Here is a 143,085-nt window from a genome sequence, read left to right as displayed (position 1 = left end):
AGGAGCTCCGCTAGTGAACGCAGCCACCGCGCTTTAATACCTCATGCAAATTTCAGGAAAAGGGCACCCCCTCGTGCCTTCCCCCTTTCCGGGGGCCCCCCACGCTCGGTCCCGCGCGCTCATCCGCGCCTCCTTCGTCGCCTCGTACTCCTCCACAACGGTGATAACCCGGTATATTGCTTTTCGAACAAATCACTATCCGCCTGCCACGGGAAACGCACCGATCGAAGCGCCTGCCGGAAAAAATTTCGAAATTCCCGTCGGAATGCATCACTCGTCTGGACATCGCGCTATTGCGAAGAAATATAATATGCAACATATAAAACGAAAAATATTTTAAACGAAGTTGTTTCATTCGTATACGCGCACTAGTCTCCAGAAATCTTGCTTATCCAGAATAATACATAATTAACAGCAATAATTATGTATATAAGTCTCTATTATCTATCTATTAATTATCTAATTAAATATATCGGTTGCAGTGTGTATTATCAATCATTATCGACATTGACATAGTTAGCAAATGGACTCAATAAAAAAGTGTATACTAAAATATCATTTCGTCATCAACAATACAGATCTCTCAACCAAATTCGAACTATAACAGATCCCTTTCTTATACCTTCGTTCCATTGTCACTTGCTCACAGTTTCTTCGGTCCTCCCTGACTAACATTGTTTCTTCAGGTATGTGACTCTCAATCCCCCCCCCCCCCCGCCTTTCTTCGCCCCCTCGTCTACGCCGTCCGATATACATACAATGCAGCGTGTGCAACGCCAGATCAGAGACATACGTAGGTGCGACCGAATCTTTTTTCCCCTTTTGAGGTCCGCGAGAGGCACGCGAGAGAATTTATGCGTCGTGGATTACAGTTACCGTGGCTTGCAATTTCAACTTCGTCCGAAATGCATGATAGACATTGGAGAATCGTTCGCTAAGATTAGATGGTAGAAAATAATTTTTTATCTGCAATTACTGTGAAAAATGATCGTCGAGAAAAATCGACGATCAGATTTTTTAATTCCAAAAAAACTGGATACTAATATATTTAAAACCCTACCGATTAAAATGACTCTCGTTAAAATTGTAACAAGTGTTTAATTCGAAAATACTTTGATTAATAGGAAAGTTGAAATTATTTTAGACTTAGAAAAATTACTTTTCTTTTTTATGTGGCAGTTTTTTAAATAAAGATTAAAAATCATTTTGTAATTCAAGCGGACAACTAAAGTAATTTTTTTACAACGCTATTTTTAATATCCTACAGACTATAAATTTGAACTATTTATTTAAATAATAATAAAAAGAGATATCGGACTAAAATGAATAGAGCAATAGAGCATCGAATGGAGAGCAGATGATATCGCGCATTAATAATGTGTTGACGATTTCATGAAATTATCAAGCAAGTTCAAAGTTATTGGTCCCGTTTGTTGAGCCATAATATTCCGTTGTAGTAGAAGTTGCAGACGGGGGGTGTCCCTGGGGCAATTATCAGGCTTCGCGATTTGGGAAGCGGCCACTGGCGAATACGGATACGCCGTTATATCTATATATTTGTCTACGTATTCATGCCCCAAAACCGTCGGTCTCGACCAACGAACCGCGTAATCCTTGACGAGTGAATCTCGTCAATCACGTCCCCGACGCATCGGACGAATCGATACGAATTCACCCGCGGCTACCGCGACAGTCGCGATTCTCATCTTCGATTCTCCCGTCACGACCGCGAAGCTCACGAATCGAACCGATTTTTTTGGTCGAGTCTTCGATCGTTTGAATAATCGCTAGCTTTCTCCAAGGAAAGAGAATCCCGTAATTGTAAGTTATTGATTTAATCGTCCGAGAAACGGACGAGATGACGAATCCGTTAAATGTCAATTATTGCACAATTGGACATGAACGGATAAGTATTACAAAATGACTTTGTAGGTAGGTACTCAAATAACGATAAATAATTATTATCCAACATCGAGATACATCGACAGATATTTGTCGATATTTTTCCTAAGTAATAAATAGAGATGTTTTCCTTGGAATTTTATTAAGATCGGGGATTTTCATGTTCTTGGGCGTAGCTATTACTGTGAACTCTTAGATGCATCAAAGTCAAAGGTGATCGCTCGGTATAATAATTTACAAACTCGCTGTTGGCTCGGCCGGTTTTGGGGGCACAAAGTCAAACCGCGACGCTGTCAGAGTTTCACAGCATCGCGTACAAGTTCCATCGCTGCACGTGCAAAGGACAGGCAAGGAGCAAAGTGGCGAGAGAGCGGCGGGAGAAGGTTCCCCGCTGGAGGAGGTCTCTGCTGGACCAAGGTAGGTACCAGGAGGGTACCGGAGGACACCAGACCCCGGGAGGAAGCATGGAGTCCTCTTCTGGGAGCGGGTGTCTTTTTTGTCCCGCGATATGGCCCGGGGAATGTCATCCAATGAGGGTGAAGTAAAGGGAAAACAAGTAAAATAATGATAAAAGGCGGAGCCCGCGGCGTGATTTGATTGGTCGAGATATCGCCGCCGTTCGGAGTCACAACCCGAGGAAGAAGAGGGGGTTGTCCTCTCTCTCCTCTCTCTTCGTCTCTTATCTCTGTCCCGCGCCCTGACGCGCGGCCGCTCTCCGCTCTATCTCCGTCTACGGCCTCTCTCTCTCTCTCTCTCTCTCTCTCTCTCTCTCTCTCTCTCTCTCTCTCTCTCTCTCTCTCTCTCTCTCTCTCTCTCTCTCTCTCTCTCTCTCTCGCCTTCCTCCGTCGTTTCTCTTTACCGCACCTTCGCCGCCGCCGCCGCGCTGCGCTGCGCTCCTCGTTCCCTTTCTTGCTTACGCTTGGTACCCTCTTTGTATCCTCCTCTTCTTCCTTCGTCCCGTATGTAGAAGCACATACACGCATATATACAGAGGAGGTTACTTTATTCTCCTTTCTCCGTAGAGGTCCATGGTCCACGATCATGTCCTGACTCTGGCAGGAGCATCGGTTTTCTCCCCCACCTTCGTGACTTTCCTCCTTCCTTTCCTCGTGCTCTCTTTCGTCGCCTTCTTCTTCTTCCTCTTCTTCGTCATCTTCTTCTTCTTTCCTTTCCTTCTCGTTCTCCTCCTCCTGTTCGTCGTCGTTTACTCGAACAAGTTCGAGTACATTGCATGTCGTATAAGTACGTGCACGGACGGTCCGTCGTATTTAAGTGAAATGTAGATTCGCAACGATCCCAGTAAACCTTGAGAAAGAAGCATCGGACATGGAATAATATCGTCTTTGTGAGAGGCGTCGTCTCGCGATACTTTCCGCGAAGTAAAGGATGACAGAGTTAATAAATATCACGCGTCAGTTAATTGCACGTGCAACAGACAGCAGCACGGTTGACGTCAGTAGCAAATAACAGATGTTTTCTTTTATAATATTATGCACATTAATAATAGCTTTAGTATCATCCAGCGCAAAAACGAAGTAACCGTTAAGATTAAAAATCATGACTAATGTACTGTTAGATACACAATCATCCCGAAACATTATTAACAACGTTATCTTATTCTCCACAATAGTCTACAAAATATTTATCATAATATATTGTTTTATAATATTTTAGGCAACATTATTTTAGCGCGTTTCTTTAACGATTTCTCTATCATCTTAAGTAATGAACAACCATATGCGATGGGCGCAGGTCAAAGAAATAATTAGCAGTGTGGTAACGAAAATTCAGAGAACCCGTCACGTGTTCCCGCAGTGCGAGGGTTTCGTGGCGGAAAAGTATATTGACTCGTGATACGCCATCTGTGCCGAGAGAGGAGGCACCCTCGCGGCGTTATTGGCAAAATTAATAATCCCCGCTATATCGCGGTCTGTCGAAACGGGAAGCGGTTAATTCGGCCCACCGCTCATTGATCCGCTATGTTGGCAGATTAGAAGCGTTTCCGAACGAATGGAAACTGTTTGCCCGATGGCTTCGACGGCGGGACGGCAATTGTACTCTCTTGCGGAGGGGAACACCTCGAAACCCGATCCGACCCGGCGCGGCAGCGGAAGCCGCCTCATCTCCCGAAGAAACGATTGCGATGAATGATCGCCGCTACAAGCGACGAATCAACATCCGGCAATCGCGGGATACTTATTGCGACGCATTAAGCGAGACGAGTTTTCTGTATACGCGTCGACGGTGGTTTGAACTAATTGTGAACGCTGATTTGTCGCAGTCTGACGTATAACTGATGTATTATTAACATCATCCTTTTTCAAGTGTTCTTTTGTACATAGTTATAAATAATCATTGATAACTGCCGTAAGTAAGCGATTGGGAATTCAACGGCAAACACATTTTGCAATTCAGCAATACCCGACACGAATATAAATCGATATCAAAACATTAACAATCAACAAAGAAATGTTGATAATATGATTTTTGCAACGCGTCAAGAAAATTTCGACGTCCTGTATTACGAATGATAAACTTCAGATGTAGAATAAATAAGATATTAAAATAAAACTTTATAATTACACTGAAACAATAGATAATCTAAATGACGCCGTAAAGATATCGAAAAGACATCTTACAATTAATACATCGTTCAAAAGCCTTTCACATATTCTTTGGAGTTATTTTACTCAAGTAACTAAAGTATTTAAAAATTATTTTCCTGGCTTGTCTATCATAAATAAATAATATTCCAACGTGTATGACGGACGGGGTACTCTTTACACCCTAACGCGCCCACCGCATGAATCGTTTGAGGGCAGAACGGTTGCCGACGCGCATTGCGGCGCAGCATCGAAAATTAACGCCACCGCGAATCAAGACGACAATGTGATTCATCAGTTAAATCCGCGTGCATAATCCTTTACACAGCGTCCGATCCCCGGTCCAGCGCCGTGAATGGGGTGGATCGTGGGATACGAAGAGGGGGAGGGGCGGAAGGGACGAGGGAGGACGGCGGAGAATCAGGAGAGCGGGTGGCTCTGTCAGAGCTGCGAATTATAATCACAGTTGTGGTTGGCGCGATGAGGAGACACCGAGGGTGTGAGGGGTACCTCGATGATGGGCCAGGAGGAGCGAAGGACGATGGCGACGACGAGCGTCCGCTTCCAGGGGGATGGAAAAGGGTGTATTTACTCACCGTCGTACACACCGGCGCCAGCACCGAGAACGGACCTAGATGGAAATCTGCGGCATTCGGAGGCACTGGCCAAGAAAATTGGCTGACAACATTTCGCACGGGCTCTGAATTGCCGAACCGATCTCCTATCCTCCCCTCCCATGTGTCACCCCCCTTCTGGACGGTACGGCGACGACGTACGACTAACCAAAATTTGCGGTCCGGTCCGATGCATCTACATGGATGATGATGTCTCCTCGTCACGTCTTTCAGCAGTTTAACTAAATCGAGAAAATATATAGTTCAAAATAGAGGTATATAATATACCAAAAGTCTTTGTTTGAAAATTATTAAGAATAATGAAAATTTAAACAAAAAAAAGAGAAAAAGAAAAAAATCTTCCTGTTTTACTAAATTAACTAAACATATATTTGCTATCTTTAAAAATAAATAATTATCACACAAATTATTAGTATAAGAAATATATACATATAGATTAGCCGGCAATTCGCTACTTTAATTTTAATGACAGATTCATTGACGAATTTATAACCAATTTGCGTGTAAGAAATCGCGGTATTTTTACTGCTGTGCAAATTACGCAGGCTCTAACCGGTGGCATCGTGCGTACAAAGGCGCGGTAATGTCAAATAAACGTGCTCAGTCCGATAAAAGGCTTGGAGGCGTTTCCACAGTGGGAAGCTTTAATGAGCGCCTCGTGCCGCCGACAAGCGCCCAAATCCCGGGCAAAATAAATCCGTCTTGATTGAATCATTGTTAAGCGAAACCGCGTTAAATACCCGTGAAATTAACCTGGCCGATCCGAGACCGGCACGCGATCGCTGCTGATTGGCTCGAGGGTATCGTTTTTAAGGCGTCATTAGAGCTGCACCTCGCACTGTCGACCGACGATTAATGATGCGTTCGCCAGAATGTGTCCGGCTCAGGTGCCGTTCCGGCGGTAACGTCTTTCGAAAAGAACGAGTCACCCATCCTACGAGAGCATGGTCTGGAAAATATGTTTCGCGTTTGACGTCGATGATGAAGTCGGGGTAATTTGCCAAGAAGGTTACACCGACGTAATACTTGACGTTTGACGTGGTACATAAGTATCCTAGTATTACGAAATGTAATTATGCTCCGCAAAGCATAATTACTCAACTAAACTTTCAAAAAGTTGGAAACCGCATTAGACTCTAGCGTCTGAAAGCTGTAATTTTGATAACTAGAGTCACTATTAGCATAATATAGTCACTATTTGATACAGTCACTATTAACGGTCCCAAAATTGTCAAAATATATTTCTTCGTTAGCAGTGAGATTTAATCTCTTGTTGCTTCAGGAAATAGAGTCCTCTCTCTCTCTCTCTCTCTCTCTCTCTCTCTCTCTCTCTCTCTCTCTCTCTCTCTCTCTCTCTCGCTCAGGATAAGGTAATACGATGACAGCTATTTATACTAACTCGCTCATTCATTTCATCAGTCCGGAATGCAACGGACCGCACCCGCGGTGAATTCTCAGCGTCAATGAACCGGTACGAATTTGCTGTAGCTGCCAATTCGCCGTGACTTAACAAGATCGGCGCACCCGCAAGCAAACATCTCTCCACTGGGATCATCGTACTTCTCGTTTTCGAGAGAGGGACGAGATCGCCCTTCGCCGATCTCTCGTAAGCCTATCCAGATTCTTCTTCCAGCTTCCGCCTCCCGCCCGCAATTCCATCTTCCAGACGTCGTCGCGCTGCACCCCGCGGATGGACAGCGGTCGAAATTAGGGTGAGTACCATCGCGGTAGCGTGGACATATGGGAACACCATGTGGTCACCACCGTATCGTTCGTTCGGCCGACGAAAGCTAAAACCAACCCCCCCGTGCGCGAACGGGGAGGAGCCGTTGGGGGGAATATAGGAAGCCGCAGATTCGGCCGGACGGCTAAACGCCCGCCGCAATTTGTAGCAATTTGTTAAGTAGCCGGCCAGAACATTACCTATATTACGTTTACTCCCCCTTGGACCGGACACCAAGATATACGGCGTGCGCGCAGATTTATCGTTTCTACGGAGAGAACGGAGGTTGCGAGATTCTGGGGCGCCGTGGCTCGCTCATTTTAAGTTATCGCTGTGTTTTAACCCTTTTGGCAATGCAAAATAGTTGCGGTCGATCGATCTGTTTGTTTGGCAATCTTAGCTAATTCGTTATATCGTGAATAGCAGACGATAGTCTTCATGTCAGCCTAATGATTATTTGACAAGATCTTGTAAAATTTGATAGAAAAATAGAGAGTTAAAGACACTGTCGTATACAAATTTATGTGTAAATAAATTACCGTGGTGCAGTATCACGAATTCAAACGCCGCGACTGTCTCGTCTGGACGATTGTAATTATCCATTGTAAAGCGACATTCAAGTTAAAGATACAAGTGCACTTCGAGTTCTTGATTTTCTTTCGAGAAAATTAAGCGAGTCAAGAGACGCCAAGAGAAATCGGCGAACGACGGAGCTTTTTTTTTCGGCCACGTCTCTCGGCTCGCGGGAGATAATTTAAACCGAAGGTAAACGTCAAAAGCACTCGCTTTATCTCCGTCCATCTCGTCTTCGTGACGAGTGGGCCCCTGGGCTCTTCACGAATAAGAGGAGCTTCCATAACGGCGTAGATTCGAGAATAAACCGAAACAACTTCGGCCGCTTCCGCGGATGCTTTTAGTCGATGAGTTCGCTTCCCTATATATCCCGTGTCGTTTTCGTCTCGTTCCGCGTACCGCCGCGTACTGTCCTGGCCTAACCCAGCTTTCTCATCCATATGTAACAGTCGCCTGGTATTAATGACAAGGGGAGAGAACGAGTACGACACGGTGGGTTCTTTATCCTACAAGGGACTGTCCTTCTCCCGCCGTGGACTACTCCAGATTTCCCTCGCGCTTACACGCTATTGCAATTTTATCGTTGTCCTTTCATTATCTGATAAATGTAATGGAATTGTTTATTCGTCGTTTGCTCGCCCGTTACGTCGCAACTCGCAACAAGAATCGCGGCATATAGTCAATTAATGTTAAGTGATGTATTATATGCGTTAAACCAAAAAATATATGTATATTAAAACCATGTATATTATTTCCAAACCCTTTTTGTTGCATTATTTTAAAAAATTAAATGGAGATTCGTTTTTAATTCAATTAAATAGATATAATACTGATGAAGCGATCAAAGAAAATGATGGTTAGTAAATATATAATACAAAAGTGTGACGAAGTACACGCCGAATTATATTTGAGCCGTCTATCCGTCAAAAAATTGCCAACATCCGCCCGCTGATTATTTTTCGTGGAACCCAAACGACGTATACTTCCCGGATCGAACAACGATTTTACGGCTGAATGCAACGTCGATCGACATTTATGAGTACCAATGAACAACTACAATTTCCTTTTTGGAGATTAGTCGGTCAAAAACTGAACCCGATACGGAAAGCGTCAGAGGCATGATTTTCACAGATTTACATTTAAAAAATTAGAATTCACTGACGAATTCTTGAATCACTTCGTCTTCGGTAACATTAGACCACCCAGTCGATATTATTCATCATACCAAGTTAAAATAATTTCTGAGACATGGTGAAACCTTGAAATTTTCATGCTCACAGCTTTTTCGATTTTCCTCGCGCGCGGAATCTCGAAAAGATCCCGAAAGCAGGGCATCTGAATGCGACATGGGCGCTTTTGTGAGCTGCACGCACATATGTCAGAATTAGTGACAATGAGCGGCGCGGATCGAAAGCGGAAGAGACAAACGGGGTGAAGAAAAGAGGCGACGCCAGGGATATCCAGCCCGCTCTCTGCCGCCGCGTTCGTAAGTACTTGATGAACGGCCGGCAATCGGTTAGTCTTTTTAAACGGCTCGCGATGACGGATCTCCACCTGCGAGCCGGTGGCACTCCAGCTGACCGGCGACAATGGGATGAAAGGAGCAGGAAGAAGATTGGAAAGGATTCATATATATACATATGGGTGTTTGTCTGGCTCAATGGCTTGCATTTGTCGACTTTAGTTACGCTATCTCGTTGGCCGGTTTCTTTTCGGACGAGTGTTGTTCGCAATATCTCGCGTGATTTGTTTTCCTCTTCATAAATGACGACCAAAAAAAAAAGTCCGAGAACGTGAAGTCAGCTTAAGTTTTCAAAAGTAAAATTGATATTCACGTAAGAGTTAGCGATTATTTTAATAATATCGTCTTCAATTTTAATAATAATGTCTCAACAATAAATTCGCAAGTAATTTAACGATATTAACATTAACATTATTTATTAATTATAGGGTTAATGAACATGCAGGATTTCGGTAAGAGTCAAGTGCCAGCCCCTCCCCCCGCCAAACAATGGTAACTCGAGTTAAGTGTTGTTAATATCCTTCGTATTAGTCGCCATTTGTCGGGATCTTTTCGGTGCTGGCTGACATAAGGTACCATTAACAGCTAAGTAGGAACAATTCGATCCGCGACCGTCCAGAATGGTCCCAGTGCTGCAGTTAGCCCTGTGCAAATTGTCACCGTCTCTCTCCCGCTGCATTCTGTCTCTTTCCTTCTTTTTCTCTCTCCGCCTCTCTTTCTCTCTTTCTCGGTGAATATCAACCGTACGAATTACATGTGGCGAGGGCTCCATACGTCCTCGGGCACCGAGTCGAGTGCCCCGCGGGTCCGTCGGGTGTATCGTTGAGAGAGAGAGAGAGAGAGGAATGAGAGAGAAGAGAGGGAGTCAAGACTCGAACATGTGGCATCATTTGTTACGTGCGAAGTGGGGTTCCCGAGCCCATCACGCTATGCCTTATCTAAGCCCGTTTAAAAGCGCCTACGTATCCGGAAATCCAAAGGCGTAAAGGAGCAAGAGATCGTTCGAGCATGTAAACGATCCGTCGTCTCCTGTCAGCTATTCGAAGAAGGGTCGGCGCAATTCGATTTAACCGAGGGAGACAACTTACGACTATGATACAGCCAATAACAATATTTCTTGATAATAATTCACGATACGTATCATGATATATAAGCACACTGAGGGAAAAATATTGTAGAATCAACAAAACAATTTTGTTGATTTTTCAATTTATTGATCCAATTATTTATTTTATTGAATTAAGTACACGTCTGTTATTTGAATGAAATCAAAATGAAATAATTGAATTCTGAAAATGGAATCATACAAAATCATTTTTTTTTAAGTTAATGATCAATTTTGTTAACTCAATAAAATAATTTTGTTGAACCAAGAACATTAACGTTTTTAAAAATAGTAAATTTATTCAAAGAAATATTTAGTTAATGTTATATTATGTATAATTGATAGTATAAAATATTTAGTTAAACAGAACAAATCAATATAGTCAACAAACAAAATAGTCAAAAGAACAAAAAAAAACAAAATATTTTGTACAAATATTTTGTTAAGCCAATCAAATCACCTGCTTGGCAACATACAATCTTCCGGTTTTATTAAATCAACAAAATTTTTTTTGAAAAAAATAATTATTTCTCTCAGTGCATATATATTTTGATAACTACATACTTTGTACTTAATTAACTGCTGAATTCAGTTATCCAGGCGAACACAGAACCAAGATTAACTATTCAATACAAAATTAATCGATGCTGAGAAAACGGAGAGATTAATTATCTTTAGGAAATTTTCTAGTCGTTCTGTTTTGTTGGAAAAATGGATTCGGCTTTGAAGACGCACCAATATCGCGATGCGACTCCGTGTTCGCGCAACGTTCGTCTAGGATGTCATCGAAACAACGCGCGACAACTATCCTCTACAAAACGGGAGCGAGAATTCGCGTGGAACGCGCCCGATGGGGATCTCGGTTTCTGTGGACATATGGTCAGCCCGTGCTTCACCGCGACAAAAAAAAGCGCTACAGAAACGGCGACAGAAGTTGGGAGTGTCGGCGGGCGATATATCAGGGCTTAAACTGTCCCGTCGCAGCAAGCATGTTCTACCAGCGTGGTGCTGCACACCCTGTCTGACCGACTGGATGGTTGGTTGGTCGGCCGGTCGGTCGGTCGGTCGGTCGGTCGGCTCGCTGACTGGTGCGCGTATGGCATTGCGTTCAACAGGGGTGCTGGCATTAGTTAATAGCCTGGGTGCAATACTGGGGACACGTTAATGCAAGAGAGCGGAAAAAAAGAGAGAGGAAGAGAGAGGAGAGAAACAGGACAAGGGTGATCGACGTCTAACCAAATGCGGTTTCCAATCTATTGCGTTTTTACGCAGCGCGTCTAATGTGTTTCGGACATTAACGCTCGTACTCACCGATTTTGGGAAATGTCTTTTGTGAAAGGGGAGAACGTGTCAAGAATGGCGAAGGGTGCGAATACATTTGCGTGGCACTAAGTTTAGCCTGGTTATCTTTACGATATAATCTCTCTCTCACTATCGAAAACGGGAATCACCTTTTCTAACGTCAATCAATTTGAAAAATTAATATTCTAATAGATATCTCTCGACAGAGTTAACACCCTAATTAAATATCTAAGAAATTGTTATTATCCGTTTAATGTAATCGTTCTCAAAACACAAGAGCCCTGATTATGTCGAAGGACGAAAAATTGCTCGAAGAAACGAGCTAGGATGCATGGGACGATGGCGCACGATACGGGGTGGCAAAGAAGTCTACCGACACACAGACCGTAGTCATTATAAAAATAATCAAAGTTTCCCGGGGCAGAAGACTCGTCGGGATGGATGATGGGTCGCGAAACGTTCCGGCGACCGGCGTCTCATTACGTTTGACGATTATGCGTTAATTTGCGCCTAGCGATACTTCAAAAGATTTTTATTCATTGCACGAGCTTTGCCGTCGTCCTAGGCTGGAAGTCGCGCGACGTACCCTGGTAGCCTCTCGGAGCCTCTCCGTCCCGGCACGGAGACGACTTCTCAAGTTTTATATTTTTCCTGTCTTTCACGTCGAGGATCGAGTGTCCTCGTCAAAGGATCCGGGGGATATGATAATCTCGACGCCACGCTGAATGCGTAACGAAGTTTTCGCCGGCGACGAGAAGTGGACTCGCTCCTGATTAGCTTTGCCTTTACGTATTCCGAGGGATGGGAGGAGCAACGCGGTTCCTCGCGATCGGACGTCCTCGCGGGTTGGTTCTTTATGGAACAGCGAACAGCGAGCAGAATCGCCTTGTGCTAACATCGTTTTAATACGCGCTGGAAAAACATGCAGTTAAATCAAGAGATGCAGCAGTAGGATTTTATAAATACCAACATTTTTTTTATCATAAAGAAATATCGTTCTTTATTAATTTGTTTCCAGTACAAAGCCATTTTGTTTCTTTATCAACAAGATTTCCTTATCAGAGCTGTGACCGATATCCTTTTTATACTTTAGAGAAAGCTGATTCAAATTCTCTCGTATTTCTGTGTCATCACCGACTTTTCCCACCTGCCATCGCGATAACGAGCTACAGCCAGATCATCGGTCGTGCTCGTTCGATCGAGCCGCCAATCAAAAATCAACGAAGCGTGAGGAACGTGTCGCGCGCTTTAAATGCTTTGCCGTGGCCGCGATGAGAGAAAACGCGAGAGCAAATCGGCGGGGCTGACTCTCTGTCTCCCTCGAGACGCCGCGCCGGGCGCGGTGTACGTGGGTACGCTTTTTCCACGGTGCTTACGTAACCCTTGCTCGATGCCGGATCACGATGCTGGTATCAATTAATTCCGTCCGTATATCTCGCACGTTGAGAGAGAGAGAGAGAGAGAGAGAGAGAGAGAGAGAGAGAGAGAGAGAGAGAGAGAGAAACCGTCGGCCATTGTAACGGCGGTGGCGGCTGCCGATATACTCTCGCCTGTCTCGATACTACCACGCTCGACTAGGCTCCGGCCCGACGGCCGCTCTCTCGTTCTGTATCGCGGCGGCACGTGCCGCTCACAATGGCACCGAGTGACTCTCGCGTTCTCTCCTTCTCCCTCTTCCACCGACCGAGAGATCGGCGTCATCATCAATCGACACGGTCTCTCGCCCTTACGAGCGCACGCCCACCCGACCCTGCGAAATACCGAAGGCAAACAAGAGGAGCAATGCCAAAAAGCATTTATTCCCGATTCTTTATCTGACACTGCCCGCAGTCTCTCTCTCCCTTTCTCTATCCTTCTCGCCGCGGTCGTTTCTCTCGATGCACGCGCGTGTCCTGGGCGTGCCCGCCTCTCACGCGTGTACCCGTGGACCGGCGCGGCACGCCGTTCCACGCTTTTATTGCTGCCGGAAATTAATGAGATCGCGAGGCGATACGACAGATATGGCCGAGCGAACGGTCCAACGTCCAACTAACAGCACGTTCGGTTTTTGGCTTAGGTGCTCGCACACTTCGCTTTCATTAAGCGATACTTTGGGACGCTACACTCTCAAACAAGCCCCGACTAGCTGTTTGAGAAATCGTGTGTAAATCTTGTACAACTTATGTCGTAATTAACAGAAGTACTGTACAAATCGGAGGAAGCGTATCGATGTCTGTATATGTGCTACTAATGAAACGGTTAAACGATCGTAGATTGTTAGTTCATCGATTTATCATTCGCGCGACGCCAAGCGAAACCGAATCGTTTGCCGATGACGAGATCGGGAAAAGGGGGTCGCAAATCCGAGCGACGAGTGAACGCGGTCGCGCGTGAAGGCATTTTCCACGTTCGACTTGACGCTATCGCGATGACGAATCGCAGCGTTACGCCGACGTGAAAACTTTTCTCGCGATCGGCCACCGCGATTGGCAACGCGGTACATCTGGCGTTCTGGTGGCGGGGAAAACCGCAGCGGAAAACTTCCTCGCCCGGCGAAAACCGTAGGCGCGGTTGATGGATGAAGATCGATGCCATGTACGCAACGCAGCGTGCATCCTCGTCTATACCTCGATACCACCCTCTCTTTCCACCCTCCTCCCTCTCTCCCTCGCACGATGTCGTTACACCTCATATCCTTCTCCTTCGGCTTAATATCCTTCAGCACGTGTGGAGATTCCGACGCGAACAGAGTAGCGCGTCAGGTGCCTCCTACATCTAAAAATTCACCGGTATTTTCCGACGAGGCGCCGCTCTCTTCGAGAAACGATTATCCCTCTCTTTGAATAAACTCGAGGTATGCACCGGGATATCCAAGTAGGTGCAAAAAGCGTTACGAGGTCCTTTATTATTTATTTAAGATTATAAAATAATATCCGTTATGATTATATCCAAATAAATTACGAGTTGTGGCCTAATTAATCTTGAAATTAATCGTACATAATCGAGCCGGTAATTTTTTTTATCGTTTAAAAATATGTATGAAAAATCTTTAGTTCTATATACAATTGTTTAGGAAATTCTCGAACATATCTGATGGGGTCGGATGCGTTGCGTGTTTTATGGCGTTTCAGCAAGAAGTTTCGAAGCTTCTCTGTGACCATTCGGCATATTGATATAAAAAGATATCCAGGTTGCCTATGAAAAAGTCAAATAAATTGCTAAACTTTCCGACGGCGCGGCGGCAGCGGGACAAATTGCCCGAGGGAATCGACGAAAACGAGCAAGTTGCTTCTTTTCGCAGAATTAAATCTGTCCTTTTTTCTCGATATAGCCGCGATTATTTTTCGGCAAAACTACTTACTCGATCAACGAATATGTTTGTGACAGATGCTTGTTTACGATAGTGCACCGCATCTATATCCGGACCATTTCTTGCCTCGTTCTATCACTCCTTTCCCCAAAACGTTATTGTTCCTCTTTTTCGACCGTATAGCGTACAAAGTATTTAAGATATGATTAAAGAAGGTATAATTATCCGAAAGATACAATAAAGACGTCATGCGTTGTAAAGATTAAGTATCGAAGCGATGATGAGCAACCGCGATGATTATTGCGCGATAATTAATCGTCGCGAAGATCGTACGAGCTTGATTAGGAAATCGGCGAGTAACCATTCCCAGCGTGCGATGTTTACCCGGACGATCCGGGTGGATCGAAATCCTCGAAAGACTCCCGCTGGCTGGAATCGGCCGAGCTGTCAGACGAGCGATTATTGATGACGCGCTTTGATGGCTATCGAGAAAGAAAGAGCTGACCGCGGTCTTCGTAGCGCTCGCTGGCAACGCGCGCTAACGCGGATATAATATGCCGGGTTCTCTGCCCTCTCTTCTAAGGGCGTTCAACAATACAATTTTCATTTTCGGTCGAAGGGTAAACGTTTTTCCCCCATGCGCCATTCTTCTCCGTTCTTTTCTTCGTTCCTCTCCTTTCTCCCGGATGACCTGTGTCTCTCCCTCTCTTGTCTGATCTAGTACGGAGCCCTCTCTCCCCTGCCTCGATCATTTTCCATACGAGTGGAATATTTACTATGACGAGCCACCATCGACGTCGCCACTCCTCGTGCTCGTAGCCGTGGTAGTCTAGCTTGTCGCTCCGCAGACACGTCGGAGGTAATGGCGTGTGCCCTTTTCGAGAACCCTCCGTCACGGACGATTTTGCTACGCGACGACGTTATTTATCACTTTCCAGTAAGATTCCGCGTGCGTCTTCTCCTCTCCCTCTTTAGGTTTTCTTTCGCGCGGCTTTCTTTAGGCTAAGAAGCGAATTGTGCCTGTGTATTTATCTGCTGGTGCAGCCATAAAGATCGCATTAGCATGAAAATTTTGTTATTAACTCTCTAATCCCTCCTATTTAAATCACTATCGCGCGAGAGGGGCAAGCGCAAATCCCTCGTTAACGCCGCGTATCCACTTCGCGACATAAGCCACTTTATTTTTATTAAACACAATTCAATTTAATTACGCGTGCTAAACGGCTATTTTTCACTACCGTATAATCGTGAAGTTTAAATCGAGCATTATTCATGAAAGAATCTACCATTTCCAGAATTTCTAGCACGATTCGTAATTGCGCATAAATATTACAGTCCCAACAGTAATCACTGACTCAAAAAGTTTTTGCTTTAGTTAGCGTGTTACTTTTAAAAATTGTTTGTCTTTATTTTTGGTATGTTTATATATATATTATTATACTTGATTGATGGAAGGATAAAGAAACAGCAATTGTATAATTCTGCATCGCGTTCTTCAGCCATTTTCAATCAATTTCAATCCTATCCGACGCCGATTGGAGATCATTGCTCGTTCGAGCGAGCTACTCGCGCAAACAAAGCTGACGCAAAGAGCAGGACGCACGTGTGTTTGCTGCTACCCGCCGCGCCCTGCGAGAGGTCCAGGACGGGGAGATAGACACCGACCTCTCGCCCCCCGCGCGAATGAAGCTCACGGTATCCGTCGAGAAGAGACTTCGCTTTTGGCTACTGAAAACGCGGGGAACGAGAGAGACGGGCCGTGGCCGTTGCGTAAATCCGTAAAGGGGAGCCCGCGACTCCGCGCCGCCGCTGCGGAAGGGATCAGGGTGCCACGTGACGGCCGTGTTTGCTGGGTACACAGAACTCGGTGTTTGGTACACACGGCCTTGGAAGGCACAATGCTCGATGGGTTACCAAAACAGCGGCGCGACGTCGGCATAAGCGATATTTGTGTCAGCATAAAGGACCCCCTAAAGCCGCGTTAAAAGAACAACCGACTCCCTCTCTACACCGAGGCACTCCCTCCTCCGTGGTCGCATTGAGTACGGTATAAGTCAGTTATGGACCAGAAATAAGGTGGCGTGTCATTTTTTTGCTACGAGAAGTCCGGCTCGCGTCGTAATATGGAGAATAATATATTTCGGCAGAAATATGAATTCATGAATGTCAAGATGATCTTTATTTTATTATGATTTACTTTTCTACTAGACATTTTGGCACTCAATATTTGACACTCAAGATATTCAGAAATCGGTAAGCTTTATTCTGTCTAATCAGAAGAAATAAAGAAACAATTCGATTATATAATTAACTAACAATAAATTGATTGATATATAGATCTACATAGAATAATTCAACAATTTTCTCAATCTTTTTCCTATTTTCAAGTCGATGCACGTAACACAGTTATAAACCGCCATCTTTTCCCTATCTTCGCGCAGTTTTCAAACATTCTAACTATTTTAACACAAGACAACATTCCAGAAGCGTGACTCGCAATCGTAAGAAGAGTTCTCGACTTTCGTGCGAAAGTACAGCTGAAAAAATTCCGCTCGCAACGAGGCGGTATACCCGATGTACGCGCCCTGGAAGGATTTTCGAGGTAAACGACCGTTGGCTAATGTTCGCCTGCGAGGTCCTGGCTGCACCCGGTTTCAGCAGGACGACGACAGTCGCATTAGCCACAGGACGAGCTTACAATGGACCCCTCTGTTTTTCACGCATGATCGGGGCAGCAAGGGGGCCCCGCATAGCCCCCTCGATCTCTTGCCCGGAACCCCGTACTTAGCGGAGGAGATTTGTGAATCGGGGTGTCGCGCCCGAAATAAGTAAAAAATTGATCGATGATACTACAGTTCGTTTTTTTTTTCATTCCTCTTACTGTCAGAAATTCTAAAAAACATTCAGCTAATTTTCTAGTAATATAAAGACGATTTATATATTTTTGTTACCCTCTCCCCCGAACTTATAAAATATAAGATCTCGCATTCAAACGCAAAGAGCTCATTTTTTCATTTCTCTTACTGCCAGAAATTCTAAAAAACGTTTAGCTAATTTTTTGGTAATGTGAAGATGATTTATATGTATATATTTTTGTTATCCCGAACTTATGAAATATAAGATCTCGCATTCCAACGCAAAGATCTGTTTGCAAGCGTGAAGTAAGAAGTTGAAATAAATTCTGATTTAAAAAATTTGTACAATAAAAATATCATAAAAATCGGACTGCTATATTACTTTTGACTGTTGAGTTAATATGGCTGGGAGAATAAGATAAACAATTAGTAAAAGAACAGAAGCCAAAACAACGGTGGAAATTAACCAGAAGCTGTCTACAACGATCCCGCTAGAAAATGACGAACAGTCGCGTGAATGATTTTTCTTCTCGAGCCGTTTGGTCGTTCAACGAACGCACGAACTGGTTTTACACTGTCGGTGTCACGCTAAATCTCCGGCGCATTGTTCGCGCCCCCTCTTACCGTCACGATTTTCCATCAGCACCCCTCCAAAAAGCCTGCCACAGTCAACTCCCACCCCTCTTCGTTCCACCCTCATCGTAAACCTCCACGAAACTTAGCCCCTGATCGTCGTCCTCTTCGTGATCGCCGCGTGATGCACGGATTTGCCGAAAATCGCGTATTTGATCATTCCGATAAACCATTTTGCGCGATGTTATTGCATATATAGAAGCTATATTTGCGTATAGAGACAAAATATTAAAACTATAGGTACTTATATGTTTAAAACTATACTTTAATTTAATTATATTTTTAGTTCCACAATAAATAAAATTTTTATATCTGAGTACAATATTGCCATTTTGGATTCTGTATAATTGTAATTGAAACAATTTTTTCGTATCAAACTTCTTCGCAAGGTAATTGTCAATTTATAATTATTATTTATAAATTGACAAAAAATTTATAATTATTATAACTTAGAGAAATAGTGTGCACCATTTAACCAGAAAGATTTTATAAAGTCTAAAACTCTGTTCCGTTTCTGTGTAACAAACTTAATTTTAAGATCCAAAGTAGCTCCTAACGAGACTTTAATGCATCTTTTTTATCGCGTATCATCATCCTTATGCGCAACTTCTTTAAATACGCGTTTCCTTAAACACGCGCATCTCTTTCTCCCACTTTATCCATTAACCGCTGCCATAAATCACCGAGGAAGGAACGATCAAGGAAACAGAATTCCTGTGATTATCGTATTCGGCGGCGCGGTATTCCGCGTACTCGGCGATATTCGCTACATCTGAGATATAACGACGGATGGGCGTTGCCGATTGGCTTGATGAACGAGTGCGATTAATAATTAAGATCTCCGAAGCCGGGGGTGGGGCCCTAAAAACCCGCGGGCGTTCTCTCTCTCCTACGGTCGGGAACAGCGGGTAATGGCAATTTACGCATCCCGCGGGACCAGATAACTTCATATCTTCGCGGTAATCATTTATTCTCTCAATGGGCATGATATTGCCAAATTGAATTAGATAAGCGCCGCACATGCATCTTCCGCGCGTACGTGCGCGCATGGAAAAGAATTCGCGATGGTGACGTTACCTCCGCAATATTATCCGTTTCGTGCGCTTATCTAGGAATTGATTGCCGCGCCATTCATTAGAGAAACGTCGCTCTAGATTCAGCTTAACTCGTCAATAAACTCGTTTCGGACCTTATGCAACGTGTCTGGGGAAAGTTAGGGATATAACAATCGTGCTCTCTTGGGAACAGGGTCTAATATACAATAGACGTTTTTCCACGAAACAATATATTAAATGAATCATCATATTATTTTTCATGTATAAATAAAAAAATTAGATATACCCCATCACTAAATATTCAATTACTTTCCAGCTCTCATAACTATATGTATTAAATGTAGATATTAAATAATAAAAAAGATATTTTCTAATATGGAAAGAAGTGTCTCTTGTTGCATAATAACTATTAAATGCTAATAAGGCTTTTAAATCGACTAATATTAAAATAAAACTTCTCGATTTATTTTATTTCTAATTGCATCCTTTTTTATACTGTACTCTCTTTTACATTAAAAATAAATTTTAATATTTCTAGTGTATTTTGATGTTTCTGTCGTTCGTAATGCGCGTATGGACGAACAGACCGCTCGGCTACAGAAAATCACACCCCGATAAATTGACCCTCCATTGCTAAATACCTCCCTTTGACATTGTCGATCGGGGTAAGAGAGTTGTATGGGGACAGTACAGGGTGCCTCACATAAAGGTCCACGTGGTACAAGGGAGAGAATCGCGCCGCACCGTGAACAGTCCGTGTCCCGATCCTCGTGCCACGGGAAATCTATTGATCCTGTCCATCAGTTTTTCCAGTATTCATGATTATGTTGACAGATTAGCCCGGTTCGCCGTTATTGCAAAATCCATATATCGCGCAAAACACATTTGCCGCGTTTTATAATCAAAATTTTTTGTAGAAATTAAAGAGTTCTGTATATTTTCGAATAATTAAATGTCATTGGAAAAAAATAACTTTTTTTTTCTAGAAACTCCATCATTGATACTTGACTCGCATTTTTACGAAATAAACTCGATATGTACTCGTGAGACTCTATGTTTCCTGTTTAGAGAAGGAAGATGATAAATAGTATAAATAGTCGGACGATTTAGGCGTCATCGTGACTGTTGTCCCCCCGAAACGGCGGGTACGTCAATGCAAGCCACGTGGGACGGGGTACATGCTGTTTTGTTACCAGCGTGCGACCCGCGCCACGTGCCCGAGATTAATGTGTTTTGATTTTTAGACTTCACATTATATCCGCCCGTAAGCCTTCGCTGCATTGTGCGCACTAAAAAGTCGCCCCGCCCGGTTCCGCACGGTGAAATAGTGATACGCAAAGTGGCGGAGAGACCGCAGAACTTTTGCAAGCCACGGTGCAGACAGAGTATAGAGAATCGCTTTCTTTTGCATATTCAAATCCTTGCGAATCACGACTAACACTTATCTGCCGTTCATTTATTGCGCTATTACATCAGACAAGAAAATAGATAGGATATATTGTAATTTATAACGTAATTGAAAAACAATTAATATGGCATTGATGAATCATTGTTAGTCCTCTTTCTCAGTTCCACAATTCATTTCTTAGCGTTATGTTAGCATACGGATCAACGGTAATCCATGACAGAAGATTGGCGAGAAAAATTGCGAGAGGCCGGCCGGTACATTCGGGCCGTTTCGGGTTTATCTCTAGTTTTTAACATTTCAATTTAATTGACGGCACTTGGAAGCGAGGGCCCGCGAGCCTCTAAAAGGGAGGAAAAGGGGGGAGGAAGAAGAGACGGGGGGCGGACGAGACGACCCGATTAATTCCTTTGTCGCCTATCCGCCGCTGAAATAACAAACCTCTTCGGCGGACGGGAGTCGAGAGGATACAAGGACGATAAAATCACGAGGGTCTACGGGATAAAAAAGCTGGAAAGTGGTAGAGGAGAAGGGGGTGGTAGAGGGCTCGACGGGTTGGAAACCGGCGAGAGGAGGAGGTGGTTTGCAGTCCTCCGGCTCTCCCTTCATTTTCCGGCATCGCCCGTTGCCCGACGACGACGACGACGACGACGACGACGACGACGACGACGACGACGGCAGCGGCCGGCGTCGGCGTCGGCAGCGGAGGGAGGAATAGCAATTAAAAGTATCTGGCACAATCTTCGTTAAACTTCTTCCTCGCTCCACCCTACCGGAGAGAAGGCATTATTAAAACGTGCCGTCGGCTGCAACCGCTACACACCCCCGTCGGCCGCGCGGCACCCGCCAACCCGCGTTTTCAACTCTTTTGCATAGAAAATGCGGCTTTCTTGCCGAATCCGGACTTGTAAGTATCGCTCCGCGCTATTCCTGAATCTCGACGTTCTCTTTCAGAAACATCTGCGCTCATTGTTAGACCACTCGCGTCATCGTCGCGGTTGGACTCGAGCTATCTTTTAACTGCTAGTAATTTATCGTTTAAACATTGTTAAAATGTAATTGTTTAAAAGTGAAAAAAATAACAAAAACGAAAAGATTAAAAATTGGAAGATTAGAATACGTTAAGTGAGATAATCTTTCGATCAAAGAGATATTAAAATAATATTATTGAAATGTAGAATAATAATTCGATAAATATTGCAAGAATTTGCTGATTTTATTTTCGTTCTATTCACACATTCTTAGCGCAAATTAACAGATATTGCGGCCATATACAATAATGCCTCGTCGAGGCGTTCCGACGAAAATCCCGATTTCGATCGAGAATTTTGAGAATGGTAATGCGGAAAGGAATGGCGCCGATAGGAGCGTGGGAGCGGAGATGTTCGAGAAAGGTAAGAAAGGGAGAAGTTCTCGAGGTCTCTCGAAGTAATCCTGCTGCCGGTACGCGCGGAGGCCGGAGAATATAGGATGAAAATACCTGGAGTTAGGAAGGTCTTACTTGTCCCACCCCTTTCTCCAGTCTGGTCTCTCATACCCACCGCGGGCGATGCCGCCCCAAATAAGACAGAAGTCATCATATAATTCCACGACTAACACTGGCGCGCGTTAAGACCCGTGCTAGAGAAGCTTACCGAGTATCCTCGATTTTTTTTCTCGAGCCAGCCGAGGAAATTAGCACGCCGTTCTGCCTCTCGCGACGCGTTCAATATGCAAATAGCGCACGTAATCGGCACGTAACCCTTCCCGGAAGCTTACGGCCCTTTAATACGATCGAAATACGTCTAACACCCCTTCGTGTAAAATATTGGACGATTCATCGAAGTCCTGAGATCCCCTTACAAATTATTAATATAATTTTTTAGATATATCGTATACGTATACGTATACGTATAGACGTATACGTATTTTAATTTTTAATTTATTATCCATATTTATATTCTGACGACGCGTAACTTAAATCTGTATGTGTAAGTTTTATTATGTGTGCATATAATAAACTGAAATTATAATGAAATTTTTTCGTACATAAAACTTTTAGAATTGAGAACATGATGTCTCTGTAAGTTAATTGGATTGCATGTCTGATTTCTTGGAATTCTTGCAGAACAGTGAACTTTATACTGATGGGATTAAAACGGCAGAATTACTCAACATTACCATCGAAAGTATTATGTCACAGTTGTCGTGAATAGCTCTAAGAACTCTTATTGTTAGATGTACGAATTGCGATAGTAAGAACTGCCAAGATATCATCCAATTATCTCATGGAAAGTTACATTAAAAAGCAAGAAATTTTGCTTAGCAGACTTTAAAGAAACTTTCGCTCTATTCCGGAAATTTACATTTCTGAAATATTCCATTTCACAAAATCAATTTTACAAAATTAATGTAATTTTTATTATTATCGATCATTACGAAAAATTTAATATTCGGACAGTGCATTAAGAATCAAAAAAAGGAAAACATCCATTTAAATGCCGAAAACACGCTTCCAGCAAAAATGGGAACTTATATTTTTATCATCGTCCGCATATTGAACGCCAGAGACATACGGTGTCTCGTAAATTCGCCGGTATCGGGGCGAGTCGAAAAACTCGAATATCAGTAGAGGGCTCGGCTTCGACACTCGACTTCGACGAGGGGTTGAAAACGAACGGACGAGGAATGAGGAAGAATTCCGTCACGACCTCGTCCGCGCTTACTTTGTCCCGGCTTTGATTTCTTCTCTTCAGTGCTCCGCGACCGAGAAAGAGAGGAAACAGAGGGTGTCGGGTAGAAACGGACAAGTGCAGCGAAAACGAGAGAAAAAGACGTATCGAAAGAGAGAGAGAGAGAGAGAGAGAGAGAGAGAGAGAGAGAGAGAGAGAGAGAGAGAGAGAGAGAGAGAGAGAGAGAAAGCGAGATATAGAGAGCGAGAGGCTTCGCTTACTTCGGTACCGGGAGAGTGAGCGATATTTACATGCGATTTGCATACTAGTTGATCTCTATTGCTTCCATCTCCAACGACTCGGCAGGGGTGGCGGCGTATCCGCAACCCCTCCGTCAGGATTTGCCCTCTGCCTCTCTTCCTCCCGTTGCTGCGCCCGCGATTCCCGACGAGCCTCTTTCTCTCTCTGTCGCTATCTCTTTGCTTCACAACGAGTAGTAGTAGCTTTCGCACGTACAGATCGGCGACGGAGGCGAATAAGCGAAATCCTTAACACCGAAACGAATCCGCGCGACGGAGAATCTTCGGCGTTCTTCGAATCCTGCCGTCGTCGCCTCGTTATCGCCCGTCTTAATGAAGTGTGCTTCCCGACAAAGAACACCACGAAATCTTTGGTATCCCATTCTGCGCTTGTGCTCCTCCCGAAAAAAGATTCTCAATTATAAGCAGCAAAAAATGTTGCAGCTAAGATTGTCTTCTTTATTTGTATTCACGTTAAATACCAATTTTATATTTTTTACGCATCTAAAAATATGTTACCATTATGTTTTCTTGAATAAGTTCGATATTTAATTAACTCATTTTAATATAATACGTTAAACCTCGAAAAAAGACCTTTAAAAATAAATGTATAATAATAACTTGAATAATTATATAGGTATATGAATCTCGTAAATGTTTCTTTGGAAATATTAATGAACGATTGTATTAACGACATTTACAGCAAAACAAGAATGATTGGCGAAAAGATTTTGAACGAGCGCCCAAAGTTTGATTACAAATTTCCCAGAGAAAACAAAGTTTTGACAAAGCGATGTAATCAGTTTGTACAAATGTGTGCTGGCTAACTAGTCTGAGATCGTACATGTTAAAAAGACCGAAAAGCGATGAAGATCTCCAGTAGATGAACAGAGAAAAAGCTCCTCATTTTCTCTTATCTCGAGGCGATACGACAAAGACGGAATTAACTAAAATAACGGAGAGTAGAACAAGACAAAATTACTAAATTACTTGTTTTACCTTACTTCTTCTACCGCAGAAAATCTTGCGATCTCTTTACGCGCGATTAACAATTATACAATGAAGAATTTTTAATGGAGAACGCACTGAAATATCCAATTAGATCATTTTAGATTATTTCTGATCAGAGATGTCGTTTTCTACAACGACGAGCGATAACAAGAGGGTGAGAGATGTGTGGGAGAAAAGAGCGAAAAAGTGAACGAGAACAAGATGGGAATCTTTTAAGAAAACCGGACGCTCTGTGGTCCATTTAAGAGCGTGGCGGGGCGATTGATATCTGGGTCTCGTGCCACGTGAGCGGCCGCCGAAGCGCAGCGTCTAATTAACTCCGTGACTGTGTGGCTGACCTGTGTGACCCGTGGGCTTGTTGCATGCCTCATGTGGCGCCTGTGTGCCCTAACACGCGAACGGACGCATCTACGTGCACACGTGTTGCATCGTTCGCACACGTAACGGATCGTTGGCCGCTTCATCGAGGATAGAGACATCATCGTGCCACCGATCCTACCCGTATCCCGGCCTTACATAGTCCTTCGCGATCCTAAGTAAGTGGAGAGGATTCCTCTCTTTAGCCAGTTTAGCTAATACAACTAAAACTAATAGCGCAACGTATAGCCACTAAGCGTCCACAACTATTTTGACGAAAAAAGAATTTGAGGTTTAATCGTGAAAACTTAGATAACAAGAAAAATCATTTACTGCTAAAATTGAATAAAGGTTTTTTTAAATTAAGATACTCTTTTAATGATGTAAATAACCTTATAAATTAAAGAAAAATCATTTACTCTTAACAAAAGCACATGCCAATTATAAAAATCTGAATGAGGATTAATACGTAATGAATATGGAAAGTATCCTATGTATTATAATGCGGGCGTTTTAGTAATCACCGTCGATTTATGTCGCGTATCGCCGGTATATAGCGGTATCGCGGATCGCGACAAAAATGATTGACAATACAAATTCCAGGCCCTCCCCCCGAGCACGGCCGAGCGGTCGCATTTGCAACCGGTGTCGGGAAGATCGACGTGCCGTGCCGATACCCTCTCTGTGTGTTTCGTTAATTAAAACGAACGAGCGAGCGAGCTGGTTAATTTTATGCAGGTGGCGCGAATCAGACCGGCGCGGCGCGGCGTGCATGGCTTTCCCATTACCGGCGCGTTCGCCTCCCTCTCGCGCCGTTTGGTCATCGGTGTCACAAAACGATCATGTCCTGGTCCCGTGGCATCATGGTATTGTTAAATATCGTCGCTTCTCCTCCTTCGAGCGCGGCGCTGATTTGATATGTGCCACAGCGTCCATTTAATGTCCCGATGTTTAATAAGCGGGCAGGCTCTGCTCTTCTCTCTGTCTTTCTTTCTCTCTCTTTCTCTTCCTCTCTCTCTTTTCCCCGATTTAATAAAATTCCGGAATATAAATTATCGCGTGTAAAGCAACGATCGGAATTTATCGTGCCGGATTACAACGTGCATGACGAGTTATCGACATTATATCAACGTAAATAAATTTGCGAGTCAAAAGGAGCATACAAATTCATGTTTTGCGCTGCTGGACGCAAAATATATTTCTAGCGAACGATTCATTGTTTTAGTTTTACTCCCGTTTTTTATTACCCACGATATCGTGATATCGCCATTATTACGAAAGTACTTACGACACTGATTTGTTTTGCTTAAGTTCGCGAAAAACGCTGTCGATGGTATCCGCTTAATGTGCCGGAAAACAGTGATACACCATTTATTGCCGACAGCTCGGCGGAATTTAGAATAGGAACGGCGATACCAGGATATAGCCGTATCATCATCATCTCCCTGACATTTTTATTAAGCATGCGGAAACAAAGAATCCCGTCGGCTAAATCTTCGTAATTTTAAATTCAAATTGTTCCCATATCTGAAATAGCCCACATTTTCATTTACGCCTCTCCGCCCATGATTAGAGTACTCCCGGCAATAACAAAGAATGTACGAGTTACGAAACGCGAATACTGAAAGTTCAACATTGTGTCATTATACCATGTTGAAACGTACTTTTGAGATCATTTAGCGGCTGAGCAATAAATTTCTCGTTAAATACTAAAATAAAATTTACGAATTATTTTTCTAATCTCTATGCAATTCAAGGAGCTTATTTTAACGCAATTATTACGACGCAAAATTATCTTGCAAAATCAGAATAATGTATCTCTGATGCGAAGTCTTCCCGCGATATCCGAGTAAAAATATTCACCGATGGCGGTTGTTTTCGAATCGAACGCATCGAAGCTACACCAAAGCCGGCGCATTTTATTCGATTCTTTTTTTGTTTTATTTTGTATTAGTATTATTTTTTTTTTAGTAAAATTGTTTTGCGCTAGAGAGAACGATTTCAAAATTCCAATCGGTCGTAGAGAGGAAACGCGATCGACTGGGCACCGGGAATATATGTGTGTATACATGTATGTGTGTAGGTATGGGGGATGATTTCAATGCGGAAAACAGGGTGTGGCGCGTGAGAGCTGGCTCACCTGAAACAACACAACGTTTTCAGATCGCTGATCCCATAAGCGTCCACGTTTGATCCCTCTGTTGTTTTGTCGAGCTCGCGCGCTCTCCCGCCCGTTTAATTCGCGAAAAACTGCAGCAACGTTCTTCGATTTCTGAGAGGTAGCGTCGCGTGAGGTATCTAAACCGCCGCGGTCGTGGCACGTTTTGTATCGATATCTGGGTATAAAATATTTGCAGACTGCGAGGCAGACTGTAAGTATAATCCTCAAATATCTACGTCAATTTCTCTCCAATTTGTAAGTTTTCCGGTTTATAAGTTCGCTGTTGTCTGACGCGTAAGATAATACTTTTAACTGAATACATGATTAAATTCTCCACGATAATTTGAAAACACTCGATTTATTCGAAACGTGACAGTCGTCGTTAAAAAAATTATTTCTAAAATCATCACACGTTCCCCATTGCGTCGATGAAATAAAAAAAAAATTGATTGTTAGAAGGAGAAAAGGAACGTGACGTTGGACGAGACTCGTCAACTCGTGTACAATGGTGAGATATATCGTGTCGTAATATGCAAAGCGGATCGGATGTACCCAGCGGGGGGTGAAAGCGGGAGCCAAGGGGTGATTAGCGGGACAAAAGCCGGCGCCGCTACAAGTGGAACCAAATTGGTAGAAAATTGATAATCAACCGCCAATATCAACCTCCATTGGGAGCCGGCGATCTTCGTACTTGAAAAGAGAGCAGAGGGGAAGCATTATGGAAGAAATATATATTTGTGCAATAAAAATAATATATATTTATCGTATAAAGTGTCTATCAAGGAAACTGTGTAAAAAGGAATTCTTTTTATTTCTAAATAAATTCTAGAAACAAAATATTCACCTAAATCTAAATGAAAAATTTCATGTAATGTTTTTTTTTTATGCTCTACACATACACACACATACACAGACGCGCATCTTTTGCAGATGTATAATTAATAAAAGTTGGAAAAAATTATGAGTACGCATTAATAATTCGGGGTGACGTTTAAGATTGTCAAGAAGTATGCTCTTAGGTCGCTTGATTATTAATTAGCGGTCGCGAGTTGCGAGTCTTGTGCGGGCGTGTTGTGAATTTTAAACGATTCGTCGCGCATCGAGTTATTTCAGGGAGACTTAACCGACCGCGCAACATCGTCTCAAGCAAGGGAAACGTTGAAACCAGCCACAATCGAAGGAAGAGGGAAAAAATTTGAAAGAAAAAATAAAAAGGGATCGAATACGTCGCGCGTAAGAGGCACTTCGTCGAAACGAACCGTGCGGCCGTTCTGGTGTGAATGGAACACGTGTACGGTGTCACATCTATCTGAAAAGTTCATCGTTACCGAGGACCCTCTCAAAGAGTTTTCTAGAATGCGAGCTAACTCGACGGGCACACGGCGCGTCGCGAGTGTGTAATCGAAAGAATCGTAGAGCACTTTTCTCATGCAAATACCCCGACCGATGCGGGACGTAGGGCACGAGAAGACGGCGAACTTTTTCTTTGGTCCGCTTAAAACTCCGAACTTAGATCCTTTTAAATTTAAATGCTTTCCCCGCCGTCGCCATTCGTGGGCCCGCTTGCACGTTTTACCGTCTCGAGATGGCTTGTGAAGGTGAAGCAGATAGTAATAAAGAATAGCGCGGTAAGAGAGATGAGGGATACGAACAGATCGACTGGCGAAAATCAAGAAAAAGTAACAGTCTTCTTTGCACCCAATGAGTATCGCGAAGAACAGTGATTCGCCTAAAAATAAAGAGGTTAGGCTAACGTTCATGCGTTTCATTTTTATATAATAAGATTTCTAAATTAGAAAACGCGTAATATTACTTAATAAAAATGTAATTTCAGAGTGTAACATCCGTATTAATACAGAATGACTTAAAATTAAATTTAAATGTATAATATTATTATAAATTATACGCTTAATAATATTAATATTAAAAGCATGAAATATTAGTATTAATAACAATTTCAAGATCAAAGATGTTATGTTTAATATAAACTTTGTAAAAAGATTGAAATTATCACGAGCAACAGATGAAAGAAGAATAAGAAAACGAGTGGCTGTGCCAACGCGAGCGTAACACGTACGGACGGCGAGAAAGTGGAAGAGACGAGTTATTAAAATGTAAATATGAGAATCGACAATCTGTAACGCATCTAGTCGCGTTAAGCGCGTGTGCGCTGCTGTGTGGATAAACGTGTCGCGAATGTACGCGAGAGTACGATGACACCCGCAAATGGGCTCGACAGAAGACTTAATCGAACGAATTTTTTTCACGCATAATTCCCCATCATAGCCGCCAATATTAACGTCCTTTAGGCGTCGCATACGCGGCCTACACGCATCGTAATTTCTCGTGATAGCTTCTTTATCATACAATTTTAGAAATGTTGACTTTTCAAAAACTTTCTTTTTTTTCTATGCTTAAGAATTGCATTGTAGTATAAAATTTGGTGTTATTTTTTATTGTAATTAACATAATATCTATAATTTTTTAATAAAATAAAGGAGATTTAGATATTTTTATATTTTGCAATTCATTATATTACACAGTTCTGAAGTTCTGAAGTTATGTCAATGCTTTTAGAATTATTTTATTAAGCATTGCTTAATATTAAGCACTTGCTACTTAAATGTTCCTTTATCTTTCTTGAGTTTCATCGTTTCTCCATAAAATTGTAGGATAGCTCATCTGATGTTAATATATCAATTGACCATCCATTTCCCATATCCAGGATCAGCAGGATACTGCTAATCTGACAGTCTCCTGGAATGGCACAACTGCTGGAAATAAAAATTCCACGGCATTCTGCTTCTGTTTTTTACGGCGACCGCCATAAATTCGTGCAACCGATTCCCGCCTTCCCTCTCACGGGAAGATTCTCTCTCTTCCTCCGTCCCGTCTGTTCGCAGATTTATGGGCTTATAGATTCTTCTTTCTCTAAAAACCTCCCTGGAATTTCGCGGAGGTAGAGTTCCGCCCTGACCATCGGCTGTCCCGCCCCTGTTTACCTCTTTTTATTTCCTACGATTTTCTCCGCCATCATTCGCGATTCTTCACCGTATTTACTCCCGCCGCTAAACACGGCTACAAATTATACGCGAAAATAACCAAGGATTCGTCCGTTTTGAATTACCACACATTTTTCAATTCATTTTTTATTTAATCCTAAAACGTGTGTAGCATTCTACATATGACACTGATCTTTTCTATCATTAAATGCTTCGCGCGATCAACCTCGCATCTCTATACTTCCGTATATTTGCATCGCACAGACCTTGATACTCCGAACGCAATTACGTCCACTGGAATGGCGCATCTTTGACGAAGTCGAGAGCGAAAATCGTAATCCCGCGGGATGACAGCAACCGCAGCCGGTTCCTTTCCACGCTCGCCGAAATCTCATTCTTCGCCCCCTCGGCGGCGACATCCTCCGGCCCCTCCGGCCCCTCCGAGCCCCCGTAGCAACGTGGCCAAAGGGTCCCTTTACTATCTCCTTCGCGCACCCACCCTCATCGCTCTCTCAGTCTCTCTCCCTTCCTTCGTTTCTCCGCGCCAGCGAGCGACCGCGATGGCTCATAAATATTCAATGGCCACGCGGCCAAGATAAACTAATTAAAACTTAGATCTCGGTAGTCACTTTAGATTTTTACTTACACAAGAAGCATTTCAGCGCGGCTGCTCGTCGCTTGGAAAAAACGTCTACACGGTCCCGTCCTTTCGAAGCCGCGAATCCGATTCGATTCCTTTCGTGAATGCGACTTAGAGGAGGGGGGGTGGGCACGATGACAAGGCGAGGATGGGACGGACGAGGAGGCGGTTTGGCAAAAGGAGACGCAAAGAAAGCTTTACTCTGTACTTCTCATTAAGAAAACCACGCTCTTTCTTTCCTCTCTCGTCGTTCAAGGGAGCGAGAGCCGCTTCTCAGTGCCCCCCCTGAGCACTTTTTTTTCTCGCAAACGCGAAACCTTAACGGGTGTCGAAAGGGCGCGACAAAGGAGCGTAAAAGCCGCTGCTTCTGTTGCGAATTCACGCTTTGTGTCGTCGTAACACGTACCGCATGCAGATAGTTTCTCTCTCTTACAAACGACCGTGTACTTTCGCGCAATTTCAGATAATATTTCAACAAAAGAGAGAGAGAGAGATAGAGATGGTTAATTATTTACATACATACACACCCTATACACGTCAATACATTACTTTAGCACATTATCTTCTACTTACGAAAAATAATTTTTCACTTCCGTTTGCCATCTGAACTCCAAACAATCTTCGGTCCCGCAATCTCTTTCTCCTGCTCGCTACTATTTTAATTCGTCGACCGTGTTTTTCGCGTAACCCTCCCTCCCCCCGAAATCTCTCCCTTCCGTGACTCTCGTCTGGCGCAACTTATTTTTTCCTTCTTTACCCTGAGCCAGGTTTACTTAAGATATTAAAGCGCTCACCCTCCCGCCAAAGCTTCTCTTCCGTTTCCCTTTCCACTTCGTCTTCTTCTTCTTTCTACCAAATAGTCACCCTTCTTCGTGGCATTCTTCCGTGAGAATTCGGAAGCCTCCGCGCTTAATTTGTAAGCAGATTTTTGCGCTAATCAACGGATTTAAGGAGCTCGGACCGTCTCGTAAGTAAAAGGGAAGACGAAGAGGCGGTGACACCGAAGACAGGGGACAAGAAAGTCATTTGAATTTATTTTAATTATCCTAACGAACGAGTCTCGAGCAAGCCTTAACGAATTATTTGCTCGAATATGATTGCGCAGAATTTCTAACGAAGGATCGACCGATCGTGGCTCCTCTTTAGGGTCCCTAATGTTCCTCCCGCCCCCCCCCCCTTCTCTTCCCGTCCTTTCTTTCATCAATCATCGACAATGACTGTGTGATTCATAAACCGATTGTTCCGCGTCTCGATACAAAAGTTGGCCTAGATCAATATGATACAATATCAAATGTTTAGACTATTGTTAATATGTAAAAACTCTGGCGAAATGTAATGAAATCTTCTTTCCAAAATTGTAATCACACTTTTAGTATTATTTATATCATTTGCGTTATTTTCATCTCTTTTCAATAATTGTTGTCATAAAAATATAGCATGTATCAATTTGCATTTAATCAGAAATCTTGCTACAAAATAGTACAAATCAAAACGAAAGCACTGATCCAGGTCGCGTTTCTGCTTCCCCCTCGACATAGATAAAAACGTATATACTCGAAATAGGTTGTCGGTCGCTTTTACGAAAAGACTGCGTACGACGTATAGAAAACTGTGACGTATAATATGATAGATCGCAACGATTCTTTACGGGCCTCACCCATTGTGCTCTCTCCATTGCGATCGACTAGCGTGACCAGCGCGCGACAGGGTGACTCGGCCTTTTCTATGCTACAGAAAAATCCGAGGCCATAATCCGTCCGCACGAAGTGCAATACTAGCAACATAAAATACAACTTATCTCGCATTTAATCTTTAATTGAAACACCTCGTTTTATGTTACTTATTGCCGTTATATACATTGCCGTACTTTCAAGCAGCAATTATTATCGAAATCAATGCATAAAAATTTTGAATTTACTAATGCAGACATTAATATCACACGTATGTCTACGTGCAATAATATTAATGCGATAATATATTTAATGACCTGAGTTATTAAAGTAATTTTTTAAATAAATAAAAAAATCTAAAAAATCACAAAGATCTACTTGAAAAAGAAGGCAAAAAAATTAGATGTTTGCGAAAGAATTTATATTCTTAAAAATGTTGAAGGTTTTACGATCGAAATTTCAACACGGTCCGCGGGGCCACGCTACTCCTGTGGGATTAATTTTCTACTGTTACATCTCATTAATGTCGAAGCAAGCTAAGACGGTCCAAAAAAGCAACGCCTGACGTAAATCCATCCATCCTACGCGGATCGCATCGTTAGAGTTGTCTCGTGCCGTGATTCATCCGACGCGCGGGGCCTCGGATATAGCATCGGGCTCGCACACGCGGCCGATTTCAGCGTAAAACGTGCACGCTCCCAACGTCGTTCTCCAGTGTGTCTGACTGTGGGCGGAGTGGGTTGCACATTTGCAATGCAAACGATAACACGGCGTATCGCACGAAAACGTGCACACAGAGACGCAGCCGAACGGACGTCGGAAGAGAGAGAACGAGCGGCGAAGTATCGAGGAAAGAGAATTGTCACCCTCTCTCGAGAGGATTCCGTGCGCGCGGACACGATCTCTCGCTCTACCTCTCTTTCCCTCTTCTTCCTTTTTCTCGCAGCCTCTCCTCTCGCACTGCCGCCCGCGCCGCCGCGGATGGATCTGATTATCGGATGGACCACCTCGATGAAGTTATTCGCGATTTCCGTAATCTGTCCGGATTTGTCTCGGTTAGGAGATTTCACGGCTCGTTTTATCGGGATTATTTCGCGTGGTCGTGATGGCGCATATTGTATCACGCCATTACCCGAAAGGGATGCCGTCGCGTTTTATTATTGCCGATTTACATATTTCTGTATCGTTGCCGTCCTCGAAAAATTCTCGCCTTTAATCGCCGTGATTTCGACATCCAAACGAGTACTTTAAATACTTTAATATAAGGTACACTTAGCTCTGTTCTAAGAAGAAGCTTTTCAGCTTCTTCAATCTTTATTGCACAAGAAAGAGTAAATAAAGAGTGGGCTCACGAGATGGCATATTATACTCTTGATTCTCGGATTTTTCCTTGCTACACATTATTGGTTTACTAACATTTTTCTTTTTTTTCTTAATATAAATGCGTAAAACCTACAGGCCCCATTTTCGCGCTCCGTTCTGTGTATATAGAATAAATTATTTTATTATCTCATCAAGATTTTATTTTCGCATTCCCTCACTCTCTGCAAGCAAGGGAACGATGCGTCCCTCTCCCCCTCCGCCTCCCTCGTTTCTCAGACGCGCACGGAAACTTTGCGCCCCATCAATCAGCGGGCGAACAAAGTACAAACTTTTTTTCTGGCACATACCACATTTCATTTACGCCGACCAGCGCGGTATCTTGCGATCTCTCTGCAAAACGGCGCTGCAGCCACGCGAGCTGAACCAAGCCGGCCCAGCTACGGACCTGGCGGGCAACCCCTTACGGCCCCGTCATCCCTCATAGCTACACTTACGCAACCCTCTTGCGCGATAGAGGCGAGCGGCAAAGTGGCAGCAACGTCGAGGTACCGAATACCGTTCCGTGGCACGCGGAACACGGAATATCCGTTTTAGAAATGAGCTTACTTTAAGGCCGCCCGACAACCCTCCTTCGCGTACGTGTATACGTGGGATCCCTCCGCGCGATGGAGATCGGTAATTAATCATTTAGGGCGGTGGTCTCGCGAGGGGGTGGACGCTGCTGCCGAGGCTGAAATCGCGGCTAGGAATGGCGCGAACCTTTTCGCGTGCGATTTTTCAAACTCAAAAAATTAAGCAAACTCGAATCTTCTAAATTTACTTTGAATTTACCAGTTTACTGGCAAAACTGAATAAAATAACCCTACATGTTGAATAAGATATAATAACTAAATCTAAACCCATGTACGCAACTAAATGAAAAAATATATACATACTCCCTGTAATATGTACATCTTTCAATTTTAGATATTGTATATATCTAATCTCAATCTCAATTCTAATTAATTATATAAATTTATTGTAAAAAATGTGCCAATTTTTTCATTTAGTTATTATGTTAAAAATGGGATATAGATATATCACACAAGTGATTGATCAAATCTGGGCTAAACGTTCGGATCGAGTCCATTCCTAGGAAGCGAGTAAAAGGCCAACCTACACCAGTGTGCATGAAGTAGGAAACGCCAAGTGGCTAGCGTTAAACTGAGATTGGCTTGAGCCACGCACAGGCGTATGCGGAATCAGAATTTCCTTAACGCTTTCGTGCCGATGTCGTGGTATCACGCATATGTGGAAAGTTTAGGGCCGTTTACGCGGAACTTACGTACACACGATACGCATGGCGCGGACGATCAAGGTTGTCGCGTATTGGTCATGATGGAAAACCTGCGACACATAGGTTGGCAGCCGTATCGCACCTCGCGGGCAAACCAAGCTGACCTCCACATCCTTCGAAGGTGTGCCCGTAATTATAACGAAAGTTGGCATATATTCCTCTATCAGAATGTTGATAAGCTATGAATAAAACTTACTTTTTTACAGAATATGTTTTTGTTTCTCTCTTTTTAATATTTTTTTTGTAAAGGTAAAATAGAAGTCTTCTGAGAAGTTATAAAGCAAATAAGTTTCAGCAAACCCTCCCTCATTGTATGGATTCAACCATGAATATGTATATATTTTTTCTGATATAAAAATAATAATTTAGAATATGTAATAATGAGGTTTTTGTATTGTTAACAAAGAAATGTTCGAACATGAAGAATTTCAAAATCGAGCATAAATACGGCAAAACAAATTCTACGGGATTATATAATAAAGCATTCGAAATCTGCATATCGACATAGATTCCAACGTATGCGCTGCAGCAATGTGACCAACGCGATCTTGAGAGAAAAACGAGTACATAAAGTGACGGTAATGTTTCTCCGAGCCCTTTCCTGCGTAATGGAAAGGTACGTTCACGCTAAGTACCACGGCAGTACATACGTACTGTACGTACGTAAACCGTGTATCCGACGTATGTTCCAGTCGTTATCGCAATCTCGACCCCGTTTGATATAACAGTCACTGTGACGACTATCGTCTTCCGACACGCAAGGCCGCCGCGACCGCCGCCGGGGCTTTGCAAACTCGCGAGGGGCCGCTATAAAATTGTTACAATGCGTGGAGTAACTAATGGCGACGGTGATAACGCCGATCGGTAGGTAAGTAGGTATGGTAGAAACAACCGTGTGCGATACACCGCACGGGCGGAGAAAGGAAAACGAAGAAGTAGTTATCTCGTCGTAATGTAATCCAGCCCTTCGCCGCTGCGACATTTACGCGTTGACGACGTTTCTCAAAAAATGGTTCTCGTTGCGCCGCGCCGCTGCGTGCTACGAACGGAAATATCAGTTACGAGTGCAATTAATTGAAAGCCGCACGTGATGGGAATACATTATGCTTGAGTTAAGTGAAGAGATTCTTTAACAGATATCCTGGTATAATTGTGAGAATTAATCTTCCAGAAACGCAATATTCATTATTGCAACGTTACATGCGGCATTTATAATCGCTCCATATATGGCACGTAAAACACTTAACGTCGATTACATGTGTTACAACCTATATGTTAAACCGTTCTATATTGAAGTATGTTAATGATCTTTTTCTTGTGTGTAAAGAATATAAACGAAAATAAACGAATAACAATAAAATGCCTGAGTTAAAAATTACATTGCTAATTACTGACATTTGTCAAACTGATTTAACAAACTATTTATAAGTTGTGTAATTACAAATTATACGTTATGACTACAGAAGTGCACTGATTCGAAAATGTGCAATTTACCTATTTGCAGTTAGATGGACCGAGATGCTCCGACTTATATTTAAATCATTTTCAACCTGTATTTGTAAAAGGTCTTATGCAAAACTGTCCTTCTTTAAATTCCTAGCACAAGAAGGGTCCCTAAATTGCTTCTTTTTATTATCTTAACTATATCTTTATCCCTGAAATCTCAGATAATTCGGTCTTTGATTATAATAAGTATCTTATTTTGCTCAGGCACGGGCCGATAGTGGAGCTCATAAATAAAGTTACTCAGCGGCAGACGGGCAGTAAATTAACGCGAAAATAGATCTAATTAGTTGGAGGAATCGGAAGGGTCGGCAGGGATGATATGGGGATGACGGTTAGACTTCCTGACGAAATTCATAAACGCGACCGCGACGATCCGGGACAGTTAGAAGGTCGCTAACGAGTGTTTCCTCGCGAAGACCCGATCCTTCAAATCCGAGCGATGTCCCTGGGGCTGCCATTATCGTTGACTTGGTCGTCTCCGCCATTATCCACCGCGACTACAGTACCCCGTAGCTACATCCTCCCTCTGGTTCGCCCACCCTTCCGAATCACGGCCCTCCTCGTTAACCTCGAAACGATCGTTTCGAGGGCTCTCTCTCTCTCTCTCCCTCTAACCTTCCTAACGGAGCCCTTCTACCGGCTCTTGCGTTTTGCTCCACCCTCGCCCACTCTCCTCTGCAACGCACAAATACATTTAGTAACGTCAACGTTGGAGAATCCGAAAGAGGGTGGCCTCCCGAGAGTATCCTAATGAGCGCGAGCTTGTCTGATTTGTGTAAATACATGCGACTATCAGTTTCCTTAGGAAAATAACAATATCGCTACATTCTATTGTACTTCAATGAGCATAATTTTTTCAAGGTAAACTGTGATATATTTAAATATAATAAAATTTGAAATCAAATGAAAAAAATAAGCTCATAAACTTTCAATGAGAGAACCCCTTTAGTTTGTTATCGTTTGGATATATTATTTCTTGCGTATAAAGTCGTGGATCTTCAAGTACAAGATCTTCCGTGCGCAATTCTTTCGAAGGATCCTCTCCTTTTCCGGTGTACTCGCGCGAACGAAATAGTCGAGTATTTTTTTCGAATGTATTTTCTTTTTTTAACGCAAATTCGCATGCGGTATTCCGTGGCACGCAAACCGATCAGGTTTGCATGCCGCGAAAACAAGCCGCTCTTGTTTTCGCGCGATGATCAGTCCACCGTGAATCGCCTCCATCTCCCACATCTCTCCCTGTTTTTGCGCGCAGAGAAACAACAGTTTCGACGTTCTCTCAACGATAACAAAGGAACGATGAACGGGCCGGATTCGTTCATTTCACCGAGTCGTGAAAAAATATACTTTCGCCGACGACGAGAGCGACGCGAAATATCTGAGGCGTGCGAAACGCGGTTTACATCAGAGTTCCATGTTTTCCCGGAAGGGACACGGTCGCGAAGTTACAAAAATTGTGATCGGGCAGCTTCGAGTCCCATTGATTCGCGTAAAATATGTTATTTTACCCCACTTAACCAGGGCACGTTTTGTTTCTTTTAAAAATGCACACGAAATATAACGTCACATATGGAGAAATTAAAGATCCACAACTCGTGTTGCAATCGCTTACTTTTTTTCTTGCCACGAAAACAGACGACGAAAAATTGGCATGATGATTTTTCCACGTTACATATCCTCCAATACTACGAATGTGCGATTCGATAAATTTTGGAAATTCTAGAGATCAAAATTTTTAAAATTTTCTTGCAGATATCAATTTTTAATTCAGATTTAAATTTAACTATAAAATAATTTTGTATTTCTCTTACTTTCTTCAGTCATAAAAGCATATTCATGATTTTGGCATAAGAGGGACGATATCACCGTACGCGATATTAAAACTGTGGCGTTTGATGGGAACGCATTGATTGCGGCGAGCGGCGATTAAACGCTGATTAGGACTAATTATCGAGCGGCGCGCATTTACAGAATCCGCCATTTATAATTCCCCTCGGGAAGGAGGAGACTTCCCATACGATTCGCCTCCAGGTTTCCACGTGCGGACGCGCACGTAGACACGCACTGGAAAGTCCGCGCATTCGGTAAACGCACGCCGTACGTTGAACTCGCTCTCGTCGTATTCGCCGACGACGAAGGGGGCAAAAACCCCGAAGAGCCTATATCACGGCAGAAAAAAGTTTCTCGGCAACCTTCTAACTATAAACCTCTGATTAAAAATGGAACGCGCGGGAAAAGGGACCGGGGGCAGCATCGAGGAGGAGCGGCAGATGCCACGCTAACTGATTATTGTTCAACACCAGGGGATTGCATCTCACCACGTCGCGTTATTGCATGTTTGCACCGTCTAATAGGATAGACTGCATTCTTCCGAAACGCACGTCTTCCTATGATTTATCAGAAATTTCGCACGGCCGTGCGCGGACAACGTGGCGCCTCCTCGTAACTAACTACTGCCAATTAATTATCCAATTAACTTCCAAGTAACGGTAATGTTGTTTGTCCTGGCACGAAACGCAGGTAAACGCGATGCACTGTGGTACCGCACGGAAAAAAAGCAGTCACGGTTTTATATGTAGATGCTTCGTTTAATGAAGGAGAGAAATGGGATCAGAGCAGTTCTTAATGTTACAATAGTTAATTATTTTATTCGCAATTAAAAGAGCCTAGATTCTGTCTAATCTCACATAAATAAATAATCTTTCGTGTACTTTTTTTATTTCGGCGGGTAGCTAAAGATTACAGTGCCACGTATGGAGTATCGAAGTTGCTTTCCACCTACGTCTCCCTCGTACTACGTGCTATGAAATTTAAGAAAACTTGAAAAAAATTATAAGAAATTTTCGCGCTCAGATTATCGCAAATAATCACGAGTCGTATTATTCGAAATTGCAATTGTCAGGACACAAATCCTCCACATAAGTCGATTTCGTCGCGATCTCGATTCCACCTCCATTCACTTCAAATCAAAGTTCCGCGCATCTTTTGCATCATCCCCGAGGAAAACCGAGAACTTTTCACAAAAGTTGGCGTGATACAACTTCGAGAGATGCACCCTCTGAGCTCGATCGCGTACAAGAACGTGGAGCGAGAAGAAGAGGACACGTCGTCGTCCTCGCAGGACGGTCGCGGCAGAAGAAGTGGAAGAGGAAAAGGAAGAAGAAGTAGCGGGGCGGAGACGGAACTCTGTCGTAAATCACCGGCAGTACGGAATAACTGGCAAAAGCGCGATAAATCAGGGATCCCCGGGCACCGAATTAGGAAATTGCCTGCTTAAAAACCGCAATGACGTTAATCCCGGCGTGCCGGCGAGCGAGCGAGCCAGAGCGAGCGAGCTGCCGTTCGACGCGCGTATATATCGGCAATCCGGAAAATAAAACTGATTCGGCCAAGGAGCGATTCCTGGGTGGAATAATGCGGAATAAAATCAACGTAACTCAATCGCGCTTGTCTATCGAGATCAGCCTCTCCGTCTTCGCCGCTGATAAATGTTCGATATACACCACGGACTACCTGTATACGGAAGTAGCTCGTTTTTCTAATTTGCCGGGTCTGTGCCGCGGGTATATTAGGATAAAGCGTTGTTTGGGGAAGAACGTAAGGCACGGTGATATTCGATTCGACCTACGGTCTCACGAAAACGAAATCACGCCAGTTCTCATGCCGGCGAGATCCCAAGAGGAGATAATTGATATTTAGATAAGCAATTACACCGGAAATTTTATCCTGTATCTCTCATTTCAAATCGTGAAATTTTGTTAGAAGATACGATAAGTTTCTTTTGGGAATTTTATCTATCTCATTTGTTTAAAGCTCCTTATTTGTTAAACTTAATAAAAGTAAATTAAATCATGGAAACTAAATCTTTTAAATTTTATAAAGACATTTGTACACGTTCACTAATGATCCTAGCGGCCGCCGGTTTCGAGAATTCGAAACGCATAATGCGTAGCTGATAGACATCTACGACGGACTGTGACATTCAATATTGTCAGATTTTCGACGGGATACCTGACAATTGACCGGAATTAATGGCTAACCGGTGCGCGAGCCGATCGCCAGCCGGTCCAACTTCCCTTCCGGAACATGAAACGGCGCGTTAATGAGTTTTGCCCCGCGGCAGTGGGCCTAAACACACATAAACGTAAGCGAGCCGTGCCGACGCGATGAGCGGTAAGCATAAGCGATCGGCAAGCGACATTATACGACGCGGTAATCGATTACGACGCAATCGACTGCCGGCGCAAACGCGAGTCGGCGGGCCGCGGCGGGCCGGACCTGACGAACACGAATGGACAGACGTTCCGCTTCGGCGCATTAATCAAGTTATTAATTATGTAGTCCTCATGCTAATTGAGCCTGTAATCTGCTCCCGTTGCCGTAAAATATCCACGTCGATTTACGTATGGGGTCGAATGCGACAACAATACGTTATCGTTATTATCGCCGTCCTACCGTGACGTGCGCGCGTTCCGTTTCCGCCTTGAAATTACAACGACTTGAACTCTACTTTCTACTAGAAGATAGAAAATGAGATTCAATGAGAAATGCCGCGATACTGTGATTTTTTTTTTATAAAATGTCAGAATTATATTTGACACTTGATTTCTATTTATATCCTTCATCTCTTTCTATACTTTTATCTTTTTTTATATCAACCAATATAAGTTTGCTACTCAATTAATATAAAAAATGCTGATATATTACATTACTGACGGGTCTTTTTCAAAACTTTTACAGAATGCTTCGCATTTAACTATTAAACATGAACGGTTAAAATTTCTGTTGCAGGCGATAGCGACCAGGAAATGGAGAAAAGCTGGAAAAGCGATAATCAGCAGGCAACCGCAAGAGGATATTCTTAACTTCGAGAAACGAATTTATTCTTCGCGCAACTTCTGTTCCACGATCGAGTTTAGCAAAGTATCTTGCGCTTCGCTCGAACAATAAATAAATATTCCAACTCACTGAGGGTTCTTATCTTCCAGCAAGAACCCCACGATCTTTAGGCAATAACCGCGGCGGACTCGCTAATCCGCCGATCAAATTAATCGGAATACGCACTTCCACGCGCTGATAAAAAAATGCCGCCAAAAAACATGTCAGCTTTGGAACATTAATCAAGAACGGGATAAAAAGATAATATTAACGCTTAGTCGGCCGGCAGTGGCCAACATCAAAGGACCTCCCCTTTCTTCCTCGTTTACAGTGGCGTACTTGGAATTTTTAGATTCTTGTGGAAACTCCATTTTATCCTTGTTAACGTCAAACATAGTAATTTCAGATTTCTATATTCTAAGGTATTATTAGTGCTAAAGAATTAAAATAAAAGTCTAATGTTATAGTAATGTTATAGTCTAATATTATTTTATATATAACGCCAAAAGAAAAGATTCCTGTAAAACCCTTGAAAATAAATATGTCTTTGCACAATACATCAAAATAATTTGAATTAACGTTATTAATATACAAATAAGATCCTGATTTAATGACTCCATTCTTTTGCACATTTTCTATACCTAATTTATTTTTTCTATGCCGAAAAAGACTCGTTGCTTATTCTTGTTCGTCACTATTTTTATTTCGCCGTAGCTACGGGCCTGATCGGCTCGCTACCCTTCGCCAACGTGATCGTTTTAGAATCCTCGGCGGCACCTGCCGTACAACCTGGGGCAGCGGCTCTCCGCACGTAAGTATATATACGAGTAAGTATACACTTAGTCCTCGTGTGCAGGCTGCGTGCCGCGCGGAGAGGCCGCGCGGCTACGGTTATTACACGCGTCACGCGGCATTCCGTACGGTCACGCACCCTCCCTCCTCCCACCCTCCCACGGAAGCCCCCGAAGGAGGGACCCTTATCGTCATCCTCTATCTTGTCAGCCATACGCAACCCCATTAAACCACTTGCGATGTGCCTTACACGACTCAAAGGCCGTTGTCGTTTGTTCCAAGAAACAAGACCTCTGTAAGTACACGAAGCCAAACTATGTCTACTACTTTACCATTTCTAATTCTCTAGTAGTCTACTTCTCTGCGCGACTCGAGCTGAAAAGTGCAAAAGGACACCGATTCACCGACTAAAATTTCAGATGTTGAAATATTCTCGTAGAAATCTGAACCGACGTCACCAAAGTAATTTTTTAATAAATAACATCTCTTTTACATATAGACAATGTTTTTTTTATAAATGTAGATAAGTTCGAATGAAACGAATACAAGCGATATGAATAATTCACAGAAATGTATGATTGTAAAAAATATTTACAGACAGAGGAGTGTTTAGCGAAGATCGAACAAAACATCGCTATTGGTTTATGCTATGAAAAAAAATAACCGCGCACCTCCGTAAAATAGCTTTCCCTCTATAGCGCTCCTCTCTTACGCACGGGTGAAAAAATTAAGATTGGCACCTGCGTCACCTCGCACGCAACTTTGGCAAGATAGAAATCGAGTAAAACTTCTTTCCATACCGCTCTTACCAAAAGAACTTTGCCCGTTGCTTATGAAACCTGCATAATTTCAGAACAATTGTTCGATGAAAAAGTATTTTACTTCGTGTTTTCAGTGATCAATTTAGAATAGGTTCCAAATCTCGTCCTAATCAAATTCTTAATCGCTTTCCTTCCTCTTTTAAGTTTCTCTCGAATTTAAGAGAATAGATGTATCTTAAAATTGAATAGAAAAATATGTCAAATATTTTAATATATAATTATATAGCATTTTCTTTTCTTAATTATAAATTCTTCAAAGAGTCGCGAATTTAATATGATAATCTAACGCGATTGGAGGAGATTTCTATGCGCTCTCTCTTTTTCTCTGTCTACGATGAATTTTTTTCATAATCTTACGATTTTACGGTCTTTTCCTACTTCGGTGGAATTTTTGCACAAAATACGTCGATCCAAGTACGTTTTCATTATGTCAGTAGTCAGAGTCACAACCGAAACGTGTCGAAGAGCCGCAATATCCCCCGAATACCATCCCTCTAAGATCTTCTTGCCCCGAATAAACTCGTTCGGTAGGATTCCCGCGAGTTACCACACACGGCGTGAGCAATTCCGTCGAGCTATCGGCCGCCAATATCAAAAGCGAATGTCGGGGAAACGGACGAACGAACGATCTCTCCAACATCCATCGAGAGGGAACAAGCCGGGGAGTGTGAGCCGGGAAATTTTCTCAGCCGAGAAAAAGAAGATGGTCGATCTCCGTGGAGGAGAGCGGTGGCGGAACGGACACGATATAGTCGCTGATGGGCATACATATATATATATATATGTATGTACATACATACATACGTACGCCTCTCTTTGATATAGTGCGAAATCGTAGCGTCTTGAGGAGGCGGAAGGCGGAGAGAAGAACCGCCGCCGTTATCAGCTCGCGGCGGGATTGGCCGAGCAGGGGGACGCGGGGCTCCGTCGGCAGCCAATGGCGTCCTGGTCTCGGCTTTTCAAGGATTCTGCCCCCCAAAATCCGGCGTGTCCTGTGCGCGACGTACACGCGCGCGCGAGCCCGTCCTCAATGTACACGAAACCCCCGACTTTTCCAACCCCGTACACACGCACATACATCAAGGCCGCTGCCCACCGGTCGCCGGGGTTCACCATCGCCGCCGACGCGGTCGGATGTCCAGCTATTTCGTATATTCCACCCTCTGCTAACCCCACGACGACCTCGCTCGTCGCTCTCCGCCCGGTCCGTCCTTCCCCTTTCTTGCGAACATCTCTCCAGGAAGCATCTCCGATTCGCGTCACAATGATCCAGCTTTTTCTCCGCTTTCTGGGATTTCGAGGAAAGCTCGAAAGGCTGATGATGGTGGTAAGGTATTACGAAAGAAAGAAAACGCGACCTGTGTGTGTAGCCTCCACACACATTTCGGGATAATGCGAATAGAATTTATATAAGGTTTTATAAATCCCCTTATACACGTATGCATAATTGTTTGTAATCTCGTGAAAATAGTGACTTGTTCTTCTCCGAGAATCAACCAAAATTAATAAAATATTTTTTTGCGTACTCTGTTTATTACCGATATACTTATATGAAATAAATATTGTATTAATATTTACTTCGAATTATCTTATTTCAACAAAGATGTTATTTAATATTTAAAAATGTCGAGAGATCTGACATTAACAATTACACACTACAAATTACTATACATAATATTACAAAATAAAGAATATGATAATATAAAATAATAACGGAAAAATCATTTAAATTAAGCTAATTGCCGCTGTTGTCGAACAAAATTTATATCAAAACGTTATCTTTTCAATGTGCAATTTTCTACATACAGTAGATAATAAAATAGACGAAATTATATAGAGTCGTTTAAAAAGTTGGTAAGACGACGAGCGGAGATATATAAAAGACGAGACCGAAATCGCAGCTTCCACTTCAAGACACTTTCCGCCAGTTGCCGCAACTGTTTCTCCACTTGCGAAAAGAATTATGAAGGCGCTGCGAGTGACATCGCGCGATGCCGACAACAATATAAGAGGGAGTCCTTTAAGGACACCCACTCTTGTCTTCTAGAGTTCCCCGATATTTTTCTCGGTTTCTTTAACTTTTTATCGGCTTTTTATCGGCAGTTACGGAGAAATGCGAAAAAAAGTGAATACAGCAGAAGTGTCCTCAATACGATGGCTGCTTGCAACGATTGAACGAAACTATTGAAGAAGATAAATGCCGAAATAGAAAATATTTTTTAATAATAATATCCACTGTAAAACGCGACAATACATTTGCTATGGAACTCAATCGTAAAATGACGCGGCGTGCTTGTTAGAGACACACACTCTGATTTTTGCGCTGCGTATCTAATATAGCGCTCTAATGTATTCGCGTCGGGGCATTGGTCGGCTAATTGTAAGTAACTCTCGTATCGGGTGCGTTTTTCTACATGGCGATGGCACCGTTACGGTGCGATCCGCGGCTTTTGTGTCCAATTAACGCCGAAGATCTCTCCAGACGGCACTCTCGGCGATACAGGTGAGCGATAAATGTGGGCAGTAAATAAGCGCGGGAGAAGGAGAAAAGAAACGAGTCGCACGAAGGAGAACAGGACTACGCTATTGATAACATTATCATAAAAGCGACGTTAAATGGTCAGTCGCGAGGTTACACCGACGCCACGCACCGCTGCCGACGAACGACTCTATAAATGCGTTTACTTTGAGCCGTAAAAGCGCCGTACTTCGTCTGGCACCGTTGAACGTATACGTACATTGGCGGGCACACACGTACACACGTGCACACGTACACACACACACACACACACACACACACACACACACGCGCGCGCGCGCGCGCGCGCGGATGCAATGTATACTGCGATGTGTGTGTGTGTGTTTGTACGATGCAGGAAGGAACGGGAACGTCGACGAAGCACCCGGCGCTTTACGGTAAAAGCCCTCTTTGAGTGATCCGTTTATTGGTTGCTAAACATCGATATATTGCTTTCGGGGTTGCGCAAAGAGCCGCGCTGTGTCCTCCGTATACATATATGCATACGTATACGGTAGGCACGTCTCTTTCTTTCCCTCTTTCGCGTTCGAACAAGTATATACATAAAAAAATTAAAAAAATATATATTTTTTTAAGTATATATACATATATAAAAAATATATATACATATATATACACATATATATACACGAAACACGAGGTGCGCATATAATACCGTAGTCCCGAGCGTATCACGCTTTCTGAGCTTTTGAAAGCACCGCGACGACGTCGCGGGTCGCCGGCGCGCCGTGAGGCGAATAAATATCTACAAGCCTCCTCTGTGAGCAGATACTGCCGATTTCCAGATAAATCCCGCGAAAATACCACGTTAACACCTTGAGCCGTTATTTTCACCGCGTGTCCACCGTTAAATGCCCTTCACAAACATGACTTTATTCAATTCTTTTACTATACTGTTAAATTCCTAGTGTTAAATTATATTGGAGTCATTTTTAATCATTCTTATAAGTCGCCACTGCTTCTATTCAATATGCTGTTAATTTAACTAAAACAATGTTTATTTAACTAATGGAGTTAATAATAATACCTTTTGTGTTAAAATAATATATTTCGACACACATGGTAATTATTTGACTCAAGGCATTAGTTTAAATTTCAGCCTTTAATATTTAACAGTATACATATATATGTATACCTTAGATATTTAGAGGGTAAAAATAATCTCACGATATACTCCTCTCTCCCTCTTTTGCACATATTTTTTTATAAATAAATCAAAATACAATATCAAGATATATCTGGTTTACTTTAGGAATTACCCAACGAATTTAAATTAGGAGGTAAATGCGATGTCTATCTATTTTAATAGCTCTCGAAAGATATAAAATACGATAATATCGCTTCTTCGGCCGAAAGCGCTTTAAGATATTCCGATCGTGTAACGAAACGCGTCAACGGCGATTCACGTGTGGATTGCAACGTACGTATGGATACACACGGATTTGCTGACGTATCCACTGCACGTGCACGTGTGTACACTAAAGACGCGTCTTTAGGGAAGAGCGACGGATGATCGATCGACGATTTCTCGGGATAAAACGTGGAATCAACGTGGCTTCATCTCGCTTCATCGAGACGTCCTTAAAGCTTACCCATTCCCGTCATGATCTCGAGGAGTGCCATCACGAGAAATAAGTATTAAAAAAACAGATATAATATTACGAGACGGGCATAAGGATAATATACACGATTATCCGTTTCACACAATGGCTATTTCCTATTATCGTCTAAAAGCGTAGACGCATATAGAAAAACAGAATATTCTTGATTTAAAAATGTCTTTAGTTTCAACGTGGAAATTTCGAAATGAGATTATATTGCGTTAAACGAAGAAAACTTCCTTGAATGAAATATTTTATATGTAGTTCAACCACAAAAAAAAATTGAAATAAAAAGTTTAAATTTTTATAAGAAGATTATAGATTGTTGCGTATATACGAGTATATATAAGTTTTAATTTGACACTTCTTCTTTTCTATGTGTAAAAAGAAATAATTTCTTTATTCATCCATTTAAATATCGAGATTTTTTCTCATGCACGATTACTTATTTCGAAAACAATAAGTGACAGCCATGAAACAGACATCCTGTATTTCATACGAATTAAAACTGTACATATCGCGATATTCGCGATATCAATATTGCGCGGATCTTAAAATGCCCGAAAATCTTGGCCAGCAGCAACCCATTACCGTAACGACCTCAAAATTTACATGAAATTGCTTATTAAATTACTAAGTTTTTTGGGATGATTTAATGATACCAAAGGCCATTTGTCTCCTCGGCTTTTATTTTCTCCCTCCCTGTTAATAAAGCGATGCGGTTAGGCTTTACGCCCGCGCTCGGAAGTTTACGGCATAATTCTCTACTTCCGCTAATTCCGCTAAACGAATTCACGTAACTTGATCGCGCGTTTTCTCAATGGGCATTTCTTCTAAGCTTAAAAGCATCCATCTTTGTACAAATTTTAAAATCCATATCGAATCGAGTTCTACGAAGATGTAAGATTTAAAAGCCAATTGTACAATGAGTTCTTTCAAACCTTTGTTGAGAATTTCGAAAGTAAATCAGTACAAAAATAAATGCGTACACTAATTTAAAAACGTTTCTTTTTCTTCAAGAAGAACAATTTAAGGAAATAATATATATTATAGCTATAGAAAATATTTTCTTTTGTCTCTATATACTTTATTATGTATTCTAAAAGGGTTAGTTATGACGTGTATCTCGGTCGAAAATTAAGAAGATTAATTGCAAATTTTTGCACGCAATTTTTCCTTATTCCCGGTATCGGGTTCCATCATATTGCGACGCGACCCGCGATATTTTTGTTCAAATACCTAAATATCGAGATTGCGCCGCGGATGGAAACCGACAACCGTCCCTATTCGAAGAGCGCGGTATAGCCGCGGATAGTAATAATAGTAGCGGAAATATTCGGCGGTATGTTACGCGCGGGTGTGCGCGGCTTTGCGGGAAGTCAGTTGGCAACATGTGGTTCGACGAACGCAATCTGGCACTGACATTTCGAATTAAACTTGTTGAAGACCAACCCTCTCCTGTAACTTTTACCAGTAGAAAAAGACAAAAAAGAGAGCGAGAGAGGAATTGGTCACCGAACGTGATGAAATTTATGTGAAACTATAGGAGCACCGAATTTGACCGGCAAAATTTCCTATTGCAAATCCAATAATCGATTGATGATAATAAAAAATTCTTAGCATGGGAAATCTCGCTCGTCCTGATATAAACATTTTTAATCTTATTTAAATATAAAAAGGATATTTATCGCAGCGGGTCTTTCAAATTAGTAGTTATCCCGCTGCGACTTAAACCGCTAATATTGCGGTTTAAAAACGAACGTGCCGAATATATTCAATCGACTCGTCATGAAAATGCAGCGTAACGCTTCATGCAATTATCACATATAAATATATCGAGCGGTTTGCGAATAAATATTCGCTCAGGTTCGCAAGACGGTGCGCTTCGAATCAGAGAGCACCGCCGGGTGCTTCCGGTCTATCGCGAAAGATATGCGGACTCTTCCGCTTTCCTTCCAACGGCGAGGGAGACGCTCGAGCTCGCGCGAGCGCCGAAAAAGGGTTCTCAACGGCCGTTTCCTCTTAGCCGCGGCTAAGCCGATATGCATTCATTATAATAAGAGATGGAAGGCGCCGCGCGCGGAGTGAAAAGTTCGAACGCGCGCCCCCCGGCTTATCAACTTCCTCTGAATTTTATATTGTTTAAGGGAGGAGTACTTACCCTCCCCCCCCTCCTCCAGTCCATCCTTGCATTCACCGGCATCTGCGCGCCTCTTTCCTCATCCTCCCGTGACGGCTGACGGTGCTCCCGTTGCGGCACGCAGCGGGAAAGGTTACCCCCTTAACTTTTCCTCTTCCGACACGGCGCGCAAAGGCGAAGTTCGCCCGGGCGCTTGTTATCATATTTATCTGTCGCTCTCGAAACGCGGGACTTGGGACTTGTACGCGGACGCGGCTCACATTTTTTCGCGATCTCATTCACTTTACATTGCTGCGCGATTAATATTTTTTGTATAACTAATTATTGTGAGACGTTACGTTCCAAACGCTCTCCCCCGCGTCTTGCCCACACTGGCGTCATCTGCAAGCACACGTACGCACGAAATAATGAGACTTAAGTAGGTCGATAATGTCAACGATACCGACCATCGATTTGTGAAAGATATATGAAATAAAATCTATGTAAATCTAACAATAAATGAATGAATGTTTGTGTATGTATCTATAAGATATGTCTGTAAAAATATATTAAAGAAAATTATTTAATGCACGAAGTTTCGAATCGTGTATCACATCGATTGTTTATTAATTCCGTATCTTTATCTCGTTTAAACTTTATATTACATATACATACGTAAATCAGTGACACTGCCATAAAATTTAAATTATCACAATTTAAGCTAGCAGCGATGTAAAAAAAACAAATACGATTTCAAAAATAAAAGCGATGCAAATTGTGAAATAAAAATAATGCGTTTTGCAAAATTTTGTTGAATTAAGCTAAGATAAGCACATCATGCCATTAGGTACATAATAACGCAGCACGTGTGCTCGTTATTGTTTTATCGTTATGCTAACAATAAAAACTATATGCAAGAGAGAGAGAGAGAGAGAGAGAGAAAATGTGTGTCGGCGATATCTTTGCAGCGCTACTCATCCCAACGCAGCAAAGTGACAATACAATCTTGCAATTAAAAAAATCGTTCTTTTTTAATTTTGTTTGCTCCGCGCGACGGTCGCGACGGTAAACGCAAAGTGGTCGTACGTACGCGCCACGCGGACGCGCTCGACGTTGTAAGCAGTTGTAAGTACCATAAATGACGTATGAAGGCGTTTGCATGTAGGACATAGGGGTGAAACGCAGGTAACGAGGCATGCGAGCCGTGTCGAGCGCGACACGCGGGACGCTTATCACTCGCTGCGGTACAAATGACGCAAGTCGCGTCGCGCCAAAAGAGACGCCGTAATAGCTCGTTCGCGGCATCGACGATTTGTGATTCAACGAGCGCGCGATCAAGTCAAATCTGCGCCTGAAACCTAGAGATCGATTATGTATATCTTGAAACGAGGTGAAAATTACAAAAGTGAACAGATTTACTAGATTTCAACAAATAAAATCGTAGACACTCTGCTAAATTTCCTTATACTTTACATAATCGACCCCCTAACGCGGCTTCTCCTCGGCCGACCTTCTCGCACGAATCATACATCGCCTGCAGTTGCTATTTCCGATTAAATCGCCGGATTCGAACGTTTAAAGAAATCTCGCGCGCCCGAGATTCCTTTAAACGAGAAATGTATCTCGGCTCTCGATTACATAACAACGAAGAGAACACGTCAATAATTTTTTTTTCAAATTAATTCAAATCTGTTAAAAATATATATTGCTACTATCAGATTTATACGTATTTCTCTTAACACGCTTATTTCGTGTATTACAGAGATGCAAGTCCGGTTGCTAGTTTACAGGGTTCATGCAATGTGATAATATTCCACACTGTTAATTAAGAGAAACACTTTACCAACTACAAAGTAGATATTTTTATAGTAGAAAAAATATATATAATATACGCAGTAAACTTTCCTCTTCTCTCTCTTTCTCTCTTCCTTATTGTAAATAATCAGTCTAATCGATGGTACATATCTTTAAATATATAATATAAAATAACATAATACGTGTGATAATTAATTAATAAACGGAAATAACAATGTGACATATTTTACCGTTGAAATCAGTAATGTTAGAAAAATCAGAGAAGATATTATAGCTCTACCATATATAACGAACGAATCGATAATCAAGAATAGAGGAGAGTTATATACCGTATCGTGCAAAATTACACCGTCGGCATTATACGTCCGAACTACGCCGCGAGCGCGTAGTTTCCGCTGAATTTAGTTTTTGCAATTCCGCATGAGCAAACGCAACAGGCGGCACTTCCCAGTTTTCCCACACGGCCACATATCCGTGGTTTAAGCATCGCCGAATTCGAAAGGCCAAAGCTCCGTCACCGAGAGAGACGCCATGTTTTCCCGCGCGACTCCGTAGCCACCCGCGAACTGCCACCTAGGAGCCGGCGCGGGAAGCGTATCCGTAAACGACGATTTAACACGAAGGGTAAATCAAAGTTTACGCAATGCTCTTTTACTGACTGTTAATGCACTAATGCATGTTAACTGTTAATAACAATAATGCGTTATGTATTTAGAAATACTTATGGTAAACTAGTATGTTTTTTCCTGTAGACATAAATAGAATTACCTATCTCCCCCTATAGAAAAACCCATTAACACTATCGATGAGATACTATACAATTATAAAAATAACCAGTCATAGGCAAATTTTTGTTACTATTGAAATTAATGAGCCCAATGGCTATATTATCATTATATGGAGGGGTAAAAACCACAGTGGTGTAAGTCAAATTTTTAAAAATATTTTCTCGTGTGCATAGATGCAATTTATATATTGTACAGATTGCATCTATGCACACGAGGAAATATTTTTAATTTGACTTACACCACTGTGGTTTTTACCCCTCCATATGTAGATGCATCATAAATAAGCACACACATTTATGACAATAATATTATCGTATATTGTTGCAAAATTGCCAGTGCCACGGAGAAAATTGCTACGGTTGTTACAACAACATTCTCTATGATTGAAAAAGAAATGTATGTGAATTCAAGTTAAATATTGATATTACATTGAATGTAGCTGTTAAGATATGCTCATTTATACAGTTTTCATAACCGTAGTTCTTACGATACGTGACATTCGGTTACAATACCCTCGTATATGGTTGCCTCAACCAAAGAATTATTGCTATCTCTCTTATGTGGTCTGCAGCACAAATATTATGGTTGAGAGATCCATAAGATATAGCTGCACGGTACAGCACTGAATCACTGCATGATTGAGAGTTTAGTTCCATTGCGCGCGCAAAAGAATTTCTGCATAGAATAAAGTGGATTTGATAAGGATGTTTTAACTTTATAAATATATTTTTTTCATAAATATATTTATGAACACAAAATTTCGTAATGAGCCGACACTGGTTTCTGACATTCACCCGACATTAAGAAATATTACATCATATATCATCCAATTCAAAATTTTATTACTCTTTTTAAACTGAATTTGTTTCTTAAGATGATTTTTGAAAAATTATATATTTGCGCTGGTTATGACATATGTAGACTATATATAACGCTCACATTAAATTAAGAAGTAGTCTACCACGTAAGGCAGTTGGCTCACGATCCAGAGGTCCCGAGTTCGAATCCCACCAAGGTAAGTATTTTTTCAAATACGAGAAAATATTTATAATCGTAGACTGCATCTTAAGAAACAAATTTAGTTAAAAAATAGTAATAAAATTTTGAAATAAATAATTTTTTTTGTCGGGTCAATATTTGTTCATTATGGTTGTAACATCCATATATTATGGTTGCAACATCCATATAGTAGCTACCCTCACTAAGGTTAGGGCAACCATATAGGTCACTTCCAGAGTACTATGGTTTCCATAACCCTTTTGTATGGATGGGCGAAAATTAACATTATTATTCTGTTGTAGCAACCGTAACTTTTTCTCCGTGATGGAATTTTTTCCATGGTGATCGCCCGCATAGATAATGAAGCAAATAATAATCATAAAAGTGCAATTTTTAATATAAATCAAATATTACTGTATACATATATGTATGTATATCCACGAAACATCATCAGGATTATAATAAATTATAAAATTAATATTATATTATAACATTATAAGCTGGTCATCCAAATTTTAGTAAAGCGACTTTCATTCCGTCTTGAATAGTACTTTAATAATATTTTCTAACTGAACCTTTATAAAACTGTTAAATCGGTAATGCCGACAAATATTAGATTCATGACAGTAGGCTCGAGAAAAGAAAGAAAATAAGGAATAAGATTTTGTAAAAAAATGTATTAGTCTAGATCGAACTTCTCGAAGATTGCACGTTATAAAATTCGTGTATTTTCTCGGCGCATCTTAAGGGCTTAGATATTTGCTTTGCGCTTTACGTTCGATGCCTGTGCATTTCCTTCTTATTTTCGACCTATTTAAAAAAAAATTATAGGGCAAAGGAAAAAGGCACACCCCCTTCACCCTCTCCTACATCGTAATAATCGACATGGCCGGAGAGAGAAGCGCGCGCGCCCTTCTTCAATATAAACCGTACCCGTAATGTAATGATTCCCACCCTCCACCAACGTTATATAAGAAAAACACCTTTCATCGCCCGATATACGGTCCTCGATATACGACCTCGATATACGGTCAAACGGACAGAGAGCATTGGGTCAGTCGATGCATAATGCATGCGCCATAAGATTAGAAACGGGGATCGCGGAGCTACATATGATGGAGCTATTTTATATCTGAGAGCTTGCTAAACGCATATACTCACTCTCCTTTCGCCCTTCACTCCACTTTCACTCACGGCCCTTTTGCCGCCGTAAAGGCAGAGTCCGTTTTTCTGGAAAGAAAGCGACTGAGCTAACCGCTTCTCGAACACGACAACGTATTTTATTGCCTCTCCTTACTCGATTCGTTTCGGAATAAGGGAGACGGCAGAACGTATATATTTATATATTATTCGATCTTGCGATGCTGACGATTCTTCTTTAAATTTTACAACTCTCATACTTGTATAAGATACAAATATGAATTCGACGCTTTCCGAAGACAAGCGAAAAGCGAATTTACAAGATGACAATCAGGAAGTTATTGAGAAAGTTATACAGCTATTATTTTGTAATAAATGAACAAAATGAAATTTGTTGGGGATTCCAGTGATTCATTATCGTTAATTTTGTTTTTTTTTTTCTTTATATATATTACATGTATTATTTTATAATCTCTTCTGGATACGATTCTCGTCTATCACGCAGAATAAACGTATTTATCACGATAACATAACTATAGGAAACGCCGAGAGGGCGGGATCAAATTGATACGCACCTGAGTTCGACGAGCGCCAATTAGAGCGATCTCCAGCGTTAATCCCCGCCAGATAACCGTTTCCGAAAAAACTCACTACACAGTCGTCCGGACACCTCGCAAATGTACACATCAATTATTACAAGCTGATGCGATTCGAGCGAAGTTAAGTCCGCGCTTCGACGGTCCGATTTCTGCGGTCTATTTAACGAAGTTTGCGTTAAATAGAGAGACTTTCTTCTCGCTATCCGTTGAAAGGACAACAGTTAGGCTAGTGGTGCTTCCGCCCCGAGTGTCTCGGCGTTTCTAAACTCAATTCCGGACAATTAACTTTTCATTTCTGCGGTATATTCGGGTCGACAGTCTTTGTCCGTCGCCTTTGTTCGTCAGTCGTGCTCGTCAACAATATCGGTCACCGGATTTGAATTGCGACCTCCGTGCGAAAAACAAAACGGAACCGTATGTGATATCTCGCGTCTTCTCTGGACGGGTCCGGCGCCGGCCGGCGCCGGCGGTTCGTTCGGCGTCAAGTCAGTGCGCGCCCGAACATAAAATTGGTCCTTCGAGCCGGATCGAGATATTTAGTGCGGCCCTTCAGCCGTTATCATGACTGCAGTGCCGGAAGTCGCCACAACCATGAATGACCTCCTGGCTGAACAGCAGGCGTTGATACATTCGATCACTCGAGCGCTCGATAATTTCAAGAAGCTCGGGAAAAACAATTACACCGCCGCAATGGTTCGAGCGCGAATAGCCAGCACCAAAGAAGTTTGGACGCAATGCCTTCGCGTGCACTCGGCCCTTTTGCAAGCTATTCCGGAGGCGAAAAGGAGCACGCTCGATTATTTTAAAAACAAACTTTTCGACCAGGCCGACGAGATCCATTTGAAGACGTTAGACTACATGGCCGAATGTCTGGAGGAACTCGCGCCGATGCCGCCGCTCATGTCGGCGAACCAGGTTCCTGGCGCCGCGTGCAGTCATGGGTCATCTGCCTCATCATTCTCGCTGTTGCATCTGCCGCCCAACAACATTCCATCGTTCTCAGGGAAGTACGAAGAGTGGGAGATGTTCCGCGATCGCTTCATGTCCCTCATTATAAACAATCACGAACTTTCTGCGAATGCGCGAATGCATTTTCTGTGGTCAAGCCTCACCGGGCGGGCGTTTGAATCCATTCGAAGTATCCCGATAACCGGGGATAATTTTGAAATTGCGTGGAAAACCCTCGAATATCGGTACGAAAATAAGCGCCGATTAGTCGAGATGCATGTATCCGCGCTATATAATTTGCCAAGCGTCTCCCGAGAGTCGGCAAGCGAACTCAATGAGCTCCGGGATAAAGCAAATCGTGCAATCGCGTCGCTAAAGAATTTAGATCGATCCGAAACCGACATTCTCAGCGACATGCTCGTGTATAGCGTCACGCAAAAGATGGATCCCGCCACTCGGAAAGTGTGGGAATTAAAGGGTGGGGATGACGCGCGGATCCCAACATATTACGAGCTCGATCGATTCCTCGATTCTCGTGCTCGCGCGCTCGAAGAGTTAAACCCCGCGAATGTTACCAAACAAGCTCACTGGTCGAAGGTGACAAGCGCTACCGCATCTTATCCGATTACGCGATGTCCGCTTTGTAGAGCGCCTCACTTTTTAAATAAATGTCAACTCTTTATAAATAAGAATCCGAGTCAACGACTAGAGGCGGTCAAAAAGACTAAACGTTGTATAAATTGCTTAAGCGCCAGACACACCGTGCAATGGTGTTCAAGCAACTATTCGTGTCGCATATGTCAAAAAAGGCACCATTCGATGCTACACGTCAACTCGGATACTTCTGCCGCGACCGCGTCGATCACCGATGCCGCGCGAATTACGTCATTGTTCTCGACCGCTAAAGTGTCATCGATGCCTCCCGTGTTGCTCGCGACGGCTAGAGTGAGAGTCAGTTTCCCATCCGAACCGCCGAACGGTCGCGCTCGCGTCGTTCGAGCGCTCTTAGATCAAGGATCGGAGATGACGTTCATTACCGAAAGATTGAGGCAAGGCTTAAAATTGCGTCGCGTTAGAATGCCCGTCTCGATCTCCGCCATCGGAGGCGTCGACGCCAGAATATGTCGATACGCGGCCGAAATTCAGATCTCTCCGCTCGGCCAATCATCTCTCGCGTTCAAGACCATTGCGTCCGTAATGAAAAGTCTAACGAAATATACTCCGTCGCCCGTAACGTCGCCCGTCCAATGGAGCCATGTAGCCGATCTCGGGCTCGCGGATCCGGATCCTACGAACTCGGACTCCATTGACGTAATTATAGGTGCCGATCTTTACGGCGACTTGCTGCTAGACGGCATTCGAAAGGGCTCCCGCGGTCAACCCCTCGCTCAGAATACCGTTCTCGGTTGGGTGCTGTCCGGTCCCGCGACTGACTCACAAGCGCGTCCTCGAACAGTCACGGCTCAGCACTGTTCAAATTCCCCGTCTCTCGACGAGGAACTCCGACGCTTCTGGGAAATCGAAGAGATTCCTCGCGCCCGCGCCGGTCCGCTGAGTCCGGAAGAGCAACAGTGCGAAGATCACTTCCTCGCCACACATTGGCGCCGCTCCGACGGACGATACGTGATTCGCTTTCCTTTCAAAACCGGCCCCCCAATCGAGATCGGTGATTCTTATAACTCAGCCGAGCGACAGCTGAGAGGTCTTGAACGCAGGTTAAACGCCGATGAAAGATTAGCGACGGAATACCGCGCCTTTATCGAGGAGTATGAGCGACTCGAGCACATAAAGCGTGTGCCGGCCGACGCAAGCGCGTCGTCTCAGTGCGTGTACATTCCGCATCACCCCGTTATTCGCGAAAGCAGTACCACCACTCGGTTACGGGTCGTCTTTAATGCATCGAATTCGACAAGCAACGGCACGTCACTGAATGACCACTTGCTAACCGGGCAAAAATTACAGACCGATTTAGCCGCAGTTCTGCTACGATGGCTGCTACCTCGATACGTCTACTCCGCAGATATTACGAAAATGTATCGTCAAATCGAAATTGATCCCCGTGACGTCAACTATCAGCGAATATTATGGTTAGATCGCGAAACTCGAGCCATCATTGCATTTCTGCTGTTAGTCTTAACGTACGGAACGGTTAACGCTCCTCACGATGCACTTCGCGTTCTGGAACAACTAGTTCGGGACGAGGGAGGCTCATTTCCGTTAGCGATTCCGGTGGTTAGAAAGTGCAGGTACATAGACAACTTTCTCTTCGGGGCGGACGACATCCCGCTGCTTCGTCAGACGCGCGATCAAGTATGCGCGTTACTGAGTCGAGGGCGGTTCGAATTACGTAAGTGGGCGAGCAACTCTCCGAAACTTCTGACCGACATTGACATTGAAAATCACGGACTAGCGTGTTCGAAAATGTTGCAGGCCGATGAGCAACTGAAAGTGCTCGGAATAAGCTGGAATCCCGCGCTCGATGTTTTCCAGTTCGACGTTTCGCTCCCTCCTTCCGTTCCAAAAACCAAAAGGTCGATACTATCCCTGGTAGCGAAAATCTTTGATCCGTTAGGCTGGGTCACGCCCGTGACAATAAACGCAAAGATCTTTTTGCAACAACTCTGGGAAGCGAAAGTGGAATGGGACGAGGCCATCGCGGACAAACTTCTCGCGCAGTGGGAGACGATTCACGCGTCCCTGGCGGCGATCAACGGTCTTCACGTGGACCGTTGGGTGCAATATGGTTCCGACACTGCAAACTGCGAGCTGCACGGCTTTTGCAACGCCTCCTCCACCGCATTCGCGGCGGCGGTTTATATTCGCATCACCTCCTTGACGGGCGAGACGACGTCCAGATTGCTCGTCGCCAAGTCAAAGGTCGCTCCGATCAAATCCTTAAGTATTCCTCAGTTGGGATTATCTGCTGCCGTTCTATTGGCTAGGCTGTTAGAATTCGTGCGATCGTCGCTACAATTAACTGCCATACCTTGCTTTTGTTGGACGAACGCTCTCGTTGTTCTAGCGTGTGTGACTCAACACCCTTCGAGGTGGAAAACCTTCGTTTCCAATCACGTCTCAGAGATCCAATCTCGCATTCCTTTCGTCACCTGGAAACACGTGCCAACCGAGGACAATCCGGCCGACTGCGCGTCTCGCGGCATTCTCGGATGTCATCTCGCGTCCCACCATTTGTGGTGGCAGGGGCCTTCGTGGTTGAGACTTCCTAAAAATGAGTGGCCAGCTCAACGCGAACCGTCGTCTCACGATAGGACACTCGAGCAAAATCTGCGCATCACTACGTACATAGCTAAGCCGATCGAGCGGTGGGATTTAATGGCGCGTTACTCGTCGTGGCCAAAATTAATCCGAGTCACCGCTTATATTCTTCGGTTCATATCTCGAACTCGCCGTATCGACGCTAACGTCAGCGAGGCGAGTCCGCTTGCTCTTTCCGCGGATGAGTGCCAATCGGCACGAAACTTTTGGCTCAGACGAATCCAGGAAGAAGAATTTCCCGTTGAACGAGAGGCGCTCTTGAGCCGAAAGACAATCTCGTCGAAAAGTGCGCTCATATCGCTCAATCCTTTCATCGGAGAGTATAAATTAATTCGCGTAGGCGGGCGGTTGGCCCACGCTCCGCTACCACTCACCGCGAAACACCCAATCATCCTCTCCTCTCACCCCCTAGTCACCCTACTAGTCCAGCACGCGCATATAAGGTCACTTCACGCCGGTACGCAGCTCACCCTCGCTACTTTACGCCGGGACTTTTGGATATTGCGCGCGCGAAACATCGTAAAGGCCGAAATCCACAGATGCGTAACATGCGCCCGCGAAAAGGCGGCAACTCCCTCTCCGATTATGGGGCAGCTGCCTCATGTGAGAGTCTCCCCTCCCGCGCGCCCGTTTCAGCATTGCGGTCTGGATTATGCCGGTCCGATGCATGTTCGCTCAATGTCCATGGATGCATCTTCGTGGATCTCATCCCACAAAGCGTATATCGCAATATTTATCTGCATGGCCACGCGCGCCGTGCACCTCGAGATAGTAGACGGCTATTCGACTTCTGCATTTTTAAAGGCATATTCGCGCTTCTGCGCCCGACGAAGCCTTCCCGCGTCTATTTACTCCGACAACGGAACGACGTTCGTCGGCGCTGACCGCGAACTTCAAGCCGCGTTTCGCTCGGCCCTGCGCGATCCGAATTTCTTAAATCGAACCGCTTCCGATCAAGTTTCGTGGCACTTCATACCTCCCCCGCATTTCGGCGGGCTATGGGAAGCCGGAGTTCGAAGCGTGAAGCACCATCTCCGAAGAGTGGTACGTCGGAACGCACTCACGTTCCGGGAATTCGCGACACTCCTGCGTAACATTGAAGCCTGTCTAAACTCCAGGCCACTAGCTCCGCTCACCGATTCCGCTGACGAATATGAGGCGCTTACTCCCGGCCATTTTTTGATACGCGCCGCGCTAACCGCAAGACCCGAAGCCTCTGTGCTTCATCTAAATGAAAATCGGTTTTCGCGTTGGCAAGTGATCCGTCAGATGACGGAACGGTTCTGGAAGCTGTGGCAGACCGACTACGTCAACACGCTACAGCAAAGAGCCAAGTGGCGAAGAACCGGGAAGGAGCGAATTCAAGTAGGGCAGCTCGTACTACTTCGAAACCCTTTACTTCCACCATGCAAGTGGGAATTAGGCCGCATAATTCAATGTCACGCGGGCTCCGATGACGTTGTACGCGTCGTAACAGTGAAGACCGCGACATCCGTATATAAGCGGCCCGTTGTAAAAATCTGCCTGTTACCGATCGATAACGCCGAAAAGCCGGCGTAAATCTGTAAACCCCGTATTGCCCGAACTTAGCGACCGCCTCAAGCAACGCGCGTCAGCTCAGCCATTCGGTTATCGAAACGATGGTTTCGAGGCGGGCGGTATGTTGGGGATTCCAGTGATTTATTATCGTTAATTTTGTTTTTTTCTTTATATATAAATTACTAGTAGACCCTCGAAATTCAAAAATTGAAGAAAAAAGGGCTATCAGGGTCGAACGCGGATCTTAGTGCGTGATGTCAATCATTAGATTTATTCTTCAAAATACAGTACGTTTCGGCTCCATTCGAGCCATCCTCAGCAATAACAATAATGTGTCACAACGTTCTAAATGCCCATTGGCAAGTTTACCGATTAGAATTGTCAGAAACACTGACCAAATGATCGATATTTTTTGTCTCTACACGGTTTTATGTCCCATATTGTTCGGCCTTTTGATATCGATTATTTGGTCAGTGTTTCCGACAATTCAAATCGGTAAACTTGCCAATGGGCATTTAGAACGTTGTGACACATTATTGTTATTGCTGAGGATGGCTCGAATGGAGCCGAAACGTACTGTATTTTGAAGAATAAATCTAATGATTGACATCACCCCTGGCGAAAATTTTTAGTGAGAGAATGTGTTTATATTTGTTTATAAAGAGTTTTATCAATGGTTACACTATTTGTGAAGAGTTTTATTGATGTTTACACTGTTTCAAAGCACGTTGCAAACCGTCTGCTAACAAACATTTTATAAATATTTAGAAAACTATAATGGAAACGTTTGAGACTATGTTATTAAATGCCACTTAAACACTATAAGAAACGCTTTGAAACCATTTACGTTTCTAAATCATAGATGGCATTCAATGGGATCAGTTTCTCTTATTTAAAATACGACGAACGATGTTATAAGAACGATAGATAAATCACGGAACTGCACAACGTGTATTAGTTGTATCGTGGAGTCCACTTTCATAGTAAAGTGTGGCACACTTTTGGATTGATATAACGTTCATATAACCTTATTGTATCTTTATTTTTGAAGACTAATAATAATTAAATAAACATAAAATGTATCTCTAGCGAAAATAATAGATATGTTTATTGAGAGTTTATAAGAAGTTTGAAGGTGTTTTAAGCAGCAGTTCACAGCGCTGCTTAAAACACCTGGTGAACATTTGTAACACTCGAAAAACAATATCGGTCACCGGATTTAAAGTGTGACCTCCGTGCGAAAAACAAAACGGAGCCGCACGTTATATCTCGCGTCTTCTCTGGACGCCGACGGGTCCGGCGCCGGCCGGCGCCGGCGGTTCGTTCGGCGTCAAGTCAGCGCGCGCCCGAACAAAATTAATTAATTTGTTATAATTACATGTAATAAATACATTATATTGTAAAAAAAACTTGTGATTTTTAATAACATTTAAGAAGTATGTATACATATAGTATCATACACTAAAAACCAACGATACATGATGTAATTTATGTGCTTGATATTGTATTTAATCTAATAACTTTTACCGGAGGAAAGAATCTTTTTCACGGAAAAGATCTGTATATGAGTGTGATTTTCGTGTGTAGGTATTCTAAAACATTTTGATAGACACTAGATAAACTATACACTGTCTTTGGACAGTATTTATGTGCTTGATATTGTATTTAATCTAATAACTTTTACCGGAGGAAAGAATCTTTTTCACAGAAAAGATCTGTATATGAGTGTGAGTTTCGTGTGTGGGTATTCTAAAACATTTTGATAGACACTACCCAGATAGCACAAGTAAGCGAATTTAATTCTATAAGAATTCGTGTGTTCGAATTCTTATAGACTTCAGGATGTCTGTTCAAAAAGAACTTCATAAGAATTTGTTTCTCAAGATTAAAATGATCGAAAAATATATGTTCTTTAAGACTTCAAAAGAAATATCGATCCAGAATTCTTCAAGAAATGTGTTATCGTAGCCGTAAAGAATTCTTTTCGAACTGTTGTTTTCGCGAAGCGTTGTTGGAATCTGCGCATGTGCAGTGTGCCTGTTTGTCGTTACCATGGCAACTCGGCGGCGGCCATCTGACGTCCTATCTGGTATCGACGCCTTCGCGGCTTTCAACAGTGATGAGACACGCCGTTGAGGCTCATACGACTATTGGTTCGCACTGGCCTATTTGGAGCAGTACTGCTTAAAGGCCATTATTCAAGAAGAAGTTACCATGGCAACGGATTGTGAGGCAGCACGGCGACGGTGCAGTGGTGCACGGGCAGCGCTAATTTTGTACTTCGAACGATCGAGATCAAGGTGCGTATATTCCGTGTGTTCCGTGGACTGTGTGTTCGGACGCTATTTAGTGCTAACAACCACATTCGACGTTGGATGCGAACGCGTTCGGATCCAACGTCGAACGTGTTTCGAAATTTTCTCGTTTTAGTAATTTCTCCGTAATTGAGGAGTTTACTCTGTAAAGCGTACGCGTGAAGAAAGCATTTCTCAACAATGTTGGAAGTATGCATAAACTTTCATTATTTCCACAATGTGCTATAATTCAGTATTGCAACATAAAAATGCATTTTTCACTCGTGATTTTTATCGCACCTGTGATATTTTTAAGGATTCTTAAAGAAATAACAGAATTTATAATATAGAGAGAAATTGTCATTGCAGTATGTTCGATTGACTGCAGAAATGCGTTCAATAGTCTGAAATTAAATCGATTGAATTTACAAGACATCAGCAAAAATTTTTTTTTTCTAGGGTGGAAAAGAGTCAGGGCGAGGTGTACAGGCTTAAGGCCAGGCTAGAGAATGCTCAAGGCGAACAGGAGAGTCTGCGGGAAGAGTATGACCGAGCACAGGCGTCCGTGGCCCGTCTTCATTCCGAGAGGGACAAGGCGGTTGGCGAGCTCGAAAAATCGCAAGAGGAACTCGAGCGCACACAGGCCACCCTCGGTAAGGCGCAACTTCAGCAAGACAAGCTGCAGAATTTATTGGACAAGACACAGAGCGAGGTTGACAAGCTACAGGAGAAGCTCGATAAGTCACAGACGGAAGTTCGTAGAGTGAGTAATCTCGAAAAAATCAAAAGTATCGTGTGAACAGACAGTTTATTGCTATAAGTACCTTTATTATCTGTGAAACGTATATATTTTATGTCCTGAATTATTTAACGTATATAAATGAGTTGTGAAATAAATGACATCAATTTTAATCCTTTTTATAAGCTATTGCTGCTCTTATTAATTTATGCATATATTATATATTCACTGATTTGTTAAAGTTTAACATACGATACACAATAATTGTTGTAGATGCAAATGGAGAGAGAAAAACAGATCTACGACTTCGACAATCTGCAGAGCCAGCTTGACAAAGCGTTAGGACAGTCAGCGAGAATGCAGAAAGAACGCGAGGCGATTCAACTTGATGTGGATCGACTGCAGGACAAATACGAGAAAGCTCAGGTAAGCACAATTAGGCAAAAGTAAATGATTGTGAGATTTAAGTTTAATAATGATTCGACTCGTGTCATGATTGTTCATTAGGTCATAATGCAGCGACTACAAAAGGAACGAGATAGCTTCCAGGAGGAGATGGAGAAGATGCACGAGAGGATAGAATTCCAACAAAATCAGATAGCTAAGATGCAACGCGAGAAGGAGAATGTACTCTCAGAACTCGATTTGGTGAAGGAGAGATGGGAGAAGATGCACAATACTTATTAGAAATTAACGGTGAGTTAAATTATCTTCTTAGCAGCATAGTAATGAATTTGTTCGAAAATGTTATTTTTATTATGATTTTTCTAGTATATTTTTTATATATATACGATGGTTTAATTCAACATCTACTTCTTATCCCAACAAATGAAATGAGATTGAAAGGAATTAAAAAAGAATGGAAAAGAATTAAGTTGACACAATTGTTGTATTTTATTTTAAGTATATCGATACTAATCAAAACATACCAATGAGTCTTACAGTAGAGTTTCATTTTTCATATGTATTTGAAAATATATAAAAGAAATGAGCAAAAATACTTTTCGAACAAATATGCTGTTATAATTCAACCGATAGCTACATTATCGTCATTAATGTATACCTTTTTTGTTCTCTGGTACACGAATAACTTCCGATATCCCCTTTTGATCGCCATGGGTTCAATTTTACATGTTTTATATTGTCTATGATTATATACAAATACTCGGTAAAATAAAATACAAATAATATCCATAAATAAATATCTACCTCGCATTTGTTGATAAAAATATGTACATCTACTTCAGAACCGATGACTGTGGGACAGTTCCTAAAATATTATAAACAGATGGAATCAAAATTGAATCATCTGATCAATTTGCAAGATCATGGCAGGCCACTGCCGCAGGAAGAGCAGAATCTTTTACCAGAATTTCCACTGGAAAATTACAGGGAATTCGAGAATTTTGATGCGAATCTGTCACAGTCTGCTGATGTTCGAAGTCAATTTGTAAGTTTGCATTGTTTTATATGTACAAGTATAGACATATGCTATCACATTTTCTGATTATATATATATATATATATATACATATATACATATATACATATATATATATATACATACGTACGTACATACATCCATACATATATACATACATACATGCATAATCTCTGTTTTTAGATTCGCGACATACAACTGGTAGGCGGGGCAAACGCATCGAAATTTACGAGGGCGGTGTTGAGGCATGTCATGACTGATTCACTGACGAAAATTTACTCCTGGTCTGGGCAGCATAAAACACTGAAGTTTAGTTCAACTGTAATTTGTCAATTGATTATCAGTGAGTTTCTTGAAAATCAAAATATAATTCAAAACCTGCTTATATAAACGTGTCTTATGAAGCACTTTTTTTTGTTGCAGAAACTATTTCCAAGCAAACAGATGCGACCAGAACGAGCATCAAAGAAACCATTAAATCGTGGTTGCAACATGCAACGGACAGGATGCGATAACTAATTGCGATAAGTTTCTATAAGTTTTACTAGTTTTTATAAGTTGTACACTAAGTAAATTCATAATAAGTTCATATATATAGTTCATATATTATATAAGTTTATAATAAGTTCAATAAATAATAAGTTTTGTATACTTTGTATAAGTTTGTACAAATTTTGTATACTCATAACTTTATATAAATTCGTCGTTTCTATATAACTTCTATATAACTATATAACTTTTGAATATATGAAATAATAAAAACTGATCATTAAAAAATGCGAGATTTTTTAATTATGTATATTCGGGACGCGAGGAGTTACGTTTCAGGGGATATTGTCCATGGTGATTCAATATATTATAGAAGCCCGCGAAAAGTTACTCCTTTACGCCTTCAAAGTATACAATAAAGAAAACGGAAATACGGAACTTAACCGTAAGGTAAAATGTATTATGATAGAAAATACTGTATTAAAATATTAATAATGTTTAACTTCTGATATAACTATTATAACATAATACATCTGACGTTGAAGCATATGCTTACCGTTAAGTCTTTTCTGTTATACTACACTTTAACTTACATTTCTATTTCGTACAGAGATCGAGGAATAGCGATGGGCGCGTTCATCAGGTGCCAACAGTTGCAAAGCTGTTCAGTGTTTCTAGTGGTTCAGTTTTTCGATGTGGTTAAGACCATTTTTGTAGCCCAATCGGAAAAGTAAACCACTAGAAACATTAAACAACTTGCAACTGTTAGCATGTGCTAGACGGGCTCAATGCGATTCTTTTATGGATTAGAGCAAGGACTCTCACAGAACTCTTTTCAAAATGGCCCTGAACAGCGCAAGAGTTCTTATCGAGCCTTTGCAGTCCCTTTAGAACTCATTTAGAACTCTTTTATAACTCTATTTGAACTTTCGACCTCTTTTAGAACTCTATTTGAACTCTTTCAAATCCTTTTGAACTCTTTTCGAACTCTTTAAGGAATACTTTTCCGTTTTTCAGACATCATTTGGAATTTACAAAAGAACTCGTAAATGCTGACATAACTTCGAATTCGTAAAGAATCACTTACGAATTCATTTCGGACAGAAATGGGATTCATTGAGGAATTCATTTTGGAAACTACGAATTTATGTCGAATTTTTTTGGAATTCTCTTTGCTATCTGGGTAAATAAACTATACACTGTCTTTCCTGTTAAGAAGTCAGCATTAATACAAACAAAATATTATTAAACACGACTAATTTTAAATAAATTTTCGTGATTATGTGGACTGGAGATAATTGAAAAGTATGGACATTATCGATTTTTGATATAAATTTTTCAAACTGTCAATGAAAATTTGAACAGATCATAATGTATATATATATATATATATATATATATATATATATATATAGAGGAAAGTCCCCTATTATGAGATAGGCTCCTAATATGCGACAGCAAGGTTTCTGCTAAACTAATAGGCCCTATCTGTTGGTTCCACCATGAACTTATTACCCTTGGGATAAAACCTATTTAGTGGAAAATTCATTGTTTGATCGTGCGTGTAGTCGTTGCAGAGAAAGAAATTGTGAAATTGGATGTTGTCAAGTGACCCATGGATATGAGTCTTTAAACCTTGTTTATTATATAATTAATAAATATTTGGCAATAAGTTCTGCATGCAGCGATAGAGTAAGGTCGTATTAATAGGAAAATACGGGATATGTTGAGTTGCTCAATTGTAGAGATTAGATTTGGTGATCGCGAAACCGCAATGGTGCTCGTAACATGAGATACTCAGGGTACTCCTGGGTTGCTGGAGTATGAAAGTTATTGTATAGTAATAAAAGAAGAGAAAATACTATATTAACGTTAAGGGAAGGTTTATACGAATTTATAAGACTGTGCTGACCTTGATTTGAGGGGGAAGGGTGGAGGGGGAAGATTAGGTGCAATATTGAGTATAAATGGGTTTACGATTGTTGCAAATATGCTTCTCCATTACATTCGTCTTTCAAAAACTTTAAATAAAGTTTGTTAATTGCAATATGATGTATTTTGCACTTTATTAGCGATTTCCCGGGGTCTCTCATATTAGGAGCACACTTTTTCGATTTTTTTGAAAGTTTATTTTTTACATTTTTCTAATTTTCAGAAAAATCAATATTTAAATTAAATTTTACATTTCAGCATCTTAAAGCTTATTAAATTCCTTTCATAATGACCTACTATATTTTTCAATTCTGCCCATAAACTTCCGGCAATCACACAAAATAGATGTGGTATCTCATAATCGGGGTCTTTCCTCTAGTATTAAATTTATAATTTATTATTATACAAAAATACTTCAATAAGTTGTAAATAAGTATACATATTTACTATGCAGTTACAACATATATATATCAATATAATAACAATTTGCGAAACTGTATTTTTTTCTATAATTATTATTCATGTGTATAATCAAACACGAGTGATAACAACGGAAATGTATTGTAATTTTAAATAAAAACCATATATTATCAACGTACCAATAAGTCGATAATAAAATGACCACGTCGTGTCAATTGGCTGATTTAAAATAAAAATATCTGATTGGCTAGTCTAGTGGAAAAACTCCAGCCACCGGGGGCTGTAAGTGGCTGGTGGTCAATCGCAACTTAGTCAAACGGGACGCTCCCCACTAGTTCAGAATTTATCTTTTTTCTTCCAATGTGGAGTAAAAAAGATAAACTCTGAACTAGTGCAGCCAGTGCAGTCCATGGTGGAAGGAAAACACCTTAGTGCTGGTCTACAACCTTACTTTAAAGGATATTTAAGCTCTAAGCCGTAAGAAATTGACCAATCACAATGGAATGTCAGGAGAATACTCGATTGTGATTGGTCAATTTCTTACGGCTTAGAGCTTAAATACCCTTTAAAACAAGGTTGTAGACCAGCACTTATGCTAAGACTCCATAGACGCGGCAACGCCGTGCGGCAGAGTGCGTTGACCAATCAACAAATTTTGATTTTGCCGCAGATTAACGCAGGCGACTTGCGGCAGCCTTCTGGTCAACGCACTCTGCCGCACGGCGTTGCCGCGTCTATGGCCCGTATTCATAATCAGATCTTATTTCAAGACCGTCTTAAGTAATATCTTAAGATGCTAATACGGCTCTGTGATTGGTTAATGACATCTTAAGATTGTACTTAAAATGGTCTTAAATATAAGAACCGACTATGAATACCGGCCTATGGATCAGCGACATGGACCGCTGTTACACAGCGCCGTTAATCGGGTTTAATAACATCGGTAGTTCTTAGACTAGCCAATCACACTCATTCTTCAGAAGAAGGGAATAGCTGTGATTTGCCAGCCTAAAGCCTTGTGTACACGATACTAGAAATCGGTCCGAGTTTCGGTTTAACCCTAGAAAGCATATATGAATTTTCTCATACGTGAAAGGCCAAGCGGGGTAATAAATTACCCCAAACTTGTACCGCGTGTATAATGTTTCTATTTGTTGTTAAAAAACTTTGTAATAGATAATTTTTTTTGCTCTTTAATAGGGAAGACGATAGTAGTCATCAGTTTCTGGTAGTAAAAAATAACAGTAAAAAAATTTCGAAAAACAAATGGATGAAAACGAACCTTCCTAAGGTTCCTAACCTTCCTTGGTTTAAGCCAATCAACTTGCAGCTCTTACAGAAAAGCAGCAGTTTCATTGGCTTAAACCGAAACTCGGACCGATTTCTAGTATCGTGTACACAAGGCTTAAGAACTACCGCGTTGTTATTAAACCCGACGTGTAACAGCGGTCATTATTGTTTCCTTCCACCATGGTGCAGCCAGTTCAGCAATAGAAAACAGACAAAAGGCGATCGCACACAAAATGCATAGCTTAGCATAAGCGTAGCATAAAGGCCGTCACACACAAAATGCATAACGTCGCATAAGCATAGCATAAGACCGCTGGACCAATGAGCATCTTACGTAAATTAATATGGCGACATTATGCTGGATGCTCATTGGTCCAGCGGTCTTGTGCTATGCTTATGCTACGCTATGCATTTTGTGTATTATAGCCTTAAGACCGCTAAACCAATGAGCATCCAGCATAAAGTCGCCATATTGATTTACATAAGATGCTCATTGGTCCAGCGGTCTTATGCTATGCTTATGCAGCCTATGCAATTTTGTGTGCGATGGCCTTAAAGGTGGAAGCACATAAAATTGCAGGAGCCATATGCGCATGCGCTATGGTATCTGCATTCTGCCCATGGCTTCTGAATTTTCAATCTACATAAAAATACATAAGCATAGTTTATGTAGATTGAAAATTCATAAGCTATGGGCAGAATGCAGATACCATAGCGCATGCGCATATGGCTTCTGCAGTGACTTCCAGTGACTTCTGCATTCTGCTCATGGCTCCTGCAATTTTATGTGCTTCCACCTTAAGGGGATCCTGGAGTGACAGCGACAAGGCATAATCGGTCTAAGCAATATCTTTGAATTGGCTGAACAGAATGGAAAATCCTTTTACACGATTAAAGTACGCACAAAAATGTAGAGGGCTGTACATGATTTTTTCTGATAAACTAAAAAATAATTTTATTTTTATAAATATTGTCTTCACCTGACGACAATATTTGCTTTATACAAAAATTCTGCAGTTTTTCTATAGAAAATAGTGATGCAGCCCTCTACAAAAAACTGTCAGGAATAATATCGTGCAATTAGAAGAAAGATTTAAAGCCTAAAAAAAAGATATTACTTAGACCAGTGGAAGATGCAAGGTTAGGTGCTATCCTTGTCTATATCCTTGTCTATACAAGGACAGATATAGTCGGTGAGCACTTTTTTATCGACGCTGATCGAGTTCGCCTGCGGCTCCAGCATCCCCTTAAAGGCTATAATACACAAAATGCATAGCGTAGCATAAGCATAGCACAAGACCGCTGGACCAATGAGCATCCAGCATAATGTCGCCATATTAATTTACGTAAAATGCTCATTGGTCCAGCGGTCTTATGCTATGCTTATGCGACGTTATGCATTTTGTGTGTGACGGCCTTAAGGGTCCGTTCCGTTTCACGCATATGCGCGCATTTATTTATAGCATACGTAACGTTTAAGCGGGGAGCACACACTTCTGCACAACGCATAATGCGTAAGCATAAGAAAATTGATTGGTCCATACACATGTGCATAAGGAAATAGACCAATCAATTTTCTTAAGCCTTGTGTACACGATACTAGAAATCGGTCCGAGTTTCGGTTTAAGCCAATGAAACTGCTGCTTTTCTGTAAGAGCTGCAAGTTGATTGGCTTAAACCGAAACTCGGACCGATTTCTAGTATCGTGTACACAAGGCTTTATGCTTACGCATTATGCGTTGTGCAGAAGTGTGTGCTCCCCGCTTAAACGTTACGTATGCTATAAATAAATGCGCGCATATGCGTGAAACAGAACGGACCCCTATTATCGACCCTTTGGATTCGAAATTGAAGATCCATGACGTCAGAAACAGCAGGAGTAGGCCGGAGCGATAGCCAATCGTAGTACTTCTTTAAATAAGCCGAATGCCAATTGGTTAAGCTATCGTTATTCCTCATTCGCCTGTCACGAAATGCGGAGTCGTCATGCGAGCGGTGTGAGCGGTATTTTAGGACGCTGTCCCAGCAACAACAGTCGTACCATCATTCCGGCAGTCGCCATACTCGCCATACGAAACGTTCATGCTCGTTTTCACACTGCATGTGACCGCCGGGGCATGAACACGCGCGTCTCGTAATCGGCCCGAATCGTTTTTTTTTATTTTATTTTAATTGCCCGCGACTAAGCGCGATCGACAGCAGTTTCATTATTTTCGTACAGCCTGTTGTGCTAGGCGACCGCGCGAAATAGTGCCGCGCCGCCATAACGAAAACGGCGAAGAATATCGTCTGGCGTCGACGAACCTGTGCTCGTCGGCCTCGTCGCCGAATACCGATCTAACCGGAGCTCCAAGCCCCACGATCCGTGCTATTTTTAATGTTTTGTACCAATTGTGGAAGTGAGGATGGACACTCGAAACGAGGTAAGACCCCATTGACAACCCGTAAGCGCGACGAGACGCGAAAGTGCACGCTTTTCGCGCGGCCGAGCGCGCCGTTGAGGTTAGGTCGCCGCGTCGCCCGGGTTGAATTCGGCGTGCGTTTCCCGTTAATATCTCCCCGTTTTAACGCATCCCCCGCGTCGTTTCGCGAAGTAATCCACAGGCGGAGACTCGTCTCGCGCCCGGACACAATTGGACTCCCAAAAATTTCGTTTCTAAGCGCTCCCACGTGCGCCACTTAACGACGCCTTCGTAAAATTCGTTTTCGAGAACGTTCAGTTTAGAAGTAATCCGGAAGTTCCCCCTTGTGTGACTCGCCGCGACAGCCAGCCGCTCGCAACTGTACAGTGCGAGATTAATGAAAAATCGTTTTATTCAAGTATTACCTGATTAACAACTCGTTTCTAGGTCGCTACATAAAATGGCTGCATAGTGCATTTGGAACAATTCGCTACGGTTTACACTCTTGCTTGCACTTTGTGACGCGTCGCGCTTCATCGAGCGTGCTTTTAGCATATTGGGAAAAAATAATAATTATTTTTTTAGTCAATCTGTTCTGAGAGATATTTAGCGGGAAATTTTATATTATTACAAAATTATGTTATTTGCCGAGCGTAAGCAGTGTAATCTTCGTAAATAAACTATCATCGTTTGTTATTTGTTTATTAAAACGTGCTTTTAACGTCGACTGAAAAATGAGATTTTTCTTAGTATTGTTTGTTACGAGAAATATCAGCGTAAGCGTCGGTGAATTGATAACTTTGCTCGTCCCGGAGCAGGAAAGTTCAGATTTGAATCCTGACTGGAATATTTTTCGATGAATAAATTTCTTGCAGGTTTATAAGTATCTCGTGTATTTTTAATTCTCGTCGATCTTAATATCAAATTGTATATCAACTTGACTAATTATGAGATTATATTTCTAGCTTTGAAACATAAAACTACGTTTCAAGCACAAATATAATCAGTGGCCTGGCTCTAAGCATAAAAGCGTAAACTTAACAAGTTAAATAAAGGATGGGCTTTGGGAGTCTACGTGGTTAACAGTGTGTAAGTTAACGTTGTAATAATCTTTAATTACTAATAAGGTATATGTTGTAAATTGAATGATTGGACTCCACTTTGAGTCATCATCACGGATGCGATAAGTTAAATCAATAATCCTTTGACGATGACTCAGAGCCGAAACGTTCGATTTATAATTATATATCTTATTAGTAATAAGATTATTAAAGATTGTAATAACATTCACTTTTTTATGCGTTGTTAACTGCATTGACTCTCAAAGCCTACCTTTTACTTGTTAAGTTTATTATCGAGAGTCATTGGTTATTTATCCACTTATAAAAGCAAAATTTGAAAAAAATGATTATTACACATAAGATCCCGCTCAATGACTGAAAAAGTTTATATTTATTTATTCCATGTTAAACTCTCAATATATATTTTTTTAATTAAACTCACATATTCTATTTTTATTAGTTACGGTAGAGACATATTTCTTAAGTATAACAAAGAAAGATATTGTGCGATAAAAATAAATGTTCAGTTTGTACAGTTGTCGAGACAGAAATATAATAAAAATTGAAAGATGATAATTTTGAACTTAACCCTCTTAAGTGCATAGTATGCAAAGTGCTGTATGCAAAGCAACTTGTCGATGCTCCGTGTACTCTCATGAAATTCGAACCGAAAAAACGCACGTCTATAAAAGGCCCCTTCTCTGACCCTTCTATCCCCTCTCTCTCTCTTCTGAATGGGAAGGCCCAAAAAGATCGTATTTATTTAAGACGGTACATACTCAGAATGCTACGAAAAATTCCGCATTTAAGGGTTAAGAAGAGACGAGACCTTTGAACGCGAGAAAAGATAGGTGCAAAAAATCGCTTGCCACAAATTACTACAAATATTAACAAATTGACTTTTTAATTCGGGAACGGTTACCTCATTTTTTCGGTCACCCGGAGTGATTTTTATGCACCAATTAAAAGTCACTGTTATTAATTACATATTGCATATTTTTCATTGTTCTATTCTAATTTATTAGTATTTCAGAATATGTATTTACTCAATATTTTCTGAGAGAGAAAAAGAGAAACCAAAAAATATTTAAAACGAAAGAATCACATTAAAATTATATGACGTCATCTTTTCAATACTAGGTGTAAAAATCACCCCCAGGCGACTGTTCTCGAGTTAATAATAGTTTCTTCTGCATTTAGGATGAAATTGCGACGCGAAATGTTGCAAAATTTGTTTATTAAGAAATATAAGCTGGTAAAGAGAAGATTTTTTTGCTACGGTTTTTTGCGATTTGTGAAATTTGAGATGTGGCACAAACAGCACTTTTTTTCTTAATAAATGTTAAATCCCTTATTACTCGATTGAACCTATAAAACAGACAAAAGAAGTTTATTTATAAAATAGTTCCAAAAACAAATTTATTTGAAATTTTTCAATTTTTTTAACGTTTTTTTAAGAGAAAATGTTTTTCTAACGATATTCATTTTCAGCTTATAGAGAATTTGATTACAAAAGTTAAAAGAAAAATAATTATCCTGATATCAATTATCGTTCTTGAGAAGTCGTGGTAAATTTGCTGAAAAATTCAGTTTCAAGAAAAACACGTTTAAAATTTCAGTAGATTTTCAATATAATGAAATATGTTTATCTGACTTAAAACAGTAATTCTAGATTGTGAACCGTACTGTCGAGAAGTCCAATATAATGGACAGTTCTTTACTATCAGTAAAAACGTAGAAAAAGATACGGCCTTCTATGTTTCGTAGTATAAGAGATCGAACATTTAAAATAGTTATCAAATTACTGTTTCGATAACTGCGCTGAATTGCAAATAACATTTTTTAAAAAACATCGCAAGGTGGTATAAGTCACAATTTATTGCGAGGATAGTCGCAAGCATTGCAGGAAATCGCATTATACGAGTACGCGTTATATAGGAGTTTCTAAGTCCAGCAATTTCTAATAACACATTTATCATCTATATCTAATATTTTTATGCTATATATATTCATATATCTTTCCTTTTTTAGATGAATCTGCAGTTTTTAGATTTACATGATTTAACTGACAATGATAAGCGTCAGATATTTACCATTCTTAAATCTGACGCCTTGAAATTACCATGGGACGTTAAAGATATAGAAGGTAACAACAATAATGTTAATTGTATCGCGACAGAAGTACCCGAACTTCAGCAACAGCATTGGTACAATGGTGAATATCCTGTTTATTTCTATAAATTTTATTAGATAAATTTTGTCCTAGATTTTTATGTAATCTTTTATAATATATAATCACATATATTTAAAATATAGATTAAATACAATGACTAAATATAATATATACTGGCCAGTCGATAGTTTAGATAATATAATGCATAAATAAAAACTATATTTTAACAAAAGTTCCCTAAAATGTTAAAATTGCCTCATTCTAGCCATGCCAGCGCCCACTTATCCGCAACAGATGATGACGCAAATGTGTAATGACTGGCAAGCACCAATGTATAATGTTTCCGCAAACGGCCACATGCCGTTTATGTCTGGGATGGCGTATGCCCATCCTGGATACAATCTCGGCGAGATTCAAGACATGAATTACGGTAGAGAAAATGGACGCCGCAACAGTCGAGGCAGAGGTATAAGGAGAGATAATTATAATCGAACACTTAATCCCGCCAACGAAGTGCAGTCGGGATACATGGGGGATCAGGCGCAATATCACCCGCAGATACCGATCATGTACATTTATCCTGATCATTCCGTCTCCACGCAACAAGTAGCTACCGGACAGATCTATTACACCCAGCCAATGTACACATCGATCCCTCATCCGCATCCAAGTGCGCAATCAGTCTCATCCAATACGCATGCACAGCCGACTTATCCCCAACCGAATCATCAAGCGCCGCAGATGAACAGATGCGTGCGACAATCACAATCTGTGCCATCCCAACAATCGAATCAAGAACCTACAAAGCAACAACCGATCATTAAATCACACGACAAAAATATACAAAGCACTTCTGACAAATCAGCACATCAAGTAAACGAGAATAACTGCTTGCAAAGTAACGTTGTTAGCACCGTTATTGTAAATACTCCTACATCAGAACCCTCTGTGAAAAACGAAAACACTGCCAATAATAAAAATGCGACTAGCAGTGAAAAGGTCGATGCAAAGCTCCAACAGAATATTGTATGGACTGTAAATGAGAATTGTAATGGCACGGAAAAAGTTGATGTGCCATATGTAAATACTACCAATGACGTCAAGGTGAACCAAAATAATGAGACGGACAAGAAGTTGAAAGATGAAACTGTACCCAGTATCACAACGAATGTTGTAAAAACTCCACCTAAATCTATCTCTGTCAAGACAGACAAAAATGAAGCACAAGTTGAGGAAAATATTGCGTTAAAAGACGCCCAAGATAAGACTATTACTAAAACGCCAAACGGTCCCTCAGCCCTGCCAAATGACTCTTTAACCACACCAAATACTCCACCGTCATCTATATCTGAAACGCCGTCTGTGACTACAGCCGTCAGATCCTATGCTAGTCTTTTTAGGAAAGATACCACGCCAGAGACACATACGCCGTGCAAACCCATAGCACATATAGAGGAACAGAATGAATCACCAAAAACGCCGGTCCAGAAGGAATCAACTAGTCCTGTTCGCACGCCAGAGAATCAAAACGATTTATCTGAAGCACCACCTACAGAACCAACTCTACAGAATGGCATATTACAAAATTGTTACGATGATCCTAATACGTACAGGATAAGTGGTAAGTACAAAGGCGATCCAGTCTTTTAGAACGATAAATTATTGATCCAAATATACAAATATTGATACAAATTTTTTAATGAATATTAAAAAATTACTTTTTTCAAGAATTTTTGTCAAGTTATCAAATGGATAAGCAAACAGTGAGCTTATTACCGAGGGGATTGACAAATCGCAGCAATTATTGTTATATCAATAGTATCCTACAAGCTTTATTAGCTTGTCCACCATTCTATAATCTTCTCACGGCTTTGCCACTTCCTAAAAACCGAGGCAAAAATTCTGCTACGCCTTTAATTGATAACATGTAAGTAATTATGATATTAAAATACTTATACTGATATAATGTTTTTTTTTTATAGATCTTATAAAAATTACGTTAATATGTAAAATTATTTTATCTTACTAAAAGGGTCAAGTTTGTTCGTGAATTTTCACCCTTGACGGAGGCTGCCCGCATGCCCAGGAAAGATAGAGTTCACAAACGAGGAGACGATACTGTCATGGACATATATAGCGGAATTGCGTTTGAGCCAGCATATGTATATACAATGTTAAAGCATACCTCGGCTGCTGGTGGCTTTTCTGTGGAAGGACGGCAGGAAGATGCAGAAGAATTCTTGTCATGTCTTTTAAATGGAATCAATGACGAAATGTTGGAAGTACGGATATATATATTCTATTCATTATAAAAATATAAAACTCAGTATTCATTACTCGAAAAATTCATGATAATTATTTTGTTTTAGTTGATGAAATTTGTCAGCAATGATCAAAGTGCAGTCGGTAACACGAAAAATATCAGCAATGACCATGATGAAGAAGAGTGGCAGGTAAGATATTTAATAAAGAATACATTTATAAAGTTGGTTATTGATATCAAGAGACACGGTAGTGTCTCGCGCCAAGTATACGCGGAGCGAGACCGACCGTGACTCTTTTATGCGACGCGACGAGTTGCGAGTTTATTGTACAAAATACTTCAGATCTATTTATCGTAATACTTCAATCAAAATTTATCGAGAGCAACATTATTTGCTCCATTGTATTTTTTAAATTAAAATTACATTCTAATTTATTCATTACATTTCCTTACGTTTATTTATTACATTATTTGTATTCTATTTTAATACAGGTAATGGGACCAAAAAATAAAGGCGCTGTCACACGGTGTACAGATTTCGGAAAAACACCGATATCCGATATCTTCCGCGGACAGTTACGATCTAGGGTGTCAAGAGCAGGAGAACAGCCAACGGATAATGTACAGCCGTTTTTCACACTGCAACTTGATGTTCAAGTTAGTACTAAAACTTTTGAATGATTTACAATAATGAAATTTTATAACATATTTAATACAATATAATGCTGTTACAGAAAGCTGAATCTGTAAAACACGCTCTTGAGATTCTCGTCGGTAAGGATCAAGTAGAAGGAATGACCTGCAGTAAGACGAGACAACAGATAGAGGCTTGGAAACAAGTCACTTTAGAGGAACTGCCCGTCATCCTCATATTACACCTAAAATGGTTCGTGTACAAGTTCGATAAATATTCCAACGGCTGCTCCAAAATATTAAAGACCATGGAATTCCCCATCGACTTGAAAATTGATGGCAGTAAGTATACTGACTATGGTTTCAAGTTTCAATCTATCTTGCCCCAGTCCAATCTCAATGACTTAATGAGACAAGTATAACGTGGAAATTTTTACTTGCAGAATTTTTATCACCGAACACTACGAAGAAATTAGGTCCCAAACAAAAACAATACAAATTATTCGCGGTGACGTATCACGACGGGAAAGAAGCCACCAAGGGACATTACTTCACCGACGCCTTCCACGTGGGATATGGATCCTGGGTCAGGTATGACGACAGCACGGTGAAGAGTGTGCCAGAGAGTAACGTATTGAGGCCCACGTCACCTAGGGTACCTTACTTACTCTATTATCGAAGGTGTGACACGATTGGTAATAACCAATCAAATAGTGCGAAAGCACATTGAAAAAAAGTTGTATAAAAATTTATATAGAAAAAAAGCTATGTTCCATTGAAATATGTGGAACGGAAAAAAAAATTCTTTTTACAATTTCAAAGTTCTTGTTGATATTTATAACTAAATAGAAATCTAAATAAAGAGAGAGAGAGAGAGCTTTTATATTATCTACAATAGCGTGGAAAGTAGACATATATTAAGCCCGCTGTACTTCCATGAAATATTTCTATTAAGATTGTTATTACACGTTGTATACATAGTTCTCCCCTCAAAATCATGAAGTAAAATGTAGGTAATGTTAAGGCTCGTCAAGTGTTCCAATCTGGGTTCACGTTTTCTAGTGAATCTAAAAAGCGTTATACATATATATTAAAGGCTTTATACGTTGCAGTTTGTGAGATATTAGAGCGTCTTGTGTGTGTATATAATTCTTCTTTCTGAGTAAGATTATTGTAAATGTTACTGGTTTTCCAATTTCTTTAAGAAGACACAAGAGTGTGAAAAAGATTTTGAAGTTTGTGACAATGTGTGTATAAAGTATAGAAATAGACATTATACGTAGGTTATTTTTTTATATAATCCTCCTGTACAGTGGAAATCAATTCCAACTTGCCAGTCGGTCTTCAATGTTATACTTTTTATATTTAAAAACATGTATGTTTAATATATATGAATGTATATATGTTTCATATAAATATATATATATACATATATGCTTATACCTACATATGTTTATATATATATGTTTTCAAATCATGTAGGAACAGATCATACGCACGCATTCTACCTGACAAAATCTCCATAGATTTCTTTCTCATGAAACATTTAAATCATTTTAACAATTGAGAAGAACTGGCAAGATAAAGAACTGTAAGACTTATCAGGAAGATTGTTTGTACAATTATTGAACATTTTGTATTTAATCTTTCCTAGATATGCAATAATGTCACATAATTTTTAAAACTTAAGTGTTCAATAAGGTTTGTTTATCAATTGCGTTTAAATTGTGTTATGTGGTATTTTGTTACTTTATAGTCTGATTAACTGTTTGCCTCGTACGCAAATAAAATGCCATTTATTTGCGGCACAAGTTTTATTGTTAAATAACATTTCGAAAAATCAGAAATATACAGGTTTTAGTTTTCTTACATACACACATCTATTATATCTATTATAGCTAGTATGTATGTTTGTATAATATAGATAAGAAGTAAGAAATATCCTAAGTTTTGAATATAATTGTAACTTACGCATTAAACATAATACCTCTCATTTATTTCCGGTTTTGTAAATAAATATTTGAAGTTTATAACAAAAAGTAAAACTGTACATATGTTAAAATTTAATTATGATTAAGAAATATACATGCATATATACATATATATATATTTCAAATATGTATTGAGTTTCATTCCAGTTTTCCCCCGAGTGTTTATTTGAAAGTTAACTTCTTACGATCTTATCTACTAACATATTATTGTATATATCGTTAGATAAAATTCTAGACTGTCAAATTTCAACACACATCGCTCACAGACTATTCGCACATCCTTTAGTTAAGGACAGGTATTAATATTATATTATAATAACTTAATAGATTCTTTTTATCTGTACAGCTATCAATTTATAGAAGATTTATTAAATATTAGAAACTAATGGCTATAACTGATCCTTATTCTATCTTAATCTGCTTAATATAAAGCAGAATTTAGTGCAATCCCTGTTTTATAAAAATGTTATTGCAAGATCAAAATAATTTTATATCGTATAAACAATACCACCGACGGGATATTGTTGAAGACCGACAGGTCCTGAACAGAAACTTGTCGGTGACAAAACTAACTGATATAAAAAAGACTGTCAATAGAGCGTAATTAAGAAATATGAATGCTACGGCGGAATGCTAAAAATGTGGTAGACAAACTTTGCCTGCAAAGAGTTCAGAGATTACTGTGATCCATAGAGCTAGGACAAACAAGATGTAAGCGATCCCAACTTGGTGCGAGTTAGGCAACTGATACGGTTGCCCACCAATCTCGTCAATGTGGAATCCCATTGGAAATATAACTGCCGCGTGACAAAATAGCACCACTGCAATTAATAACATTGATTAATGTACAACGTAATAATAGTAATGACATGTAAGTTTTGCGCATTGGTGTTGGTCATTCAAATTTGTTTCAAATGTAACATCAACAATGTTAGAAAGTGACGTTTTATAATATAGTTGTCTTGTAATTTTGTATTACATAAATACTACATTGCTTCATACATGTATTACTTGCATTTTTTAATGCTAAATATCATATATTCTTGTGATACGTACTGGCGCCGAATCCTACCCAGCGGGCGAAGGGAATGACGGTACGGTCCCAGTGCGAAATTACCAGTAATATTATGGTCGCCGTTATCAGAATGCAGCCAATAAATATGCAGACTAGTGCCATCATCCATTCCGACTCCAGCTGCGATTTGAAACAAACCTGCGGTCTGTTGTATAGGGTCATGCATGACCACATGAGACCCAGTCTCGTGTCGCCTATTAGAGAGGAGAAAAAAAAGAGAGAAACGTAGGATTAAAACAAGTGTCTTCGAGCGCTCGAGCGGTTTTTCGCAATTCACAACTTTTTCAAAAATCGATTCAAATTAACTTAATCTTCATCTCGCCGGCATAAAGAAAAATAACGTGCAAGGCCACGGCGAGTGAAGGAAGTAAGGGGAAAAAAAAACAGATTGCAATCTCCGCAATTACCGCCGATGTCGGTAATGATCCAGTCCGGCATGGCGATGCTGATTATGGCGGAGATATCCGCGAGCAGGAACAGTATCCCCGAGATAATAGTCAGCTTGTCCATTTTCCGCGCTCAGGATAGTCGACAGTGGAGATTGAGGTGACGGGGATTTGGCACGTCGTTCGGAGCACAGCTATCTACTACCACCATATTTACGCGTCGTGACACTACGCTGTCAATTTGTCCGTGCGACGCGGGTATCCTCCGGTGATCCCGGAATCGTCGTCCGCGGACGCACGAGTGCCATCCTTCACTGACAGTCGAACACGCATAAATCAGAAGTAAACAAGTCAACAATCGGAGTCGGAGCATCCAGCGTGCTCCCTCTTCGAGACGATTGCGCTGGAGGCAGGGACGGGTGACGTTCAATCGATTAGTCAGAGTCGAGAACTCGATTCCTCGCCGCGTATCGTTTGAAGATCGATTGCGTTTTCGAATTTAATTCCGTACACACCAATGTTCTCGAGTTCTTTGCAGTTCTTTGCGACATTATAACGTTGAATTTACATGATATATATATTTTATTCAACGTATTATATAACTGTCTGTGAAATTGGCACGACATTCTACACATTTCAAAAAATACTAAGAGTTCTAATAACAATTTCCACAATTCTACAGTTCCTAATAAACTTTACTAAAACACAGAATAATAAATTTCTTTCGCCAGTATATAGAATAACAATTAAAGTAATTTTTAAATCGACCGTGACTGGCAATATATAACGTCTTTTCCGATATGAACATCGAAACCAAGTTGGCTCACGGTTTTTCGATGTTCATATCGGAAAAGACGTTATATATTGCCAGTCACGGTCGATTTAAAAATTACTTTAATTGTTTACTAAAACACATTTCAAAAAATACTAAGAGTTCTAATAACAATTTCTACAATTCTAGTTTTTGATAAACTTTAAAAAAAAGTTCCGTATTCCTTATATTAAAAATAAAAATTGAAAATTGTGTTAACTTTGCGAATCTAGCACGACAAAAGACACATTCCTTCCCTCTAAAAGAATGCGGAACTCTTTAAGGTTTAGACCTATGGAAAGTGCTGTTAGAACTCTTAGTATTGTTTTGAAATTCTGAATAAAGATGGAAATGTGTATATTGAAACATGTTGTTTAAAAAGTTACCAAAAAATAGTACCGAGAAAACCAATTACATAACTGTCGCATATCTATCACGGAATTGCGAACAAAAGTTTCGAAGCGCGATAAAACTGATAAATTTAACGCAATATTCGTAGGAAAGCAAAAGTGCTCTGCATGTATTTGTGATCGGTAGGAATGCATAAGTATGATAAATTAAAGGATTATTTTGGAAACTTTCAAGATATATATATAATTGATTATATAAAACTCTTGCTATTTACAAAGTAGGTATAATACAGAAAGATTCCATATGGAAACAACATAAATACAGACCCAAATACCTAATAGGGGAAACACTATCACAGTTAAAACGTGCTAGAATACATAGAATAATTCCGGCGTTTAAACTTTTTGCGGTTCGGCTCGGTTTGGATACAGCCGGTTTGTTCGCTACCTGCAACACACGTTTATCGTTAATCATCACAAAATGTCTCGTTAACAGTTTATTATTCCTACTCAGCGTTTAATTAAATTACTCGCTATTTTGTAATAACGCTACTTACTGTCCTCCATCGAAGTAGAGTCTGTAAACGTGGTCGAGTTATTAAGAGTTCCATCCAAGGTGCTTTGACTCGTGTTCCCGTTATTCGAATCATCGCCATTGCTCTTAGGGGACAGGTTCGTTGCAAGAGACAAGTTCGTCGTAGGGGACAAGTTCGTCGTAGAGGACAAGTTCGTCGGCGAGCTGTCGATAAAATACTTATTTGACGAATTTTCCTCGAAGGTGGAGTTAAACACGCTTTCTTCCTCAAACGAGATCTCCATGGAGTCTGACACATTTCTGACATATTCTGATATACATTCGATGGATGTCTCCACCCACTTTTCGTCCGATATACTGTTATCTTTCGAAGTGTTCGTGATAATCTGCAGTAGGGTGGAAGGATCGTCGATGCCTAACATCTCACAGAATCGAGTAGTCTGATCGTTTATCAGCAATCGCGGCCGCTCGATCTGAGTATTCGTGTCACACGGATCGTACGGTTTAACCGTTCGGGTGAAGTTGAGAGGAATCTGCAAATTGGAAGCGAATTTCTCGTACACAGTCTGTTTCTCCTTCGCCGTAGGTGTGTACGTCCATCTGCCGGCGCCGTATTGACCGGGCATGTAATGGATACTGCTCTTGACGCTCAACAGATGATTCGTCAAGTAGAGTATCGTTAACCATTCTAGATCGTAGTTCAATTGTATCGGACCGTCTTCCTGCGAACCCACCTCCAGCACCTGAAGGAATTTCCGTTTCGGCAGGCATTTATCCAGCGCTAAAAACTTCGTCACTCGTGCTCCTCCCTTCTCGGGAATGAGCGCCGCGAACTTGCAATGCAAATGCGCGGAAAACCAGTAGGACGGATACAAACATTCTAACAGTTCCATACACGGAGGACTGCCAAGCGTATTACTTTTTATGTCATGCCTAAAACGCCAAATTATAACGTAACGGTTTAATATCGAATCTTAATATACCGTTAAAATATCATTTTAACGTAATAGACTTTTGCATTAACGTTCATTAAGTCTAGTCATCGACAACGTACTTAAAAAATGGTTTTCGCTTCAGCAACGTGTCTACATCTCCATATTTTGTTACCCCTGCCGGCCAGTCATGTGATAAAAATATATCAATTTTACCGGATAGCTAAAAATAAAAAAACTATATTTCTCAACTGTCTAAAACATTTACTATTTTATCTGAAATTGTATTATCAGTTGTAAAAATATGGAAACATTCCATCAATTTATATGTATGGTATCCAATAATACCTGTTTTAATCTGAACACTTCTAGATTCCTAATATGATAGACACTTCGTACAGTACTATCAGTATAGGGAGGCTTCTCATAACGTCCATGCATCCAATGCTGACTCTTGTATATCCCCGAAAGTCCTGCAATTCTGATTCCAGCCACCTGCACCACACCTGCGTATCCAAGATAATAGATGTTAGGTGCAACCCATCCTCCATATGGAAGTTCCTGCAGATAATTCGACGCTTCGTGATTGCCTCCGATGAAGATAGTTAACACAGGAGCTTCTTTTTCACCAGAATAATATCTACAACATATCAATCAACATTAAAAATATATTGTTCTCTTATTAAATAAATAACACATCTATTCAAATAGCTAAATTATAAATCTACCGCAGAAATAAATTTTGTAAAGTGTCTGTTACAAACTTTATCAGCAGAATGCCAAGAAAAATATAACACTGCTAACAGATACAGATTGACTACAGATACCGAGTAGAATCTGCTATTTCGTAACCATTTAAATAATACATTTCATTGAAATGGTCATGAAAGATGGCAGATTCTGCTTAATTTCTATTGACAATCTTATTTTAGCAAATTCTGAATATGAACTTAATACAGACGCAGTTTATACCCATCTCTCTCTCTCTCTCTCTCTCTCTCTCTCTCTCTCTCTCTCTCTCTCTCTCTCTCTCTCTCTCTCTCTCTCTCTCTCTGAGGGAATATTTTTGTTCAAAATTGCTGACGAATTGCTATCGTCTATACTATCAACTTGCTTACTGGGTAATGCTATATGCAACATAAGAACTATATATTCAACATTTTTTACAACTTTTTGCTGAGACAACAATACTCACTTGTAAAATGTACGCATATCCTTGTACTTATCCGATACTGCCATACATTTTAGGTCACTTAAGTTTCTGGTAGCTTGAAAATCACCGCAGCAAATAAGCAGATCTATCTTCCTCCCATCGACCTTCTCGATTTCCTGAATAGTCTCATAAATAATGTCCAATTCGCCATGAGCGCAACCCTCTACGGCGATCCTCATTTTCGAAACTCAATCGTAAGATCAAGATCCACGATCTTGCAATTAATATCATGTACTCCTCGAACGTAGCTTGATAGCGAAAATCACCTGTAACGCCTGTAAAGAATCTCGTTATATGTACATTGGTATATAATATTTAACCTCCCGCAAAAATACATTCACAGTGAATCGCAAACAAATCCTACGACCAATACAACATAGATTGGAAACAGTAGGTGTGTTTAGGTAAGACACCGCTACTGTAGCGCTACACGAATGCGTACCAGCCATTGGCTGTTCATGGTAGCGCTACCATTCGTAAAAAAATTACGAATTAGTAGAATTTAGCCAAAATATCTAATGAATGGCCGCATTCAGGAAATACAACTGTTGAGTGAGCGGTCAGTGATTCTTTAATATGATTGGTTCTTACCTTTGGTTCTTCTCCGGATCTAAGTGTAAGAACAAATCATAATGAGCGCTCACTCAACAGTTGTGTTTCCTGAACGCGGCCAATCTTATTCCATTTAGGATATTTTTAATCAGTAAGCTCATATGTAGTTCCCTACACAGCCCGATTTTGCATTTTTGCTCTTAAACATTTATAATAAATAAAATACGAGTTAAAGTGTGCACTTAGTGCATAAAGTGCACTGCCGCTATAGGATCCCCTTAAGGGCCTCGCACACAAAATTGCATAGGCTGCATATGCATAGCATGAGACCGCTAAACCAATGAGCATCTAGCATAAAGTCGCCATATTGAATTACATAAAATGCTCATTGGTTTAAGGCTATAATACACAAAATGCATAGCGTAGCATAAGCATAGCACAAGACCGCTGGACCAATGAGCATCCAGCATAATGTCGCCATATTAATTTACGTAAAATGCTCATTGGTCCAGCGGTCTTATGCTATGCTTATGCGACGTTATGCATTTTGTGTGTGACGGCCTTTAGCGGTATGCTATGCATATGCAGCCTATGCAATTTTGTGTGCGATGGCCTTTAAGCGGGGAGCACACACTTCTGCATAACACATAATGCGTAAGCATAAGAAAATTGATTGGTCTATTTTCTTATGCACATGTGTATGGACCAATCAATTTTCTTATGCTTACGTATTATGCGTTATGCAGAAGTGTGTGCTCCCCGCTTTATGGTCTGTTCTTTTTCGCTGCACTTCTGAACTAGTGCAATAAGTTAGAATGAAAGAAAATATAGGGCCAATTCCTTTTAGCGACACAAGTCGACACAAACATCGTTCTATCCTTCTTGGCATTCAATGAATAACAAAGACAGAACGACACTTGTGTCGACTTGTGTCACTAAAAGGAATTGGCCCATAATTTATTTCATTCTAACTTATTGCACTAGTGCAGAAGTGCAGCGAAAAAGAACAGACCAAAGATGTGCTCGGTATATTGGATATACAATATATACTTTATATACGTCAGAAGTGAGCATATTTCCGATTAATTTGTCTTTTTCTTTGCTTTTTTAAAATGCCTACGTGTAGTGTAACTACCTGCAAGAATAGAAGCGAGAATGCAAAAGAGAGAAATATTCAATTTTTCTCTTTTCCAAAGAACGAAGAAACTGTATTAAAATGGATGCAAGCTGCCAACAAAAATAAAGTTAACCTAAAAAACGGTACATTATTTTGAATACATATAAATTATAATATTGAGGCATTTTTAATACTTTATTGAAATTCATTTTCGTAGCTCGCATATGCTCTGTCCACTTCACACCAAGCTGTTACAAACCAAACCCAGCTTATTTAGCGAACTGCGAAAATTACTCGCCTAAGAGATTACGTACACTTCATGATCATGCAATTCCAACAGAAAATTTACCACCTGGTACGCAGATACTGGTGATGGAAAAAGTAGTGCTGAATAAAGAGCGCAATCAACAGAATATAATAAGTGAAAACAGCAGGTGCGTATTATTATATTATATAAAATGTTTTCTTATTATAATATGTGAAGATTGCAATAAATTATATTTACAAGTAATTTCTTTTTTAACAGCTTCAGCGAGTTTGAGAGAAATTTGATCGACGCTTCAATGGAAATTAAAGCAGAACCATATTTTATGGAATCTCCACAAGAAAATGCTAGGTATGATTTTATTGATTTTATGCGTGTTAACAACTTGATTACCGTACAAGAGATTATTGCATGTTGTTTTATGTTTCTATTTTTTTATATTTTTTAGTTTTACAAGTGCAAGTAACGAAAAAATAGTAAATACACAAAGTAATTCACAGACTGTTAAGTCTGAGCAGCTAAGGTAAACAAAATTAATTGTCTGATTATAAAATATCAAACTTAAAAATTATATATATCCTAGTAAACATCAAATAACTTTCTGGCATAAAAATATTTTATTGCATATTGCAAAATTTTTCAAATAAATATTTTTTTAGCTTTCTCCCCGAGTTTGAGACCAATTTGATCGACACTTCAATGGAAATTAAAATAGAACCATATTTTATGCAATCTCCACAAGAAAATGCTAGGTATGATTTTATTGATTTCATGCGTGTTAACAACTTTATTACTGTACAAGAGATTATTGCATGTTGTTTTATATTTTCATTTTTTTATGTTTTTTAGTTTTACAAGCGCAAGTGACGAAACAATGATAAACGCACAAAGTAATTCACAGACTGTTACGTCTGAGGAGCTAAGGTAAACAAAATTAATTGTCTGTATGATTATAAAATATCAGACTTAAAAATATAGATATCCTAGTAAACTTCAAGTAATTTTCTGACGTAAAAATATTTTATTGCATATTGCAAAATTTTTCAAATAAATAATATTTTTTTAGATATCAAGAAATTCGTAATTTAAAAGAAAAACTAATAAAAGCAAATAAAGAAACCTATTTACTTAAAAGAAAAGTAGAACGGTTAGAAAGAGAAAAATTGATAGTTACGAAACATGTAATAAAAGAAAATGTCCATAATGTGCTCAAAAAGATATTCACTCCGAAACAAATTGACGTTTTAATAAGTAATGGAAAAAACAATGCAAAATGGGGTCCTGAAGACATATCTGCTGCAATAACCTTAAGAAACATAAGCCCAGGAGCATATCGCTTTTTAAAAGAAAAACACTACCCGCTACCAGGATTATCCACACTTAGGAACTGGGAAAGAAGGAATTTTCATGGCTCATGTTTAAATTAATAAGAAATTAGTGTCTTATGTAAAAGACAAACGTTTGTACAAAAAAGTTTCATTTATGTATTGAAACCTGTAATACTAGCGTGCTATGTTTATTTTTACATATTAATTTGTTGTATACTATTCAATAATAAGTTTCTTGAGCACAACTTCTCGTGTTATTAAAATAAAATGTTTATTATGTATTGACATTGCTTATATCCACAATATTTTTAAAACTTCAGAAAATTATTTACTTTTTTGTCATACATCTATATATTGTTCAATTCACACTTCTTTTACATTTATTTTACATTTATTTTAATATTTCTTTATATATAATTTTACCATTTTTTTACTTAAAATAGATTAATTACATGAAATAAAATTGCATTACCTATATATAGAACAGAAAAAGAATTTGAATCTGATGTAAAAAATTGCGGTCTTAATTCTATTGGCCAATAAATCAATATGTCTCCTGCTTGTTCGAATACACTCATTGGGCGCGTTCAGCAGACACAACTGTTGAGTTCGTCTTATCAACACACTGCGTTGATTGGTTGGTTCTAAAAGTAAGAGCCAATCACGTTCGACTGCTACTGAGCGACTAGGGCTGCGTTCGGGGAGCGCGCTATTAGTTGCTTTCATGAATGTTGAAGAAAGACAGAAGTGAGATTTATCTGAGTTTTGATGTAAATGGAAAGCAACTATTAGCGCTATTGTATCATTCTATCTTTATCGCTCATCAAGTGTAGAACAAGGATAGAATAAGCAAATAGCGCTAATAGCGCGCTCTCCGAACGCAGCCTTGGGCTGCGGTCCACTTGACGCTACAAATGCTTCGAAGCATTCCTCTTCTCTTTTCTTTCAATGAAGAAAGAAGGAGAAGAAGAACGCTCCAAAGCATTTGTAGCGTCAAGTGGACCGCAGCGCGCTCTCCGAACGCAGCCTTGGTCTGCTGAACGCGACCATTGGTTATGAGAAGAATGCGCAAGAGCACATAACACCTTATTCTCCTTCCACCATCATTATTATTTCCGGAAGAGCAGAAGGTTGATTGGCTGCAGAAAGATTGAGGTAGTTTCGAGTAAGTTTCGGAACGCACCGATATTTCAAAAGTGTGAATCACACACATCCAAGGCTAGCGCTATAAATACTTTAAAGCGTTCGATAAACCAATCAGAACAAAGGAAAATCTACGCTTTAAATCATTTGTTTCCTCCAAGATTCTAAAAAAATCATCAGAGATATCAAGAAAAATATTGATAAAGTTACTCGATTAAAGTTCCGACAATCAAAATTTGCTACTCCTAATCCTCAATTCATTCAAGACATCTTTAATTTCAACTCTTCTTTCTCGCAACTCTTTATTCTCGAGGAAAAAAGGGTAGATAAAAGAAATAAAAGAATAGGAAGAGGAAAAAATTTTAAATGTAATAATGAGGTAGTCTGAAATTATATGCGAAGCAATTGTATGTACATACCTACTTTTTTTTAACTGTATCTCAAATATATTTTGTTTAATCAATCAGATTGATATTTTTCAACCAGAACATTATTAGAGAATAAACCTTGCTTTTATTTCCTCTGTGACGTTTACATAAATATTACATTTATACTTTTAGGGTTGTTAACGTTCTTATACCTAAGACTGCACATTCTTTTGTAACATTTGTATTGATTAAAGTGTAACAGTTTTCTTTCAATAATGTGTATCTTAATTGTGTACAAAAATTTCGAATTTATTTTACATTATATTATTAATTTATTATTATGTATATTATTGCAAAATAAATACAACATGAAACGAATGTTTTCAAATTATGAAATAAATTTGAAAATGCGATATATGCGACTATGACTATTAAGTTTGCAGGAATAAAAATTTCACTATTTGAAGTTTTAAGCAAGATATGTTTAAAATATAAGTATTAAAATATATTTTATATTTTACGTATGTTATACAACTTTATAGTTAATTCTTTGCGCCCTTAAAAGACATTGACATTGAAGTCGAGAATCTATGTCACAGCTACTTTACAAAAATTCTTCGCACCAATCGGTGAGACATTGGTAACAATCTGTTGACTGTTTTGAGTTCGCCGAGCACGCATCCTTCATCCATTCTTGAAATAACTCCTTATTCTTCTTTAGCACTAAGTACTGCCCTAGAACCACATACGCCTATATAACAAAAAGTCATAATCATTAACTCATGTTCAATAAAGAGGCTCATAAGAAATTGTATAATAATTAATCATAAAAAATTGTGTATTATTCTCTTTCGGTTCAATTTAAATTTAAGTAAATCAGAATAATTTTATAATAATTTTAGCGCAATAATTTTATGTCCCTAAATAAAAATTGTTATAAATATTGGAACAACTCTTTTGATTAAAATATAAGGTACTAAGAGTAACTTTGATCAAATTTCTATTAAATTAATTGGTGATCAGTTCAATTGCTTATATCAGTAGAATTGTTTATAGCAAGATTTCTCACCATATAATTAATAACTTATCAAAACACCGCAGATAAGACACTGCTGGATAAGATAATTAGATCAATCTCGGTATTCCCTGTATTTTTATATCATGATTCTAAGAATGACTTCATGAATACGAAATATTTTAAGTAAAATTATAAATATACACACAAGTGTATACAAATATATATTCACCTTATCAAAACCTGCGGATTCTAATCTCTTTCCAAGAACTTCCCCGACACCAGCGAGCTCAGTCACAGGCTTATCACCCATCGGCTCGGCCACGAAGTTCCTATGCTTCTGCGATGTACTCGACATTTTGAATATTTTGATCTGTAAAAACGAAAACTTTCATTTTCCAATCCGTCATTAAGCGAAGCGTTCAGTCTGCGTTAAGCAAGAAACCACTCTACCAATTCATCACTAATTGCACTGTTGCTTCATAACCTTAACGCAATGAAGTATCTGTTGTTTAACGTAATTTACGAAAATATTTCGTACAAAACTCGCCGGGAACAAACGAAATGGGTTGGAAAAGTGGGCAACAAACAATGGGCAAGCTTAACAATCAGAAATATAAAAACAAATAAGACACGAATGACCCATTACCTGTGACCTGTGAGATTCTTCCTTGATTGTATATCGCGACCGTCGCGGGGCAAAACAAGTTTTGAGAGTGCGGAATTCAGAATTCTTCGAACGCCACTTCGTGCAGATAAGACGCAATCTGATCTACCGGAAATTATTCACAAATTTTTAATGTAATCAAAAACCGCTTCCTCGTCAATGCCACAGTATATGGATAAGACCAGATAAGACCAAGCGTCTCTCTACTTACTCCTTCTTCTTTGTAATATGGCCTTTGAGCAGTACTGCTCTTATATGGCCAGAACTTCTTTTCTTCTTTAATTTATATTGGCTCCTTTCAGAGGACAATAACGGCCGTATTTCAGAGGCCGTAAGGCATGTGTCTTAATTTTCAGTTGCATTGACGCAATGAATTTAATTGGTCTCAATGCAGACAGTGCAATCGTCTCTCTGCTTACGCTGCGTCAACAGATTTGTCGTGTTTGTGGTTGGTTAAAATTCTAAAAATTTCCTGCACTTGAAACGAGATAAATATACTTTGCACGTTGGAGAAAGAGAAAGCGAAGATTCTATAAGTGCAAAAAGTGCAGAAAACACGAACAGATCTTAATGCCTTCATCGAACGTGGAATAGGTATATCGAGTAGAGCGAAATATCAATTTTTTTTTACTCGTCACGTGAATCACGTGAATGGACGTGGTCGCGCGACGCTATTGAAAAAGCCAAAACTCGACCGTAATTTTCATTTTACATTTTTAGCGTCTCCACAGTCAAAATTATATCTGTAAAAATGAAACCTGTGCTTATTCTTGCAGATAGAAATTGTAAGCCAGATACACGTATAAACTTCATCCATTACCGCAGATGCAATATTTGAAAAAAAATTTTCTCCGATCTGAAATTTTTCAAAGCAACTTAGACAGAGGCAGGATTATAAATGAATAAAACACATTAAACGATATCTCAAAGTTTAATCACTAAGGGCGACTTCAATCAAACTCCCATTAACTTAATTGGCAATTAATTCAATCGGCAGAATTGCTTAAAACTATTTCTAACTGTATAGTTGGTTGTCACCAATCCAATCTTTTGTTTCATTTTAAAAAACAAAAATTTAATAACTCTATGTTAATAAAATAGTGCGAGTATTTTATAATTTTTAACAGGGATAGAATAAAATAAACTTCTTTGTTGTTTAATGAAAAGAAAGATTAAATTAAGGACAACGAAAATTATACAGTTAGAAATCTTGCAACAATTCTTCAATCAATCATTAATTAAATTAATCGGAATTTGGTCAAAGTCACCCTAAGACCACATTTTTCTCCACAGTAACTGTAACGGGAGAATGCCGTTTCTTTTCTGTAGCGTCGAATGGAAAACATTGAAATCTACTTTCCTTAGTGCCTCTAAATAATTCTCCACACAGACTGTCGGTAGAAATATCACGTTGAGATCTTTCCCTGCCTTCTTTTTAAGCGACGTCGCCTAAAACAAAGAAAGGTAATGTCGTGTAAGTCGAGAACTTTCCCAACTTTTTCAGCTAGATGCGAAAAGTAAAAACATGCAAACTGCAAGCCGGAGGATGCAGATTGACTTGTTATTAGTCAAACCCCAGACAAGAATGCTATTATCTATTATAACAGTAGGTACCACTTTCAGATGCTGCTTGGCGCAAGACGCGACTTCGAGTACAGCGTCTTGAAATCCAGCGCTCGACTGTCCCTGAAAGATGGACTCGGAGGAGACGCCGTTTTTCAGCAGAATATCCTGCGGCAATACCATTACTCGTTTCCGGGCGTTATACGGCACGGAACGTATCAAGGTGACCAGGCCGTACGCCTTGCCGAAGTGGCTGGCCGCGTGGTCGGCGTTGACGCTCGCCGTGCCCTGTGCTTCTAATAACAAATAATAGATCGACGATGTGGTATAGTCGCAATACCTCTCGAGCGACTCCAGGTCCACGAATATCGAGCCGCTTAGTTTGTTCAAGCGAGCGTCAATCAAGCGCTTGAAATAGCGTTTAGATAGCTTGTGCCGTTGAAGGATCTGCAAGATGCGGAAGACCTCTGATATCCAGCAACAGTCATGCAAATGCGTATCGCAATGCGTTCTGTTCATCTACCCTGTGTAACTCCAACGCCACGGGACTCCTCGGCGGATTATCGTTATAAATTCCGTTCAGGGCGTCTGTCCAAAACTGTAATCGCATAGCGCCTATCCTACTGTCCCTCACTTGATCCTCCACTTGTGCCACTTCGACATTGAATGCTCGTACAGCAAACGCCGCTGATTTAATACCACGTGGAAGCAATAGCGTGCACAGAAAGTTCTCATAATCGTTGTTCCTAGAAAGACAATATGTATAAGCACGACTTTGAGCGAATCTTGTTGGAGTACCTTTCCCTAATACTGTTCCACAAATTTTTAGCACGATTACTTTGACGTATTCTGCAAGAAATTTTTGTTTTATTCCACAGAAATGTAGAAGGTGCATTTAATTCAATCTCCATTCCTCAGGAAATTAGAAATTTTGAAAAACCTAAATTTATTTAGATATGTCAAGTCAACGCAACGTTATAATATCTGGGATATACTAACAATATTATATTACATACTGGTTGTAAGAATATTGTAATATGTACGTATATGATATAAATATGATTGTACAATTCTTGTTTATACTTCTGCAGCCCCGGTTTAACATAGCGAAGGAAAGTACCTAACCAGCTGCAAACAATACTCGGTCGGGGTTTGTTTTTGTCTCGCACCACTCGTGTTCATACGTCGCAACTGCGATCGCACATTTCGCTCGATAATCGACAGTTTATTCATCCTTTTTAGTCTAAAAATTTGTGCTGAATCTAGCGATGTAAATAATCGCACGACGGGAATGACATCGAATAATAAAATTGTCTATCGTGACGTAATATTTCGTTGCAATTCGCTACAATTTTGAATAAAAACATTCGAGGTAACCTATAAACCATCTGTGTTCAAAATAATCAAGATTACTAGAGAGCACGCTTGACAACAAAATTACTCCAATATATTTTCTTGAAGTTCCTAGATTTAAATATTGGCGACACTACCGGATTGACCTTGCCTAACTTCACGCTTTACTCCACTTTACTCGCAGAAGTAAACATGGCAAAGTTATTAGGGTTGGATAAAGTCGCGACGTTATTCCGCACGGTACGCGACCACGGTGGTATTATCGGCTCCATCAAGACAATGTTCAGGTTATTGTGCAGTCATACGTTATATTAACGATACAGCGAATGTTTCAAGATATTACGGCTTTTCACTACTGCCAGCATTGTGTAACTCGGCTCTGCATTTGCTCCTTGAGCTTGTAACTTGTTCAAACTTTACTGTCATCGTGCTTTTGCATAAAGTATTTTGCAGCGTGTCAATTTGATCTCGCAAGTAACATTGTCAATACAAACTGATTTGACAGGGTGGATGAGCTGAAGAGCGGTACCTTGGTTGGAGAAGACAAATATGGAAATCGATATTACGAAAATAATATGTACTTCGTAGGTGAGTTATTAAGTACACTAGTATGGCATAAATACGAATTCAAGATTTGTAAAAGCAACTCGATGTCACATGTATACAGATATTCATACTCATATTAGAGTTTATTCATACTCTAATACGAGTAGGAATGTCTATATATATATATATATATATATATATATATATGTGTGTGTGTGTGTGTGTGACATTAAATTGCTTTTACAAACCTTGAATACCTGAAAGCGAATGACGGCAAAAGATACAAAGGATTAACATTGTGCTTATTCAATAATCTTAACAGGACGTAACAGATGGGTGATATACGCAGAGAGAGTTGGACTTAATTATGACGGCTCGCAAGTCCCACCTGAATGGTTTGGTTGGTTGCACCACAAGACAGATTTGCCGCCGCACAAAGATCCATCTCGTCCAAAGTACAAATGGATGTTGGATCATCAACAAAATATGAGTGGCACTAATCAAGCTTACATGCCCTACAGTACCACGAGACCAAAGATCGAACCTTGGCGGCCACCACAGTAATAAGCTTGGAACAGCAGTGAAACATAAAGAGTAAAGTAGTTAATTCATAAGTGATAGTGAAATAAAATATTATTCAATGTAAATAAAGTGACTATCAAGATAAAAAGATTGTAGGTATTTAAAGGGATGGTTTTTTGTCCTTTTTCCCCACTGGTTTGTGGCATGATAATGCGGTAATAAAATGAAATCTGATTTAGTAACTAAGCAATAACATTTAATTAATTTCCAAATTTGGAATATATAAGGAACAATGAAAGCGTCTATTTATACATTCTTTTAAATATTTATTTGGATTTTATTGGACTAAGCCAACACTGCACTATATTGAATTTGTTTGTTTTACTGACGTCACTTCCTGTACACTGTTCATGCATTGCTTCAAGTAATTGACCCTTTTTTTTATATTGTCCTGTACACTGAAGTTTTCATAAGAAAGTTGTATGAGGTTGTATCCTCTGGCTTTTAATAATTGTGTGTATAAATATGTCGATCCTACGAGATCGTTCTGTCCTATGCAATAATCACGGTAATCGTGCACCATTATTGCTATCCTGAAATGGTTATACATGATTATAAATTTCGCATTTATATTTCAGTGTTGAAACTATTAAATTTTCTATTATTTGGAAATAAATAAAATTACATCTTAACTAAGTTTTACTGAATTACAGAATAATTTTTACTAATACTCTAACTTTTACTAATATACTCTCTTAAAAACAAAATTAATGCACTACACTCTTTTTATTGGACGATTTAATAACATGTGGACGTACCTTCGTACATTATTCGACTGTTCATTCCAATCTTCCACTTTTACAAGCCTATGTTGATCATTTATGCGATATTCCGCATCTAAAAATACAGAATCAAGTACTTTTTTTTACTCGATAAGATTAATGCAATACCTATATTTTACTTACTCTAAATTTTCTTTTGTGAAAAAGAATGGATTAATACCAGTATATAACTTCGCCGAGTTTATTTAGATATCAATGCAATAATGATCGTCGTGTTTATTTACGAATAAATTAAACATTTAACATAATATTCACAACATTTAATATTTAACATAATATTTACATTTAATATAATATTCGTTTTCACGCATTTGCAATTTCAAAATCAAATTCTACGAGATTATACCGGTATTATTTTATTTAAATAACTTACCTAACGAGAAGCCCATGCCTGTATCAAAATTTGTTTTAAAATAGGATGAAGACAGTAATGTTTCCGTTAGTGTTTCCAACAACGCATTTATGTACATTTGTTTTTCCTTTGATCTAACTATAGATACATTATTAAATTCTGAGTCTTCCTTTAAAAGAGGTCCTGCAATTTAAAACAATAATAATGCCTAGAATTGTTAAAAGTATACTAATAAATATAAAAGTATAATAATAAATGTCTCCTAATGTATACCTTTATAATTCGTCAGTACAAATTGTGCAACGGCGTTGATATTTAATAATTTTAATACCTTTGATATATTTAGCTGGTTAGAGGCTGTATAAATCATATAATACGAAATTAATATTATTAATACAATAAGATGACAATAAACCTTAGATACATTATTTACATTAATTAGATTAATTAATTATATTAATTAGATACATTAACAACAGATACAAACCGGTTAAATTTTCTATAAATGCAGGCTCCAGCACGGATCTTACGTGTTGCGGTGTCACTGCATCTAAAACTGCTAAGGACCAAACAATATCCAACCATTCAGTCCAAGACACTTGAAAGGGGTTTGCGTGGTCTGCAAATTTCTGGTCACAAAAATAATTAGTAAACATGTATATATATCTATATCAAAGAAAATATAATTTTCTTACGGTGTCAAACAAATGTTTAAAATAAAGATGGAAACATCGTGAAATTCTCTCGCTATACCTCGATAAATGAATTTGCTTTCTGCGATTTATATTGTAGAGCCGCAAACGTTTGTAGTATTGATGAATAATCCAGCAATGTGTAATCCATTGATTTCTTAAAGAACGTGTCGCAGAATGCATCGAGTACATTCACATTCTTGTAACGCAGAAATCCCAGTGACGTTATTATGGATTTGTTTATAGCAGCGTTTTTGCTGTTTGGTATACACGCTAGTAAGTCAGATGTGATTTTTTCCAACAAGACCTATTCGAGACATGTCATTTACAAAAGACAACTTTCTTTCAGATCAATATAATGCAATGGTGTTGCGTACCTTGTCTCGAAAATTAAGTACGGCCATGCTGTATAACAAAGTCGCACATTGCTTCAAATCCAGCTCTATGTTGTATTTGACAATATTGTACGACAACATCTTTAATAGCGGAGTATTTCTCTTTCCTTGTTCTCTTAACGACGCTATCACCTTTATTACATAAAAATACGTGAATGCATATATGTATATATTCAATACACAAACATCATACTTAGTGCAATTATAGCAGGTGTGGATAACTGCAAATACATTGCAGGCATGAACACTCGTATAAAAATACATCAATGTTTACACATATTAATACTGCGCGGACGCAATGTTTTTGGAGCACTCACCTGGACACCCTGGGACTTTTAAGTCCAAAGTGTTTTTGAAAGCGTTTCTATGTTACAAAAAATCTATAAAAATTCATGTAGGTATTATCTTTAAGTTTCAAAAAGTGATTTCTATACTTACATAGGCCGGAACTGTTGCAATTTTTTTCCCCATTCCCGTGGGAATCACAAATAAAAAAGTGACTGTGTCTTAAAAGGCCCGCGGTGTCCGCGCAGTGTTAAAAATGTACAATATCATACTCACTGCAATCATTGAAGGTGTAGATAACTGGGAGTATTTCGACAGATTGTTCGATGCCTCACGAGTTTTCTCACCACTGTTCTTAACTAGCTTCCTGAGGTGAATAAATCTCTCGTCAGTCTCGATGTCTACCATCTGCGATTTCCCGCTGTTTATCTGATTAGTTATGCTCGATATCAGCTTCAGGGCATTAGTTATAGACAGAGTTGGTAATACTGCCAAATCCAGCAAGTCGTTTACAGACTTGGCCGCTTGAAATTGTTTGAAAAATATTGTATCATTTTCATTCGACCATTTCTCCCTACTGCTCTTTCCCTCTGTATGAGGTTTCGTCTGGATACCGGTCTCTTTAGGCTTCTGCTCCTCTTCCTTCTGCAAGACCGCTTGCGTTTTTGAGAACTTAACACTGTTGTCCTCCTACAAAATAAACAGCTGATAATCTTTCTTGCCGAAAGATTGCGAGTCAAACATTAAAGTACACATAGAACAAGAAAGATTGTTATCAGAGCTTTAAGTTTATCGTAGAAAAGAAGCGATTAGGTCGCTGTCAATTGCACTTACGTTCACCGACGCAGCGGCGGGTTGCTCGCCGGTAACCGCCGTGCTGGAGTTGCAGGCCACGAGAGCGGTGAAACGCCAGGACGAGCGAGGCGCGAGCCTGGCGGTCGCTGTGCACAGCATCGCGCTGAACTGCAGCATTGTCATTAAGTCTGTAAAACGGTTATTTATGTAATTGCCCGCGATCGGGGGCACGTCGCGACGACGGTTCACGCCCGTCGATCTCGCGACACTCGTGTAAAAACGACGGTGGCACGACCTACGTTACCCGTGGACGACTTACGTTACGAGCGGGTGCGAGGAAAAATAGCGTTACCGCGAAAATAGACGGTTATTGTGAATTATCTCTGGTGCATGAGGTGCGCATTTTAGGTTAGACGATCACCATGCATATGATCCAATGATCATAGATGCAGAGAAGTTTAGACGTGGTAGCAGTGGCAACGCGCGAACGTGCAGCTCGAAATAAAAATCGTACAGACGCGCCATCGTCTTTCAGTGGAATCTTTCAGTTTATTTTGAAAATGTTAAAGAAAATACAATTTCAGTCGATAAGCTAATAATAATAAAATCTTGTAAATCTTGTAATAATAAGATTTTGATTTTACAAAATAATTCGATAACATATGTTATATAATCTTTAAATTTGAAAAGCAAAATTAATAAAAATAAATTAAAAGGTATAAAGATTTTAAAGATTTTAGATTTAAAGAAGATTTGAAAAATATACATATATCTCAAATATTCACTCTCTTTCTTTAAGAAATTTCCTTATTACTTCATTATATCTTTATTTATAATTATGTATAATGTCTTTATTATTATATCTTCATTATTATATGTTTCTCTGCGAGGAAGCTTGACAAGAAAATTTTTCATGAAGTTTATTTCTGCTGTAATTTTTTACATTTGCAAAATGAAACAAATATAACACATATAATATTACATAATATTTAATAAATATAATATAAATACTTTCATAATAATTTTAATAGTAATTAAATTATGTTTTTTGAAGAAATAAATAGATGTTACACATAAGAAAATATGTCTACGATTTTCTTGGTTGTTCTTTGTAGCTGAACTTTTCAACTTTTTCTCTCCAATATGTTATACATATATCCATTTCATTTTAAGTGAATAAAGTACAATGTAGTGCAGTCATAAAGAGCTTATTTTAGAGCTTATTTTAGAAATCTGAGAATTTGGGGCCCGCTATCGTCAGGTCACTGCACTGTTCGGTAAACAGGTTGCATAAGCGCCAGCCGCCAATACCGCCAACTTCAAGCACTTGGAGTCATTCGGTAGCGCGCAGCAGCAAGTGCCGGCTCACGGCTGCACAAGTTTAACCAGCTGACGTGGATCGCGGCAAGTGTGTCAACGAGGGAAGTGTATCCGCAGGCGTAAATCAACTGATCTGCAATCATGTGCTCCGCGAAGACACCGCGCATCCTCTCGATCCAGAGCCACGTAGTATCAGGATACGTCGGCAACAAGAGCGCTACTTTTCCGTTGCAGGTGATTTCTACGTGGAGATCTCGTGACTATCCTTGAATTCCTCTCGACGTCGATCATTACTCCCCCCCCCCCCCCCCTCTTCAATCCGCGAATTTTTAGCAACGAAACCTCGATAATCCGACGTCGATGGATTCCTTCTTGCGTTGATCATGATCAATCATGATTGATCATCGCGAAGGCATATAGAACATTAGAGATAAGATTCCAGACATACAACGACGGACTTATCTTATATTAGTCATTAACTTATCTTATCATTCTGAGATATTTTTTGATTTAAATATAATTCTTGCCGATGCTGGTTTGTTTTCGATAATCTGCTGCCTCTAGAACAGCTTGAATTTAGCTTGAATTTAGCTTCAATTTTTAGTATATATATAAGTAACAATTGACTAAACATCTCACATACTTGACGAAACACCAAGTGAATTAAGAGATCAATTTTTCATTAGCTATTAGGCTTTGAGGTTGATGCGATTAACTCTGTACAATTGTCCAATCATACTGGTTATAAAGCATTTAAAGGCCAAGTACTCAATGATAAAGATTTAGGTAAGACCTTAATGGGAAATAGATGATGCAATAATGCTCGTGTAGCAATGAGATATCTCTCAATTACAATTACTTCCTTAGAGGACCTAGTTGATGGCCTAGCGCAAAATGGCTTGGACAATTATACGCACTTACTAACTGGATACATCGGTTCGGCTTCTTTCCTGAAAAGAGTGGCGTCACTAGTCACAACTCTAAAAGCCAAAATTCCAAATCTTACATACGGTACGTTATCTTTTGGATTAGGAGTACCCAATCTACGGCCCCCACTGGAAGTTTTATCCGGTCCGCCAAGAAATTTCGACGTTACAATATTAAAAATTTTTTAAATGAAGATACTTTGTTTTTATATGATTTTCAAAGATAACACTTATCCTCCGGCCCTCTGGTTATTACAAAAATTTCAATATGGCTATCTTGATAAAGAAGCTTGGGGACTTCTGCTTTAAATCAACAGTAATTTTCATGCGATTACATTCTTTTTTATGAATCATATTTATTATACTTGTTCAATATTAGTTTGCGATCCCGTTATGGGCGACAATGGCAAGATGTATGTCCCAGAAGCATTGAAAGAAATTTACAAACAGGAGGTAGTGCCATTGGCGGATGTAGTAACTCCAAACCAGTTTGAATTAGAGTACGTATGATATTATTGATTTTAACATATGTTCCAATACATTGATCATTATTGCAATTATATAAATTGTCAATAATTTTTAGAAATGAATCATTCTCCTTGTGATCACTTATGAATTGCTTTTATTTATGCTTTCAGATTACTTACAGATGAAAAAGTCACTAATATGAACGAACTGCAAAATGCGATTAAAAAGTTACATCAGAAGGGACCAAAAACTGTAGCTGTATCGTCGACTGAGCTCAGTGACAAACTAACAGCAGTAGTGAGCACCGCGAAAGGTTGATCATGCATTGCAAGATAAGACAAACTTCGAAATAATCGTGGATTTACATTACATTTTTTTTTCTCAGATAACACGTTGATGAAAGTAGACATTCCTAAAATACCAGCAACTTTCACGGGTTCCGGAGATCTCTTTGCCGCACTATTTCTTGCTCATGTGTACTTGCAAAGTGACATGAAAGCCACCATGGAAAAAACTATAAATTCTCTGTATAGCGTGCTGCTTAATACGTATGAATTTTCTAAAGGTGATTTATGACATTTAACGCAGAAAAATACCTTAGTATTATTGTTAACACACACAATTATTTGCAGTGTATACGGATACCGAAGCACAACGGGCTAGAAGAATTGAATTACGACTCGTACAAAGTAAAAACAGTATTGAAAATCCAGAAATTCGTTTGCTTGCGGAATCTTTATAATATACATAAAGTATGTTATGGGGAGTTAAGAGAAATGCTTAAGTGTTGCTTACTAAAAGAAAAATATATAATATTTGTTAATTTTCTTGAATATACGTACAGTTACATAAAACTATATATGCATATATAGTTTATGTAAAGTTATCTTAGTAATTAAACACTTGTTAAGATGTGACGCGTGGCATGGTATAGGAGCGGCCAACTCGCAATCAGTGGGTTTCAGGTTCGGTTCCAATTTACGCATGCCTCAGTTTATAGGAGCTTAATTAAAGAGTTGAGAGAGTTGTGAACGAAAGAGATTAAATGGTAAATGGTTTTGAGAATCCATTTACTTACTGTATAAACTATATAAGTACTTGTTAAATAGCATTTACAATAATGTGGAGGTTTCTCCAATGATCAAACCCCAAAGACCAACGTGTACGTCTTCCAAAATGTATAAAACTAATTTATATATGTAACCTGCAATAGGTTCATGGCAAATATTGTTTCTACTCTGTATTTAAATAAATCTGAAATCTCTTGAACACTGTGTCTATGCAGTGAACCGAACTTAAACTGTTAATATATCTGAAATCCTTTTAAAATTATTGAAATATGTTTATTTACATTTTTATTACATTTCTATTTCTATTATAATATACAATCAGTCACAATAGTCTTTCAGGGACAAACGAGGTACTACATTCATGGATTGCAGCTCTTGGAACAATAATTTACAAGCATAAGGGATTATTATCGTAGAGACAGAAGAGCTTGATTTGCATCTCTGACACCAACCATTGTACCCTATTAGGCCGCATTTGTTACAAACGTCGACTTTAAAAGCATCACTCGATATCATGAGTCTCTCTACTAATAACATGCTAGCTCCATAACCGATCAGACAGTCACGCTCCATTTCACCCAATCGTAGACCACCTTCCCTAGAACGCCCTTCTGTTGGTTGACGTGTTAGGACTACTCTTGGTCCCCTGGCACGAGCGTGCATCTTATCTTGCACCATATGTTTTAATTTTTGGTAATAAACCTACAAATCACATTTTAAATGTCATACGAGAAACATAAAATATATTATTCATTTAGTTATCTGCAATTGTTAAACGTTATAAATTGTATCAGTTATCTGGGAAAAGGCATAAATCCTTACTTTATTAGGAAATAAAAGAATTTGAAAATTTTAATATAACTATATAAAAGTATTCTGTTATCATTTTAATTAAGATGAGTAAAATTTTTAAAACATAATTACGCTTTTCAACAATGTATCTGCTCTTTATAAAAAAAAATAAAATTGTATATTTACTTTTCTTTTTTAAAATAAATTTCTTAACACTAATTTTTTTTATTCTAGAGAAAAAAACTTACTGGTCCAGAGTAAATGTATCCCATCAGCGGTCTTCCAGACATGCCGTTATAAAAGAAATCTTTACCTAAATAGTTGTAGCCATTCTTCGCCAACTCTTCGCAGAGGTCTTCCACTTTAGCGCCACCGAACGCTAAAAGTAGACGAAAATAGATAGTAAGATTAAATTGATCAAATGGGGATCAGTCGTTATCTTTTAAGATGTACCTGTTGCATCCTGGAATTTTCCATTCACGACACCAGCTTTACCTGCAAGTACCTCTATTAATTTACCAACAGTCATTCTTGAAGGAAATCCATGTGGGTTCATAATTATGTCGGGACACATGCCTTGATCATTAAACGGCATATCTTCTTGCTCTACGATTAAACCTGAATAAACATTATCGAAGATTAATACGTCTCTCTTACATCGTGTATAACGCGAAAATATCGAAATAATTATACCTATAACCCCCTTTTGTCCGTGGCGACTACTGAATTTATCACCGATCTCCGGTCTCCGAGTTTGCCTCAGTAACAGCTTTACTAAAAAGGCATCTTCCGCGTTACTAGATATCATAACTTTTTCCACATATGCTGGGACCAAGCCTTTGAATTGGATTTCCGCGTTCCGATATTCCGTTTGCGTTTGTACATTGCCAGAACTCACCGGGCCGATATTCTCACTCGGCGCCGGTACTGACTTGTTCACCATTATCTGCATATGAATAATATTAAATAAAATGAAATATTTAACATCATTCAAACAAGAGATACTTACAGTCTTATTTTCCACCATTTCACCAGGCGCTACAATCCCATCGCTGTCAAGAATTTCATGCTTCGGTACAGGTTTCTTAGTATTAGCATCAATCGATGGCCCCATAATTCTGTCGTACGTTTGATTAGGATATTTCTTTAATGTACATTTCGCGTTTCGATACACTATACATCTCCCGTATCCTCTATCAATGGAAGCTTTGTTGAAAACCAATGCATCCTCGATATCATATCCACTATATGACATCACTGCGACAATCGCATTTTCGCCGGCTGGCAATTTATCATAATTGATTAAGTCGATCGCACGAGTTTTCACTATAGGTTTCTGCGGATATACCAGATTGTACATCACTGTGTCAATGCGGTTACGTTGATTGTATCCTATGACCCCCATGGCCTGTTTACCCATGGCACATTGATAAGTATTTCTCGGGCTCTGATTGTGATGAGGGTACGGTATCAATCCTGCGCACACTCCCAACACCGTGAACTCTGCGATTTCCAGATGCGTTGTGTCGTCGTTGATTTCAGATTCCGTACATGCGATTAAACTATCATTTTCTTCGTTTACATCTAAATATTCAATCAATCCTAAAAGCAGTAAACGACAGAAAAATTATACAACTGAAAATATGTATATATGTATGTATATGTATGTATATATATATACATATATATATATATATATATATGCAATAAAACAAATGTAAATTATTTACCATAATAAATAAAATCATCAAATGTTATGATATTTCGATTAAGATCCTCTATGTGTTTCTGTTTAACAAGAGATTTTCCATTCTTAACGATGATGCACGGTCTGCACAATCGCCCGCCGTCGGAACTGACTTGAATGCAGTTATGTCGATTTTGGACATGTATCGATACGAAACTGTTAATATATCCCTTCCTGCGTAATAATCTGAACTGACGCACCACTCTCTGATAATTCTGCACGATGCCTACCATGATACCATTCACAAAAACTGTATATATTTTTGGCATAGTTAGCTCTTCCCCAGCGAGAGTGTGAATGTTCTCCACACCAAGATTAAGCATCAGTTTTATTATCGGCTCCTCCGGCACTTCCGTAGTGATGTGAGCCATCAAAGCCAGATTCTTCACCAAGCCACAAGATTCTCCCTCCGGTGTATCGTTCGGGCACAACATGCCCCATTGCGAGCCCTGCAACGATCGCGGACCAGAGACCTTCCTGGTTTTCTCGAATTGGGAATGGACTCGCGTCATCATACCAAGCGCCGAGATGTATGAAAGTCTCGATAACACCTGCGTCACACCGTGTCTCTCCATTCTAAATCTCTTGATTGTCCAATTACCCGATGAGATAGCGAAAGCCAGTCCATTGGTAATCAGATCTTGTCTCATATGTTTAGCTATATCAAACGGTGCTGCTTTTATCTTGGGAATATTCTTATTGGCAATCTGCCTGAGCTCCCAATTGAATCTTTTAAACAGATCCTCAAACATGAGAGCAAGAAGGGAACCAGCCAGTTCCAGACGTTTATTACCATAATAATCCTTGTCGTCGATCAGACTGCGATCAGACTGCGCATTTATAACTCTTCTGATCATCAAGGCGAGATACAGCGCCTTCGGCCTAAAACTGAAATCGACAACAGGTACGTGGGACAATATGTTTGTCGCTAATAAATCTTTCATCTCGTCAGTGACACGGAATTTTGTAATGGAATGAAATCTCGTCTGTCGCCGTTTGTTATTGAGATATTTCAATGCTTGGTTCTGCGAAAAGATGCCAAGTTCTTGACAATCCTCCAGGCTAGCTGCAAATTTGTTCAAATATATTTCTTGCGTTCCGACCATTTGCATGATCTCCAAGTCGCTTATTATGCCCATAGCTTTGAAAATGACGGTAATCAGTATGTCGTCTTGGAACATATTGTGCCTTAAGTAATATCTTCCAGCTTTACCCACAACGTTTGTCTTGGTCTTTTTGTCGTGGGTAAAACTGTTGCACGACGCAACAACGCAGTCTTTGCTGTCTACTTCTAAAATAATTCTGTTCCTAATCATTTGTTCCTGTATCAATATAACTTTTTCCTGGCCGTTTATGATGAAATAACCGCCAGGATCAAGCGGGCATTCATTCATTTTGGCTAATTCAGCCTCAGACTTTTTAGTTAACACACAGTTAGAACTGCGCAACATTATTGGCATCCTGTGAACATTTAGAATTGTATGTATAAGTATATATCTTAATAATTTTTATATATCTATTTCTGTGTTCTATTCTCATTGTTCTTACTTTCCAATGACCACATTTTTCCTTATTACTCGCTCGTTATTTCTTACATATTCAATGTTCACTGAAATTGAGGCAGAATAATTTAAATCTCTTAAACGGCATTCGTGTGGCGTGGTTGGCCGATTTACTGTAGGAGTTTCTGGAACTTCAGGGATGTCTACTCCTATGTTTAAATATCTGGAATATGAGAAAACAAAAATTGTTTAGTCTATGATACAATTGCATCTTGGCATCTTGTATATGGCATTGCTCTTACTTCAGATAAAAATGTGGATCTTCGTCACTCTGAATCTTTTCATTTGCCTTAACAATGTTTTTTATCTCTTCATTGATGAAATAGTTAAAGGAATCTATGTGCTGCTTCACTAAACCTTTTCTCCGAAGAAATGCCGCCACTAATTTCCATTTATCCTGATGATAATATTTAATAATTAACAATAATTATTTGCAGATCCATAGCACGTGAGAAAAAAAGTGAAGACTCATAGAAGTAAACATATAGTAATTACATCATCAATCTTTCTAGAATTCATACATTTTGTATACTTTGAGGCGTAGAAGCCAAATTTACCCAATAGCAATTATTAAAAGAAAAAAAGGAAAAAGAGAAAAGAAAAAGGATGTAATATCCATTCGAACGGATTAAAATCCTATGCTTCGGAGTGTATGTACGTACAGTATATGAGTTAAAAATAACGAAGCGTTATACATTTACCTCCATTTCTCTCGTTCGTTCCGTTCCTTACGATTACGGAAGTCACATTTAATAAATATATTGATTCTCTTCTACAAGTTCAGCTCTACTCGGCAAAGTCGTCCACGTGCTCAAGAGAGAAGCTCAAAACAACGTGCAACGTGCAACCGGTACTGGTCAACACTGTCAGTCTTATTCGGCACTGCTAGCAACGTTAATTTAGTTCGATCGCTAAAGTCACTAGATAGACAATCCAGTGACTTTATCGACCGCCGGAGGCGATAACGCCTCCACATCTACAAAACGTGGACATTGAACTACGTAGCCATGTCTGTGAAACTTTCCAGTGGGTAAGTATTGTTCTTATATGAATTTCTATTTTTTCTATTTCTTTCTATTCCGCGTTATCTACAATATGGGAGCTTTCCAGCAAGCGACACAAGTCGACACAAACGTCGTTCTATCTTTCTTTTTTTGGCAATGAGTAAGGGCTCAGTCACAATGAGAAAAATAAGGAATTAAAGATAAAGGAATAAGGAATAAGGGAATGTCGCATCTCACTTCAGTAAGTACATGTACATTAAAGTGAGATGCAACATGCCTTATTCCTTATTCCTTTATCTTATTCCTTATTTTTCTCATTGTGACTGAGCCTTAACAAAGGGAGCTTTCCAGCAAGCGATACAAGTCGACACAAGCATCGTTCTATCTTTCTTTTTTGGCAATGAGTAACAAAGATAAAACGATACTTGTGTCGATTTGTGTCGCTTGCTGGAAAGCTCCCAAAGACAAAACGACACTTGTGTCGACTTTGTGTCGCTTGCTGGAAAGCTCCCAATACACAATCGTCGAGAATAAGATCTTTAATACAACAGTTATCATGTTGTTATGTATATTTAAAATATTTCTGATGTAAACATGCACGCTGCGTTATTTATTTTTCTCTTTAAAACTTGAATCACATAAAACTTTATCTTTCCAATTGTTTATAATTAAAAAAATTTTGCAATAATATTGCTAAAATTATTACAGTCCTAAATTAATCAAAATATAAGCTGTCTAATTTTTTAGCTCCACATTTTTACATTTCTATATTATATACAATTAAAGTAGAATTAATAAACATTATGCGATTTATTTTGATCGATATTAATTAATTACCTCTTTATTGCATCAACAACGGAAATTTAAACATTATTTTGATAAGAAAAATAAATATAAATTACAAATATAAATTAAATTTAAATATTGATAGAACTTATTAACTCTTAAATTTATCTAAAATTTATTTAAAAAATATCAGATAATATATAGTATGAGAAATATATTTAATATATATACCTACTTCATAACTTAAAAGTTATGAAGTATATATATTTAATATATTTCTATTTTTTAGAATTTGCGCTTAAAATAAAAAAAATTAAATTATATTAATTACTTTTTAATGCATTCATAAAGAAAAAGTACGTATCTTTTGCACAAAAAAAAATCGAGAAGAGAGATCGATATGAAATGAAAGATTATAAAAAATTATAGTAAGATTTATGAATTTATAAAGCGCGTGTAAAGGAATATTTCGAGCAATCGTAAACGTTACGCAAATATATTGTATCGTTATCCGTTTACACACTATACTATCTATCGATCGTACGTACAGCAATATGTGTATGATATAGTCGAGATTACAGTCTTCGTATAATTTCGTTAACAATAAGTTCAGGATTGAATGTTGTTTTGGCGCGCGATCTTTTATGTCTATTCATGAATAGATAAATAACGACAATAAAATCTTTTTTCGCGTACACAAGTCATCGATTAATAGTGATCTGCGGAAATATTAAATTGTGTTAATTAACAATCATACACCTCAGAATATTTAAATTATTAATTTTATATATGTACAAAAATTGAATCCTTATTTCGTTATCATAATATGTAACTAACTGCACTATATTAATGCAATTTGATATAAGAAAAAGAAAGCCTTGAGCCTCGAGAGATTCTATTGATGCTGTCGAGCAGGGCTGCGTTCGAAAACGTCACCCGAGTGCACACGAGTATACTCCCTTCTCTTTCTATCTCAGCGAGTTAGAAGGAGAAGAGAGTATACCCGTGTGTACCCGGGTGACGTTTCCGAACGCAGCCCAAGCAATACAGAAAAATAATAATGGCGCGAGCGTTATCATAATGATAATTAATACATCATTGGTTGGTTCAGTTGGTTGTCTTCAAGTCCCCACTCAGTTCGAGTGTCATAAATGTATATACATATCGTCAGCATTTTCACGCAGTTTTCTCAACGGTGAGATCTCATCCACGAGTTCATCTTCTTCGATTTTTTCGATAATCGAGATTATTTTCCGCATATAATAAACGCGAATTCCATTAATTTTCTTACAAGTAATATAAAATTCTCATGTCCAGTGTTCCCCTTTCGGCAGTGAGCGGAGTGTAAATCGCTGTTCCTCGGAAATATTCTCAATATCAATTGATAAGAAGATTAAGAAGCAGAATGTTCCTGGCGCGCTGCACATTTGTTTCGCGGTTGCTCGCGAATTGCGCCGGCAAAATCGGCGCGTGCCGCGCATCGAGCTATTACAAGATCGACGAGAACGTCTTCGGGCTGAGCGACGAACAGCGAGAGGTTAGTAACCAGTCGCGTGATGACGTTGGATCGTGCCAACGCGAGTCGATGGCTTTATCGCCGATAGTGGAGTCTCGACCGGTCACATTAGACGCGGTAGGATCCGATGTCGCGGGGGCTCTCGCGCCAGTGCGTCCGTCACTGTGCGCCGTACGCAATCACGGCGATGGAGGCTCGTCAAAACGAATTTGCCAACCATATAACGCACGCGCGTAAACATTTGAGCAATATATGTTGCATCATTCTTATCTGCAAAATGCGTTTTAACGCGCGGCAGGATCGAATTAAGAGACGTGGTAGCTAATCGATTTATCGCTTTTCCGTAAGATTTTAAAGAAGAATATTAAATTGATTAGCTATAACACATATCACTATTACTACGTTTACGCGAGCGTTACTTCTATAGTAACTTACGATAATTTCTCCGCGTAAACGGGGCTTTGTGGTAACTTACGATAATTCATTCCGTGTAAACGAGTGAATTATCGTAATTAAGTTACTACAGAAGTAACGCTCGCGTAAACGTAGTATATGTCTCTCTGACAAAGGGTTTGTTTTCTATTGCTGAACTGGCTGCACTAGTTTAGCAATAGAAAACAGACCTAAGATACTATTAACTTAACTGTACGTAAGTACATTATTCGCGTGGGGTATAAAAGCTATAGTTATATTATACTCTAATTTCAGAAGTTTATAATAGGATACTAAATTCGCCGAATAAAGTTTTTTTTATCGATCAAATGCTGCACAAATGTAAAAGATATTATACGAACATTATCGATCTTTATTTAATTGTAAATCGATCATTAAAGAGAACAGTGAAAATTGAGATATAACTTTAGTGTAGTCTAGAGTATAACTTTAGTGTGTAGTCTTTTAAACGATTCCGAATGCGATTTCGTTTACCAATAAATTGCTCTATCACGTCACAATTTTAAAGTTGTGATTAAAGTTGCAGAAAAATGACAATTTTAGAGTAGGTACTCTGCAGTTTGTCTGATGGGACGTAGGGGTTCCGTAAGGTACCCTGCGCGACATTAAGATAAGAGAGATTGATTGAGGTAGTGTGTAGGGGGAGTCCGGGAGACTTGACCATAGAGGAGCCAAGAGCGCCGTTGTCAAGCCGCGACATACGTGTCATCCGCCACTACTATGGGTGCATTCGGGGAGACGCTATTAACGCTATAAACGCAAACGCTATGAACTTCGTTCGAGGAGCCAATAGCGCGATAGCGATAGCGCGCTTTCCGAACGCAGCCTAAGTGCCAATAGCATTTCGTGCCTCACCTCGAAAATAATAGCGAAAATAGCGCGAGTGATGACGTCACGCTGCCTTTACAGTGACGTCATCATCGTATATCACAGCGCCACAAAGCGTCTCCTCGAACAGTTTTGGACGATAATTGTGCTAATAGCGTGCTCCCCGAATGCACCCCGTGTGTAGAACAAGGATAGAATAAGCAAATAGCGCTAATAGCGCGCTCCCTGAACGCAGCCTATGTCACGTGACAACATGGCGCTCGGCAGCGCGTTTCGGCTGTGAATGAGACAAACGTGTTTTAACGTGCTCGGATTGAGCTCTTTGTTCAAAAAGCTCAATGAAAACATTAGAAATGTGATTTTAAGTCCAAATTTGTAAGTTCTTAATAAACTAAAGTCTAAATAATGTTTTTATTATTTTTTTCCATGAGTTTATAGGATATGGTCAAATCTCCCTACACGGTAGGTCATGTCTCCCACCCTTTGGGGAGAGATGAACCAAATCTCGTTTTTTTTTTAAATTTAATATAACATTTACGTTTATAAACGTATTGAAATTATTAAATCCACAAATTGTAGCCATATAATAAAGCTTTACTTTGACATAAAAAAAATCTATAATAGATTAATTACACTAAATTTTATGGACCTTTAAGTAAAACGTGGTTCAACTCTCCCGGACTCCCCCTATGTATAACACTCGGTGTCGTCATTATCATGTGTTTGGGGACAGCTTTTAGCGTCAACCGTTTTTTTTTGGAAGCACGGATTGACATCTCTTATCACTGATGTCAACAGGTGCTCGCGAAAAACCCTCTCCAACTCCCGGAACTTTCCTTTAAATCATCCGCAGTCATACATACATTTTTTTTTAAAAAGGTGGGTATTTTGGATTTTTTCTAATAAATAAAATCGATGACATTCCAAGAATATATTTAGATTTCTTGAATATATAATATATAGAGTTTAATGAAATTTTAATAAGCCATTATTCTGGATTTTACTCGAACTAGAGTAAGTGGTTTACTTCTAGACTTTCTCACTTTTCTTACGATTCCTAGATGTTTCTTCAGATCGTTCTTCACTTGATCCAGTTGACGCGCGCAGTAATTGTGCAAAAACTTTTTTAACCTTTAATTGGCATTTAACACAAATAAAATATGTAACGCATTTAAAAATGTGTAGTAAACTTAAAAGTAATGGACGAGAATATCATAGCAGGCTATATTTGTTCTACTTTTAATTTCAATTCTTCTTTTCCTCTCGATTTTTCCATAACTTTGCAAATCGGAACCATTCCGCAGATATTTTATCCAGCTCTTCTTCTGTCACAACGTGACGTCCCAAAACGACTTCTGTAAAGAAAGACAAAATCCTTTCAATTGTGTCGATTATGCAATATATTAAATAAAAAAGAAATATGGATGAATATACCTTTCATTACTATAATCACCAATAATTTTTATACGGGAAATTATATATGAAATAGGGGTAGAAAAGACTGAAAAATATAATAGAGTTAGAAAAATTGCTAATAAATAAAGAATGAGAAAAATTGTCAATTTTGATAGAGCTGACTCTCTATCAATTCTCTCTCTCAGACAATGTCAAATTTTTATTTAAATTAAAAGTTTCTTTTGATTTTTTTAATGGATAAAGTATCATTAAAGGAAGGTTGGTATTGAATTTGGTGAGGAGATCGGTGAAGAGGCTTCTGATTTTTGTCTTAAAAAAATCTCCGTGATTGCTCTAATTTCCGCAAATATTGAGCTATTAATCGTTTTTTAATCTTATATAGAGTATCGTTAAAGGAAGATTGGTATTGAATTTGGCGAGGGTCGGTGAAGGGATTACCGATTTCTGCTTTAAAAGTGTATAAGTTATGCATGTAATCTTATATAGAGCACCATTAAAGGAAGGTTAGTAAAAAAAAGTGTGCAAATTAGAAACTTGCGTTTCCTCATCATTAAATCAGATCGCTACCATCATGGTACCATTGCTCCTGTTCAGAGCCAGCTTGTTTTTAAATTACAGCAACATAATTATTAACATAAAATAGTATAGCTTCCTTATAGAGGAAGTTTTATGAGCGAAATAAAATGATGAGGAAGCAATGTGCAAGTTTCTGATCCATTAGATCTATTTCCTTCGATGTTTCTTCCAAATTAGAAATTTGCACATTGCTTCCTCATCATTTTATTTTGCTCATAAAGCTTCCTCTATGAGGAAGTCATACTATTTTATGATAATAATTATGTTGCTGTAATTTAAAAACAAGCTGGCTCTGAAGAGGAGCAATGGTAGCGATCTGTAATGATAAGGAAGCAATAATATGCAATAATGTGCAAGTTTCTAATTTTTACACTTTTTTTTACTTTGTAGTTCACTATACGCAATCGATTTTATAGTGATAAATATGAGAGAAGTGAATGTTCTTTAATGGCAATATTATACTCCTTCTAAATAACATATTTTTTATATCTTTAATAAAATATGACAAAGATATTGAATTTTTAAAAACGTATTTGTACGTGAAATTACATTATCAATTTGTATAATGTTTACAGTAAAAAGAAAAGAACTTTACCGTCAATTCTCTCCGGCATATTTAATACAGTATCATTTTCTGTGCTCCTGTTCATATTCAACGCCTCTTCAGAACCACTATTTTCACTTTCAGATGCTGATATATTTTAGAATGTTTTCTAAATAATTCACAGCCAGTTTTCTGCATCACTGAAATTCAAATTAAAAAAGATATGTGTATGTTTTAGGATTAAAGTACAAAAAAGAAAATAAAAACTCAACGTTTCTAGCATCGTTTTGATTATTATTTGTTACAAATTTAACAATAATTATTGGTATTATTTTGGGAGTTCTATATTTTTGCAGACCACGCCGGAAGAGCTTTATCTATGTTCTGTTCGTTAAAATCGTCTTCAGATTGTTCTTCGTTAATAAATGCATTTACTTTTTTTCTATCATAAACTTTCAACCTATTCTTACAACTGGACCTACAATTTTTTTCATCATTGTTCCTTTCTTTATCTTCATCTGCATCTGAGTGATTGAAGCGAATAGATTTCTTTTTACGTTGCCCTTTACTTACAGTTCTTAATGTTCTCTATCTTGATGACCTTATACTTCAAACTTTGGATACCGCACTTTCGATGAGTTATTTGATTTCAACAACACTTCTCGGTTCTTGCTGTAGGTTTTATATATTAGGACTATTGATCTCAACAGGAAGCAGTTGTGAATGTTGCACTCGATCTCTGTCACTGGATATGACGATTTCTGTAAAACCTTGACAATGACTGACGCTGCAAAAACTATCCGTATTATAAATACCATGATGATAATGACTAGAACTCGGATTTTTTATATGCAGATTGATAAAAAAGAGCAATTAATCATTAAGATTACATGTTATTTATAATGTGCAACATATAATTTATATCTATGTTGCACACGGCCCGATCTCTATCGCCGGATATGACAATTTTCGCAAAACCTTGAAAATGGCTCTGCTGCAAAAACTATCATGATAATGATGATGACATTGATGACATTGAGTGTTACACACTACCACAGTTTCTTTTATCACTCGATGTGACGTCGCAGAGTACCCCACGAAACCCCTCCGCTTCTGAAAAGCCGCAGAGATTTTCCTCTCACCCCCCCCTCCCGCTTACTAGAAATATCGGCTCCTCCCGTTTTTCTCCCTATGCCCACCACTTGTAGGATTCCCCCTTTCATCCCTCTCGCCGAACACTTCTGAGTTACGGAAAACATTTTATTACTCTCGTCCTTGTGCTTGAAAACTTTTTTTTGTTGAACAGTGTAAATATCGATACGCTTCCATTTATTCCTTAATATATAGTTACAATTAAAAAATAGAAAAACGTGCGGAATACCATCAATTAGCTCTGTGATAATGATTATAAGTTACTATGATTATACTGCTAAATATTATTATTTTATATATTATATTAATTTAATTGTTAATTATCATTACACTACGTGTTCCTAAACCATAAATAGACATATTAAGAGTTAACTAAAAAATGATATATATTAACGCAATTGTGATTTAAACCAGTCAAAAAATAAATGGATGGTTCAATCGATGGTTTTTGTCAGTCGTTTTACGGAGACGATTTCAAGCATTTGACGCATGCTCGTGACTTTATCGCCACAGTCCGTCATAGTATTTTGAATATGTAGTGAACAGCTGATAATAGGCACGTGCACTATCTTTTGACATTGTATTTGCGTATTGTATTGATATGGCTCAATTATTTTTGATACATTATGATATGCATTAATATCAATCTCCCACTCTTCATGTCAATTTTCTTTTTACGGGAAACCACTATATGTTAGTACTTGTTGAGCTGTCGAGGCAACAAACTCTCCTAGATCAACAATCCAAATTATTTTATCATTAATTTACACGCGAATCGCATATTCAAAGAAAATGTCCCACGACTCTCACGTCGAAGATTCTCAAAGATGGCTCGACCAGGTGATGGCGAGGATCATCGAGATTCTTGGATTGGACGTTGACAAAGCTCGATACGAAATCTCCAAATCTATCAACTTTATAATGACAACCATGTATTACGTACGTCTGCAGTTTAAGAATAAAGCAAACGATCAGAACGAGGAATTGTCTATGGTGCTAAAGAGACCCATGAAGATGAAGAACTTCATCCACATAAGTCGCATCGATCTTCAATTTGACAACGAGATTCTGTTCTATCGAACGTACGTCCAACCGAACGAGAGGCATTTTTACGCAAGATGTTACTACGCCGAAAAACGGTCGCCCACCGATTTTGTGATCGCGCTGGAGAACGTTAACGAACGAGGATATCATTCTTGCTCATACCCGCACAACGCTCCTTTCGAGTACACGTTGGCGGTGATGCGCGAGTTAGGACGATTTCACGGTAAAGGGTACGTCATGAAGGAACTGCAGCGGGTAAAGTTCTTCGACGTCGTGGCGCGACTGCAAGAGTCTAGATACGTGAAAGGAAACGTGTTCGAAGTTAATTTCAATGTTAAGGCGACGCGATCGCTGGAATATCTCCGCAGACAAGGCCACGATGCAGCTTTTTGCGACAGGATGGAAGCCTTCCTTACGAACGCGTTTGACGAAATGATGAAGATAATAAAGCCGCTTGAACCTCTGGCCACGATGTGCCACGGCGACTTTCTATTGAGCAACATTCTCTTTAAGGCGGATGAGGGTGGACAATATCGCGCGATGCTGATCGATTTCGCGCTTATTAGATATTCGACGCCCGTCGTCGATCTCTCCACGTATCTATGCAACTGTTGCTCGAATGAAGAGATACGAGAGAAATTTTTCGACATCATGCGGGCTTATCACGACGCGCTGATGGAGTATTTGCTGGACGCTGGCGTTCAAGACATTGAGAAATATTCATATAACGCTCTGTTGGACGAGTTTAGGAGGGGCGCTCTCTTCGGTTTTATAGTCGCATCCCATTTTTTACCGGCAATGTTGGGATATCTCAAATCAGAAACGATAGTACAAGACACAATTAGTCTAGGCTTTTTGAGAAGTGCAAACAAGCAAAAATATGTCGGCGGAGACGAAGTATGTAAAATACTTGCTGATATATTGCTGCATCTGAGAGATCTTGGCTGCTTGAAACATATTTTATAATGTGAGATAATTCACATAAAATGCATATAAGATACAATTTATATCGATTAGTAACTATGAAGTATATATGTCGAAAGATTTTTAAGTGATCAGGTGATCAGGTAATATAGATTCGTAATTATATTAAAAGCAAAGGATTTATTTTATAAATATTGTTGTCTCTCTCTCGTTGTCATTTCTATACGAGAAATAGTAGTTAAATTATCATACAAAGACCGAATTGCAGGTGTAATTAGAGGCGAAATATATTGAATCACGTTCGACTTTATAGTGTCTCGTGCGATATATTACGGATAAAATTGTCTATCATAGTTAAAAACTTTGATATTGCAATAATATTCAATTCAAAGGAAGTAATGCAAACGCGTATAACCAACAAAAACATAAACAATAAATGTACATCTTATTTTAATAATAATTAAAATTTACATAAAAATATCTTGATATAGCAGATTTATATCCGTTTATATAAACTTTCCTTTGCCTCATTAACGCCTTTGTAAAATTTTAAAGCTTAAGCTAGACACCTGGACAGTCATTTACACATATGTGTCTAAAAAAAAGTCTTAAAGCATCTTTACGACGTCTTTTAGACATGTGTGCTGTCTACACTATTAAATTCGTAGTGTCAAATTATACTCAATTTGAATCATTTTTAACAATTCCTATAGGTCGCCACTGCTCTTACTCAATATGTCGTTAATTTAACTAAATTAACCAATCGAGTCAAAGTAATACTGTTTTGTGTTAAAGTAATAAATCTCGACATACATGGTAGTTAAAAATAACAAAATGTTATTTAACACACAAGGTATTGGTTTAAATTTCATCTTTTTAACAGTGTAGACAGTATTTTACAAGCGACTTAAATATTCTTATGTATGCGCTAACAATGGTTAATAAATATTTTACTTTTAAAATTTGCCTTTTCTACATGTTGTACTTTTAATACTTATCAGTGCTCGTTTGAGAATAATTTATATTGTTGATGCAAGAATGTGATATTTACAGCAGATTTTACAGCAGAATTTTACATTACTTTTGCATTAGAAATGTACTTTATACATAATCGATCATGATAATAGTTGTAAAGTTACAATAGTAACGTAGACTTATTATTTGTTACCTACAGCTAGTGATCTTGCGTTCGATAAAACTATAATTTTTTGCAAGTTTCTTTGATAACAAAACTGGAATTGTGTAACGATCATTTCTTTCTTACAGAAGAAACAAAAGATATTTTACGAAAAATATCAAGTAACATGAAACCTAATACTATATATAGGTATAAATAGTATGTCAATTATAAGACATTAATATGTCATAGAAGATTTTATCAATAGCTTCCAGACTATTAATAAAATACTATAAATATTGACAAGTATTGGAAATTATCAAAAATGAATAAAAAATTATTCAAAAACGATATTAACCCTTAGCTGGCACTGTGGGGTATTAAACGCCCCAGTCTAGTTCAACTTTAATTTAAGCCCCCCTACAGCACGAAAATGGTACTAAAAAATGGAAGAGTTAAAATATAACAGTTATGAATTTTTGAGTGAAAACAGTCATTTTTGCGTTTTCTTTTACGTCTTCCAATTTTTTTCATACTTAATATTCAACAGACCAGCGCGCGCGATAACATCGTGCACGACGCGCGATATCCAATGAGCGTGCAGCGATGAATAGAAAAGCTGTACGTTCTGCCGAAGCCCATAGAGGCAACTAAAAGTCACTAAAATTCCCCATGCAGATGTGTGTGCAGTGTGTGTGTGTGTGTGTGTGAATGTCATTGGACTCATTGGTTAATCAATTTCCTCTGTAACGCAGTCGATAGCCAATAAGAGAACATATAAATGTAATATATCGTTTTTTCGCTTTTTTTAATTAACACAACGATTAATGATAAATATAGTCTTTATTATAATAGCATCTCAAAGTTTATATTTATAAGGCAGTTTTTTTCTTATTAAAATATAATAAAATGTAATAAATAACGATAACAAATATATCAAATTTTTAATATTTGTTACTTTAGCGAGCTTTTGATATTTTATCGTGTCTCTTTCGCACGAAAAAGCTGAAAATTGACACGTAATTATTAATAGCAATTATTAGCAATCTGTTGTTCTTTCTTCAGCTTCGTTCGCTCGTTTTCAATTTCGCACAAAAGGAGCTGGCGCCCAAGGCCGCTGAGATCGATAAGAAAAATAATTTCGACGAATTGAGGGTAAGTGTTCTATGCATCGTGAAAAACGATCTTAGTGCAAAAAAGAAATTCAAGGAAATCGCGAACTGCAATGAACTGAATTCGATTTTGCGTCCCAATTTCGACGTTCTAATCGACAATCCTATTTAAAAAACAAATTATACGGATACAGACATTTTGGAGGGAGTTGGGTAAACTAGGCCTTTTGGGTCCAACGGTGAAGCCGGAGTATGGTGGCACAGGAGGCACGTATCTCGATCATATAGTTATCATGGAGGAAATAAGCAGAGCATCGGCTGCTATCGGGCTCAGTTATGGTGCACATTCGAATCTCTGCGTCAATCAGATCCACCGAAACGGCACGGAGGAACAGAAGCGCAAGTACTTGCCTAAGGTAACTCGCCCCGAACGTTACATCTCTCAGAGAATCTTAAATTATAATTTAAATTGTAAATGTAAATTTATGATGCATATCTACAGTTATATAAATTATAAATAGAAGCTTTCTGAATTCATGTCAGACACACAGGCCTAACATTAAATCTTTGAAGTCTTGTATTAAAAAGAATATACATATATAATATTTCAGTAAATAAATATTCCGGTGAATAAATTCGAATAAATTGTAATTACAATTATAAAAGTAGATTGGGTATTTCTAATTATATGAATTAGCTTTCTCACGAAGATAAAAAAGCGCCTTTGATGTCTCCATCGATGGAATTGCACTCATGTCGCTTGTGCAATCATCGATTATATAAATAAATTATTCGTATTATACGAGACATCCTATAGCTGTGCAGTGGCGAACACATGGGCGCGTTGGCGATGTCGGAGGCGGGTTCCGGGTCCGACGTCGCCTCCATGAAGCTGCGGGCCGAGAGGAAGGGTGACCACTACGTGTTGAACGGCAACAAGTTCTGGATCACCAATGGCCCGGACGCGGACACGCTGGTCGTCTACGCGAGAACGGATCCGAACGCGGATAAACCGCAGCACGGTATCACCGCCTTTATCGTCGAGCGCGGCACGGAAGGCTTCAGCACGGCGCAAAAGCTGGACAAGCTTGGAATGCGCGGCTCGAATACGGGTGAACTGATTTTCGAGGACTGCAAAGTGCCAGGTAAGTCCGGCGCTTGAAGAAACCTGGAAGAGACAAAGATCTTACTATCAAGATTAAGAGATATGTATATGAAAAGAAATATAAGAGAGTAGGAAATTTAAGAAATTTTAAACATTTTATTAAGTCTATTAACTTTATCAATCGATTGAAATCAATTATTATCCTTTCGTTTCTTATATAAAAGTTCCTTGTCTAAAAAAATTGTTAATTTCTGTTATAGCCGCGAACGTTTTAGGAGAAGTTAACAAAGGTATTTATGTGCTCTTCAGCGGACTGGATTTGGAACGATTAGTATTATCCAGTGGACCCGTGGGGTAAGTTCTCAGGAAAACAATGAATGATATAACATAAAATTGCACTTGAGGTTCTATAGTTTTTCCGCGTTGTTTTTTGCGCGTTAAAGGAGGTTTTATCAAGATTGTCAGATGCATCTTTTACGATCAATGAAATAAAAATTATATTTCTTGAAAATCCATTATGTTGCGTATTATATATATATATAATTTTTACATTTTGACGTGTATTACAGTGCGACAGAAACTTCAATATTAAAAACTTATTTTCGTCAGATTATCGACAAATAAATGTTTAGGTTTTATTCACAAATGAGCGTGTCTATATTTCACTGTGTGCGATTTGAACGTAAATTTTAGAATTTTGCAAGCTTGTTGCGACATCGCCTTTGAGTACGCGCATTCGAGAAAGCAATTCGGCGAATATCTCGCGCAATTCCAGTTAATACAGGTAAAACAAGACTCCAACTCTCTGTTTATTTGAAAAATTTTTACGATCTCCAATTGATGTCGTCCAATTCTAATCACGTTTCAGGGGAAGATAGCTGATATGTACACGGCTCTGAGCGCGAGCAGGAGCTACTTGTACTCTGTCGCGAGGTCCTGCGACGCCGGTCACATAAATCGCAAGGATTGCGCCGCGGTGCTCCTCTTCTCCGCCGAGAACGCAATGAAAGCAGCGTCGGACGCAATACAGATACTTGGTAAATCTATTATCGACATAGTATAGTACTTAATAGTATAGTACTTGTAAATTATTTATAAAAGAACAGACGTAGTGGATATATAAGATCGAACTTACTGATGGAGAAATTTTTAGACGTTTAGCGATATTTATTTAAGGATAATCTCTCGACAGGTGGCAACGGGTACATCAATGATTACGCGACGGGAAGATTGCTGCGAGATGCGAAGATCTACGAGATCGGTGCGGGCAGCAATGAGATACGACGTATAGTCATCAGCCGAGCGATCACCGAAGAATATCTATAAAACAACGAGCTCTTCGTAGTATATATCATACATGAATGCCCATAAGAACATTCTTTCAAATGGTAAAATAGACTCTGTTTATCTATCTCTCATTTCTATTAAAAATGAATTATTATTATTTTTTTATTAGTATAATTAGTTTATTATTTTATTATATTGTTTTGAGTCTTTATTGCACTTGATAGGAGTAAGCGAGAGGTTTTATACATTAAATATGTTTTATACGCGAAAGGAACGCTGTTGTCTTTAGTTCCCACGAACTCCCGGATGTACCAAACTAATTCCGATGGTCCCTCCTTTTTCTCTCTCTCTTTTTGAGTTCGCCCTGCAATGCGTAATTAACCGGTGATTCATTATCGTCGACCGCCAATGCCGGGCATATCGCATATTGGCGATATGCGTTAATGATCGTATAAATTAAGGTAAAGTGAGTCATTAGAGCGATTGACTAACCTTTCGCGCTATAGGTTGCTAATTTAAGTCCTACACGCGTTCTCTTTCTCCCTCGAATACACAATTAAATTAGAATTAAACATTATGCGATTTATTTTGATCGATATTATTACCTCTTTATTGCATCAAACATTATTTTGATAAGAAAAATGAATATAAATATAAATTACAAATATAAATTAAATTTAAATATTGATAGAATTGATTAACTATTAAACTTATCTAAAATTTATTTACATCGTGCATATAAAAAATATCAGATAATACAAAACACAAAACACCCGCATGGAATATTCATTGGAATATATTGTTATTAAATCGTTTGAATATTTCTCATTAATTATATTGAGAAAATCGATAGAGAACTATTCTGTTCAATTTTACTCGCTCTACCTATCAACGAGAAGTGATACAGTTATTACCAAACATCCTATGATATGAATATCATAAATAATGTAAATATTTAAAAAGATAAATACATTTTAATATAAAATAATTGTAATATAATTTTGCTTTCAAAATTTTAAGAATGTGTAAAGTCAAATTCGAATAACCATATTCAGTATTCGTATTGTAACGAAAAACCCAAGGATATTATGTGACAAGAAAAAGCGACACGCGTGTGAGAGAGGAGAGAGTGAGATTTCTTGCAAACCGAGACTAGTATTATATCGACTATTGACATTCTGTGTTTATTATGAAATCCGTTACCCACGACATTGTTAGTCTGTGGTGACCTACCGAAGGAGTAAGATCGCAACAATCGAGAGCATATTACCAACGTTCATATTTCAATTCGCAATAATCACAAATATATAAATTATAGCCGAAAATTATTTCGTAACAGTACTTTTTTTTATCAGTAACCATATATATATTCACTATTTTGAGTGCTATACCTAGACTACAGACTGTGAGAAGTGTGCAGCATACTATCCGACAATGCTGTGAGATACGAAATTTAAGGTAAGTTAAATAACTGAGAGGAAAGAAACGAACTCTTTGAAACTCAACATTTTTGCAACAATGTAACAAACGCAACTGACACAATATAAAATATTACTAAAGTTGGAAATGACAAGTGTCATTTGAATAAGTGTACACAATATATATATATATATATATATATATATATACATGTTTCAATTCTTAATGTAACTATTTTTCATGTAATAATTCCATCTGGCAATTTTCTTAATCATTGTCTCAAGGTACTCAGGCAATTTATTTATAGGATAATTGCCATGAACAAAGAAGTGCGGGCTTCGTCTCGCTAACAGTCTTAACGCTCTCCAACCAAAGTTACCGTCGTTCACCTTCCTGTAAGTACAAAATTATCGCATTATTATTAATAACTATCATGAGGAATGATGCGTGTCTTTATAAGAGAGCAGTCGATATAATTGGCGGATCCCGATCTTTGTCCTATGTATTATTTCGGTTTATAAGGGGGTTGATTTTTTTGGGAAATTGAAGGTTGTGAATAAAGGAGAAGGAGAATGAGATGGTTACATAATTTATGAGATGAATTACAATCCGTTTTCCAGGAACAATAGACTAATACATTAATAATCACAACGAAAGATTTCACAAACAATAACGCTTACTTATACTTATCATCGACCATCGCAGCAGGATCCAATTCCATTATAGCATCTTCAAAATACGTTTCTAAGGATGGAAGAAAATCTCTATCCTTAGATTTGCATGCTTCGAGATTATTTGGACATAAATTCCATAATTTAGTGAGTTCTGGGCTATTAAAAAATAATAAAATTTAATTATTCGATCTTATACGTAAATATTAATTATTTTTTTCATTTGTAAAAGATATTTACTTTCCCATATGATATTTTCCAACCGCTTGCGCGTCCCTAATTACATCACCGATACGTCGTCTCGGTCTCCTCGGTTTTCGTGGCTCCTCGTCAGTAACATCCGATGCCGGTCGTTTAAACGGTGGGCAACCTTCATTTTTCCATGCATTCCAATGCTCCTCGCGTTTCAAGATGTTCTTCACGGTCTCCGCAAACGTGGGGCCATCGGGCGGTGTTTCGGTCAGTAGAGTATAAACTTGGTCAGTAGTGGTCTTCACCCATTCCACTTGATCCGGCTTGAGTTCGTGTGTCTCACTTAAAAGTAACAAACATCATAGTGATTCGATAACGTACACATCACGAGACATTTAATTTAAGGAAAGCAGACCTTGTCTCATAGCCACTGGCAAGGAAGCTTTGAAAAACAAACATTTTTATAACTATTCAGAGGCGTGTCACTAATTGCCGAATAATTTGTTAATTCAAAGGTATGAGGCTTGTGAACTAGTAGAAGTGCAGCGAAAACAAACAGGCCTATGGTTTAAAGAAAATTAAAACTCACAGCTGAAAACACCTTCCAGTGCATTTTATTATAACACTGATTCGGATTTCTGAAGAAGTCTTGTAGAGCCCAAAACTTTCTGTACAAATTATAATCAATTGGTATCTTGTTTTCTGACTTGTCGTCGTCCTTCGTTATCTGCTCCAAGTTGTATTCTTCTGCTTTTTCCAAGCCAAATTCCGTGTGATTTTCCAGATTGAATTCGCTAACGATATTCAAGTCGGATCTCTCGGAGAAAGGAAAGAACTTTGCGAGAAACAGTAGAATTCTGCCACAAAATACCGTTTGTTGCTAACGCGACAATCTCCTCAGTAAGTCATTGCACATTCTCAACAAGTTATTCTTGCAGGCAGTGAAAAACAGATCTTCCTTCCACACGGTGACGTTGTTCTCCACGAAGGTAAACAACTGTTCGCATCTGTCCAGCATCATCGAGTCGAAGATATCGCCCAGTAGCATCACTGGCATACTCGCCGTCGCGAGATCCTTCTTGCATAGCTCTATACAGAACGTGATGTACAATTCGAGGGAGCGCACGTTGCCCGAAGCGTTTTCCGTCAGTACGACCAGCAACGAGTCTCGCAGCGCCTGATCGATCGCCACTTTTCTGTCGCTGTCATTCGCACAACGTTCGACGCACTTCTTTTGAAACAACGAGACGTCCGACAGCTTGAAATGCTGCTGCAGATAATCCTAAAGGAGAAATAAGATGCCTTGTAAATGCAGTTCCAAGCAAGAATTCATGAATAAAGTTAATGCTTATTTACTCCAAACGTTATACTTACGCTATAGTCCTTCCTCAACACTTCGAACATCGCCATGATTTTCTATAGCCGTGTTATCACAGGTTCTATTATTTTTATTGAAAATTATTTTCGGCTATCCGGTTTAGGCATTTTCGTCTTTCTTTTAAGGATCTGTGACAGCAGGGAGGTTAAGTTACGAGTTCCGGGCACGATTCTTGTGCCACAGTTCGTACTACATAGGCACGTTCATTTTCCAACTGTCGATAAAACACTATTCTGGTGTAATAAAAAAATTATTAGATTTTTATAGTTAACATCTATATTTAAAAAAGAGTATGAAAAACATATATATTAAGAGTGATATTCTTGTTTCTAGTTTACTTTCCAATATATTAGTATAAGAAGCTAACTTTTGCTTAACTTTTTGTTTAAAAGGGAGAAATGTCTTAAAAAGAGAGAAATTGATATCGATATTAAATAATTAAGAATCATTCTGTATGTGACGCGTGATGTGTTCAATCGAGCTATAACATTTTTCATGTATGAAATTACATTATTCCTACTTCATAATGATATTAAAGTTGATATTAAAATTATTATTTCTGCGAAAAGATTTTATTTTAAATGTTACAAAAGTTTTGTTTATTCTCTGGGAAAAATGTTGGTTTGTTACTTACAATTGAATATAAGACTGAGAACAAGAATATTCTTATCTGCGAGAGAAATGTATTATCTAATTGAATTTATCTTTATATTAATTCTTTATAATGATACCGAATGTGAAATTAAATAATTAATGAGTAAAATTGTCTAAGAAATGAATGACATGTGTCGTTGCTGTGGAATATTTAAAGAACTTATTTGTTGGATGTAATAAAAAATATTTGTTGAATGTAATGTACCTATTATGAATTTGACTGTACATGAGACAATACATGAAAATGCATGAGAAAATCATATTTTTATTCATGCTATCTGTTAACACATTACATCATCATCGAGAAAATATAACACATACATCATTTGCTGAAGTGCATTTATAAAACTAATATGGAACTAATATAACGTACTAATATGCTATATATAATCTTTGTTGCATACAGCCATTTGGATAGCTACAAATTAGCTAATATAAAAATTAACATGTCTGTGCATCACGAAATCTATTTGCAGAATATTTGGAAAGTCAAAACTCGAGGTGGAGAAGCAGATGAAACTGATCGATTTAGCCGTGGATTTTTCGAATTATCGTAAAAACGCGAAGAACTCTATGGACATAACTTCCGTATGAATCTTGCATAAGCAGACTGTCTGACAAGCATTTTAATTCTGTTGACTTTGCAGCAAATGAATCGAACGTTACCAATAATTTTAATATTACTTTATAATGGAGCTAACAGAAGAAATTGTATAAAAATAGTCAACTAACAACTCTATTACAATATAAAGCGATTTTCACTTGTCACATTAAAAATAAGCTGCATCGCGAAAGTAATACCAATAATTCATACAAGACTTCGTGAATCGATTTAGGTGATATTCATGTTCAAACGAATTGATTGTTATATTTTTATAAACTTTATATATTAAGATGTATAAATAATATCGATCGATCTACCTGACTGTGAATGTTTTCATAACAGGATAGCAGTACTTCTTTTTATTGCAATTAATAGATACAAGTTTTATCAATAGTTTTATCTTATTACATGCAGATGTACTTAATTCAAATAGTAAATGGAAAAAATTATGTTTCATACATTTTTAAAAATACATGCAATATTTTATATACCTTTTATATATTATAAGACATTATGTATGTCCTTTTTTATTTTACAGATTTTAAAACAAACATAAAATACAAAACTATTTTATATAAAATGTATAAAACTAAAAATCACGAGATTTTGGAAAAATTTTAAAAATCTTTAAAGTTTATCGCACTCAATCATTTTTAAATTATACATTTTATTTTTCTGAATTGCAACGATTGAAAGTAAAAGAAACGAAAATCATGATCTGTTAAGATATATTTATTATAAATTATACATGAAATATCAGAAATCTTAAGCGCTGCAATGGTAACTTGCATTAAATAAAAAGAGATGCGAATAACGGTGTTACTTTTAAACGTAATTTAAGAAATTTTTATATTACTATTTATATTTTCTTTCAAATACTTGTGAGACACCACAATGTACGTCTAATATTTAAGATACGAGACAATGCGTATGTATATACATATACAAAATTTTTTAGCATGGATTTGTGCTTAATTTTTTTCATTTTGTAACCTCTCTTGTACAATATTATTTAAAACATATTTGTAACCAATTCCTTCTTACATATAAAATAGCGTTTAAATATTAATAAGTAAAAATTATATACAGTTATTAAAATATTCTATATAATATTGTTTATACAAGATAATTTATAATTACTAAGATTCTTCAGGTTTTTAATATTCTCGATAACGATATATAATTTATATGTACATAAAATCACGATAGAATAGTAAAACAGTAGTAAAATTACAGATATCAATTTTCATAAAAGGAACCTTCGCATAAAAACACTTCTTTGACAGCTATCGATAGCATAATTAAGACACATAATTTGCTCGTCGCAGTTATATCTGAAACAGAACAACTCATACAGTTACAAATAGTATAGATGAAGCTTTTACAAAGGTACATATGGCTAACAACTTACACAGGTACAGAGCAGTTCTGACAGAACAATTCTGTGCATTTGGCACACACAGCCTGACAGGTGAGACACAGCGCCTGATCGCAATAATAACACGCGCTCACCGTAGATCGATCTATCAATCGGCCACATCCGCAAAGGTCTACCTGGACATCCTGGAAGAAAAAACAAATAGTCACAAAGCCGTCCAAGACGGTTCAAGTGCCAACGGCAGTCCCACAACCTACATTGACAAGTTTGTCGCTAGTTTTCAGCTGCAATTTATCGGTCAACAGCATCTGCTTCAGATTGGACCGATTGGACGTAGATCTGAATTTACAAGGTGATTGTAAATTCGACAAGGACGTTGAGGGGAAGGTAGATCTGTAGAATCCATTTGTGCGGACGTGTTCAACTTATGGGCGAGTGCCTTCGCGCCTGCCTTAAGCAAACTCAGGGTCCTATCTGGAAACGTATGCGGAGTCAGGTGTTAAGATTCAAAAGAGAGCGTACGAATTATTTTGCAAAGCGAGCTAAATAGGTACTCACCGTAGACATCCCTCATCCGCTGGTCGCTCTCTGGATACGCCGTTATTCATCTGTTTCTCTCCCACGTGCACTTTCAACTGCGGCAACAGGTCGCTTTCGAAGGGACAGGCACGTTTTAGCATTTTCCAAACTTGGCGTTAAATGATTAAAATAACAACATGACACTGTCACCTGTCACACACGTAAAGAGACAGGTTAATGCCAATGCAGGTTGACGCAGAGTCGCTGAGAGTCGCTGCCGTCGCTGGTCGCTGGTCGCTGGTCGCTGTCAATCGATTGATAAATATCCATCAATAGGGTTCGAGTCTCCGCTAAATCGGGTTCGAGTCTCCACTAAATCGAATTCAAGTCTCCGCTATAAATTGTAAACAGAGAGAAACCTGAGAGCGGAATATAGATATAAGAATACAATCGTCTATTTGAATGTCGCAAATGTCGCGGATATCTATTCCAGAATATTAATACGCCTATTCATTAGAACGCGCGCGAGAAATTTCAAATTATCTGCGCGGAAGATCAAGCACCTCCGCCATATTGATGACGTCACCTTCCATTTTTCCAGAATGCGCAAACGCGACGCGACGGCGCGGCGGGCGGACACGGAGCGGATCGGTCCCCGAACGAGTGGCGCGTCGCGAGTTGTTTAATTGGTAAGAGTAAGCTTTATTTTGTCTTGCATGCATTATTTAACGCAGCACCTATCGCGTAGGATAGATTCAGCGCTCGGATATTAACAACGATTTGCAAATATACGCATTCGGTCGAAAGCGCATCGCGCTGGCAATCGCGAAAGTGACGAAATCGCGTCGTATTTTCCAATGTCGCGAATATCGCGGATATTTGTCAAAACTATTAGTACGCCTATTCGCTAGAATGCAAAAAAACGATCGTGATCATAAGCGAGCGTATAGTATTCGGTTTTCGAAATTCGGAAAATTCGTGATCGCGAAGTTGTGAGAGCGGGGTGAGTAGCGACGCCACGGCACTCTTGGGCCTTGGCTCGGTTTGGCGCGAGAAGTTTCGCGCGCGGGGGATGACGGGTCTCCGCCATATTGATGACGTGTCAGACGTTCTCCTTCATTTCCAGATCGCAACGGACGCGACGAAAGGACCGGCTCCGGAACGAGTGGCGTCGCGGGAGTTGTTTAATTGGTAAGAGTAAGCATTATTAATCTTGCACGAATTATTTAACGCAGCACCTATCGCGTAGTATCGATTCAGCGCTCGGGTGTAACGTGTAACGATATTTCTCAAAAATAAGTATTTCGCGGTACTTGTTTGGTCGCAGGCGCGTCGCGCGGACAATCGCGAGCGATCGTATTTTCCATCTGTCACTAATATCGCGGATATTTACCAAGAGCATTAATACGCTTATTCGTTAGAATGTAAATAGTGGCAATCACTAAAAGGCGAGCATGAAGTTAAAAGAGCGGGATGCGTAGTGACGCCGCGGCGAGATTTTCGGTGCGAGAAGTTGATCGCGCGGGAGACGAAGCGTCTCCGTCATGTTGCCCATGTTAATTACGCTACCCTTTCATTTCCAGATCGCGACGGGCACGAGACGGATCGGCTGCGGAACGAGTGGCGTCGCGAGAGTTGTTTAATTGGTAAGTGTAACCTTTATTAATCTATGCATGCATTATTTACTGCAGTATTTATCGAGTAGTATCGATTCAGCGCTCGGGTGTAGATATTTCTAAAAAATATGTATTTCGCGATACTTGTACGGCCGAAGGCGCGTCGCGCGGATAATCGCGAAAGTGACATCGCGGCGTTTTATTAACAGGAAAATTAATATAAACAATGATAATTATTTTTAAAAAATTCCTCTGTTCTGCAACGAATAATTTATATGATCTCACATCACATTATTTTATTTTATTTGTTATAAAGCCAGTTTGTCCATATTGATTACATGGATAGACTATAAAATATTGTGTATAAATTGGCGTTTTATAGAAGTAAAAATTAGTTCAATTATATATAATATTGTATCTTATATATATAATAAATCTGATGCAATATTATATATCAGATGAATATACAGTATTATTAAAATATGTATTCCTTGTTTTTATAAGAGAGATAATGCTTCTATTTATACACACATTCAAAAAGTATTTATAAATATAAAGGAAACACACGCCTAACTCATTTAATACCTATCCTTTTCTCTATAAGAGAATAGTCTTTATTTTTATTTTACATATATAAATATATTGTACTAATTCTTTTGTAAAAAATAAATCTGTAGAAAAGCTTCATATTTTTAAAATGTCAATATTTTATTTTCAATGCAACTTTCTTTCTTATTCTTTTTTCATTTATTTCAGCAACTTTAATGTAACCAAGAATCAATTATTTCCATAATCCTTTTTTTATATCTATATAATTATTTATCTTTATTAATTGTAAGATATAACTCTAAATATAAATATTTTTTTCTATTGTCTGAAATTTATTGTCTATGAAAGAAAAACTTTACTCTTTGACATACTTTTAAGTTAAAAGATTCAATATGTTATTTTTATTAATTATTTTGAGCTCCGTTTTAATTTGTGAACCTTATATTTGTACGTTAATTACAAATAACCTAATTAAACCTTATATTTATGTTACAGAACCATCATAGCTGATAATACGTAGCTGACATTTTTACACTCCACTATCAATCGGTGAGTAACAAAAAACCTTATTTATCACCAAAATAAAACGACCAATTTTATGCAAGTAAGCAATAATGCTCACCACAAAGTTATTACAACAGCACTCGATATTTTTCCTAGGCCTCCTTAGCCTCCTCACGGGTTCTCCCATCTGAACCCTTTTTTACTCGTATCTCACAACAGAAAAGATATGTACAAGATTAATCTGTAACATAAAAAAATATTTAAATAAAAATAATTATGTCTAAAATAAATATAAATTCCTTGTTTTTATAAGAAAGGTAATGCTTCTATTTTATATACATATATTCAAAAGATGTTTATAGACACATATTGCTTGCTTGCATCAAATTATGAAATATTTAATTTTGAGCGCATATTTGGAGAACAGATTAAAAGAAACACATACCTAAAATAAAAATGGAAGAATAACTTTTGCATGCAAGTATCATTTTATTCATAATTTCAACTAATGTACGAACTACGAATAATATCTTAATAAAAATGCTTCTTTATTTAGATATCAACTTGCATAAAATTTGATAAGAAATAAAATCTAATCCTTATATAATTTAAATTATTATAAATTTTAATTATTTAGAAATATTTTATATAAAGGGTGTCCATTTTAATCGATCATCCTCAAAAACTTTTTTATTTGTAATTTAAGAAAGAAATGCTTCGGACGAAAGTTGTTTGGTTTGAAGGGAACATGATTCTTACGTAAGTTATGTTGTAGATATCATTGTTTTCAAGAAATTTTAGAGGCGACTAATTTCTTAAATAAAACTTGATTTTTTCCTTGAGATAAAAGTTATAGATCTCGTCGAGACGTTTTCAAAACACTATAATAAAGCTGTCTTTCGTTAAAGATTTTCTGAGATATTTTAAATTTTGTCATAATGTTTTTTAATATAAAATATGAAATATCTCTTAAAGTATTCACTTTTTGATTACTTTACCTGGATACTTTTGTACATAAAATAATGAAAGCAAGCAATAAAATTAATTTTTACATTTGCAATTTTACACAATTGAATGCTTTTACACAACGAAACAAATTTTTTAAAATTATTTTTTCTGTTTTTTTTTACAACAATTGGTTTTTTTTATTATTCTACGTATAAAAGTATCAAGGTAAAGTCATCGAAAAGTGAATTATTACTTTACGAGATATTTCATATATATATTAAAAATATGACAAAATTAAAAATATCTCAGGAAATCCTTAACGAAGAAGAACTTTATTATAGTGTTTTAAAAACGTCTCGACGAGATCTATAACTATTATTTTAAGGAAAAAATTAAGTTCCATTTAAAAAATTAATCTCCTTTAAAATTTCTTGAAGATAACATGTATGGCACGACATTGGAATCATATGACCCCCTTCAAACAACTTTCGTCTAAAGCATTTCTTTCTAGAATCACAAATAAAAAAGTTTTTGGGAGCAATCGATTAAAATAGGACACCCTGTATATTTGTTAATATTAATCATGTCATAAATAATTTATTAAATATTAAAAAAATCTCAAAATATAATCTAACAAATATTTTATTTATTAGACAACGTATTAAACATTCAATACACTATTATATTATACACTATACAGTGATCTGAAAACGATATACTACGCAAATAAATAATTATTTTCATCAGATAACAATTAATAAAATAGATTATGAAATACTCACCTCGCGATCTGTTACATCTGGCCGCTTCTTCGGCTTCGACTCTTCTCTTCTTTCCGCATTGCTATTTCTTTATGGCACTCACATCTGTTTCTTAAAAAAAAAAGAAACATTGATTACAATTAAACGTGATTACCAGTAATCACAAGAATATAATAATCGTGCGGCTTTGCCATACCTTGCACGATATTATACTCTCGAAATTAATCACACGCGACGCGTACTTCATCCGCTTTCAACTGTAGCATTATTCTCGCATATTTTTATTCTCGCGTATACTTACTACGCGTATCTCTATTTATCTCAAAGTAGAGTACCGACCTAAACGTACGCGTAATCTTATCTTTTACAGGCAATTCCGCTTTTACCGAACAACAGGGCAACTAAACACAATCGCCGCCGATTGTATAAACGGTTCGTTGCGTCGCATTTTCGGGAGTGCCAGCGAAACAACATTGTGGTAAATATTACTTTTTATTTTGTGTAAAAGTAATATTAATTTTTGCTTATACTTGAGTCGTTTTATTTCATCATGATTTTGAAATAATAATTAGAAAAAAATAAGTAATTTAAAATTTTATAAGAATTTATTTTTGTAAAGATATTTTTCTGAAAATGTATAATTATTTAAATAAAAGTGTAATTAAATGATGAATAAGAAGTTTGATGCGTAAGAATTATTTAATATCAAATCATTTATTTATATGTTGCAGAAGATAACGACGCGGAAAGTGTCGCATCGAGGGAGCTGACAACCCGAGAGGACAGCCTGAGAGGAGGAGGAGGCCTGAGAGAGGCATCGGGCGCCAGCGGAACAACTTTGCGGTAAATATTATTTATTTGTGTAAAAGCAACTTTTTTCCTGTTTATTATTGAATCGCTTTATTTCACAATAATTTAGAAATAATAATTAGAAAGAAAGTGGTAATTTGAAGTTTTATAAAAGCTCATTATTGTAAAGATTATTTTAGGAAAATAATTATTTAAATAAATATCTAATTGAATGATAAATAAAAGGTTTGATACCATAGGAATTATGTTTTAAAACATTGAGTTTTTTAAACACCATTTTAATATAAATTTTATATTTATATGTTACAGAATCAACGTAGCTACGTGGCAGATATAATTCCGCTATTGCGCATCGGTGTCGGTGAGTGATGAATTAATATATTTATTGAGGTAACGGATGTATGGTAACTTATTAAATATACATACTATATATCTGGATAAACGTATGAAATTTGTCAACAATATAAAGATCTTACATATAAGTACACAGCATTCTATACATCCGTTGCCTTAAAATGGGTCAGTTACAACAGATTAGGATAAGTTTAATTCTGGACGCTTCTTTATTATTATATTTATTGTGCATTTATTAATTAATTTAGTTTGCATACGAGAATGTACTCGTATAAAAATTATACAACTAATATATTATACCAAAACCAAATATATTTCCTTCGACAACAAAAAAGTAATATTTTTCATTGTTTAAATGTTAACCAAAAAAAGACAATTTTTCGGTTGACTTATATATAGTTACGTAAACACATCACTGGAAAATTATTTCAAGGAATAATCTTCTATGTATCATAGAATTGCAAAAAATTATCACATATGACAATTGTTTAATCGTACACTCTTAATAGTATTTATTTGTAAGATCAGTTCTCATTAACTTCTTTTATAATCGTAGTTACGTACGTTTGCAATATGCGGATGATATTACAAGAAAGCTCTAAACTGAGGCTGTTTTAGCTGAAAATAAAAACATAAAACAATAACTGAGAGAAAAAACCGATAATTTTGAAAGAGAACAAAATAAATGTATTAAAATTAATAAACAAAATATAGTTCCTGTGATCATCCTCTAAATAAAGTAATTTCTAAGTGTTACAAGTTTTAATAAGCAGCACCATTGAATGTGTTTAATTATGCCATGTTATATGAATAGAGTCACATGTTTGATAGGAATATATATATATATATGCAATTAATATTGCAATAACGCGTACATATGCGTAAATTATCGATTACAAACTAGTTATAAATGCATCAGTGGTACAGCAATATTATTTGAATATATGCAATATATTGGATAGTAGAAAAATCGAATAGATGCTGAAATAACTTTTCAAATAATCATAAATTTCATATTAGAGATATAAATATGTAATTTTTCTATTATATCTTTTTATACCGTAATTTTACACATCTAATTATACGTGTGGTATTAATAGAACTGATTCTTATAACATATAAAGCACATATGATATCAATATAACTGTTAGTCTTTCGGAATAGCATATCATTAAATGGATAGTTAAATTGTCTTGCATATAATCTAAAAATTAGTCAATAGAAGTTTAGTAACTAAAACTATATTAATATATTATACAATATATATATATATATATATATATATATATGTAGGTCCAGAGGTATGTTCCGGGACTGTTTACGTTTTTTGAAATGTACAGTCCTGGAATATACGCATATATATGTAATCAGATTCAAAAAACTGTCCCGAAAATTGCCGTAGGACATGAATTTTTTCCAGGACAGTCCTGGAAACTGCCAAATGTCCCGGAATATACCGATATAAACAATAAAAGTCCCGGAACATACTTCCGGACCTACATATATATATATATATAAAGGTTTAACAATTAAAATCTTTTTAATTTACTGCTTTTATTTAAGTTTAAATGGTATTTATATCTCATGTGATCAACAAATAGAAAGTATAAAATATTTTTATAGTTTTATATGTGCAAAATGGAAAATAAAAGAATATATTAATAATAAAAAGTAATTAAAGTAAACAATATTGTAATTATAATATCGAAAAATGTTTATATAAAAAATGTAACAAATACTCAATATTTTTAATAATTTGGCAGTATCTGTAACAAATACTGTATTACTCCTATTATTCCTTTTTTCATCTATTCCTTTCTTACATATTTGTCCAGAGTTAAACTTTATATAAGTTAGTGCAAGAGAGCGATATATATTGTGTGTATATATATATATATATATATATATATATATATATATATATATATCTATGGTTCGGTTATCGGTAGATGTCAGTACCATTTCGGAGACGTAGTGATACATATCGGGACATTTGTCACATATTAGGTCCGACCGGTTTAGTAAAAATATAGCATAAATATGGAAGCATGAACTTAATTTAGAAATATCAACAACGTAACGACACATATGGGGTCCAATTTCTTCGCTGTAATGACAAAAATCGAGATCAGCCAATTGAACTATTACTATTATTAAATATTACCAAGATTTATGCGTCTCATGAGCATATCTTTCTTATTATATAAATTGAAGAGTTCATTACCTATTCGTAGACTACTTAAAAATTTGAAGATAACATTTTAAAATGTTGTCTTCGCAAATTTTTATCTAACCTATGAATAGATAATGAATAGTTTAATTTATATAATGACAACGATATGCTCATGAAACGCATAAATCATGGCAACATTTAATAATAGTAATAATTTAATTGGCCGTTCCTGATTTTTGTCATTATATCGAAGAAATTGGATCCCATATGTCACGTCGTTAATGGAAATTTCTGAATTAATTTCTTACTTCGTATTTATGACGTAATTCTGATATATTACTTAAGAAATCGTATTCGTATTACACAAATATCGAGATTAAAATAACACACAGTTTTATATGTTTATTATTTCGTTATTATTTGTGAATCTTAGCATGCTCTTTCAAGCATAGATTAATCGTCTTTTAAAATGTTGTTTTCGACAATATTTTCGACAATATTAGCCTACGCGAGAAGCTAATGAACGCTTTAATTTATATAATAAAAATGGTATACCCAGAAAAAGCATGAATTTTGTTGAAAATTATCTAAAAGTAATAGTTAAACTGGCCGGTCCTGCTTTTTGTCATTACGTCGAAGGAGTCGGACTCTGTATATAACGTTACGCCATAAAAATTTTTTTGCTTTTTTATTTATGCTGTACGTTTGCATATACTTTTAGATATTGTATTTGTATTATACACAGATTAAATTTAAAGTAACACAATGTACTTACTTTATTATATTTATAAATCCTAGCTTTCAAGCGTAGACAATCTTTTAAAACGCTTTCTTTGTTAATATTTATAAACAAATGTTATAAATATTTATAAATATTAGCAAAGAAAACGTTTTAAAAGATTGTCTTACACGATTGATGATGATAATCGTAAATTGGAAGCTAGGACTATTAAAAAAATAAATTGTGTACACAAACAATGTGTTACTTTAACTTCAATCTGTGAATAATACAAATATTTAATACATAAAAGTATATGCAAACGTAGAGGATATATAAAGAAGAAAAAAGTTTTCATCAACAAAGTAAAGTCACATTTGTGTTTGACTCCTTCAATGTAACGACAAAAAGCTGGACCTGCCAGGTAAACTATTATACATTTCAATTTATTTTTAACAAAATTTTTGCTTTTTCTGGGCATACCAATTGTATTATATAAATTAATGCGTTTAACAGTTCCTCATAGACTAATTAAATATTACTGAAGACATAACGTTATACACAATCATCTATGCTTAGGAGCTAGGATTCATATATATAATGAAATAGTGAACATATAAAATTGTATTATTTTAATCTCAATATTTGCGTAATACGAATACTATTTCTAAAATAATATGTCAGAAATACATCATAAATACGAAACAAGAAATTAATTCAGAAATTTCCATCAATAACGTAACGTCACATACGGGGTCCAATTTCTTCAATGTAATGACAAAAATCAGGACCGGGCAATTGAATTATTGCTTTATTAAATTTGACCGAGTTTTAAGCCCCTTGCACAATGCCAGGAAATAGGCAATAGGAACAGGAAATAACCAAAAAATCGTTAATTACAACCTAAAAAATTTGAATGCTATGATTGGTTGGCAACCGGCAATAGGCACAGAATTTTCAACGTGTCGGAAACTCTGTGTCTCTATTGCCTGTGTCACTGTTTATTCTGCATTTATACATGATTTCTGATTTCTATTCCCTGTTCCTATTGCCTGTTGCCTGGCATTGTGCAAGGGGCTTTATAGGTACGTCTCATGAACATGTCGCTCTCATTGTCAAAATTGGAGCGTTTATCATCTGTTCGTAGGCTAGCTAACAATTTTGCAGAGTCAACATTTTTCGTGCAAATTTTTAAAATCTTTTCTTCATATTTTCAACAAGCCTACGAACAGATAATAAACTCTTTAATTTATATAATGAGAACGATATGCTCACGAAACTCATAATCTTGGTAAGATTTAATAATAGTAATAGTTTAATTGGCCGGTCCTGATTTTTGTCATTACATCGAAGAAATTGGACCCTATATGTGACGTTACGTCGTTGATGAAAATTTCTGAATTAATTTCTTGCTTCTATATGTATGATGTATTCTGACATATATTTTTAAACATAGTATTTATAGTTATTAGATATGGAGATTAAAATAACACAATGCTCATATATACATTGTTTTAATATATTTATGAATCCTTGCTTCCAAGCATAGATATAATCATTTGAAACGTTGTCTTCGATATTATTTAATTAGCCTAAAAGGAGCTGATAAATGCTTTAATTAACAAACATATATTTGTGAATCCTAGCTTCTGCAAAGGTATATAGCATATGTAAAAGAAGAAAAACGTTTTTATCAATCACATAATGTCAAATATGGGGTCCGATTTCTTTGATGTAACGACAAAAAACAGATCCGGCAGATTAAACTATTATGTTTAGATAATTTTTAATAAAATTTATAAGTTTCATTGGCATATCATTTTTATTACGTAAATTAAAGCATTTATCAGCTCTTCGTAGGCTAATTAAATATTATCGAAGACAACGTTTCAAATGATTATCTATGCTTGGAAGCAAGGATTCATAAATCTATTAAAACAATAAATATATGAGAATTGTGTTATTTTAATCTCCATATCTAATGACTTCAAATACTATGTCTAAAAATATATGTCAGAAATACATCTAAATACGAAACAAGAAATTAATTCAGAATTTTCCATCAATAACGTAACGTCAAATACGCGGTCCAATTTCTTCAATGTAATGACAAAAATCGGGACCGGCCAATTTAATTATTGCTTTTATTAAATTTGACCGAGATTTCACCTACCCCGTATGTGACGTTACGTTATTGATGGAAATTTCTGAATTAATTTCTTGTTTCGTATTTATGATGTATTTCTGACATATTATTTTAGAAATAGTATTCGTATTACGCAAATATTGAGATTAAAATAATACAATTTTATATATTCACTATTTCATTATATATATGAATCCTAGCTCCTAAGCATAGATGATTGTGTATAACGTTATGTCTTCAGTAATATTTAATTAGTCTATGAGGAACTGTTAAACGCATTAATTTATATAATACAATTGGTATGCCCAGAAAAAGCAAAAATTTTGTTAAAAATAAATTGAAATGTATAATAGTTTACCTGGCAGGTCCAGCTTTTTGTCGTTACATTGAAGGAGTCAAACACAAATGTGACTTTACTTTGCTGATGAAAACTTTTTTCTTCTTTATATATGCTTTACGTTTGCATATACTTTTATGTATTAAATATTTGTATTATTCACAGATTGAAGTTAAAGTAACACATTGTTTGTGTACACAATTTATTTTATTAATAGTCCTAGCTTCCGATTTACGATTATCATCATCAATCGTATAAGACAATCTTTTAAAACGTTTTCTTTGCTAATATTTATAAATATTTATAACATTTGTTTATAAATATTAACAAAGAAAGCGTTTTAAAAGATTGTCTACGCTTGGAAGCTAGGATTTATAAATATAATAAAGTAAGTACATTGTGTTACTTTAAATTTAATCTGTGTATAATACAAATACAATATCTAAAAGTATATGCAAACGTACAGCATAAATAAAAAAGCAAAAAAATTTTCATGACGTAACGTTATATACATACAGAGTCCGACTCCTTCGACGTAATGACAAAAAGCAGGACCGGCCAGTTTAACTATTACTTTTAGATAATTTTCAACAAAATTCATGCTTTTTCTGGGTATACCATTTTTATTATATAAATTAAAGCGTTCATTAGCTTCTCGTAGGCTAATTAAATATTGTCGAAAACAACATTTTAAAAGACGATTAATCTATGCTTGAAAGCTAAGATTCACAAATAATAACAAAATAATAAACATATAAAACTGTGTGTTATTTTAATCTCGATATTTGTGTAATACGAATACTATTTCTTAAGTAATATATCAAAATTACATCATAAATACGAAGCAAGAAATTAATTCAGAAATTTCCATCAACGACGTCACATGTGGGGTCCAATTTCTTCGATATAATGACAAAAATCAGGAACGGCCAATTAAATTATTACTATTATTAAATGTTGCCATGATTTATGCGTTTCATGAGCATATCGTTGTCATTATATAAATTAAACTATTCATTATCTGGTTCATAGGTTAGATAAAAATTTGCGAAGACAACATTTTTCGTACGAACTTTTAAAATGTTATCTTCAAATTTTTAAGTAGTCTACGAATAGGTAATGAACTCTTCAATGTATATAATGAGAAAGATATGCTCATGAAACGCATAAATCTTGGTAATATTTAATAATAGTAATAGTTCAATTGGCTGATCTCGATTTTTGTCATTACAGCGAAGAAATTGGACCCCATATGTGTCGTTACGTTGTTGATATTTCTAAATTAAGTTCATGCTTCCATATTTATGCTATATTTTTACTTTTTCTTTAAAAATAATGTTTGTATTATGTATAAATTGCGATTAAAGAAGTAACAATATATTTATTAATGATATAGCTACATTTTTTATTTATATAGTATCTAATTATAAATATAATCCAATATTAACTGTCCTCATGTTAATTGTATGAAAACAAGAATAGATCATTATTAATCTGAGACAGAGATTAGTCTATTGAGAAATGTACAAATTAACTGAAATTGTATGATTTAATGCAATGATCAAATTATATAGAGAGGACCCTTTTTCTTACAAAGCATATATTTAAAATACTGGTACCGGTCCTCCTAATGTGTAATATATAAAAAGAAATTTGGTTCTGGTTTTATACATTACATATCTTTAAACAATTGGTACCGGTCTCGGCAAATATAAAAAATACCGGGTCGGACCCAATATGTGACAAATGTCCCGATATGTATCACTACGTTCCGAAATGGTACTGACATCTACCGAACCATAAAGATATATATATATAATATATATATCGCATAATATATTTCATTAAATTTATTGATCTAGCTTTTTCATAAAGGTACATGCTTACATTAACTATTATTACTTATTTTAACGCATTGACTTTAGCCTAAACTGTTGTAGTTTATTCATATACATATAGTGATTGATAACTGGATTTTATACCAGTTAAAGTAGTAATGTAATTGGCGTGAGATCCAATATATATGTTGTTATAAAATAGAAGATTTTTTAGTAATAATTTTTGAGTCAATCAGTTCACATCACTTAAAATAATTGTAAAATAATATATTATACGAAAAATAATTTTAATAATTTACAAACTATATGATATTTTTATCAATTCTAATTGTGTAGGGAAATTTATTACCCTTTCCGGATCTTACGTCATTTATCTAAATTTCTCATCTCTGCATGCTTTTGAGATGAGATTCAGCAACGAATCGTTCGAATCGATGAAAATCTCTGTTGAATGGCGCGTCTAGCAATTTTCATTCATTTATTTTTAAATTAAATTTTATTGTTCTTATTATACAGTTTATATATTTAAAAGTTTAATATACATATATTTATAATCGCGATCGAATTAAAACATTGTGGACGTAAAAAACTTTTCAATTTAAATTTGTTTCCAATCAGATATTTATTTTAATTACCGGATATATATTTATAAATGCGAAATTAATTCATGTGCTAATGAAATTATTATTGTTGTTGTTAATTGTTAATTTCGTATTTAATTGATTTATTATTGTGATGGTCTCTTCGCGGCGCGTTCGTGTTTCGCGCATCGTACAAAAGCGTAAAACCTTACGCTTAGTGCCGGCGATGATTAGCCGGCAGCAGAAGGAGTATTCCTCCTTGCGATATCTGACTGTATGAAGTCAGAATACGGCCAAGTGCTACAAAAGGGTGAGCACTCTGGCCAGAAGAAAGAAGACGAAGAGGATCAAGGTAGGTTGGTGTATAACACCAATCAATTTGTAAAAGGTACATGTAATGGTAAGGTTTTCTTGTATACGTGCGGTTGCGCGTAATCAGAGACTGAAAAATGCCGTCTAGAACTAAATCTGACTTAATCCGAATTAATTTCGCGTAAATTAAAAATTAAACTCCCCATAAAAACTCCTAAACGGTTCTGATTTAAAACGATATTCGCGCGCACTTTTCTAATTTTCGATAATCGCGATCGTGATTATAGGAATACTAGATAAAGACACGGGTAGGTAGGAATATTATTCATGTAGGTAGGTAGAAATACTGGTAAAAACTAGATAAAAATCGGGTAGGTAAGGATATGGATAGGTAAGGATGCGGGAGGGATGATTTGACGACAAAAAGAAATTAATGTATTTTATAATTTTAAGAAATTTAAATTTATTTCTATAAAAGTGCAATATATAAACTTAAGAATTATGTACAAAGCATTACATTTTATTGTATATAAAATTGTATAAAATGTAATTGTATACAAAATTGTAAGTCTAATTTGTGTAATCTGGGTTACACGAAATGGAAACGCGTATATAACACAAATTTTTCTAAATTAAAACGTTATTAAATATATATTTTTAAAATTTTTTATTTTATTCTTCTTTAATAGCGAAATTATCGCCAATTTTTTATAATGTACAATAAAGAATTTTTTATCTAAATAAAATACAAGATTTGATTGAAAGATGCTAAGCTAGTGATCGAATATTAACTTCTACTCGTGAAATTTGACATCTGCGGTTTTACTGAGTCGCGAATGTATTCGAGAAAATAGTTCCGATTAGGAGGTTATATCCTCAAGAGCATTATATCGTCAGCTACGAGTCAAAAGTCGCGAAATTGCTTGTTCCTAAATTTCTTTCCGCGGTAAATATTTGTGAAAGGCTATGCGAACACCGTGTTTTTTCCACGTTCGTGATCGCGATTGCTGCCTCGGCGATGGGCCTTATCGCTGTCCCTCACGTCAGATGATTGTGATGAGTAATTTCTCGTCGGTTTTCGTGAGATCTGTCCGCGACGTCTAATTCGGCGTCTAGTTGAAAGTTGGGAGCTACCGTTGCAGGAACGAAATTAATCCCAGGTTTTCTTAGCAGTTTCCGGAACCAGTGGTTTTGGCAGTAAGTCCATAACGATTACCACATGTTTCATATAT

At 38.2% G+C, this 143,085-nt stretch overlaps 13 protein-coding genes, 1 long non-coding RNA gene and 2 pseudogenes across 18 annotated transcripts in view; 9 read left to right on the top strand and 7 right to left on the bottom strand.

The window, feature by feature from the left end:
• The window catches only part of LOC139780905 (uncharacterized), a 120,312-nt gene extending 78,319 nt beyond the window's left edge, over positions 1 to 41,993 (top strand). Inside the window, exon 3 of the long non-coding RNA XR_011720374.1 lies at positions 41,350 to 41,993. This is a non-coding gene — a long non-coding RNA (uncharacterized lncRNA). The remainder of the gene's footprint in view (positions 1 to 41,349) is intronic.
• A 13,217-nt stretch (positions 41,994 to 55,210) lies between these two features.
• On the top strand, positions 55,211 to 60,433 carry LOC139780902 (uncharacterized). Its single transcript, XM_071719650.1, has 2 exons — positions 55,211 to 59,159; positions 60,132 to 60,433. Exons 1-2 carry the CDS (start codon positions 55,211 to 55,213, stop codon positions 60,431 to 60,433), a joined length of 4,251 nt encoding a protein of 1,416 aa, XP_071575751.1.
• A 2,063-nt stretch (positions 60,434 to 62,496) lies between these two features.
• On the top strand, positions 62,497 to 65,924 carry LOC139780904 (uncharacterized). Its single transcript, XM_071719651.1, has 7 exons — positions 62,497 to 62,712; positions 63,166 to 63,469; positions 63,719 to 63,871; positions 63,953 to 64,141; positions 64,693 to 64,895; positions 65,070 to 65,229; positions 65,310 to 65,924. Exons 1-4 carry the CDS (start codon positions 62,627 to 62,629, stop codon positions 64,130 to 64,132), a joined length of 723 nt encoding a protein of 240 aa, XP_071575752.1. The 5' UTR covers positions 62,497 to 62,626; the 3' UTR covers positions 64,133 to 64,141; positions 64,693 to 64,895; positions 65,070 to 65,229; positions 65,310 to 65,924.
• Positions 65,925 to 71,072: 5,148 nt separating this feature from the next.
• Usp10 (ubiquitin specific protease 10) lies at positions 71,073 to 79,652 on the top strand. The gene is made up of 9 exons (XM_071719667.1): positions 71,073 to 71,440; positions 74,512 to 74,695; positions 74,919 to 76,274; positions 76,382 to 76,580; positions 76,686 to 76,935; positions 77,023 to 77,106; positions 77,409 to 77,573; positions 77,651 to 77,891; positions 77,993 to 79,652. The coding sequence occupies exons 1-9, from the start codon at positions 71,423 to 71,425 to the stop codon at positions 78,277 to 78,279; spliced, it is 2,784 nt and encodes a 927-aa protein (XP_071575768.1). The 5' UTR covers positions 71,073 to 71,422; the 3' UTR covers positions 78,280 to 79,652.
• On the bottom strand, positions 79,590 to 85,219 carry LOC139780901 (uncharacterized). The gene is made up of 8 exons (XM_071719649.1): positions 84,825 to 85,219; positions 83,978 to 84,269; positions 83,752 to 83,852; positions 82,720 to 83,630; positions 82,541 to 82,610; positions 81,023 to 81,135; positions 80,597 to 80,809; positions 79,590 to 80,361 (listed from the first exon to the last, which is right to left on the bottom strand). Exons 1-8 carry the CDS (start codon positions 85,019 to 85,021, stop codon positions 80,174 to 80,176), a joined length of 2,085 nt encoding a protein of 694 aa, XP_071575750.1. The 5' UTR covers positions 85,022 to 85,219; the 3' UTR covers positions 79,590 to 80,173.
• A 1,208-nt stretch (positions 85,220 to 86,427) lies between these two features.
• LOC139780917 (uncharacterized) lies at positions 86,428 to 88,389 on the top strand. 2 transcript variants are annotated; one of them, XM_071719659.1, is made up of 7 exons: positions 86,428 to 86,654; positions 86,729 to 86,945; positions 87,038 to 87,127; positions 87,225 to 87,299; positions 87,436 to 87,528; positions 87,626 to 87,700; positions 87,843 to 88,389. In XM_071719659.1, the coding sequence occupies exons 1-7, from the start codon at positions 86,507 to 86,509 to the stop codon at positions 88,201 to 88,203; spliced, it is 1,059 nt and encodes a 352-aa protein (XP_071575760.1). In that variant the 5' UTR covers positions 86,428 to 86,506; the 3' UTR covers positions 88,204 to 88,389. The 2 variants fall into 2 exon arrangements, with proteins under 2 accessions (XP_071575760.1, XP_071575761.1); XM_071719660.1 differs by lacking the exon at positions 87,225 to 87,299.
• A 1,348-nt stretch (positions 88,390 to 89,737) lies between these two features.
• On the bottom strand, positions 89,738 to 92,062 carry LOC139780920 (barrier-to-autointegration factor-like). The gene is made up of 4 exons (XM_071719666.1): positions 91,509 to 92,062; positions 91,280 to 91,402; positions 90,863 to 91,003; positions 89,738 to 90,366 (listed from the first exon to the last, which is right to left on the bottom strand). The coding sequence occupies exons 3-4, from the start codon at positions 90,986 to 90,988 to the stop codon at positions 90,220 to 90,222; spliced, it is 273 nt and encodes a 90-aa protein (XP_071575767.1). The 5' UTR covers positions 90,989 to 91,003; positions 91,280 to 91,402; positions 91,509 to 92,062; the 3' UTR covers positions 89,738 to 90,219.
• Positions 92,063 to 92,209: 147 nt separating this feature from the next.
• On the bottom strand, positions 92,210 to 94,279 carry LOC139780918 (NADH dehydrogenase (ubiquinone) complex I, assembly factor 6-like). Of its 3 annotated transcripts, none has more exons than XM_071719663.1 (4): positions 93,981 to 94,279; positions 93,384 to 93,606; positions 92,912 to 93,307; positions 92,210 to 92,746 (listed from the first exon to the last, which is right to left on the bottom strand). In XM_071719663.1, exons 1-4 carry the CDS (start codon positions 94,091 to 94,093, stop codon positions 92,567 to 92,569), a joined length of 912 nt encoding a protein of 303 aa, XP_071575764.1. In that variant the 5' UTR covers positions 94,094 to 94,279; the 3' UTR covers positions 92,210 to 92,566. The 3 variants fall into 3 exon arrangements, with proteins under 3 accessions (XP_071575764.1, XP_071575765.1, XP_071575763.1); XM_071719664.1 differs by having other exon boundaries at positions 93,877 to 94,014; XM_071719662.1 differs by lacking the exon at positions 93,981 to 94,279 and having other exon boundaries at positions 93,384 to 93,759.
• A 60-nt stretch (positions 94,280 to 94,339) lies between these two features.
• LOC139780919 (probable NADH dehydrogenase [ubiquinone] 1 alpha subcomplex subunit 12) lies at positions 94,340 to 95,440 on the top strand. Its single transcript, XM_071719665.1, has 3 exons — positions 94,340 to 94,500; positions 94,719 to 94,801; positions 95,082 to 95,440. Exons 1-3 carry the CDS (start codon positions 94,406 to 94,408, stop codon positions 95,321 to 95,323), a joined length of 420 nt encoding a protein of 139 aa, XP_071575766.1. The 5' UTR covers positions 94,340 to 94,405; the 3' UTR covers positions 95,324 to 95,440.
• Positions 95,441 to 95,515: 75 nt separating this feature from the next.
• LOC139780916 (FAST kinase domain-containing protein 4-like) lies at positions 95,516 to 99,120 on the bottom strand. Of its 2 annotated transcripts, XM_071719657.1 has the most exons (10): positions 98,962 to 99,120; positions 98,682 to 98,830; positions 98,124 to 98,537; positions 97,545 to 97,694; positions 97,229 to 97,474; positions 96,963 to 97,104; positions 96,749 to 96,832; positions 96,497 to 96,658; positions 96,100 to 96,178; positions 95,516 to 95,874 (listed from the first exon to the last, which is right to left on the bottom strand). In XM_071719657.1, the coding sequence occupies exons 2-10, from the start codon at positions 98,823 to 98,825 to the stop codon at positions 95,643 to 95,645; spliced, it is 1,653 nt and encodes a 550-aa protein (XP_071575758.1). In that variant the 5' UTR covers positions 98,826 to 98,830; positions 98,962 to 99,120; the 3' UTR covers positions 95,516 to 95,642. The 2 variants fall into 2 exon arrangements, with proteins under 2 accessions (XP_071575758.1, XP_071575759.1); XM_071719658.1 differs by having other exon boundaries at positions 98,682 to 99,094.
• Positions 99,121 to 99,968: 848 nt separating this feature from the next.
• Pdxk (pyridoxal kinase) lies at positions 99,969 to 102,650 on the top strand. Its single transcript, XM_071719656.1, has 7 exons — positions 99,969 to 100,196; positions 100,649 to 100,748; positions 100,830 to 100,973; positions 101,268 to 101,388; positions 101,527 to 101,669; positions 101,742 to 101,921; positions 101,989 to 102,650. Exons 1-7 carry the CDS (start codon positions 100,104 to 100,106, stop codon positions 102,096 to 102,098), a joined length of 891 nt encoding a protein of 296 aa, XP_071575757.1. The 5' UTR covers positions 99,969 to 100,103; the 3' UTR covers positions 102,099 to 102,650.
• Positions 102,651 to 102,677: 27 nt separating this feature from the next.
• Rpiii128 (RNA polymerase III subunit RpIII128) lies at positions 102,678 to 107,400 on the bottom strand. Its single transcript, XM_071719653.1, has 9 exons — positions 107,229 to 107,400; positions 106,770 to 106,924; positions 106,514 to 106,690; positions 104,949 to 106,426; positions 104,228 to 104,820; positions 103,912 to 104,164; positions 103,672 to 103,836; positions 103,467 to 103,597; positions 102,678 to 103,128 (listed from the first exon to the last, which is right to left on the bottom strand). The coding sequence occupies exons 1-9, from the start codon at positions 107,232 to 107,234 to the stop codon at positions 102,745 to 102,747; spliced, it is 3,342 nt and encodes a 1,113-aa protein (XP_071575754.1). The 5' UTR covers positions 107,235 to 107,400; the 3' UTR covers positions 102,678 to 102,744.
• A 1,973-nt stretch (positions 107,401 to 109,373) lies between these two features.
• Positions 109,374 to 121,661, top strand: LOC139780908 (isovaleryl-CoA dehydrogenase, mitochondrial-like). Its single transcript, XM_071719654.1, has 9 exons — positions 109,374 to 109,512; positions 109,635 to 109,854; positions 118,953 to 119,042; positions 119,194 to 119,415; positions 119,817 to 120,144; positions 120,365 to 120,458; positions 120,798 to 120,888; positions 120,973 to 121,141; positions 121,297 to 121,661. The coding sequence occupies exons 2-9, from the start codon at positions 109,723 to 109,725 to the stop codon at positions 121,428 to 121,430; spliced, it is 1,260 nt and encodes a 419-aa protein (XP_071575755.1). The 5' UTR covers positions 109,374 to 109,512; positions 109,635 to 109,722; the 3' UTR covers positions 121,431 to 121,661.
• On the top strand, positions 113,374 to 118,238 carry LOC139780909 (uncharacterized). The gene has a single exon (XM_071719655.1). The coding sequence runs from the start codon at positions 115,595 to 115,597 to the stop codon at positions 116,810 to 116,812; it is 1,218 nt and encodes a 405-aa protein (XP_071575756.1). The 5' UTR covers positions 113,374 to 115,594; the 3' UTR covers positions 116,813 to 118,238.
• Positions 118,712 to 125,305, bottom strand: LOC139780913 (THO complex subunit 1-like; annotated as a pseudogene).
• A 1,718-nt stretch (positions 125,306 to 127,023) lies between these two features.
• Positions 127,024 to 137,902, bottom strand: LOC139780912 (apoptosis regulatory protein Siva-like; annotated as a pseudogene).
• Between the last annotated feature and the right edge of the window lie 5,183 nt (positions 137,903 to 143,085).

The sequence above is a fragment of the Temnothorax nylanderi genome, unplaced genomic scaffold, assembly GCF_030848795.1.
Source record: "Temnothorax nylanderi isolate EJ_2023f unplaced genomic scaffold, tnyl_v1.0 TNYL_tig0305_pilon, whole genome shotgun sequence".
In the NCBI taxonomy this organism is placed as follows: domain Eukaryota; kingdom Metazoa; phylum Arthropoda; class Insecta; order Hymenoptera; family Formicidae; genus Temnothorax; species Temnothorax nylanderi.
This window is presented reverse-complemented; position numbering and strand designations above follow the sequence as displayed.

What these genes read in the sequence shown, in the direction of transcription:
- Pdxk (XM_071719656.1), top strand. Translation starts at nt 100,104, where the DNA reads ATGTGCTCCGCGAAGACACCGCGCATCCTCTCGATCCAGAGCCACGTA. An exon ending in ACTCAATGATAAAGATTTAG is followed by an intron (nt 100,749 to 100,829) that starts GTAAGACCTTAA and finishes TTACTTCCTTAG; the next exon opens with AGGACCTAGTTGATGGCCTA. An exon ending in CCAAACCAGTTTGAATTAGA is followed by an intron (nt 101,389 to 101,526) that starts GTACGTATGATA and finishes TTATGCTTTCAG; the next exon opens with ATTACTTACAGATGAAAAAG.
- LOC139780916 (XM_071719657.1), bottom strand. Translation starts at nt 98,825, where the DNA reads ATGACAATGCTGCAGTTCAGCGCGATGCTGTGCACAGCGACCGCCAGG. An exon ending in TGTACTGACGAATTATAAAG is followed by an intron (nt 96,659 to 96,748) that starts GTATACATTAGG and finishes TTTAAATTGCAG; the next exon opens with GACCTCTTTTAAAGGAAGAC. An exon ending in AGGCATGGGCTTCTCGTTAG is followed by an intron (nt 96,179 to 96,496) that starts GTAAGTTATTTA and finishes CTGTATTTTTAG; the next exon opens with ATGCGGAATATCGCATAAAT.
- LOC139780904 (XM_071719651.1), top strand. Translation starts at nt 62,627, where the DNA reads ATGGCAACGGATTGTGAGGCAGCACGGCGACGGTGCAGTGGTGCACGG. An exon ending in TTCGAACGATCGAGATCAAG is followed by an intron (nt 62,713 to 63,165) that starts GTGCGTATATTC and finishes TTTTTTTTCTAG; the next exon opens with GGTGGAAAAGAGTCAGGGCG. An exon ending in CACAGACGGAAGTTCGTAGA is followed by an intron (nt 63,470 to 63,718) that starts GTGAGTAATCTC and finishes TAATTGTTGTAG; the next exon opens with ATGCAAATGGAGAGAGAAAA.
- LOC139780909 (XM_071719655.1), top strand. Translation starts at nt 115,595, where the DNA reads ATGTCCCACGACTCTCACGTCGAAGATTCTCAAAGATGGCTCGACCAG.
- LOC139780919 (XM_071719665.1), top strand. Translation starts at nt 94,406, where the DNA reads ATGGCAAAGTTATTAGGGTTGGATAAAGTCGCGACGTTATTCCGCACG. An exon ending in TCCATCAAGACAATGTTCAG is followed by an intron (nt 94,501 to 94,718) that starts GTTATTGTGCAG and finishes CTGATTTGACAG; the next exon opens with GGTGGATGAGCTGAAGAGCG. An exon ending in AAATAATATGTACTTCGTAG is followed by an intron (nt 94,802 to 95,081) that starts GTGAGTTATTAA and finishes TAATCTTAACAG; the next exon opens with GACGTAACAGATGGGTGATA.
- LOC139780901 (XM_071719649.1), bottom strand. Translation starts at nt 85,021, where the DNA reads ATGAGGATCGCCGTAGAGGGTTGCGCTCATGGCGAATTGGACATTATT. An exon ending in AAGTGTTCAGATTAAAACAG is followed by an intron (nt 83,853 to 83,977) that starts GTATTATTGGAT and finishes TTTTATTTTTAG; the next exon opens with CTATCCGGTAAAATTGATAT. An exon ending in CTCTACTTCGATGGAGGACA is followed by an intron (nt 82,611 to 82,719) that starts GTAAGTAGCGTT and finishes CGTGTGTTGCAG; the next exon opens with GTAGCGAACAAACCGGCTGT.
- LOC139780920 (XM_071719666.1), bottom strand. Translation starts at nt 90,988, where the DNA reads ATGTCGAGTACATCGCAGAAGCATAGGAACTTCGTGGCCGAGCCGATG. An exon ending in AATCCGCAGGTTTTGATAAG is followed by an intron (nt 90,367 to 90,862) that starts GTGAATATATAT and finishes TTTGTTATATAG; the next exon opens with GCGTATGTGGTTCTAGGGCA.
- LOC139780917 (XM_071719659.1), top strand. Translation starts at nt 86,507, where the DNA reads ATGCCTACGTGTAGTGTAACTACCTGCAAGAATAGAAGCGAGAATGCA. An exon ending in GTTAAGTCTGAGCAGCTAAG is followed by an intron (nt 87,300 to 87,435) that starts GTAAACAAAATT and finishes ATATTTTTTTAG; the next exon opens with CTTTCTCCCCGAGTTTGAGA. An exon ending in TCTCCACAAGAAAATGCTAG is followed by an intron (nt 87,529 to 87,625) that starts GTATGATTTTAT and finishes TATGTTTTTTAG; the next exon opens with TTTTACAAGCGCAAGTGACG.
- Rpiii128 (XM_071719653.1), bottom strand. An exon ending in GATCCACATTTTTATCTGAA is followed by an intron (nt 106,691 to 106,769) that starts GTAAGAGCAATG and finishes CTCATATTCCAG; the next exon opens with ATATTTAAACATAGGAGTAG. An exon ending in AAAAATGTGGTCATTGGAAA is followed by an intron (nt 106,427 to 106,513) that starts GTAAGAACAATG and finishes AAATGTTCACAG; the next exon opens with GATGCCAATAATGTTGCGCA.
- LOC139780902 (XM_071719650.1), top strand. Translation starts at nt 55,211, where the DNA reads ATGACTGCAGTGCCGGAAGTCGCCACAACCATGAATGACCTCCTGGCT. An exon ending in AAAGACAATCTCGTCGAAAA is followed by an intron (nt 59,160 to 60,131) that starts GTGCGCTCATAT and finishes CGCGTTGGCAAG; the next exon opens with TGATCCGTCAGATGACGGAA.
- LOC139780918 (XM_071719662.1), bottom strand. Translation starts at nt 93,755, where the DNA reads ATGCACCTTCTACATTTCTGTGGAATAAAACAAAAATTTCTTGCAGAA. An exon ending in TGGCGTTGGAGTTACACAGG is followed by an intron (nt 93,308 to 93,383) that starts GTAGATGAACAG and finishes CGCATCTTGCAG; the next exon opens with ATCCTTCAACGGCACAAGCT. An exon ending in CCAAGCAGCATCTGAAAGTG is followed by an intron (nt 92,747 to 92,911) that starts GTACCTACTGTT and finishes TCTTTGTTTTAG; the next exon opens with GCGACGTCGCTTAAAAAGAA.
- Usp10 (XM_071719667.1), top strand. An exon ending in TCAATGACGAAATGTTGGAA is followed by an intron (nt 76,936 to 77,022) that starts GTACGGATATAT and finishes ATTTTGTTTTAG; the next exon opens with TTGATGAAATTTGTCAGCAA. An exon ending in ATGATGAAGAAGAGTGGCAG is followed by an intron (nt 77,107 to 77,408) that starts GTAAGATATTTA and finishes ATTTTAATACAG; the next exon opens with GTAATGGGACCAAAAAATAA.
- LOC139780908 (XM_071719654.1), top strand. Translation starts at nt 109,723, where the DNA reads ATGTTCCTGGCGCGCTGCACATTTGTTTCGCGGTTGCTCGCGAATTGC. An exon ending in TTATCCAGTGGACCCGTGGG is followed by an intron (nt 120,459 to 120,797) that starts GTAAGTTCTCAG and finishes CGTAAATTTTAG; the next exon opens with AATTTTGCAAGCTTGTTGCG. An exon ending in CGCAATTCCAGTTAATACAG is followed by an intron (nt 120,889 to 120,972) that starts GTAAAACAAGAC and finishes ATCACGTTTCAG; the next exon opens with GGGAAGATAGCTGATATGTA.